General features: G+C 42.7%; 1 protein-coding gene across 3 annotated transcripts; it reads left to right on the top strand.

The window, feature by feature from the left end:
• Positions 1-43,210: 43,210 nt before the first annotated feature.
• WDCP (WD repeat and coiled coil containing) lies at positions 43,211-143,938 on the top strand. Of its 3 annotated transcripts, none has more exons than XM_069236024.1 (4): positions 43,211-43,302; positions 84,400-86,326; positions 92,891-93,008; positions 143,556-143,938. In XM_069236024.1, the coding sequence occupies exons 2-4, from the start codon at positions 84,419-84,421 to the stop codon at positions 143,720-143,722; spliced, it is 2,193 nt and encodes a 730-aa protein (XP_069092125.1). In that variant the 5' UTR covers positions 43,211-43,302; positions 84,400-84,418; the 3' UTR covers positions 143,723-143,938. The 3 variants fall into 3 exon arrangements, with proteins under 3 accessions (XP_069092125.1, XP_069092123.1, XP_069092124.1); XM_069236022.1 differs by having other exon boundaries at positions 92,888-93,008; XM_069236023.1 differs by having other exon boundaries at positions 43,218-43,302; positions 84,416-86,326; positions 92,888-93,008.
• Positions 143,939-144,179: the final 241 nt, after the last annotated feature.

Raw genomic sequence — 144,179 nt, 5'->3', positions numbered from 1 at the left:
AAGGTACACTCCGAACTCCAGTTCTAGTACAGGGGGAAGTAGAATACGAAGTTAAACAGGTGTTGGACTCCAAACTTAGAGGTCGTATCCTGTGGTACCGGATCTCTTGGAAAGGTTACGGTCCTGAAAGTAACTCATGGGTCTCCGCATCTGACATTCATGCTCCACGACTAGTGAGACGTTTTCATCGTCTTAACCCAGACAAACCAGGCCCTAGAGCGCGTTTGGGAGAGGGGAGTACTGTCAACATCAGGACAGTGCGCGCACTATGGGCGATGAAAATGCAAAAACCCAGCCTTTATGCAAGAGCATAATTCATGCATTGTGTTTATATGCAGTATGTTAACCTTTTGCATTACAGACTTTAACCTTGAAAAACACTATTAATGATGTTTGCAATAACTGTTCATTTGCAAGGTATTGCTGCAGGCTTACTGAGTGTGTTTGGGTGTGGTCCCCTTCTAGGACCTTTTAGAAGCTTTCCCTGCAGCATGACTGGGTGTGGTTTGTGGACTGGGCAAGACTCTATATAAGGGAGCCAGCCCAGCTCCACGGGCTCACTATTCAGAGGTCCCGGTGCAGAGCAGCAGCAACTTCCTGAGCTCCTGTTCCGGAGGCCTACCTTGATGTTCCAGGCCTGCCCCGCATTGTATTGGTGATCCTTGAGCAGGACGGTAAGGCGGAGGTCGGGCTGGACCCCCGACCCCGTTCTCAAAGGCTCTCGAGTTTTGGGCCTACTTGTAAAACTTTCAGAGTGAGCGAGGCATTGCTCTCATGTAAACCCTGATGTTCAGATCGGCAACAGCTTGCGCGATCATTTCATGGCATTTGCATATTCTTGTTCGAATCTGCAGTGTGCGCGATTCCTTTCCAGCATGTAAAACGTGATGTTCAGATCAGCTACAGTGTGCGCGATCATTTCATGGCAATTAAAACTTTGGTGTTTTGTATTTGTAGAGGTGCAAACATTTATCCTGAGCTTTTGGATTTCCCGTGAAGATGCTTAATTCAAAGTGCGACCTTCTTTGTGCATATTAAGTTCCTAGTACAGTTCCTGTTGTTTCCAGGGAATGTTTCAGATAGCCTTTGTCCTCATGTAAAAATGCAATGTTTGTTCTGAAACATTATTCTAGAAGGTTCTTGTATTCTAGACAGTATGTGATATTTCATGAAAAGCTCATGTGAAAACATTGTATTAACCATTCTTGATTTTTTTCCAGGTACCTAGTTTTCTTGAGGTCTAGTTATAGTCATTTCTTAGGTTATCCATGGTTACAGTATGAGAACGCTTAGAACCATAGTCTAGTGAAAGTCAATGTGATTATATCTTGATATTGTGTTGTTTAACCTTTTGCTTCCTACAGGTCTCCTTCCCAGCTGTTCCCTTCCTAATCCCCTTTTCCCCCACTTGGACTCTCTCAGGCTCTGTGATATTTTCTATCAGAGTTTTGGAGCTGTCTAGTGGTGGACATGTTGGGAACGTGCGCAGGCCCCGAGGATCTGGTCTCCCTGACAGCTCCTAAACATGCTGCTTGCTTGGTTATTTTCAAGATTAAGGTGTGGCATTATGCAGGGGATAGTCTTTGTTTTCCAGGCAATCAATCACGGGTTACCTTATCAGAAGATACTCGGTTGGCTTGGCTATTTCCTGCAACTGAGGGGTCATTTCATTTAGTTACAGATGAATATCTATATATATATGATTGGCCTCATTTAAGTATTGAGTCTGGGCCTTTGCATACAAATGTCTCGTATTTTTCTCTTGGAAAGTTGGCAACTTTAACAATACGTTCTAGCTTCACTTTTCTATCTTTGATTATTTTCATTATTAGTCAGGGATCATTATCACAGCTTTATAAAATATTTAAATGTGCTTTCTTCTTTGCCAATTGAAGGTTGTACTGATAAGGGGGGTTGTAATACTGGCTCTAGGTTATTTTACACCTTTTTGTACCAGCTACCACATTAAAATACTGGGCACACTGATAGAACACCAGTCAGGTGGCAGCCTGCAACAAATGTAGAAATGCCCAATGTAACTGGAATGTGGCCTAGCGCGGGCTACCTTTGGAGCTGAGATCTAGATTTCAAGTCCCGGCCTTGGCCTCAACATCATGTGATTTTGGGGAACTCACTTAATCTTCCTGTGCACCAACAAACCGTGTGATATAATCAGGTGCTTATGTAAAGCAAAGTAATAAGTTTACTCTATATAAAAATACAAAAGTAATGAAGATGGCATTGAGTCACGTGTGCCTACTTCAGAGTGGCCCTCACATTACTGCAGCCTTCTATATTACATAGCAGTTGTTTTTTATGCACCAAATTCTTATCAGATCACCACTGAGAGCTGAACGATTGTTTATAGATCACACCCACACACATGGTTCCTTAGCAGATACATTTTCACAGTGCCAAAGTTGCATCTGTGTGTGTAATTGTGGGCTCCTGCACTCAGTTTTGGGGACCCACACTTATTTGTGTTATCAAATGGTGATCCAAGAGGTCCGAAAGGCAGAAGAAGGAGAAAGAGAAAGATATGAAAACAGTATCAAAGAGAGAAATGGATGAAAAAAATGTGCTAAAGTAAGCTTAAAGGACAGGAAGTGTAGGGTGGTGGTAGAAAGAGGAATGAGGTGGAATATATATATATATGTATACATATATATATGTTTATGTATTTATATATACCAAATAATGCACTGCATTAAGATTTACAAAGAAGTACCACGAAAAATCAACTAAAGTTGCTGTGTTTTTAATATCTTTGACTAAATTGGGGAACCTGATTAGAACATTTGGTTTCTCTGTGATCTCTTATGCCGATGACACGCAGATTGTAGTCTAGGTCTTGTGTGATGTCGAAAAGGTGGCCAAACAGTTTAAAAACTGCATGGAGCAAATTGTTATCTGAATGAGGGAAAATTGCCTCAAGCTAAACTCAGACATGTCTGAGGTACTTCTATTCTGCAAGGACTCTTCCTTCTGGTCTGCTTCCCGGTTACCTCACACTTCCTTCTGGTCGTCTTCCTGGTGGCCTGAAAACCTTGGCCCTCTAAATGTTTAGGGGTCCTCTTTTACAGAAAACTATGGTTCCCAGACCACATTAATCATTGTACCTCATCCTACTTCTTCCTTTTGAGAACCTTGAGGAAGATGTTTCCTTACATCCTGCTAGAGCTCCAAAAATCTGTTATCATTGCTTTAGTCATCTCTAGGATTGACTACTGCAATGCTTTATATATGGACATTCAACAATGTTTGTTGAGGAAACTCCAGATTCTCCAGAATGCAGCAGTTCGACTGATCAGATCGGTCTCTGAAGCCACAGTCAACCGCCATTAGCTCCCAATTCACAAATTTGTCTAGTCTACTTTCAAGGTACTTTGCATGGCACTCAAAGCCCTTCACAATGCTGGCCCGGAATACTTCAGAAATACCTTCCAATGGTACGCCTCCGAACAGCACACTTCGATCTTCAGCTGCCACATGTAAACTGTGGAATTCTATGCCTTTCAAGCCCAGAGCTCAATCAGATCTACTACAATTCAGGAAACAGCTAAACACTTGGCACTTTACATGCTCCTCTCACATTAGGTTCTTTTATTGGGCTTGTTCTGACACTAGCTCCAAGACACCTTTGGGCATTTGCACGCTTTAAAAGCCTTTTACTTACTTACTGTGTTGCATTGTGCTATGTGGAGAGAAGTGCAGAAACATATCGACTAAGATATGGCATTGCTGCCCTCTCCTCTAGCGCTGATACATCAACAGGCTGCCTAGTGCCATGGACCCACCTTAACACCACTGTGCACAGTTGTGTGTGTGTGATGACTAGCATAGGATCTTGTACTGTAATGGTATCTTTCCATTGCAAAATACTATGCTTTGACAAACTTTAAAACTTTTCCCACATTGGATGTGTGCTGTAAGGTGAAGCAGATATGCAAAGTATGAAAAGATAGGAGAAATAAAAACGTCTCCTGCCTGAAGTTAGTATTTTTTTTTATACAAAGCCCTGTATACCATTTTTAGTAAATGGGGCTTCACTTTAAAGCCTCTCAGCAGTAGTGTGAGAATGCTCCTACTCAAGAGATGCCCTTTTGATGTGATTTTGACATAATTTAAAGCACTGTTTGAGTATATTTTAGGACTGTTTCCCAGCACAAAAAATGTGTTATCCAGGCAGGTAAATATTTTATGAACCCTTTGTACCAGTTTGCATCATTTGTTGTGACCATGCACTGGTGCAAAGGATTGATAAATCTGTCCTAGGAGTTCCTCTAGTGAGAGAGGCACATGAAAATATAAATAAAGAAGAAAATTCCTTTATCTCCAAATGAAAGAATTTGATATTTCAGGCTTTACGGCATAGTAAGCTCAGACTGATTGCCACCAAAATGTTCAAGCACAAAGCAGTCCCTTCTGCAGAGGACTGTGCTTCAAAAAAGAAAGGAATTACTGCCTTGTGTTCATAGAAAAATGAAGGAAACTGGAGACTGAGACACAGAATTCCCGGAGCACGGTTTGTGTACAACTGGGGGAGCTATTACAATACAATGTGGGCTTGATTTGCAAAATATGTGGCGAAGAAAAGATAATTAGGGACCTTCTACTGGGAATCTGCTGATCATTAACTATTACTTCTAGTGTTTAATGTCTTTCTTGTTCAATTGGCAATGTGATTTCAAAATTCAGTTCAAATGCAATCTCAAGTTCCAAATGTTGAACTGGATTCTCACAGTCAAAACAAAAGGACATAAAGCCACGGTGCCACTCATCTGCTGCAAGGTACGCCCATTCAGTACCTGGGTATCTTCGACTTACAACTCTTTTTATTTTTGATCTCCAATTTAAACTTATTTCTCCTTCACTCAAATCTGCAACTGCTCCTGCTGTTGTTTCTAGGTCATCATTTATAGCTCATAGCACATCAGGAATCTTTTCATTTGTTTGCAGAGTGGGCCACTTGTCTCCTTTCACAGATTTTCTACACAGTGTTGTTTGCAAAACTGGACTTACAACTCATCTTGGTTCAACAGGAATTTGACTTGATATACCTGCACCATTATCCTCTTCAGGAGGAGTCACATCTGCATGACTTTGATCTAACTCAGCTCCACTCTCTTCAGGAAACGTGATTTGTTTCAACTGATTTTCCCAATCATCTGCTTCTGGAAGAGTTCTTTGATTCAGGCTTGACTCTCCTGCTACATCCACTCCTGATTTTGCTGATGCTGATAGAGGAATGTCAGGAGTATCCTCTATTTCGTCGTTCAGAGGAGTACCTGGATCTTCACCAGTTTGCACTGTCTCTGCTTCTGTGCCGGTTTCTGCAGTCTCCTTTTCTGCTCCTTGAGACTGTACAACTTTTGCTGGTGCTCTCAACAATGGTGGATTTTCTTTATCATCCAAAGGATAAGGCATTTTTCAAGTGTGGCTGGCGTGAATCCAGTTCAGGATTCCAGCACACTTCACAGCAGTTGTTGTCACCAACACAATGTGGACCGGACCCTTCCACCTAGGTTCCAGACAAGTCTTCCGCTTTGTGCTTTTTGATCACCACCCATCTACCAGCACGGAGACTGTGAAACTGGTCTTGAGATGGTGGCCCGGCTGTAGCTTCCACCTAGTGAGAAAAACAGCTAACTATATCAGCTGGACCTTTGTAGTAATCCAGCACCAAGTCATCTGTTATGTTTACAAGAGCATTTGCAGAAACAGCTGGCAATCTCATTGCTCTGTCCATCAAGATTTCATCAGGAGAGAGCCCAGCCTTTCTGTCAGATGTATTTTGCATGCTCATTAGCACCAAAAGCAAAGCATCAGGCCATTTCAGACTAGTAGAGGCACACAGTGGCTTCATTTGTTCAACTTATCCAGAAGCTTCAGGGCGGTAGTTACATTGCAGCGTCTGCTCAGTGTTTAAGGCTGAACATATTAATTTTATCATCTTGTTATTGAAATTACTTCCTCTGTCTGATTCTTAAGAGGCCAGGAATCCAAACCTAGGTATCAACTCCCTAAGTAAAAGCTACGCTACTGTGAGGCTATCATTGCTATGTGTAGGGTAGGCTTCAATTCAGAGACTATAAAATGCAGACAATCACCAACATGTATTTCAAACCACCACACACAGGCATTTCAATGAAATCCATCTGCATAACGTGACAAACTGCTTCAGCAATCTGTCTAAATTTTGGATTGAACCAGGATTGCTTAAATGTGTGAATCATTCCATCCCTGCCAATGTGTGCTGGACCATCATAGTATCTTGCCATTTGCCTTGGTAGACAGTCTGGCAAAACCACCTGCCCTTCATTTGAAACCCAAATTTCAATAATTTCTATTTGAGTACAACGCAATTGTATCAAGCTTTTCTTTTCACCTTCTGGAACTTCATGCTGGAGTCTCTTTAACTCCTCCCAAGTGTCAATCACTGCTAACATATAACTTTGAGTTGTCTCATCAGCACTTATTGCTCAAGCATTTTTCCACTCAACACAATTTAATGTGCAAAAACGAGCAACCTGATATGCATAGGAATTCCCATAAAGATTAAATGGCTCAACGTAGGGCTTGTAATAAACCATGAATTATATCACCACTTCTGATTTGGTGAGCCAGAAGAGGTCATAAAACCTCTGTAAAAAGTGTGACTTTAAGCTGCGCAGAAATAGAGCATGTTCTAGTAAGAGCCACCAGTTCAGCCATTTCTGCAGAAAATACTCTTTGAAGCTTTGAGTACACCAGAAATTGTGAACACAGCATACCCAGATTTCAATGTTCCCGCATTATCTCTTAGACACGAACCATCAAAGAAAATTATTTGATTATTCTTCTCTAAGAAGGTATCCTGAATATCAGGTCTGGGTTTTGTGCACAGTTCAGTAACTTCCAGGCAGGCATGTTCAACTTCTTTTAATTTCTAATTTTCAACATTATCTAATGGGAGTGTGTTTGCTGGAGTAAGCACAGTGCATCTCTTTAAAGTGACTTTAGGTGAACCTAAAATTAACAATTCATATTTTGTCAATCTAGCATTTGTCAAGTACTGGTTTTGGTTCTGGTAAGCAATACCTCCACTGAACGAGGGACCAGTACGATTAAAGGATGTCCAATCACAATACTCTCACACTGAAACTGGCACCAACTGCTGCAATATTTTTTAAATAGTCGGGCAAAGCTGCAGCAACAGGATCCAAAGTAGCTGAAAAATGTGCTGCAGGATGGTTGACGCCACCATGTAACTGTGTTAGGACAGAAAGTGCATAGCAATCACGTTCATGACAAAACAACAAAAATGGCTTTGTGTAATCAGGCATTCCCAGAGCTGGTACACTGCACAGACTCTCTTGGCTCAGTAAAAGCTTTCATGCAATCTTCATCAAAGGGAAGAGGATCAGTAAAGTCTTTGTGGGTCAATCTCTGTAGTGGCTTTAGAATAACAGAAACATTGGGAATTCATTGGTGACAGTAGCTCACCATTCCCAAAAACATCCTGACATCTCTTTGAGTAACAGGATGTATTTGCAAAATAGCTGTAGCCTTTTCTCTGGAAACTTTCCTTGCAACTTTCTTTATCTGATGTCCCAAATATTTAATTTCTTTTTGACAGCACTGTAATTTCCGTGGGGACACTTTATGCCCATTTTCACTCGGATGATTCTATAAGGCAATAATATCTTGCTTGCATCCTTCCTGTGTCTTTGAAGCAACCAAAAGATGGTCAATGTATTGAACTAATGTTGATTGGAAAGGCATTTCCAATTATTCCAAATTCTTTTCAACACATGATTAAATATTGACGGAGATTCTGAAAAGCCTTGTGAAATCCAGCACCAGGACTAGACAGGATTACAGAATTTAAAACAGAAAAGAAAGTGGCTATCCTCATGTAGAAGAACTGTGAAAAATGCTTGTGTCCACCACCGTGAACCATTCTGCAGCACATGGACTTTGGATCAAAATCACTGCTGGATTGGGTGCCAGTGGACAACATTTAACCACAATATCATTAATTTTTCTCAAAACTGGATAATCGAAGACTTCCTACTTGGTTTTTGCACACCCTTAATAGGTAAATTACATGGGCTGCTCAGCACTTCTTATGAAACGCATCTGGTGCCATATGATACTTTGCAGTTTGTGAGAAAACTGCATTAGGTTTGACTGTGACTTTAACTGGTTCAACTCCTTCATTTAGACCAATTTCTTTCCCAGAAAGATCCCAAACCTTTAAAATGTACCTTGTAGGTTAGTTGGCAGATCGTGTACTGTGAATGCAGGATAAAAAGTAATCAATGGAAATTTTTAATTAACTGAATTTTATTCAATTGGTAAGGATGATTCATCATCATCATCACTATTTGCTTGGATGGCAATTCCGTTATTCGTACAGGTAATCAAACATCTTGTTTTACACAACAGGTCTCTTCCCAATAAGGAAACTGGACTTGTGTCGCAGAATACAAATTTGTACAAGCCTTCAAAATTGCCAATTTTGACAGGAATCGGTTTAATAATCGGGTTTGTCAGGAATTGATTTGCAACTCCTACAATCTGCACTGTTTTTCAACAAAAGTGGCACATTAGGAACTTCTGCAGTTCTGACTTTAGAGCATGTAGCTCACGTATCAACTAAAAATGAGACTTGATGACCCATTACTGTTCCATTTACATAAGGATCCCTTTGATCTACTTCTAATGAAGCTGCTAACACACATTCTTCCTCATCTGAAATCTCACTCATCCTCACTGTAAAGTGTGAATTGTTGAATCATCTCATTATTTTAATTTAATCTTTGACCTGTGTTCTGTTGAGGAATCATCACCTGCTGCTGTGCCATTAGAGCTTGCGGTATCTGCATTTATTGTGTAGTGAATCCTATCTTGTTTTGATGGGAAGCAGGAGTTAGCTTAGCCCTTTGGCTTTTAGACTTGTGCCCCGTCACCCAGTAACTTTTAGCCTACTTAGTTTGCTCTGTTTTAGCGTAATTATTTAATTATATTTTTACAAGATGGCTGTATTGTTTCTAGTTAGGCCAATGTTTTAGTTTCACGTTATCTGTGCCACCGCGCTAAGGCATCACTATCAAGCGACAAAGATAAACAAACTGTAGGTATTCACATTAGGTACTTTCCCTCTTCAAGCCTTCAAGGGAATTGTTTACATAAATTACCGTCCCAGGCATGTCTTGTTATCTATTGTTTAGGAACAAACCTACGTCACAGGTACGATCAGATCTGTATAAATACATCTCACACAGATAGTCAGAGGGATTCCGACCAGATGCCAACGCTGCTATTGATGCTGCATGTCACCTTGACGCTGACCCAGTCTTTGTGTCCACATGGAGCCTGAGCTAGAGACCTCATTGCAAGATAACGAGGTTTGGAAGGCTCTTCTCTTGGATACCACATTGGCAGATTAGGTTTATTACAACTAGCTCTCTTTAGGTTAGAGATTAGGTTCATCATGCTAGGGTGTTAGGACATATTTTATATTTCATGTCATTTTATGTTATTGCAAGATGGTGGGGGGCTTCATATTAATGACACTCGTTTTCATAATTCTGTTTCTTGCACTGTTCATTATCCTAATCATTGCAGCCCATGCCACTTATCGTAGATTGCAGTTTTGTTAATAAAACCTATTGAAAGCTTTACTGCATCTCCTTCATTGCCTGTGTTTGATTGAGACATGTTGTACATGTAAGAAAGTTGGTCATCTCTGTTTAACCACGACCTCCCTGAGATGTTACACTTTTGAGTCCGTGCGTAAAGGCTGCCACAAATCACCTTTTACTGTCTGGGTTTTTGGTGAGGTGCTGCATGTAAGCCCAGAGAGTTGGCACGACAGTTGCGACTTGTTGTAGGACTGGCACAGTCTCCTACAAACATACGTACTGTCATCCTTAAACCTGCAGTCTTGCCTAGAGCAAGAGTCAAATTACGACAGTTGCTGTGGCATTATTTGCAATTGTGGCTACATTTGCTGTGACTGTGGTATCTGAAAACATGGCCCTTGCATCTGTTGCGGAATTTGCATTTGATGAGGAATCGGCATCTGATTATACATATTCTGGACATTTAAATTAGGGTTCGGAATTCGCTGTCCTCTAAAATTTTGAAAATTATTGTTTTCATTCATCTGCACAATATCTTCCTGCATCATCATTGGACACTCCCATTTTCAATGCCAGAGGCCCCCGGGAGTGGACAAGGTAACATTTTTCATTGTCTGCATATCACCTGAATTAACATTAGTATTCAAATCGACGCCAACAACACCACAATTTCCATTTCCACCCCCACGTCCTCTGCCTCTCGCCTGACCTGGACTCTGAATCACCTGCAAGTTTCTCTGTTGTGGAAAAATTCCCTGCATTCCTGATTGTTCTGCTTTAATCTGAATCACCATTGCCTTTTCTTTAAATTTCTTCTGCTTCATTTTAATCTCTTCACTGCAATATTTAGCAAACTGCAATATGTCATTGATCGGTTTTGTTTGCCAGCAAATCAAATGACTCTTAATCATGTGGCCAATGTCAGGTCTCAATCCTTCAACAAATCTGAACACAAAATGAATCATGTTTTTATGTTCAATTGTTTCTGTGCTACTAGAATGTTTAAATGCCTGCAACAACAACAACAACTCCAACCTAATATGGTGCCTGCCTAGAACGCCGTGACAATGATTTTGGGACCAAATCGAGGAACTCCTCGTCATAAATAAGACCATCTGTATTTAGAAATTGATTTTCTCAGACGTACAATGCCAATGCCTTGAAAAAGCCCCAGGTGAACACACCACAAGGGGGACAAAACATGTGTCTGCTATTTCTTCTTGCACTTCCTGAATTAATTACCATACATGGGATCAATAAATGCACTTAAAACTGAACACACAGATTTGATGGATTATTGCTGGAAAGCGATCTGAAATGTCTGTGATTTTTTGAATGTGGGTTTTTGATTCTTTTGGAAACTCTCATAATCTGCATGTATCAACTCTTTTGCTTCTCATGCTGTCCTGTCAATTCTCTACCAATCAAAACTTTTAGGGGAAATCCTTGTTTTAAAAAAATCAAACACTTTGTAATAGCATTTAATTGCATCAGGAGATGTTGCACCTGTAACTGAATCTTGTGAAGCTCTCTTGTTGGCCAGTCAACACTTCTTTTGCATTCAACCTATAAATCAACTGGAACCACTATTTCTAACAAGGTACTTAAATCTTCCCACAGGCATTTTGTGTGTTTCACAAACCTATCTGTCTTCTGATACCATTCTATTGGTTTCTATCTAAGGCTCGGTAATCATTTGTGAATGACAAATATCACTCCTGTTCCATGGAACATGATCATAAATCTCTCTAGGAAGTTCTCTCATTGGTAATATCTCTGTAACTTCCTTTCAGTGGTTTTGATTTCTCAATGTCTACTTCATATTTCTCTGCAAGTTCTGATAATTTCTGATGTGCCAATTCTGCTCTGTTTGTACCATCTTTACACATGAAGCGTAATTCATCTTCATTATATGAGTCAATTCTAGTTAACTCAAGTGTTCCGTCAATGATTTAATTTAATTCTAAATTTAATCTTGCCAGATTAAGCATTTTTCCTCCTTCCGCATTTTGTTTTTGCTCCATTCACCGTTTCCAACCAGTCTGTTGACTGCTGAGCTGTTAAGCTTTGCAATGAAACATTTACATTAGGTACACTTTGTGGAGTAATACATGGAGCCTCAGGTCTCATCACAATTGAATTTAAATTTGAATTTGATTTCTCCAAATTTTGTAAAGTCCTGGGACAGGTTAAGTCTATTAGTGGGCCTGTCTTGTCAAAAGTCTGATTAATTGGGGACATAACTACTATAGATGCATTGAGTTTCTCCATTTCTGTATTTGTGTTAAAAAGATACATCATTTCTTTATTGCAGGATTACTTAAAATCGTTGCAAAAATGCACAAGAGTACAACAAAATAAATACAAAAAGATATATATATATGCAGCATAAAACCCAGAAGACCTTCCATCATAATGAGTTGTAATCTGTTTAGTTGAATAACAATATGACATACGCACTTTCAGTACAGATCATCCACTAGCAGTGAATAGGGTATTATCAAAAGCTAGCATTGCGAATATGAACAAAACTGCATTTCAACATAAGAGGGCAAATTCTGCCTATGTAAAGGATTTAGAGTGCATCCCATCATTACAAATCATCAGCTTTCAGAACTTTCGGTGAGATGTTTTGTTAGGGAAAGTGGAGTGCCTAAAATACATACAGTCGCCATTATCAAAATCTAGACCAATAAAACAATTAAAGTTAAAACCCTTGAATATATATTCAAGCTTTTGGGGTCAGAAAACACAAGATAAAATACTAAAAATTGATATCACAGTATTACACAATCACTTGTAAAACGCAGTTTATTGCTAAAAAAAAGTCTAAATGAGCATAGAGCGTTCATTCAGATTTGCTTGCCAACTGCGTAATAAACTTCCCGAATTTGGCCAATTCAGCTGGCTCCTTTAGGCGAACACCAGTGATCTGGCCTCAATAAAGTGCATTGTGCATTCATCAGTGCCAGGCAGCAGCATAATAGGTGGATGAATGTCTCTGTTTTGTATCCATAAGGCCTGCAACGTTTTGTATTGGTGAAAGAGTTCCATTTTGGGTTCAGCATCTTAATCTTCAGGCCAATCAGTCTTGCCAAAGTAATCTGTGTCATTGAGGCTTTCCTAATTGTGCAGGCCAAATATGGCTGAGGTGCCAAGTGCTGTGAGACATTCATGTAAGATGCCGCCAACGCTTCTTGCACAGGAGTGTTGCTCAGTTTTTCCAGGTCACTTGCTCAGGAAAGTGTTTTTGTTTGTCTTTTCAGCACAGAGTTGATTGAAATATGTTACTGCACCAATTTGATCAGTTCTGTTGGTCAATTTGAAAGCTGGTTAGTGCTGCAGTTAGGTATTGTGACCAGGGATTCATTTTTGTTTCAAAGATGTGGTGAAGAGCTGATTTCAAAGTGTTGGTTGGGGCCATGATTATCCTGTGGTAGTATTTCAGGTAGACCCCCATTTGGGCCCAATTCTGGCCTTCCAGGCCAAATTCTAGCCTTATCAGATGACTCATTAATTGTGGCAACTTGAAAACTCTTTTATAAGTTTTAACTTGGAGCTTTTCTATCAGTGTGGTGAGTTGACCTGGATAGGCTTCATGTCCATAATTGAAAGCTGGAAGGAAAGAGGCTTTGAGAACTTGGAGAATTAGTCTTGCAGAAGGGCTTTCTATGAGGTTATTTAACTGACATATTCCTTTTATTATGAAATCAGCCTTTGCCTTAAGGTGGTGAAGATGAACTTTGGGCTTTCCCTTCGCCGATAACCAAACGCACAGATAGTTGTACACGTCTGTTCTGCTAATGATAAGTGGTCCCATTTTCCAACGAGAATGCTGGTGTTTCAATGACCCTCCAAAAATGACTACTTTAGTTTTGGAAGCATTTACCTTCATTTTATTTGCCATGTTGTAACTGTGCAAGGCAGTTAATGCTTTTTGTTGCCCGATTTGTGAATGGTCTAGCAATACAATATTGTCTGCATACTGCAAAAGGGTGACTTTGAGGTTCCTGATTTTTGGTGGGATCAGGTTTGCATGTCTTAGCACCTGAGACATATCAGCTGTGTAAAGGTTGAATAATAACGATGCTAACACACATCCTTGTTTTAGCCTGTTGGTGGTGGGGATCTCCTTGCTGACAGCAGAGCTCGACAGCTTAACCCTTAGCCAGGTGGATGTGTACAATAGAATTATTGCCCTTAGTAACTCGCTTGGGATACCCCAATTTTTGAGTTGTCTCCATAACAGGTTCCTGTCCACTGCATCAAAGGCTGTGAAATAATCCACGAAATATGCAAAGAGTGGCATTTTCTTTTTAACGACAGCCTCATGAATCAAAAAAGAAAGGGCCACAATGTTGTCTGTGGTCGTGAAGTTCACCCTAAAGCCAGTTTGACAAAGGGGCACTATCCCCGTGGCCTCACCCACCTTTGTAATTTTTCTAAAAGAACTGAGGTGAAGCCTTTTGCTTCAATGTCCAATAGGGCAATACGACGATAATTAGCTGAGTCGTGCCTATCCCCCTTTTTGTGAATTGGATGTAATATGGAGCCTCTCCAATTCAATGGTACTTCCTGTGACTTTGGACAGGAGCAGTAAAGTGCAGAAAGAATTGATGACCAGAGCTCTGTGTCTTCCTTGAAGATTTGTGCTAGAATACCAGACGACCTCATGCTACGCAGGATGATGGAAATATCACCAAGTTTAGATTAACGTTTAGATATATCGAAAGTTCACAAACATTTCATGAAATCCAGGTATTACCAAAGGGGATGTTAGCCAGGTTTCTTGCAGGCATAATATGTTGGCGTTTTTTAGGAGCTGTTGAGCTATGTCATGTTTTAGGAGTTTCGTCAGGCCACCACGTTCCAGGAGATAACTGCCAAATGGCGTTCAGACCTTCCTACTTAGCTATTGTTGTTAGGCATAATGCTGAGTAATACTATAAGAAGTAATGGTGCTCCAATTTGTGCTGATTTCATTTCCATGGTCAAAAGACACCTTTCTAATGCAGCTCATTGGAGTTGGATAAGTACAGGATATAGAAAGATTGGTATTCCGCCACTCGGCCTTATGGTGACCCCCCTTTTAAAATGTTACAAGTGCTAGGTTTTTGATGCAGAGTTTCACTTTTTTTTTTTTAGGGGAATGGGGTATTTAGGCTGACCAATCAACTCTACTATTATGCCTCGTTCCTCAAGAGTCCGCTTGTTTGTCAATACCCGTTCTGCCAAAGCCAGGGAACCTGAAGTCATTATGGTTGATTTACGGTGATTACTGTATTCAGGTAGCACCTTAAATGCTACAAGATGTTGTCAGATTTTATGTTGATCGCCTCTGGTAGTGCCTTGAATAGCCATATCAGGTTTGAAAGGTTCAAGATGTATTGGTTGCCTTCTGAGCGGTATTGGAGTATATGGGCTAATTCGGCAGAGGATGCGCTGTTCCTTGTGGCATTAGTTCCCTGATTCTTTCCTCCAGTGACTTTTGGTTCTCCCTGTTTGCTTCCAACTGAGGTGTAAGACATAGCTCGATGATTGGTCAGTTTACCTTTGCATTTCGGGGTTGTGGAGCGAGACACTGGCACTCGCCACAGCAGGAGTAGCCGGTTTGGAATCTAATGTATTCTCACTGAAGATAAATGGCCACAAGGTTCACTTGGTTTTATAGTTGTGCTGCCATTGTTATGTGCACAAACTTGGGCCAGTAACTGCGTAGACTGATTGTCTGGGAGTTGCAGAGCATTCTGACTTTCCTTGGTTTTTTTTATCAGTCTTCCTACACTTAGAAATGGGATATGTACTTGATTCTTCCGGAGATGCAGCTGTTTGTTCAATTCTTTGCTGTGCCTGTAGTGTATCCTTTTTTGCTTTACTCTTTGCCTTTTTTAGCCTCTTTTTGGCTCTCTTTATTAGCGTATTTGACCAGTGTGAAACTCTGCTGTTTTCTGAGCCATTAGAGGTACCTATAATTCTCTCCATCCCCATCCCTCGTTGGGGCGGAGTGGGGGATTGGTGTGAGGTGTTCTTGGCCTCGGTTTGCACACTCTCCCTAGCATTTGAGGAGTTAAGCGAGCTGTTGAGCCGAGGCGGTGAAGCCAGGAGTGCGATAGGGGTTAAGAGTGAATGCACCTCTTGGATTAATGTTCAGTTTAATTCCATCACTGGGATTTGATTTGCTTAACTTGCGCTGTATCGGGTACTGGTGGCCTAGCAAGACCTATGCTTTGGAGAGCTGTTTTCCATTTTGTGATCATGGTAGTCAAGACCTCTAGTAGGGACGATAGTTTGTCCACAATCGACGTGCAAGCACACGCAGATGTACTGTTGCTAGGTGCTTTAGTGCCGATGCATAGCCCTCTTTATTCCACGGCTGTGAACTTCGCTTCTAATTTATTGATGGATTTAGCTAATGCATGTATAAGGTCCAATTGCATTTCTAGCTTGTCCGATTGCCCTGTGAGAGCATTTATTGTGGCTGTCAGAGTTGTGTTGATTGATGCCAGTAGATCACTCTGATCTGTGTCAATTTGAAGTACCGGAGAAGCTGCCTTTTTCTGAGCACTTGGTAGATCCATCTGGCTTATATTATGGGGCGAGTAGTGCTGAGTGTCAAAAGAGTTGCTGTACTTTGTTTCACTGCTAGCCACCTGTCTGCCTTTGAGAGCAATATGTGAGTCAAGCATGGGAGCTGGCAGCCCTGGTAGTCCCGCGCTAAGACGAGGCATGCTCTTTCCAATAGCGGGCTACTTTTCTGTGGAGTCAGTACAATGTAAGATGCAGCAGTACGGGTCCTGTGCTCCAGTTTGTTTGGGGCTGACCTGAAAGCTGTGTCGCTTGGGGGACTAGTCAAGATGACGTTTCCGCTACCATGTTCAATCCAGTCCTCATAGTTTGTGTGGTTTACCGTTGCCATTATTGTGTTGCATGTGACACTGTTTGATGATATTTCTATGACTGTGTCATCCTTCGGCTGAAGCGATCCATTATGTGCAAGGTCCCGGCAGTTTGTTGAGCGTTGTTTAAAAGCTTTCTTGGCGCCTAAGTTAGCCCCAAAAGAGGGCTGGCCTAAAACAGATGCCGGTGTTTTTGGTGCTCTCATGAAAAAGTCCAAAACTGATCTTTGAGGGATTCTTTTGGCTAGCTTGCCCTGTTTTGCTGTTGCTTTAGCACTATTCTTGTTTAGGCATGATAGATCGTGACTTTGTACTGGGTTGGAGAATATCTCTTCGGTGAAGTTTTTATGTCTTTCATTCTGGTGTGGTCTCGGGGTATTAGACTGCCACAAGGGCTGAAGCATCCAATGCTGTGAGCAAATTGTGCGTGAGAGTGAGCCCCTCAGGCTTGCTTTACATATTTTTCCCTGAAGGGCTTCTGATAATATTCTCGATAGCCCTGGGTTGTAGGTCTGTCTAGCCCCGAGACGCCTTGCCACTAATTTAATTCACCAGCGAAAGGACAGTAAGTTTGAAATTTTCCAAGTATGGTCTTTTTGATTAAGATGAGCACTGACTTGAACTCTTCTTAGTGACCTTGACCTTGCACGGGTTAGACATTGCATTGCTTGTATTGCTTGTGTCAGGCCTGGGATTTGGAGACCTTGGCCCACCGGTGAAATTGTGGTTAAGGATGCGTTTAAGTGCAATAGGGGCAATAGAAGCGGTATTGACTGCGTTACAGGTTGTGTTACAAGCCTTTGTGTCCATGTCTGAGTCGCTAGATCGTTGCAGCGCTGAGCCGCTGTAGTAGACATGGGTGAAGCAAATTGAATGAAGTAAGCAGAATGGAGTGGGCGGCAGTGATTTGTTGTTGCAATTAAGTTTGAATCTTAGACAAATGGCATGCCGGTGGCAAAGACAGACAGAGTCTACATCTGCCTGAGCTGGATCTGGGTCATGAATCACCACACCAGTTTAGGAGAGTTTAAAAATTTAGATTAACAATGCTAAGATCACGTCAATCATGTGCAAGACAAAATGATAAATATACAAGAACAACACAGACTGACCAAAGCATCTGAAGAATCTTAATCTAACCAAAGCATTAATCATTAGACACTCCAGAATAACAATGCATAATAATAACAAGAACAAGTGGAAAATAGACACATATACATTTAATTATCGCAGATGAATTTTTCACAATCAATTTACACAGTCCAATTTAAATACTGGATCATTCATCCCTAATTACTACTTTAATTTGATAAGCATGTTTGGACTTCATGCAAAAAGAAAAAATAAGAAAAAAATGAATTTGGAAAACATATAGCTATGACGCTAAACAAAATAAGCAGATGGATTCTCTAAAAGAGAAAGCAGAAAAACCTGCAAAAAAAAACAAATGCACATTTGTTATACCTCACCAAAATAGATCAGCAGGCAGCAATGTCTTCATCAACAGAGCATCTGGTCTTCATTGGGCAGCATCAGTATTAGAACCATGAATGGGGACAGTTCAGTAAAGTTGGGCCTTAATGTATCTGAACTGATAAAATTAATAAGCAAAGTCAGCATCATCACTCTAGCATTGAAGATTAAGAACTGAACCTAAAACATTGCTATATTAAAGCCCCAAAAAGTAACTAACTAAGCTTCTATTCGACAAGGCTAAAGGATGAGGGTGTTATTAACCAATCAGGCTTTGCTTGCGTCTTTCATGTATCTTTTTCTTCGGACAGTACATTTGGATTGGTTCATCTTCTCTCGACTCTGGCTTCCGTAACTGTAATTTTATTTTATTCAGAAAGCAACATGAAACATGAAATTGTGCACTGAAGCGCATTGTTAAATTACATAAATATTATCTCAGGAGACGAGAAGAATGAAACAAATAGGGAACATAATTTTTCCACTGTGTGCAAGTCACACAGGATGTTAAATAACTAAACTTGTAGAGCATTGTGTAAGGTCAGCAACAAGTGAACAATGCACATCAAGCTTCTAGAAAACAATGCTAAAACATAGGCTTTTAGGAAATGCTGAACATAGGCCTTTCACTAATGCTAACACATGAAGAAAATAAAACAATTTAGTAATCAATTCAAACCATTTATTTTAACAATGCATTAATAAATAATCTTCCGTAGTAGATATAATTACGAATAATCAAAATGTTTCTACATTAGACATTATTAATTTTCATAATGCACATTCTTTATGGTGTCCACCATGTCAGTCATTTTAAAAATACACGTTTATTTTTCTAAACACACGTTACGTTAAATATTTTGCATTTTAGTAATTCAGTTTTTATCAATAAAACTTGCTCTCTAACAGTAGCAAAAAGTATCTTTAGGTGTTGTGGGACTGTTACTATAGGAACAGTCACTGAATTTGTGAAGCATTCGTTTGTGAGGGTTTATCCGAGGGCATTGCCCACACTGATGTCACTTATAATGGGGTACAACTTACTTAGAAAGAAAAGTCAATGTTTAAGCAGTATTACTGTGAAACGTCTAAGAACAGTGCTGCATTCTTCCAAAGTCAATGGATTAGTGGGAAGAATTAATTGAATATTTAAGGCTTGTATAAAAAAGATTAAATGCAAGGAAGGAAAGTGAATTTGCTCAACATGAAATGCTCTGGGCTCATCACACTGCTCCAAATTCTGGTAAAGAAACATTTCCTTTTAAGTGCTTGAGAGAATGGCTGCCAAGTTCAACATTTTCTTCACTATGGTTTGACGGCTCTAAAGTTGATCAGGAGTTCAGTGGAAAGTTTGTGAGGTATCATCAAAAATATAAAATAAGGTACAATGATAGGAAGCATGTCACTCATGAAAATGAGTGGTATTTGTGGAAACAGGGTGTGCATGAAGAAACCTCCGTTGAGTAGAAAACGACAACTGCAATTCTTGCACCAAGGAAAAATGGTGTGGTATTAAAAAGTGGGGAATTTGAGGCATGTCCAGAGCATTGAGAGGTTCGGATATAACTGGTCAAAGAAAGTGAGGGTGAGGCACAGCTTGATAAAGGAGCTGACAGGTACACTGGTAGAATGTTATGCATTATTTCTCGAAGCATTAATCTGGATATGGCATTGCAGATCAGAGTGTGTTGTTCATTTTAAGTCAACTGGAAAGTCTTCTCCCTATCAAATGTCTCCTCCAATTGTTCTGTTATGCTTCTCTAGAATGTACTGATGGTACTGCAATTCCAGGCCATATGAAAAAAGTCTGCATTAGTGAGTCACATCTTGGACAGTTTTAGTAGTCAGCACAGAGTACCCAATTTATCTGTTTTGGGGGCATATATGAAGTGTAAAGGTAGCTAAATTGAATATATTTTAGTTTTGAATTCCGTGATGCTCAAGTGTTTCCCAAGACCTTCCCCTATTTTAAATCAGTTAGGTCCCTGCCAACATGTTCCTCCCTGACTTTTTGAAAACTATGCTTGTACATGTTCCACAGTGATTTACAGACATATTACACTAGTAGCCACCCTTTCACTATAGCAAATAATAATTGTAGTACTCTGTGACTGTGGTTTTGTCGAGCATGACCATCATTTGTAGACTAGTTTTAACTATGGCTCAATATATTAGAAATCAAAAAACTATCATACATTTTTACCCTTATAACAATTCCCTGTCTTTGTTATCCAGGCCTCAGTCTTAGACTATTGTCTCTCTTGCCTGCTGTGCACTGCCTTGCAGTCTGCCCAAAGAGAAAGGCACCACTGAGATCTTGAAGTGGCAGGATCACAGCACTGCTGCAGTGTGCCCAAGTGGACTGTGCCAGTGAGACCCTGAATATGGCCAGTACCATGCTACCATCCTGAAGTGTGCCTGAAGCAGAATGAGCTAGTAGGATCCCACAGCGGCAGGACCGTAGCACTACTAAAGTGTGCCAGAGCAGGCTGCCCTGGTGTGATCATAAACATGGTGCTCCAAAGCAGACCAGGGTGATGTATCACCAGACAGTGGAGGTGGAGCCATGTTGCTGCCTGAGAAGTTCTGACGGCCACCCTGTGACTTCTGACCCTGCCCACTGACTCCGTGCCCAGAAGAGTGTCTGCTGTTATAGAGGACCGGCATAGACACCAGAGCCTGATGACAGCCAAAGTAGCGGCTCTACAGCTGATTTATGTTTTCTATAAAGCAAGAGTAGGCTTTCTCAGGAGAGGAATGGCAAGAGTTTTTTTTAAATCTACAAATCAGGTACTATACCAGAACTCAAGTTGTACACTGCAAGGTAATGAAAGGAGAATGGGCAACTGCTTTATCCACCTTGGCACTGCTTGGATGCAATGGGGAGCCTGATGTGACAAAATGAACCTCAGAAAGAATGTTATCTAGAACTACATGTTTAAAAGACGAATGGATGGAGGCTAATATACGTGAAAATGAGGTGGAGAAGAAAACTTTTGCTAGAAGAATGTGTATCTGATCATGGGAAAATGACATAAGTAGTTTAGTAATTTAATCCTGGAAAAAATCAGAGTGTTCACAGCAGAACTGTTGAACTGAGCAGTGAAAGTATTAACTAGAAGGATTTTTTTTCAGATGAACTGTGATTGCGGTAGCACTTAGCTTTAGTATTCTGAAGCAATTTTTAGGTCTCATCTCCATGAGCATATTCTCTCGCCTCCGATACCTTTGTGTTGAGTAATGGGGTTGGAGCCTACTGACTGCTTACAATTAGTGGGCTTTACTGTCATTTTCATTTGCTGCCTTCCAATTGGAGAGTGCGAGCTGGCTTTTCTCTTCTATTCTCTGCATTGTCCCCCCTCTCTGTCGTTCTCTCTTCTGCTGATGGTCTCTATCTCTCTCCATGCCCCAGTCCCCGCCTCTCCCTTTATCTTTCAATAAGTGATGAGGTCTCTCCTCTTACTGTTATGTGGTTAAGAACTGTGAAGACTTTAAAATGAATTAAAAAAATTATAGTGACACCACCATTAGGGTGAGTGCAGCAGTTCAATTGCTTCATGTGACACCGCCAGGTAACTGGCTTGCCTAAGGTGCAGTAAGCCCGCTCTGTGTCCCCAGTGCATTTTGTAGTTAAAACAAACCCAGGCAGTCTCTAAATCCTAGGAAGGAGTGCACTAGAGCGTGCGCCAACTAAGATGCTGGCTCAGCATAGCGCAACAAAGAACGTAAGAAAATGGCGGCAAGTCCTACCACACAAAAGGCCTTTCAACAAAAGACAGCAGGCCAAAGAGTAAGAAACAACATTTTTATTTCTGTGAAACGAAACTCAGGGCCTCATTATGAGTCTGGCGGTCCATGGACCACCAGACTCACGGTGGTGGGCGGACCGCCGTGGTAGTGGCGGTCTGCCCGCTATATTATGACCATGGAAGAGACGCCACGGTGGAAACGCCGCCACCAGTCAGCCTGGCAGTGACCGCGTTTCAAATCCATCAGGGCAGCTCTGCAAGCAGCACTGCCCTGCGGATTATGAGTCCCATTCCGTCAGCCTTTTCTGGCTGGTTTACACTGGCACGGAAAGGCCAGGGGAATGGGTGAATTGGGCCCCCCCTGGGGGCCCCTGCACTGCCCATGCATTTGGCATGGCAGTGAAGGGGCCCCCATGCACAGCCCAGTCATGCATTTCACTGCCCGAATTACAGGCAGTAAAATGTGCGACGGGTGCTACTGCACGCACTGCACTGCCACATTGGAGCCGGCATCAACGTAAAGGCCCTGTTTCCCGCTGGAAACACTGTTTCCACCCGCCAGCCCAGCTGGAAAATCATAATAGGGCCAGCGGGGGTTCCGCTGCCTGCCAAACTCATGACCCCCTCAGTCTTGAGATATGTAAAGAAGAATTTATACAATGTGTGTTTCAAATTACACTACCATTATTTAATACTTACTAAATTATATATTACCCTACATGGGACCAAGGATGGGTCCAAGTTTCATGTTGTACTTCAATACAGATATTTTATTCTATTCCTATTTTTACATTTAACGCTAACCTAGTTTAATCTTCATACTTCTATTCTCTTCTATCCTTATCACAGGAACATTATGTGTACAAATGTGCTTGGGGATACGATCATGCAGCAGGAATGCCCACTAGACACCAGGGGTTTCTTTGATTTTGCATGTTGTTGAGTTGGGGAGCAGCCCCATTGGACTCCTGACACCAGGGAATTTTAGGGCATACAATTATTTTTGTTTGAAAAATTACCCCTTGGGCCTTGGGAAAGGGTTGGTCCCCTTTTGGAGATTAATATTTTGTTTGTTTCTGCACCCCTGGGGGCCGATCAGCCATTTGTTGTGGGCCAGCGGTTCTCAACATTTTGACTTCTGTGGACCCCCACAGAATCATAACTGAAACCCCAGGACCACCACTGAATCATTATTGGAATCCGGGGACCTCTCCACTGAGTCATTACTGGAAGGCAGGGAACCCAGCCTAAACACTGTTGATGATTAGAACCGCAAAACAATACAAATTAAATACAGAAACAAGCATTCAGAAAACACATACTCACAAATGATAACACAGTTTATTTAATTTGCAAACAAATATGAAGAAAAAAGAAAAATATGAATTTAATAGGAAGTTGAAGCTTTTCTAAATTCAATTGAAGCGCATGGTCAATACTATAGTCTGCTTGATGCACCTGCACTGCTCCCAAGAATCATTCTGAGGATACTAACTTAACTTTTAGCCTGCAATTTCAAATTTCTTGACATTTACAGCACGTTTTTAAAATTTCCATTGAAAATGTAGCCACTTTATTTGTATACACTTTATTGATTTGTTAATATTATTAAATTTTCTAAGCAGCCGCGAACATCCTGAGAACGCTCCGGGGACCCCCAGGTGTCCCAGGACCACAGGAAGGGAGCCACTGTTGCAGACCCATCTGCCCCAAAGCGGCAGAAACCACCAGGGATTTTTAGTGCATGCAATTAAAGTTGGGCAAGGGTTGCTCCCCTATTTAGGGTGAATATTTTGGCTGCTTCTGCCCCTCTTGGGGGGGGGAAGATTGGCCATACGTTTTAGGCCTATTTGCCCCCAAGGGGGCCAGAAGCCACTTGACACCAGGGATATTTACTGAATCAGATTGTTGTTGTTTGGGGAGTGGCCCCTTGGGCAAGGGTCACTTCCCTTATGGGGGTGTATGTTTTAGCTGTTTCTGTCCCCCATGGGGGCATAGTGGCCAACTTTTTAGGCCCATTTGCCCCTCAGGGAAAGTTCCTGTGTGTGTGAACTCAAGTTCTGCTGATGGTCTGCGTGAACTGGCATTTGCCTGGCAGTGTGTTTGGACTGGTGCTTGACTGGAGGTTTATGTGAATTGGCTGACGGTGTGCATTGATTGGCTTCTGGCTAGCGATGTGTGGCTGGCATCTGGATGGCCACAGTGTTTTATCATATTAACTGTCTTTATTTCTTGTCATAATTTGCATTTGTGATGGTAAGCTTTTATTTCTACTTTTTATTCCAGTGTAAAGCTTTTGATTTCCTTGGTTGTGACTCCTGCTTGCAGTTTCGCACTGGTAGATCCACAGTTTGTGTAGATACATGTGTTTGGTAAGAAAAGCTTTTTTGTACTTTTCATTCCAAATGAGTATCATTGCCATGCATGAATGAGTTTTTTGTAAATGGTGTAATAATAGAAGCATATAGCTTCTGTTTTATTATGTGCAAAATTCTCTTTGGATTTGTGTTGTCCTGTGTGTAATTTTCTTTTGTTTTTCCTTTTTAGTGGGATGTCATCAGCGCTTGCTGTGTCTGTGCAGAACAGGTGCAGGTGATCCTGAGTCTAGCAGTCTCTGGAAAGTGAGTGATATTGTATTTGAGTATTTAGGTGTTTGTGTGCTTTGTATTGTTTTACATTTCCTTTCAACTTATTATTTGCCAGTAGTTTTACTTTATATTTGATAAAACCACACTTTGCATATTACTAATTTTACAAAGTGTTGGTTATTGTCAAGTTACCTTTTATTAGAAAGGATTATCTAGCTATGGGATTACCACTCAGCAGGTTGTTGGCATGATTTTCGAATCCTCCTCTGACCATGACTGAGATTGACTGCATCTAAGGCAGACGAGGAAGAGCAAAATTCTGGCAGTGAATTCTCTGCCAGAAAGGAATCATCTGATGGTGAAGCCACTCAGTGCAGAGGAAGTACCTCTTTTAGAGGAGAACACTGATGTGCCGATAGTGCAGCAAAAGGCATCTGGATTGCAGCCTGGGGCTGAAAGACTTCCCACTGGAAGCGCTGAACTTTGGTGCAGCCAGGGTTGCCTGCCTTATGTGGTGTCGCAGGGTATAGAGTGAATACTGAAAGTTTTCTGTCTATTAATTTGTTTCAGTTGTTTATGGATGATGTATTTGTGGATGAGATTGTTGAACAGACTAATTTGTATGCTGAATAGTATTTGATGGACACTAGTGCCAGGCTTAAGCTCCGCTCTAGAGCTACCTGGTGGACTTCCACAAATCTTGATGAGTTGAAGAAGTTCTTGGGTTTAACTTTGCTGATAGGCTTAAAAAGGAAGATGTTGCTGTCTTCATATTGGTCTACAAGTCCCTTGATGGCACTGGCTATATTTCTTGCAACCATGAGTCGTGATCATTATTTGCTTCTGCTTCAGATGCTGCATTTTGTTGATAACCCTTTAGCTTTGCAACGAGATCACCCTGAATGTGACCATCTTTTTAAGATTTGGCCTGTCCTTGATCACTTTGTAGATTGATTTTCAGAGCTCTGCGTTTCAGGGAAAGAAATAGCTGTGTATGAGTCTTTGGACCTGTTCAAGGGTTGCTTGGTTTTTAGGCAGTACATTCCTAGCAACAGGGCATACTATTGAATTAAGATGTATATGCTGTCTGAGAGTAGAACTGGATAGGTCTATCATTTCAGGGTGTATACTGTTAGAGATTCCACTATTGACCCCTGTGGTTGTCCGTCCACTTTCGGAGCTAGTGAGAAAATTGTGTGGGAACTTGGTGGAGGACTTTTTAACAAAGGTCACCATGTATATGTAGATAACATCTACACTGGTGTACAATCATTCAGGGAGTTGTTCAAAGTGGACACTGGTTTATGTGGCACAGTACGCTCTAACCATAAAGCTTACCCAAAAGCGCTTGTTTGTAAAAAATGTGAGAAGGAATAGTATAGTGCCTTGTATAGTGATGAACTTCTAGCTGTGAAATTTGCAGACGGGGAGATGTCTCAAGGCCGACTACCATCTATGATGAAAGTACTTCACCTGTGACTGCTTGGGGTCAGATTTTTGAAGTGTGTAAAACTTGTGTGCATTTTAGAGTACAATAAACACATGGGTGGTGTAGACAGAGTAGATCACAGGTTGTAACCTTACGAACCTTAAACTACTGTTTGTAAGGCTTACATTTGGTACAAGAAGTTGACTATCCATTTGTTTAAGCTAGCAACCTTCAATGTTTTTGTTGCATTCAATGATTGTTCTCCAGAGTCAAAGATGACATTGGTTAGTTTCAGCAGTCTGGCATAGGCAGCCCTGTTGTAGTGGAACAGGCAAGTGTTCCTAGAGTTGGAGCGGTGAGGATGTGGCTAGAATGAAAGATCACCACTTTCCTGTTTAAGGGCCATATGTACGAACGTTTTTTCCCATAGACACAGAATGGGTAAAACCCTTTGCTACATCTGGCCCTAAATTCCTCCCACGCCCAAAAAACAATCTCTGTAGGAGATGTAGAATCTGTATCCGAAAAGGTGTGAGAAAGAAGAGTCTGTATCTGAAGAGGCATGCGGAAGGAGAGTTGTATGTACTGACCCGAGTGTTCTTCAAAACCTGGGCTGCGTGTGCCCATGTTATAAACTGTACCACACACAACTGAGTAATTTGGAGCAACCGTGAGAGTAAAAGTGAACTGACTGGTTGGTATCATTTTATATTTTTTGTTCAGATTTCATGATTAGTATTAGTGCGATGTATTTAGTTAGAGCTGCTGTTTGTAGTTATAGTTTTGTATTTACTTCCAATCTGTTTATGTTTTTCTTTTCCTTAAAAAAATGTGATGTGTGCATGGACAGTTGCTTGGCTGGCAGTGTGTGTGAGTTGGGGCTTGGCTGGTGTGTGTGAGCAGGCATTTGGCTGGCGGTGTCTGAATAGTGACTTGCTGCTGGTCACTACACACACACTGCTAGCCAAATGTCTGTCCACACACTCCATCAGCCGGTGTAATTGCTGTGTCAGGCATGTGGGCTCCGGTTGTCGCTGTCTGTTGATGTGAGTGTTGTAATGTGCTGGTCCCACGGCTGGCAGTGTGAATGGTCTTGTCTGTGTCATGTACGAAAGGTGTGTGAATGGCCTATGAAGCGGATGGTGCCTTGACGCATGTGTACAGCTCATAGTTCTGAGTTATTGGTTCAGTTTTTAACCTGTCAATTATTAACAGTGTATTTCGTTTTTGTAGATTTTTTTGTTAATAAACCTTTGCATTTTCAACCTTCACTCCCCCTCGTGCCAAATCCAACAAGTAAGTGTGTACTTGAGGAATAGATGATTGTGGAATATTTGTCTTTTCTGTCTTTCTCTGCCAGGGTATATATCGTTTCTAGGGAAACTCTAGCAACTCTAGATATTTTCAGAAACTAGACACCAAGGGGAGTACACGATAGTGTGCCCCTCGTGGAGCCCAACACGTTTTCTTACCCACAGTGCCCCGCAAACCTCAAAATGTAACTAAAATCACACATTTTCCTTTCATTTATGTACCATATTCTTCCAGAATCCAAAGGATACTACAAAATTTTTACCACCCAACATTTTCCCAATTGTCCTAATAAAAATGCTACCTCACTTCTGTGGCTGGGTCTAGTGCCCTGTGGCGCGGCTCGTGGATCGAATGTTATTGATCAGCATTCGATCCACCTTGAACTAAGAGTGTAAGGAAAGGGAATGTTCAGGGTTGACGGTTGAAGGAAGGACAGCAGCGTGCAGGGCGGACATCGCTCCTGTAAGGACCCGAGTTTCTAACGTTTGTTTTGTAACAATTAAATAAAGAAGAATATACTCACCACCTGATCTCCGTCTTAATAATGGCGATGAGGCGGGCAGGAGCGATGTCGCGTTGGTGACATGCTTATTTCCAGCTGCTTGAAGTGCGTCGGCCCGGTCGGATCCTTTATGGGAAGTTCGTCATTTTCTTGGTCCTGCTGCAGTCGAGTACGATGGGTGAGAACTCGACTATATTGAAATACTGTTGGTGGGGTATGGAATTCTAGGTGATAATAAGCCCGAATTCCTTTAGAATAGACTGAAATTCATGGCGGCCACATTGAAGGATTGGGAACTTCAACAAGCATGGAATTATGGGTAACAATGTTCCCAAATTCCTCTTAAAAGAACGTGCGTGGTTTACAGCGGCCATTTTAGAGGATCCTTTGTCTGGGAAGCACTGCATTTGCTATATTTGGAATTGAACCACAGAGATAGGCCCACCTTCCTGATTATCAGTCAGAGAATTGCAGTAACACGTTTTTCTGCTACAATCATAATTGGACTACGGTGATAGGCACACCTTTGTGCTTATCATTTAGAGAATTTCTAGAATCACCAGTGATAAGCACACCTTCCTTCTGGTCTGGTTTTTTCTGGTTTAGTTGCATTTATATTTATATTGAGCATATATTTTTTGGGGGGGACACTTCAAATTTGTGGAAGTTGTGGTTTATAGTGTTAAAATTGTAGTAGTATTTTTTGACTTGTTAAAACATACACCTCTGGTAAGTGTGTGAAATGTCTAGTATCCAACCTCCACCATTTTGTTTAAATGAACCTGGAGACCCTCCCATTCAGTGGGAATTGTGGTTAAACGTATTTAACGTGTATGTTGATGTATTAGAAGAAGGTTAATGCTCGCCTGAAAGACATTTGTCACTGCTCAAACATCGTTTGCGAGCTGTTGGTTTGAGGGAATTAAAAAATGTGCCACCGGTGGAAAATGTGAATGCAGATGATGTATACAAGTGGGCGCTGAAACAGTTACAGGAGAGGTACGGTAGAAAGATCAATGTGGTTGATACAAGTTTTATTCCAGGGAACAGAAAGTAGATGAATCTATTGACCAGTATATGGCAGTATTAAGAGGTCTTGCAGTTACTTGTGCGTTTGATCATATGACTTATGACCAAGTTTTAAGAGATCAATTGTTGATGAAAACTAAATCTAACAAAATAGAAGAGAAACTATGGTCTTCAGGAGAATTATCTTTGAAAACAGCTATTGAAGTGGCAAGGGGTATCGAGATAACAGAGAGTTGCATACAAATTATGAGGAATGAAGTAAAAGATAATGGTACTGTGTGTAGTGTGACTGGTGATAAGGATGATAGGGATAAGAAAAAGAAAGATATTACATGGGTTATTGGTGGATCTAACAAAAATAGTACGAATAACAATATCAAGTTGTGTTTCAGATGTGGTGCTAGTACACATTTTGCGAATTTTAGTGGATGTCCTGCTATTGGAAAAGTTTGCAGTATTTGCAAAAAAAAGGGACATTTTGCACGTGTCTGTTAGAGTTCAGGGAGAACTGTGAGTTGTGTTGTGGAGAGTGTGGATGATGGGATTGAAGAAGGCATGCAGAACATGGAGTTAAGTATTCAGAGTCGTAATGTTAAAGAGAAAAGTCTTCGATTTCCAAGGTGTTGCTTGAGTATTGATGGTGTTCAAGTGGAAGTTATGGTAGACTTGTGTGCGTGGTACACCATTATGGGGAAATCATTATTTAATCAGTTATGGCCCGGGAGGGAATTACAAAATACTAGATTGAACCCATGTAGTTATTCTGGACATAAAATTGTGATTGTGGGGAAAATGTAAGCAGTGATTGAATTTGCAAACAAGAGGTGTTCAGGAGAGATTCTCATAGCTGAGAGTGGTGCGACAATTTTAGGTTGGCCAAATATATGTGAATTAGGATTAAAAGTAGATCCTAATACTAATCCACCAGTGTACACAGTGGGCGAGGAAGGGTTGTTGCAGAATGATTTGTACAAAGACTTAAAAAATATGTTTCCAACAGTCTTTAGCTGTCAATTGGGAAGCATGAAAGATTTCCAACACACTATTGTATTAAAGGAGAATGCTGTTCCAGTGAGGCAAAGGTTAAGAAATGTTCCCTTTAATTATAGAGAGAAATTAAAAGAAATGTTACAGGATTTGTGTAATAAGGATATTATTGAACCCATAGAGTGTTCGGATTGGGTCTCTCCTATTGTAGTTTCAGTGAAGTCTAATGGGGACCTTAGGCTGTGTGTGGACTTTCGAGCACTGAATGATGCAGTTTGGGTAGATGCTTTTCCATTACCTAATTTGCAGGAATTGATGTCCTCAATTGGAGATGCTACAGTTTTTTCAACAATTGATTTGGCTAGTGATTACCATCAAATACATTTTAATCCTGAATCAAAGCATTGTACAGCATTTATTACACCTGAAGGAATGTTTCAGTATAAAAGGATGCCATTTGGGTTAGCCAGCGCATCTGTAGTTTTCCAAAGGGAGTTACCCAAAATACTTTCGGATGTAAAGGATGCGAAGGTGTTCCAAGACGACATATTAGTATATGTGAAGGATAAAACTGAGCATGACAATAACTTAAAGGTGGTTCTGCAGGCACTAAAGGATTTTGGATTAACTGTTAAGGAAAAAAAAATTAAATTTGGTGAGAGTCACGTAGAATATTTAGGTCACATTATTTCTAAGGATGGAATTCGGCCTAGGATTAGCCACGTGAAGGCTATTCGTGAAGCTCCAGAACCTACAAGTAAGGAGCAACTCCTCTCATTTTTGGGATTAGCTGAGTTTTATTTTCGCTTTGTGGAGAATTTTGCATCCAAGGTGGAGAATCTTCGTGCCCCGCTCAGGAAAAATACGACGTTTTGCTGGAAACAAATACATGCTGAGGAGTTTGCAGCTATAAAAGAAGACATTGTGAATGCATCTTGTTTAAAATCATTTGATGAGACTACTGAGAGTACCATATCAGTGGATGCTTGTGGATATGGCATCGGTGCAGTATTGTCTCAACAAAGGAAAGGGAACTCATGGGTGGTTGCATATGCATCCCATACATTGTCACCTGCTGTCACGATGCTCTTTCCTTGGGATCTGCATGCCGTAGACCAAATGGCCCACCTCCCGGCGTCACCAACTCAGAAAGGTATTATAACACTGAGTATTGATGAAGCCAAGCGGGGGGAAGGGAAATTAGGATAGGGAACTGCAGGGAGAGAGATCTGAAAAGGAAAAGTTTAAGCATGTATATATATACTTGCAATTATACACTTAGACTAAGGCGTCCCCATGGATGCAAGGGTTGAGACCCTTATGAAACAGACAAAGGCGTCTCCGTGAATGTAAGTGTTGAGACCCTTATGGAACAGACAAAGGCGTCTCCAGGAATGCAAATGTTGAGACCCTTATGGAACAGACAAAGGCGTCTCCAGGAATGCAAATGTTGAGACCCTTATGGAACAGACAAAGGCGTCTCCAGGAATGCAAATGTTGAGACCCTTATGGAACAGGGCATGGCCCTTCTGTAAATCATGAAACAAGAACAATGAAAAATGAGCTTCAGGCAAAAAAACTGGGCGTGGCCCTTCTCTGAATCATAGAACAAGAACAATGGGTAAAATCATAATACTTCAGAATGCCATTAGCCTTAGACAAAACGGGCGTGGCCCTTCTCTGAATCATGGAACAAGAACAATTAGTAAAATCATGATACCTCAGGATGGCATGAGCCTTAGGAAAAAACTGGGCGTGGTCCTTCTCTGAATCATAGAACAAGAACAATGGGTAAAATTATAATACTTCAGCATGCCATTAACTTTAGACAAAACTGGGCGTGGCCCTTCTCTGAATCCTGGAACAAGAACAATTAGTAAAATCATGATACCTCAGGATGGCATAAGCCTAAGGCAAAAAACTGGGCATGACCCTTCTCTGAATCATTGAACAAGAACAATGGGTAAAATCATAATACTTCAAAATGCCATTAGCCTTAGACAAAACTGGGCATACTCTGAACATCAATCATGCAACTACTATGCATTCATAAACATAAAACGTTTGGTCTCAGCCTAGAAATTCGCGAAGACTTAAACATGTATCTCACATATCATCAAAAGCTTAATGTATCTCACATAAATGCTTCCAAAAACAATGAAACTAAGATTTGCTTATCTTTGAATCGTTTTCTCATTTGCCACCTAGACCTGAAAGGTTTACTCATGTAAACTGAAGCGCCTTAATTACTGTGCCAAGGGCGTTTTACTCCTTTGAACTGAATCGCTTTAAATGTCGTGCCAAGGGCGCTTTACTCCTGTGAGCTGAAGCGCTTTGAATATTGTGCCAAGGGCGCTTTATTTCCGTGAACTGAGGCGCTTTGAATATTGTGCCAAGGGCGCTTTACTTCCTGTGAATTGAAGCGCTTTGAATATTGTGCCAAGGGCGCTTTACTTCTGTGAACAGAAGCGTTTTGAATATTGTGCCAAGGGCGCTTTACTTCCTGTGAACTGAAGCGCTTTAAACAACGAGTCAAGTGCGCTTTACTCTTGAGAACTGAAGCGCTCTAAACATCGTGTCAAGAGCGCTTTACTTCCTGTGAACTGAAGCGCTTTCGAACATTGAGGCCAATGCCCTTTTTCTCCTCTGAAACTGAAGAGCTATGCCAATGCACGTTATTACTGTGAACTGCAGCGCTATATCAAAAACGCGTTGCTGCCGTAAACTGAAGCGATTTTCCAAAGCGTGTTGCTGCCGTGAGCTGAAGCGCTTTTCCAAAGCGCGTTTGCTGCCGTTGACTGAAGCGCCTTACTGAATGTGTTTGCCGGCGTGAACTGAAGCGCTTTACTGAGCGCGTTTGCCGGCGTGAACTGAAGAGTCTTACTAGACGCGTTTGCTGCCGTGAACTGAAATGGCTTACTGGACGCGTTTTGCTGCCGTGAACTGAAATGGCCTAAAACGCCATGCTCGTTAGTCTAGGGAAATGCTGAAAGTTAGGGAGAAACAACCCCCTTCTCACCTGGGCTCTTTACGACCTTACCGCCCACGAGTACGACCTACTAGTGTCTAAATTCCCAAAGGGAATAACTGGAACCTTTGAGTTTCTGCCAAGTTGCCTTTGAAGAAATTCTGCTTTGCTTCAGAAGAAGGTCCCTTGAGGTCTGACTGCATCGAAGTCTTCAAAATAGTGAGCCACGAGGTTGGGTGTGGCTGGGCTTTATAGGCCAGCCACACCACAAGATGGCTGCTGCCTCTAAAAACATGGGAAATGTAGTCCCCTCATAGGATAGCACTGAAAGGTGCATCTTGTCCATCAATGTCCTGAACCTGCAGCTATGTGAGCCTTATCATAGGGCACATAACGCTGATGGCCATTCCTGGAACAAGCGGGGGTGACCAAGGGTGCGCATAAAGCACCGCAGAATTGCGCAGCAGAATTTCGGGCGGGACCTGGACCCCGCCTGGCCATATTCCTGACACCTGCAGAAAGGAACTATTCAGTGATTGAGAAAGAGTTATTGGCATCTACATGGGCGGTGCAACGATTTAGAATGTATATATGGGGGTGCAAATTTAAAATATGTACAGAACACAAACCCCTGGTCAATATATTGAGTTCAGGGGGTAGAAGGAACCTTACTCCTAGGTTGGCGAGATTGGCCTCAAAATTACAAATGTATCATTTTGAAACTGTACATTTACCAGGAAAAAGCAATTGTGTGGCAGATGGGTTATCTAGATTACCTCTTTCACCAGGAGCTGTTGAGGAGAGTGATGATAACGAATGTGAAGTTGCATATACTTATGAGGATATGAAGTCTCTAAAAAAAGGAGTGTTGGACAGTGAGATATCTGAGTGTGTGTGGATGAAGGAAATGCAAAAAGATGAGGTCTTGTTGAAGGTGAAAGCTTTTATTTTGAAAGGGTGGCCAACAGAACGTAGTTTGCAAGGTGAGTGCAGTACATTTTGGAAGGTTAAAGAAGAGTTGTCGGTGTCGAATGACATTGTATTGAGAGGTGATAAAATTGTACCGCCCTATGGTATGCTCAATGTCATAGTCAAGTTGGGGCATGAGGGCCATGGAAGAATGGCGAGTACTAGGAGGAAGATTAAGGAAATCTTTTGGTGGCCGGGGCTGGATGGCATGGTGGACCGTTGGGTGAGAGATTGTGATGAATGTATGATGAGTGATAAATCGGTGAAGCCATTAGTGGTACCATTACAAATGGTAAAACTGCCTGAGGGTCCATGGTGTAAAATTGCAATAGATTTTATGGGTCTGTTTGTTACTTTACCTTCTAAAGAAGCATATGCAATTGTTTTAATTTACTATTTTTCTAAGTGGCCAGAAGTCCGTATGGTGAGCAATATAACTACTCACACAGTCATTGAATTCTTAAAAGATGTATTTGCAAGAGAAGGTATTCCTGAAACCTTGGTTTCAGACAATGGGGTACAACTCACTTCTGAGAAAATGCAATCATTCTTTAAGAGCAGTGGTGTAACACATGTAGGTGGTGTAACACATGTCTGCATTGTATCATCCTGAAGGGAATGCTCAGGTGGAAAGATTTAACAAGGTGATTAAGGAAGCAATACAATTGGCTTTAGCAGCCAAGTTATCCTGGAAGGAGGCCATCCAAAATATGTTGCTGTCTTATAGGTTCACACCACTTTCAGTTACTGGGAAAACACCTTTTGAATTATTAAGAGGTCAGAAACCATCTTCCAAATTGATTCCTTGGTAGCTAAAGAATAGGAAACAAAGGGATCTGGATGGTAGTGATTTTGGTGTTGTGAGGGAAAAGGTGCAAGAATACCAAGGTAAAGTTTTGCGGAGATTTAACAGTGGGAAAACTATGCCAAAGTTGGTGGTTGGACAATATGTTTGTGTAAGAAATTATGGATTGATACATAAAGGGGATGCCCGGTGGTCACGGCCCGTGAAAGTTGTGAAGGTTTTGGATGGAGCTGTTCAACTTGAAGATAGGAGGGTACGTAATTTGCGGCATCTGAGTCTGTTCAAATCAAACTGTATTCCAGCTGGGAGTAAGTGCGAGAACCTGGATGAAACAAACAGATACTTGTGGGGAGATGATTCCATGTTACAATCGGATGGTTTGTGTTCAAGTGGTATGGATGAAAATGTGTCTGGATGTTGTGAAAATGATACACTACCTATTCGTAAAAGTCAAAGAGAACAGAAGTTACCTAGACATTTCGGTGAGTTTGTGATGGGTAAATAAGTGTTGTTATGGTAATTCTTTTGCTAGGGAGATATAGTGTATGTTTGTTATTTATTAGAATATAACAGTACTAGGAAGTTTTATTTTGGGAAAAGATGTGTGGCGCGGCTTGTGGATCGAATATTATTGATCAACATTCGATCCACTTTGAACTAAGAATGTAAGGGAAGGGAATGTTCGGGGGTTGACGGTTGAAGGAAGGATAGCAGCGTGCAGGGCAGACATTGCTGGACATCGCTCCTGTAAGGACCCGAGTTTATAACGTTTCTTTTGTAACAATTAAATAAAGAAGAATATACTTACCATCCAATCTCCGTCTTAATATGCCCACAGCAGGAACTGATCAAACTAACATCAATGGGGGTCCTCACAAAGGGACCATCCTTGACCTTGGTTTGATTTGTTGTGGTGCAGGCAGCAGGTCTACTCACAGAAGTGAGGTACCATTTTTATTGAGAGACTTGAGGGGAGAATGCCGGGTGGAAGGAGGTTTGTGGCTCCCTGCAGATTCTAGAACTTTCCATCACAGAAATGTGAGGAAAACATGTTTTTAGTCAAAGTTTAAGCTATGCAGGGGAGTCTGGATAACAAAACATGGTGCGAACCACGCAAGTCAGCCCACCCTGGATAACCCTATAGGTCTAGTTTTAAAAAATGTAGAGGCTTACTAGGTTTTCCTAGGTGCTGGCTGAGCTGAGGTCCAAAATCCACAGCTAGGCACATTGCAAAAAAAGGGTCAGTTTTCAGTGGAAAAATATGATGTGCCACATTGTGTTTTGGGGCATTTCCTGTCATATGCACTAGGTCTACCAACCCAAGTGAGGTACAACCCAAGTGAAATACCATTTTTATTGGGAGACTTGAGGGAATGCCGGGTGGAAGGATGTTTGAGGCTCCCCTCAGATTCTAGAACTTTCCATCACAGAAATGTGAGGAAATGTGTTTTTTAGTCAACCTGTGAGGTTTGCAATGGATTCTGGGTAACAAAACATGGTGACAGCCACAAAAGTCAACCCACCCTGGACACCTCTAGTTGTCTAGTTTTTAAAAATGTACAGGTTGGCTAGGTTTCCCTAGGGGCCAGCTGAGCTAGGGTCCACAATCTACAGCTACTCACAATGGAAAAAGAAGGTCAGTTTTGGGTGGAAAAATGAGTGCCCATGTAGTGTTTTGGGCGGTTCCCTGTTCAGGCACTACGTCTACCCACATAAGTGAGGTATCACTTTTATTGAGAGTCTTGAGGGAAGCCGGGTGTAAAGAAGTTTGTGGCTCCCCCCAGATTGTAGTACTTTCCATCACAGAAATGTGAGAAAAATTTGTTTTTTTAGTCAAAGTTTGAGGTTTGCAAGTCAGTCCATCCTGGATAACCCTAGGTGTCTAGTTTTTTAAAATGTACAGGTTGGCTATGTTTCCTTAGGTGCTAACTGAGCAAGCGTAAAAAATCTATAGCCACCCACAGTAACAAAAAAAAAAGAGGATCAGTTTTGCATGGAAAAATGTGCTCCGTCCATGTTGTTTTTTGGGTCATTTCCTGTCACGGGCACTACATCTCCCCCTCCGCATGGGACAACACCTGGGGGCCTGCCACACTGGGAACCGCACCGACCATGCACGCAACCTGGGATTCATCCTGGACTCATCACTAACAAGGACCCAGCAAGTCAATGCTATCTCTTCCTCCTGCTTCAACACCCTCTGCATGCTTTGAAAGATCTACAAATGGATCCCCACTGAAACCAGAAGGACGGTGACCCAAGGCTTTGTAAGCAGCAAACTGGACTACGGCAATGCCCTCTATGCAGAAACCACAGGCAAGCTCCAGAAAAGACTGCAACGCATACAGAATGCCTCCGCACACCTCATCCTGGACATCCACCGCTACTGCCACATCACAGCCCACCTGAGAGACCTACACTGGCTCCCCGTCAACAAGAGAGTTACGTTCAAACTCCACAGCCATGCTTACAAGGCACTGCACAATACCTCAACAGACGGCTCTCCTTCTACACCCCAACCCGACAGCTTTGCTCCGCCGACCTTGCCCTTGACACTGTCACACACATCCACAGAACGACCACCGGTGGCAGATCGTTCTCCCACCTCACCGCCAGGATGTGGAACACTCTTCCCACCCACCTGCGACAGGCACAGGAATTACTTACCTTCAGGAGGCACCTCAAGACATGGCTGTTAGAGCAGCCCCCAACCATCAGTGCCTTGAGACCCTCACGGGTGAGCAGTGCGCTTTACAAATGCTCTGATAGATTGATTACATCTACCCACACAAGTAAGATATCACTTTTATCAGGAGACTTGTGGTAATGCCGGGTGGAAGGAAGCCTGTGGCTCCCTCCAGATTCTAGTACTTTCCATCACAGAAATGTAAGGAAAATGTGTCTTTTAAGTCAAAGTTTGAGGTTTGCCAGTCAGTCCACCCTGGATACCCCTAGGTGCCTAGTTTTAAAAAATGTGCAGGTTGGATAGGTTTCCCTAGGTGCTAGCTGAGCTAGGGTAAAAAATCTAGAGCCACCCACAGTGAAAAAAGGGTCAGTTTTGGGTGGAAAAATGTGCTGCATCCATGTTGCTTTTTGGGTCATTTCCTGTCGTGGGCACTAGGTCTACCCACACAAGTGAGGTACTATTTTTATTGGGAGACTTGTGGGAGCATAGAATAGCAGAACATTTGTTCTTAACAATTGGACTTTGCTGCATTTGTGCCTTTCAAAAGTAAACCAGTATATAAGAAACATGACATTTTGAAAAATACTCTCCAAATCATTCACTAGTATGGGTACCCACAAAATCAGAAATGTAGAGATAACTACTGCTCCTGAACTCTGTATCTTGAGCCCATTTCAGAAATACTTACGTTTTCATGATACTCATTATTCACTCTGTCTTTTTCGCTATAAGAATTGGGGTATACTCGGTACTCAATGAAACCCCATTTACAGTGCAGCTCAGTTGTTTGTTCCGGGTACCTTTGGGTATTGAAGAACCTACAAACCTCTATATCCCCCTGGGCATAAAGAGGGGTCTACGGAATGTAATGGTATACTGCTTTTGTCAACCTCCCATCATGACAAAAAGTTAGAGATGAAAATGTTGTCACAAATGCCCATTTTTCTTACACATTTTCAATATTTATTTCAACAGTATATGACCCCTTGATGAATCTGGAATTATGCCAAGTTTTCAGAAATTATAGCTTTTTCGAATCACCCATGGGTTTCACACAGGTTTCCATCACAATCTGGAAGTAGTTTGAGAGCACAAAAAAATAGGGAAAATAGGCTACCTTTTAGAACTGTGGTACAAAATTAGATTTTTTCATTCAGCTTTGCATGTTCCTGAAACCTGGGAAGATGATGACTTTAGTACAATAAACAATTTCTGGATGCCAATTTAGGGAATAAAACACATTAATTTGGAGCACTTTTTTCCCTATTATTTTTCTCCAAAATATAATTTTATATTTTGCCTACTTTCTTGGTCCCCCTGAGGGGAATCTCCAAACACTGGGTTTCCTCAGAATCCCCAGGAAGCTGGGGAAAAAAACCGCAAATTTGGGGTGGGTACTTTATCTAGAAAAAAGGTTATGGAGCCCTAAGCGCTAACTGCCTCAAATAGCCTAGTAAGGGCTCAGCACTGGGGGAAGAGGGGGTTTAACAAAAGGGGTTAAACATTTTCTAACATTGTTTATAGAATACTGGTTGTTCTTTAACTTGGTAACATGCTCTCCTTTCAACAAATGATGCTCTTCATGTGTGTCCTCCAACTACAGTAATTAAAATGTGTTTACTTACCTTTAACAAGCAACTATTTCATATGTGCCAACAGACCGTATTCAGGCAAGAAACTCCTGATTTTTTTAAACCAAAAATGGCTTTACTTTGACATCTCCTGCCTGAAATTGCCTCTCCTTTAATATAAGTCGATGGGGGAAATACATTCTCCTAATTATATTTCTTAAATCTCTCACTTTCCTCTTCAAAAATGTTGACATTGATGCTACTTTAGAAAGTTCAATCATAGAGACTCCAAACTACGTCAGCCTAGAGCGCCCCCGCTTTCCCCGCAGGGACTCAGCATGTAACATGGAGAGTGTTATAAGATTCCTAACGGTTGAATGTTCTAATGCTTAGCTGTAACTCCTCTTCCTGACACAGATGAGGCTGATAATCATGCAACTCCTATGATTCTAGCAAGTAATATAATTATTCTCCCCGTTCTCATTTCTTAATGTATACAGAGCACAACCTTGCTTCTGTCTCACACCAAAGAAATTAACATACACACTATATGTTATCCCTGCAGATCATCTATTGGAATATATTGCCAAAAGCCAGACAAACTGCTTATTGAACACAGTTATCGACTATAAGAATGTTTATGGGTAAAAAAGTACATAGTTCAGGCTATTTATTCAAAGTTTAATAATGATTCATAATTTGGATTACAGACAATTGTTAAAATGATTTCAAAATTAAACCGGAAAAATTGGGAACCACCACATTAAACACCTAAAAACGTGACCTGATAAAGCTGGACATTTCACATAGGAAATTATTGGATGACGGTTATTTTATCAGCATATGGAAACTCACAAGAAGTAGTCCTTATAAACTCTGTCTCTCTTTCACAAACTGCATTTAACCTGAAACAGTGTTTTTGGATAGCTTACAACAATCACTTGCACTGGTGACGGCATGCAGCCAGATCTCGAAATGTAAAAGGACAGCTTCGCTTTTCCTTCATTTATACATTTTTTTATTGTTTCCTTTTGGACAGGATCTCACTAAATCCTTGGTTGTCCTGTCATAGGCATTTTCTCCTCACTCATTATCAGTGGTCCACTTTCAGGACTCTTAAAATAATTTACCTACACATTTTGAGTTAATTCTTTGCAACCAAAGGGTGTTTTTCATTTCATTGCTTCTTTTAATTTATTTAATTCAGTATATTTAATCCAATCTACTATAACCATATTTAATTTGCGTTCAGATCAATGTAAATTGATTTAAACTTTTTAACGATGTGTTCATTTATATGTATGTTTTTTTCCATATTTCTTCCATTTGTTTTTTTCCTTTCTGTTTCCTAAATTGACCCGCTTTCACCAACTTGTTTTGGGTTCATTCTCACTTTTTAGTATGAGCACGCAAACGCTTTGACTTGACTTGCGGCCCTGGCGCTTTGAACTGGCTCACTTATGTCAACTGTTTTACTTTTCATTTTCAATTTAAGTGGCAAAAAAAGGTCAGTTAGGAATTTACAGTGCTAATATGAGACCCTTTGCATTGCAAATGCTTGTTTGAAAATGTTGTATTGTTATTACTATGATTGATGTGAGCCCAAATTAAGCAACAATATACTTGTAAAAACGCAAAACAAATGTTGGCTTCAGTAGAATTATAGAAATCAAATCAATGTAAATGAGAAAAACTCTTTAATGAGTACTGACGAGATTTTGTCTTTTCACACAGGCCATCATATTTTTTATATAGAATTCCTTGTTCTTCTTTACGATGCGGCACATCTCAACATTCTTGTTAATTAAAACTCATGGTTCACTATCAGTCAAAATTAAGAATAAAGACTATTTTTCAAACTGTCATAATATTATCCAAACACTATCACCATTTACCTAATTTTCTATTCTAAAATTATTAAATGTATTGGCAAGCAAAACAATTAAGTTGAAACAAGCCTCTATAATTATTGTCTTTTAAACAGAGAAAAATGCCTTTTTACTACAGAAATTGCAAAGACAAGAAGGTCAGTAATGTGCTTTTAACCACTTCAGATGTCCTGCATCAGCACCTTAAGCATAGGGTGTCATACAGACCGGGACCAGAATATGAATGTCATGCAGAATGTGATGTGTACATTAGTGCTATTCAGACTATCATGTGCATGGGTGCCATGAGAAACAGGGCATGTCCATTGAGTCATGCCAAAAACTTTTGAGCTATATTTATATTTTATATTCACTGAAGCCAAAGGTTACAGGGACGGTATTGTTAGGTTCACGTTTTACACACACAAAACCATATAGTCAGAAGTTATATTTATACTTACAGCATACTTATGTTACGAAACTATAACTTGTGGCCAAACATTACTTTACAGCCAAAGGTATAGTTTCTTCAGATAAGAACAACTATAATTGATGAATTTCTATGGTTTTGGGTGTGTAAAATGTGAACCTAACTACAATGTCCCTGTAACCTTTTTTTTTTTCAGTGAATTTCTATTTTCTTTACGTAAAGTTATATATATAATTTCCATATGTTCATCCAACCACCGCCGCACATGCGGGTTTGGCTGCAGGGCCTGGTTGCCAAACCCCCGCATGCACTTAATCCCAAGCCACACACAGGGTTTGGTGTGTGAGTGGGTGGCTTTTTTTCTTTGTGCTTCTGATCTGCAGATCCATTGCAAAATTACACTGGGAGCCGACTGAGTGCCGTGGTACATCTACGGATCCCTGCATAGGCCAAGAAAAAAGCCTTTTGGACCAATGTCTTGCCCATGGACCCCTCCATCTGTCCTATGGGCTCAGGATACTACTATCCTGACCACTTGTGTGTTTTCAGACCTTAATTTTTCCCTCCCCCAGGACAAGCAACGAATAAAATGGCGTCCACAACTTTTCTCTCAAGTTGCGGCCAGCCAATTAGGACCTTGTTTATGGCTCCTGATCCCCCTAACGCTAGATATAAATAAATCTTTTTTCTTCTATAACTCAAAAACTACTGAACGAGTTTGCACCAAATTTAAAAAATATATATTTCTGGACCAAGATCTTTCTACCAAATTTGGTGTAATTCTCTTCAGCGGTTCAGGCTGTAGTCCTGTCTAAAATCCCTGTTGAAAAATTGCATGGGGAAAGCGTGTTTTGGGCCCGCCAGCCCCGACAAATCACCACAAAATGTTGAAAAAGCAGCTGAAGTGAGTAGCAAACTACTTTTGAAAATTTCATGAAGATTTGTCAAGCTCAGGGGCTTACCTTGGTCAGCAAGATTGGGGATGGGAGGGGGTGTGAGCTTCATATTTTCCGACAGTCAGGCTGGCATATAATGTTTAAATACATTATATGACAAACAGGGCCTAAGGGGCAGGGATAGGGAGAGGAATGTGGTTTGGTAGGAGTAGTAAGAAAGAAAACACAATATTCTGTAAATTAACTAATGTTTTTGAGGACTTTCAAACAGTGTGCGTGCATTTTTTGTCTGAGCGTGTGCGAAAATTCCTGCTGAAATCCTACTAACATCTCAAAAAAATCAGACTAAAAACATATGTGCCCAACTATTTATAAGAAAATACATTTTTTTAAAACGCCCAAAACATCCCTCCTGAGGCTACGCCCTTGGTCAAATGTATTAGCAAAACTAAAAATGCTTCATCTGTGGAAATTAGGTCCTAACTATAACTACCTACTATCTACATAGGTAATGTATATGGATTTATATATAACTTAACAGAGCAGTCATAGTATAGTGAGTAAAATATGCAACCATGCCAACAGACCAGATTCAGGCAGGCCTTTAATGGCAAAAATAAAGAGTCCCTCCCCCCCAGCCCCGATTTTGTTTTAAAATCTCCCACTTTAGCATTTTTTATATGTTGACACGTACGGATCAGTAACACATTTACAAACGAAACATATAGCAAAAGTAAAAGCTAGAAATAAAACATGTACATATTAACAGACCCGATTCAGGTGGGAGACTCCCCATTTTTAAGCCAAAAAAAGGCTCTATTCTGACTGCCTCCCACCTGATATCACCTCTGCTTCCATAGAAGTTAATGGGGGAAATTCGTTTTTTCGATGAATTTTTTAAAATCCACTTCTTTGCACTTCTAAAATGTTGGCATATATGGAACTACTACCACTCTGCCAGGTACCGGCAGAACCACGTTTGGCCATCAAATCGAGTCTGGGTACTATAAAGTGAAAAGCTGTCTAAAGGGTTTGCTAAAAAAAAAAACATCACACACTCCAACATCGGACGTCCTACTGAGGACAGCCGAGACTCCCCTCACTTATCTTTTAATTCCCCTCTACACACATCAAGACCCGCCTGACCTAACGGAGAATGCTACCAACGGATCTATGACTAACTAACCGACCGTAACAGACCATGCAAACAGAGCTCGCTCCAAACATGGCAGAGCCTATTGACTTCCGGGATAGGCTCAAAACAAAGGCACGTGCGGACCCCACATCCAATCAGCACTACAGAATTCTTTGTGGCGCACTGAGATTAGCTCATGTCAAGCTATTCTCCAATCCTTGGTGATTTTACACATTATTGGTACCGCCTACTTTCAGGCGATTCATAAAATATTATCAGCGGTAGGATTGGGTGTCACCCGGAAGCGCTAAAATTACTGACAAATGATATCATTTAAAAGCTCAGCAACGAATTTTAGACTGAATTTGTGATCATTCGGTGAGTATCGGACATCTGGTCACTTTAGGGAGTAGCATGGGCCGGGTGTATACTGGTAGTTATTTGAGCTGCACGCTCGTTCCTGCTATTTTTTTAATAGTAGGTAGCAAGCGAAAATCACTCGTACTTCGGTTGAATACATCTAGCTTTGTAATATTAGTCCGTTAAAATATTATCGAGCAGTAGGCTAGCGAGCGGAGTTTATGGTGTGCGTGATATAAGTAGTCAGTATTGAAATGCCACATATATGCCATCTTTTTTTGGATGGTCTACATTTGATACTTTGGTGACCTGGCGGTACGTTTCGAAATATATGTTTATTCCAAGCAGTTTCTGGCTCCTTGAGTGCAGCGCAACTTCCCTGGGTATAAAATAAGCAGGCGATTTTGATAAGTCGTTACTCGCAGGGTGAGGACGGAAATGGGAACAGCTTGGAAAGTATTACTGCATACCTAATCAGGACTGCAGAGGAATCTTGAAAGTTTAACATCTTGCGATGCAGCACGAGAGAGAGAGGTAAATCACACACACCTGCGGTATATCTTTACACTAAAAGCACCACTTTCTAGAAATACCAACCGTTTTTAGACTCTGCACAACTTTCATTTACCTAACATGAACCCAGATATACACGCTTATTGTTCAGCTCCAAACACTTTGAATCGGAGTTTGCACCTTCAAGTGTTTTTTTTTAAAACTATGCACGCATCCCATTATAGAAGTCAGTAATGTTTTGTCCACCCCGGAAACTGGATTGTGACTGAGTATTAATTCGGTATTTGTAAGAGGCATTGTTGGCGTCCTTTCCAGATACCAATTCGATATCACATGTATCATTGCATCCTTAATAGGGGTCGCAAACCATTGAAAAGTTACTTACTCCAGAGTTGGAGTTGTCACACATTTGCAGAGTGGAAGGGATGCCCTTCAGATCCCTTCAACTTTGCGAATGTTTGTAAAAGTTTCAAGAGAAGTAGGCAGCTCTCCTGAAACTCTGTTAAAAAGAAAAACGTGTTTCCTTTATGTAAAATGGGCTGCATAATTGCAGCACACATCAAGAATGAGATATCCATTTATACTTTTTGGAACTGGCCTATTGTTGGTTTGGAAAATTGTACTCTGGTTGCAAAGAGAAACCAACTTTTTTGACAAGTGTATTGCTAGATGTGGCAATGGACATGTTGCAGAAATTGGGTGTGTAAGGTGTTGGCTTTTTGCGACCTGTCCAGTATTAAATGATGCAACTCATGACCTGATTAGCAAAAATGTGGATTTTCAGGAGGTTGCAAAATTTCCTGCTTGTGGAGTGCTAAGTAAAAATATATTATCATGGGTGTCATTCTGCTTAAGGCAAAGGTCCTGGAGCTGCCTCATAGCCCAAAAGCAAATTCTGAATTTTAACTTCGTTGAGGTACAGCATGTCATGACTTATCTGTTCCTGAATGTGCGACAAACAAGGTCCAGTTTTCTGAGGTTGGGCAATGGCTTATGGGCCACTACTTTTACTGTGCTTTTTTTTTTAACACTTTTTATTCTTTTTATGTTTTTTTTTTTTTTTTAAATTGTGTGTTTCACATTAATTGGAGGCCAAATGCATCTTTTATTTGTGCCAGTAAGAATGTTGTTCTCTGCAATAGGCAAAGCCAATATGTCTTGCCTAGGTGACATATGTTGATTTTGTCAATCCTTTTTAGCCATGTTATTCAAGGTTTGTACAAAAGAGAATATATATATATATATTCACTAAAAAACAAAGGTTACAGGGGCGTTAGGTTCAGATTTTACACGCGTAAACCACAGAAATTTAGCTTAGTTATTTAAAATACATATAACTAGTGCCACAATGTAACTATACATCGCACTTTTGCTATGCACATTTTTCTCATCATTAATTTTGCGGCAACTTTTACATTGATTTAGGAGTGCATGGCTAGGCTGCGAGTTAGTTACCTTAGGGCATAAGTTATAGTCACTTGATATAACGCGGGGATGTGGAATTCCTATAGCCCGACACCCAGGACATTTTCTTTGGAGTCGAGGACAACAAGTTTTCATGTTTATTTTGTACTTGGGGCAAGTAGGCCCAACCCCCTGTAGCACAAGCCATTTACCTGCCAGTTTACAAGGAGAGGAACTGTCTGCAGTTGAGGTAATGTGTGGACATAGGTAAATGAAGTCAAACTTGTATTTATGCTTCTTTAATGCAAAGCCTTTATTATTGGGGGTGCGCTCTAAATAAATGTTTTAAGGTCACACTGCACTACTGACATTGTAAAAAAAAAAAAAAAAATAGTGTACACACAAGCGTGATGATCGTTAGCTTTCAAAATAAAATGTTCAGAAAACGCATGTAATGGAGGAAAAATGTTTCGCTACTGTGAAACTTTAGGTACTATTTATTTGAAACATCATTTAGTAAAACATGTTGATGCATGCTAGTATTTTCAAAAAATATTCATAATGGAAAATCAATTTAACCATTTTCAACAAGATTATAGGAAACATGAAAATAAACAAGCAGTGGCAAAGCCAACCTATCTGGCATTGGTTGTAAGTCCTTTTGTTTTGTTAGGGCTTTTGTAACACTTTTTTTTGTAGGAGCTGCCAGGCCCTCACCATTGTAACAAACATTGGCAAAAAGCAAACGTGGTCTCAAAAAGCACACTCTACCACCAGTGGTGTAACAAAGGCCCCTGCGGTCCGAGGAGGGGGAGAGTAGGAGGTGAGCTACAGGGGACCCTCTCACCACAGTACCTGGCCTGAGTGATTCCAGAGGGAAGCCCCCTTATTCATTGCGGTGGGGGAGAGCTCCAGTTTCGTTACACCACTGATTGCCACAGTAGTTCCTGGCACTGAACAAAACTACTTAGTGTGCCAATATGATCCATATGGAAGAGCAGTATGCTATCACTCACAGTAAAGCCGGCCAAGTGATAGATAGAGAAATAGAATTGTAATAAAAACAAAATGACAGACCTAATTAGGGTCCCAGTTCTTAAAGGCAGAAAAGTGCACCCATGCTATATGTCTTTGAATTAGTGTCTTTTGTGGATTCACAAGAATTTACAGAAGTAGACCAGGAAATCGTACTCCTAGAAAGTAGTTGTGAACTGTATTTTAGCACGAGCAAATATGCATGTATACATTTGCTCATATGAAAATCTGTTGAGAGTTTACAAGTTCACTTTCTTTCCAACCACTTTTTTTCCCAACCCCAGAAGAACTTCTGCTTCTGCCCTTGTCAGGAGTACATTTCCAGTCTTTCTCAGTATAGTAAAGGATTAGAGAAGAGCTGGTGAAAATCCTTAAACATGCAAGTTAGTAGATTTGCACAGACTCAAATGCATTCCAGCCCTGGAACTATTGCTTACTGTTTCTTCCAGCCCCATTATGTAGATCTGTGGAAAGGTGGCAAAATAAGGCAATTGCGATAGCAGGGCTAGAAATTCCTGTTATTCAAGCCCTGCTATAGTATTAGCCCTAGCATAATCAGAGAGGCTATTATCAGAGCTTTTACATAATGAGAGTACACTTCTTACAGGAAAACTAGATTTAAGTATCTGTCCAATGGACAAGTAGATATTTTATGAAATTCCACACCCTTGCGTTATATACAAAACTTGTCATAATATATATGTGTGTGTGTGTGTGTGTATATATATATATATATGTGTGTGTGTGTATTCTCTCTCTCTCTCTCTTTCTCTCTCTCTCATTGCAGGTAGGACCATGCTTCCAAAGAAAAAGCTTTTTTTGACTTGCCTGTATCTTTGGCACCGTATGACAAATCTTCACAAAAATTTCCAGGAACAGTGTTGCGATGATTCTTGTGGTGCACAAACAGTTTCAGGGTGATCATTCAAGCAGGGGCTGAGAAAAAAGGGGGAGGGTGGTTGAGAATGAAGTGTTACAAAAGCCATATAAAAACTGCAAAAACCAAAGGACTGGCAACCAATGTCGGATCGGGTGGCTTTGCCAGTGCTTGTTTATTTTCATGTTTTCCATAATCTTGTTGAAAATGGTTACATTGATTTTACATTATGAATAGGTTTTGGAAATAATAGCATGCATCAACACACTTTATTAAATGATGCTTCAAAAAATAGTACCTAAAACTTCACAGTAACAAAACATTTTGTCCTACTTGTGAGAAAGTAGCCTCTTTCTAGCATGGTTACCCCCACTTTTGGCCTGTTTGAGTGTATGTCAGTGTGTTTTTACTGTCTCAGTGGGATCCTGCTAGCCAGGACCCCAGTGCTCATAGTTGTGGCCAAATGTGTGTGTTGTCAGCAGTGCTTAACTGTGTCACTGAAGTTCTGCTAACCAGAACTTCAGTGCTTATGCTCTCTCTGCTTCCAAATTAGTCACAATAGTTTAGTGACTTCATATTCCAAGCCCAATTGGCACACTGGACCCCCCTTATAAGTCCCTAGTATATGGTGCCTTGGTACCCAGGGCATTGGGGTTCCTGGAGATCCTTATGGACTGCAGCATTTCTTTTGCCACACATAAGGAGCTCAGACAAACCCTTTCACAGGACTGGCACTGCAGCCTGTGTGAAATAGTGCACACACTATTTCACAGCCATTTTCACTGCACTTAAGTAACTTAAATGTCTAACCTTCATTTACTGAAGGCTAGGTGCGAAGTTACTAAGTGTGAGGGCACCCTTGCACTAACAAAGGTGCCACCACGCTGTTCAGGGCCAATTCCCTGAACTTTGTGAGTGTGGGCATACCATTACACGCGTGCACTACATATAGGTCAATACCTATATGTAGGTTCACAATGGTAACTCCGAATATGGTCATGTAAGGTGTCTAAGATCATGGAATTGTCCCCCCATTCCAAATCTGGTATTGGGGGCCTATCCCTTGCATCCTGGGGGCTCTCCATGGACCCCCAGTACTGCCAAACCAGTTCTCTGAGGCTTGCACTGCAGCTACAGCTGCTGCCACCTCAGACAGGGTTCTGCCCTCCTGGGGTCTGAGGAGCTCAGTCCCAGGAAGGCAGAACAAAGCATTTCCTTTGGGAGGAGGGTTCCACACCCTCTCCCTTTGGAAATAGGTGTTACAGGCTTGGCAGGGGTAGCCTCCCAGAGCCTCTGGAAATGCTTTGAAGGGCACAGCTGGTGCCCTCCTTGCATAAGCCGGTTTACACCGGTTCAGGGACCCCCAGTCCCTGCTCTGGCGCAAAACTGGACAAAGGAAAGGGGAGTGACCACTCCCCTATCCATCACTACCCCAGGGGTGGTGCCCAGAGCTCCTCCAGTGTGTCCCTGGCGTTAGCCATCTTGTTTTCCAAGGTGTGGAGACACTCTGGAGATCTCTGAGTAGCCAGTGCCAGCAGGTGACGTCCGAGACCCCTCCTAATAGGTGCATACCTGGTTAGGTAGCCAATCCCCCTCTCAGGGCTATGTGGGTTCCTCTTCAGATTCAGCTTGCAAGTTTCCACCAGGAACCCTCTGCAACTTCTGCTTCAGCTTCTGACCGTCTGATCAACCGCAGACTCCTCCAGGAAGCGCTGTAACTGCAACAAAGTATCCAGAAAGGCTACTGTGAGCCTGCAGCTTCAGCTCCAGCCAGCAACTGCAACAGTTTCAAAGGTGTGCATGCTCTGAGGACTCCCTGTCCTCACCCTGCACCAGAAGAACCAACAGAATCTCCTGTGGAGAGACGGTGTCACTTCCCTGCTCCCAACAGGCACCTTCCAAGACCATGAACGGTTCTCTGGGACTCCTCTCCTGACGATGAGTGTGCTCCCTGAAACACAGGTGGTGGGCCCCTTCGACCCAGACTGTCCTAAGGTTCAGCTATCCAAATTTGGCGGAAGTAAGAGCATGCCTTCCTGGTTTGCAACAGTACCCCTGTGCACCACGTCATCTCTAGCCCCTGAGGCTGCCGTGCACTATTTGCAAGAATCCTTCGTGCACAGCGTGGCCCAGGTCCCTAGCACTCCATCCTGCAATGAACAACTTGCTGAGTTGTTCTCCGGCAGCGTGGGGACATTCTTTAGTAGTGCTGTAGCAATCGCAATTTGCACCTTCTTTGTCCCTGTGTCCTGGGACTCCCGTGGGTGCTGCCTGGTCATCTGGGGGTTCCCTCCACTGTTGGGAGCAGCCTCTGCCTCCTTAGTCCGAGTTGAGGCCCCCAGGTCGCTCTTGGGTCCAGGCAGTGCCATTTTGACGCAAACTGCAACATTGCTTGAACCAAGGCTTGTTGGACGAATCCACCGCTGCAACTTGCCTGCATCCAACATCTCGATGTGGGACATCTCTTGCATCACACAGGAACCCACAGCCATCTTTTTTGGTGCTCTTCTGCAGACTTCTTCTAACTGGAGAATCCTCTTTTGCACCATCTTCTAGGGTGGCAGGGGCTCCTGTCCTTCCTGAAATCTTCTGCGACTTCTGGACTTGGTCTCCTCTCTTCACAGGTCTTCAGGTCCAGGAATCCACCTTTTGTTGCTTGCAGTCTTGCTTGGTTCTTGCAATAACTCTTATTACGACTTGTAGTGTGTCCTGAGGAAACTTGCAGTACTTTACTTCTACTGTCCTGGGCTCTGGAGTGGGGTATTTTACTCACCGTTGTGGTTTTCTTACACTCCCAGCGCCCCTCTACTCACTACAGTTGCCTAGGGGGTAATTTGTGATTCGCATTCCACTTTCTTAGTATATGGTTTGTGTTGCACCTAGGCCTTATGCACTCTATTGTATTTTTTACTGTTAGCACTATTCTGTGACTATTTACTTACCTGATTTTGGTCTCTAGTGTATATATTGTGTATAATACTTACCTCCAGAAGGAGTATTGCCTCTAAGATTTTTTTTTCCTTGTTTCACTAAAATATTTTTGGTAACACTGAGTATTGTCTTTTATTGTGTATAAGTACTGTGTAACTATAGTGGTATTGCTGGAGCTTTGCATGTCTCCTAGTTCAGCCTAAGCTGCTCTGCTACAGCTACCTCTAACAGCCTCCGCTGCTAGAACACTGCCTACATTTCACTAGTAAGAAATAACTGGACCTGGTACAAGGTGTAAGTACCTAGGCTACCTACTACAAACCAGGCCAACCTCCTAAACTACTTGCATGTTTTTTATGAACATTTTATTTTGAAAGCTTATAATCGTCACTATTGCTTGCAAGCTTCTGCAAACATTTGTGCCTAATCAGACAACATTCTGGGAGCATTATGTATAGCCTCATATTATTAAACTTTTCAAACGTGTACACTTTTTTTTATTACTGGAAGCACTGTCAGTAGTGTAGTGTGACCTTAAAACATTTAGAGCACCCCCTCCCCCCAAATAAAGGCTTTGCATTAATGAATTATAAATACAAGTTTGAACAGCATTAACGTATGGACACATACTACTTCAACTGCAGACGCTTCCCTTCCCAGTAAACTGACTGCCAAAAGGTTTGTGCTGCAGAGGGTTGGGCCTACTTGTCCTGGACATTGGGCCGTAGGAATTCCACACCCCTTAGGATGGTGTGGCCAATTTCAAAACACCGTTTTTTATTTTTGTTTTGTCTAAAGCATTTTGATTATGCCCAAGACACCCTGTAAATCATGGAACACTCACATAAAAATGAGTTTTTTGCAAACTTATTGGCAATATTGTAAAGCCATTAATGTATTCTGAAATAATTGTTGAAAGGAATGCTAACAATTTGTGTCCTGCTGGTGTTGTTTTGCTACGCCAATGAGTACAAAATAGGAGGATGAACAGTAAAAGGGAACAAACATGGGGAAATGAACAGTGAAAGCGACTGCATAGATCAAAACCAGGAGCAAGACAAATTAAAAAAAGATATACTGTTAAGAAGTGCTGCAAGTAAAAGAAAACAAAAGGCAGAGACAGAAAGTGGAAGGACCCTCCCCCCCCTCCCAAAAAAAAGGAATCAGTACTTGGTCCATGCTCCGAGAATGGGCGGTGTAGTGGGTGACTGCATAACACAAACAGAAAGTGAAGTCAGTATGCACAGACCAAAGAGGTGCCAGCAAGTATGACTGATAATGAAGCGAATGAATGGTGAGCAATGGGCGGGCCCCCTGTATATAGACAAAATGTCTTGCAATTGACTGCGCAGGTGCTCCTCAGGCGAGACTTAAAGAGATGTTTTGATACCTTTCTATATGTGCACCTGCCAGCTAAGAATCACCCATGCTCTGTACATAAAATGATATGCAATGGTTAACAAAAGTTGGCTTGTTTTATTTTATATTTCTTTTTATTTCTGTGGCATGCGCTTCCAATTAAAAAAATAACTATGGCACCCCCTTGTCAAGGTCAGACATATTGGCTTTGTCAATGCTTGTTTGTAAGTAGTACAGGCACTGAGCCAGGTATTCTGCTACCAATCTATTGAAAGAGATACTTCCACATGTTTGTTGTTAATAAACCTGACGTATGAATACAGGAAAGTTTAATTGGTTTTGAAGAGGTTGGCAGGACATGAACAATGTCGATCTGTTAAGAATATCCTGTATGCCTTGCTGCCTTTTCTTGTTTAGTAGATTCACTTTTCAGTATGTTAAGATGGGAAAGATTGTCCCAAAGCCAGACCAGCATATTACTCCCCTTCCACCCTCCCGCCAGCTAGGTGACCTGATCTGCAGATGGTCTAAGAGGCTTAGATAGTCTTAAAGGCTGTTAATAGGGTGTAGGCATAAGTGTGTGTTCTTAACACCTAGCCTGCTTCTGCTTTACCAAGGAACTGCGACACAAGCTTCCACTCGTTACATCTAAATGCTGGTCAGAAATGGTAATGATTTTCCAGTAAACCCTCTATTAATTTTAAACTCTGTTCTGGCTTTGACCTTCTGTCTCCTCTTCATGATTAGTTCCACTTTGTCCTCTATCTGCTGTCTCTGTTCTCCCCATGCCCTTCCCCTCACTTTCTCTCCCGCCTACGTACACTCTGTACCAAGATCTTCATCACCTCACATTCCCTGTTTTCAGCCTCTCTCAAACTATCCATCCTCGACCTCTACTCCCACATTTCACTCATCTTCCCTCTATTTTTCCTGAGCTGTCATTCTTTCCATCCTCCCGCCCCTATATCCATATGTTTCCTTCCTTCTTCTCCTACTGCTCAATCGTTACTGTTCCCTCTTCCACATGTTCTTCACCCTCCCCTCTCTGCCCCGTTCAGCCCCTCACTTTCATGACCTTCTTCACCCTCCTCCCCACAATCACCATATTAATCTGAGTCCTCCCTGCTCCTTCTCGTGCTGTTGTACCTAGTTCGTACACGGTGAATTACACTTTTATTTTTAGGTATAGTATCTGTTTGGCATTCATCCTTTAAGTGTAAGGCTTTTGGGTCATTTCTGTTCTTTGTAAAGCGTTCTCAGTCTCTCGCTGCTGCATTAAACAGTAAAATAATTAAAAAATAAAATAAGCAAGCATTGTCAAAGCCAGCGGGTCTTGCATTTCAATGGCATTAACCAACCTTTTGTATTTGACAGTGCTTTTTGTTGCTGCGTTTGAGTCAGCAAAAAAGATGCTTTGTTGCCAACATGAGACAGCATTAGCTTAAAAAAAAAAAAAAGTCGACAGCGTGATGACACTTAAGTGTGGATGCATCGCCATTCGTGTGTATGTATGCATTGTGATTCAGAAACTTCTTTTTATTTTGTAAACTTTTAACTTAGAACCAAGATGGGTTGCACTATTCTTGGGCTGGTTAAAATGCCCTTGGGCAAGGGCTGTTGTACGCTACTTACAGTTTAGTCTGTGCACTTGATATTCCTGCTCCCTTATTTGATGTTGCCTTTAAAATTATCCTTTACGGTTGTGTGATTTCTTTTTCAGTGAGTTTTGTGTAAAACAAACTTTTCATATTTCTTAGACATTTGCAAGGAGTTCATTTTTTCACTGCGACTAGCCTAAGCTAAGCCATAGTAATGTAACAAACAGTGTGCCATTCCAGCCCAGAATCCAGACAGTGATATCCATATAGCAGGCTAGTGAGGCTTGTAGGAAAGCTATTGCTCCCCATTTAGCTATAAACTGGTTTAGGCATCATACATTGTTACAGTTCTAACAGCAAAACTCATAGTTTTACAGACTGTACAATAAAAGAAATTGCAAAATATGGCATTAAAATAACCATCAAGAAGACAGAGTGAAAGGGGGCACATTAAAGAGGTGTGTCGGGGCTTCTACTTTATAATTGAGATTTTGTTTGGGTGTTCTGAAAGGATACTTAAATTACCAATTTGTTTGACTGTTGTCTTGATTAACCACTAACATTTGTGAAGGTCTTGCTGTAAATAAAAGTGGCCCATTCTTCTACATTGTGCAAGATCAATTAGTGATTTCGAATAGCAGTACTATTTTGTTTTTAAAAAGGAGTAAACAAAACGTTTAAAAGCTCTCCGCATTTTGTTCACCCTGTGTTGGCAATTAGAACATATCTCCCTACAGTATCACCTGAGTGTGACACAGGCCTTGGAGTCATTAATGCTTCATGGGGATGAGGGCATGCCCCTTTCTCCCTGGGTGTGTGACGTTGCCTTCTAACATAAATGCAGATGAGAATGCAGCATGTTTGCATGAAAGTGGCAAAAATGGTAAAAAATAAAACAGCAAACGTATGTACACAGATGGCTGGCTGGCTGGATGGCTGGCTAATTTTTTCAAATAACTTTTATAACATTTTCTTAAATTGGATCCGAGGTAAAAGTTATTTCCTTTTTTGCTGATAGCAGCAGTTCATCTTGGCATCTCATAATGTGCCATTTTTAACAATTTTTCTCTCAAGCACCATTCCTGCCCTATTTTATCATCATCTCCTTGTTGATAAGGTTCATAGTGGGACCATAGCCATCCAAACCTTTCTCCTTATGTTGCATCAACAAAAGTCTTACATCTGCCCTTTATTACTGTGCCAAATATCGCAGCTTAAAATCTATAGACGTTATTGAGAAGGCTATTGTTCTTCTAAATACTCTGGTTTCAGGCACAACTGCAAACTCTCAGAATAAGGAAATAGTTTTTAAACACACATTTTTATCGAGGTGCTAGACCATGATCCACTATTATTAATGTTCATTTTTCCTTCTCTTGGTTCCAACCTGAATTTCAAAACCTGTAGCAACAAGGTGGCTTCCAGAACTTTGCTGACTCCTATATGTTATTAAAACATATCCGCTTTCCTAATATACTTTTCTTTCTGCATTGTATTTCTCTTTGTCTCATCTCATGTTAACGAAACTTGTATGCAGCTGGAATGTGCTGTGCTTATTTTCTATGTTATTTTATCATTGTATTTCACATTGATTTTTGATTCAAGGAGCAGTTAAGAAAGCTCAGAGGTTTGGGTTATCCACAAGGGAGAGCACACAAGGAAGAAAGCAAGAAAATACATACACTTACAGGGATTTCTGAAAGAAAAAGAAAATAGCAGTTCTCTGAATGTGAGCAGTTAAACATAAATGTCATCTAGTCAAAAGGATGGAAGATAAGCTATGCTCCATGAGAGGGACATATAAGATGTGGAAAGAAAGCCTTTGAGTAAGAAACACACAAATGACAATGATAAGAAAGTCAATGAGTGGTAAACAAAGGGCTGACCCAAAGTTCTTTTGTAAGTATTGGTATTATCTACCATAGATCTTTACCAGCAAAAAGCTCTCTAGGTGAAACCAATACATATAGAATGAGCCTAGTAGTACCAGACATGTACGCTTGTATCTAGTTGTGCATCTGCTTTTCTTTCAATCTCTTATCAAATGTATAGTTTTAATATATGCAGTACAGTAGGGGCAGAGAAGCCAGTGGGGGATTAAGTGACAGGAACAGAGAGAAGATGAGAGAGAATGGGGGTGGATTAGGAGAAAGAAACTGAAAGTGAGAGTCTAGATAGAGAGATGGGGGGTAAGAGAAATTGAGATTGAGGGAGGGTTTCAAGTATGGACTTGGGGAGAGAGACAGAATTGAGTATTGGAGAAATAGGTAGAGTTAGAGAGAGAAGCGAGCAAAAGAGGGACAGACTGAAAAAGACCTACTGATAAAGAGGCATAACGAATGTAAGCAAGGAAAAAAGGGAGAAAACCCTGGCGAGAATCAAAGTCTGAGGAAAAATGTGAGAAGGACTTTGTGGAACAGCTAGTGGTTGATATTAGGTGGTTGCACGGTGATGGCTGGAGTCTAGTATTACCTGTTGTTGGGTAGGGTGATTGTTTGCCTGTAGAGGCTGCACATGTAGGTCAATGTGGAAACTGGCATTACCTCTTACTGGCAACATGAAGGTTTACATTGCGGGCTGCTGGTACATGAAGACTGGCACTACGCGTTGATGGCTATTTACAGCCTAATGGTATCGATGGTTGAGCACAGGCTTGGGAATGAGCTGTAAGGCGTCTTTAAAGGGCCCAGACATTGCATGTCATGTGCAGGCAGGTCATGGGTATTGCAGAACATGTAAAGGCTCGTCCTACATCTTGCTGGGTATTTTGAGACTGGCATTACCTGTTGATTGCCGTGTACAAACTTGCACACGTTTCTGAAGGCGCAGAGGCTGGCATTACTTGTTCCTGGTGTTATGTGAAGCTCGGGATGTGTAATTACCTTCATTCTCTTGGAAATGGGAAAATGTCCCTGTCAGTCCAGTGAATTGATCCATCTTTACAGCGTATCCTGTCTTGCCCAGGGTTACAGGCTGAATTGTTTGTCCGTAAGTGAGAATCGGCATACCTAGACCTGGGTAAGAGGGCTATTTAACCATCAGATTTTACCATTGTTGCTGGCCCTGTTCACCTGACTATGAACCATTTAGCTCTTTTATTCTTGAAAATCTCTTGGGTGAGACCTTTCAATCCATCCTAATTGGTGGTTGTAACACTTGTTTGTTTGTTCCACTGTTACTTGCCCATTGACTAATTTACCAAAGAAGGCTCAATAAGTTGGCTCTAAAAGAAGCAATATATATTTGAAGGCAGTCAAAGTCTGGAACTGCAATAGCTGGACATCAAGGATTCCACCACTAAGGAGACAGACGTTGTGACCCAGCATTCATATAAGATTATGGAGGTATCTACAACAAAATAGTTTTGGTGATGCATCCCAACTAAACTTGGGGTGCCCGTTCAAATGTTCTGTTGGATTCCACAGCAAGTATAATCGTGTGCCTGGAAGTTACGTGACTGTACCGTTTCAGCAAAATACTAGTGACTTCCCAGAGGGCTTAAAATCTCCTGACACTCAAGGAATGATTATCCCAGAAGTAATATTAGATAAAGCAGTACATTTAAACAATCTTAGTATGCAAATTACTTAATCCAAGTTTCCATCCCCATCTGTTAGTAGGAATTCACCCAGATAAGTAGCTCTTTTCCATGTCAGTACAGATGTTGTCTTAAAATATGATGTGTCTTCAATTTTATTAAATTGTTTTCAGCTTGCGTGCACTTTCCTACAATTACTCTGATAAATGATGAACTTATTACAGTTACCTCACTTATTACAATTACCTCAAAAGGGAAACCGTGCTACTTGATATGTAGCAAGAACTCCTAGTTCTGTATAAGGGATGGTATGTTTTGTACTTCCCACAAAGTAAGGCATGTTGATAAACTGAGCACGGCTAAGTGGATTGATAGATTATTGTGTGAAGGAATCTTGGGGAGGTGAACAAGAACAAGGATTGGGATGAATAGAGGCAGAAGATAGTTCACCGTAGAGCTCTGTGAGGAATAGATGCCCCTGAGAGAGATAGAGTGCACATGGCCCAGAAATACCCTAAAACTGAACCTTTGAACTCTTCACAATAGATGCAAAGAAAAAAAAAAAACTACTTCATGGAAGGGAAGAAGATCCTCAGAGTGGAAATCAAAGCATCTAAAAACTGCTTGAGGACAAATGTTTGACTTCATCATCAATTTTCCAATTCTTTCACAACAAATAAAAACAATGGAGCTTTGTCTTGCAACAATAGCTAACAGCGAACCAACTGAACAAGCAAACTGCTAACAACTAAGAAAACGGTCCTCCTTCAGGAAAATTACCCGTGTCTATCCACAGTCGACAGCAACAATCCCTCTAACCACTTTGCTGCTGCGCTACTAGCCATAATATTTGAAGTTATCAGTACTTCTTTCTTGCTACACCTGATACAGATGCCCAACATCTTAATTCCATAAGGGATAGTTCCTGACTGCTTCAAAACAGGGCAGGTTACTCCACTTCTTAAAAAGCCCAACATTGACCATGAATACCAGAACAATTTCTGGTGAGCCTCCAACGTCCCATTCTTGGCAAAACTATTAACTATGTGGACAGTCAACTGAAAGAATTCATAACAGAAAATAACCTACTTTTTACCCACCATCTAGGATTCAGCACTTGATGTAGTACTGATTTGGTAGCGATTCAGATAAAAGATGACAGGATTACCATTTTAGACAAAGGTAAATACTGCCTTCTAGTTCCCCTGGACCTATCATCAGCTTTTTGCACAGCCCTTCCCATTGGAAATCCTTAAATAATGAGTAGGTCTAAAGGTTGTAATTATACGTTACCAACTGTTGCCAATACATACAACTGACAAATAATTTCTCAACTCCCTCTCCCTCTGATCAAGGAGTAGCACAAGACTCCATTCCCCCCCATGCTCTTCTCACCCTACACATGCACCCTCAGACTTCACTTTTGAGCAAGTCAAACATCTTATTCTATCTCTATTCGGATGACACCCAACTATATCTTAAAGTATCATCCCCAACTGCCTCAGAAGACTATTCAATCCAGACTGAACTCTTAAACTGAATCCCTCTTGCTCTCTTTTCGACACAGTAGGTATATATACAGTCATTGCAAGAAGCAGCAAATATTCTTAAGTGTGAACTGGCCATTGTTGAAACATTGAATGTATTGGGTTCACCTTGAATAACTACCTTAAACTGCATGCACCTATTAATCACTTACCAAAGAGTGCGTATCACCAAATCAAACTCCTCTGAAAGATAATGCCCCTTATTCTGGCTGAGGAATTCAAGGCCGTATGACAGTCACTAGTCCTCCCCATGCTTGACTACAGCAATATCTTGACTAAAATACCCAGAATACATCTAGCCTCTCTAAGAGCAGTACTCCATTCTGCAGTCCAGTTGGTAACCTGTTCAGGAGATGTGAACACTTGTGTGCCTTACTGATCCCCCTCAATTGGCTCCCATGAAAGCCAGAAGTCAATTCAAACTAGCTCTTATTATCCACAAGCCCTTCTACAGAGAAGTGCCAAAGACATTTTCTGATGGATCATGTGATCTTTGAAATACAGACTCACTTAGACGTGAAACCATGGTCTTCAAAAAGTCATATACCTTGAATCAGTCCTTTTCGGGAAACTCCTGAAAATTTGTACCTATCCCACCAACTTTAAGAACCAACTCCTCATGCAACTTCTTCACCAAATAACTTAAACCCTTGATCATGCATCACTACGTCTGGTAATGAGCTGTCTCAGTTCTTTTGTTTATCAATAAGTTGATCAAGAAATCGGAGAAAGCGCAACAACGTGAACTGAAGCATCAGAAAAAAGGATAGACATTTTCTCCCTCTGACTGCTATCATTGACAACTTGTGCATTGTATTACCCCCAAAGAGTCCAAGTACACCCCTTATTGGTTCACGCTGTTCAAATGTACAAGTAAATATTTCTGCTTTACTCCAGTCTCACTGTTCAGGGGTTAGTTGGCTCAGCTGACATATATGCCCTCATAAAAATAAACGTGTTACATCACCCTGCACTTATACTCAGATCACCGGTTCCTCACCCGGAAGTTAGTCCAAATGGATAATGTGTCAAGGATCTGAAGCAAAATTAATGTGTCCAATTTTGTCCAATCAGTAAAAAATATGTTTATTCATGTAGTACATTTGAATACATCATATCCATATGAATATCACAACCACACCCAACACGTGTTTCACGACACAATCACTTCTTCAGGGCTGTCAATAAAAATAAAAAAAAAGAAAGAAAATTGAATAGAAAATACATTCAAATAAACATGGGACATAAAACAATATAAACAAAAAGCTTTTCTGTAACTTTACAAGACTAATCCTTTACATACTACAGTTAAAACTAAGTTGATCTTTCCTCATTGTAACGTGCTTTTGCTGGCAAGCCCACTAATTCATATACTCTTTAAAAACGTTAAACTTGGATGAATTACAGTTTTCCTGACTATAGTTTTCAAGGCATAACTATGTGACCCAATACATTTTTTTTTTTAATTGAGCAAGAATCTTGTATATCTAATGTTCATAAAAACCCTACTAGGATCGGGAGTCAGGAGCACATTAGATAACAGTTCTTACATGTTAATTGGACACTACATGAGTTTACTGAATTGGTTCCACTGCAAAAACTCACCTCCACGATACTTGCCTTAGCAACTATGGGCCAGATGTAGGTAAGTTTGGGTTTGCGACTCGCAAACTGCGAGTCTGAGCGACTCGCAAACCCATATGCAGGATGGTGTCCCTGACACCATCTGCAAATCGAAAGGGGGTCGCAAAGACCCACCTCATTAATATTAATGAGGTGGGTCGCAATTTGCGACCCCCTTGCGATTCGCTGCACTTTCAGGGATGGTGGCCTGCTGGAAACAGCAGACCACCCTGTCTGTGACTGCTTTTTAATAAAGCAGTTTTTTTTCTTTTTTTTGATTGCACCCCTTTTTCCTTAAAGGAAAACGAGTTGCAATACACCCGAGAAAATGAAGCTTTTTTGTTTCATTTTTTCAGAGCCATTTACACCCCTTCCCTTTTGCAAATGGGTTAGCACCCATTTGTAATGGGTGTTAACTGCGAATTACTTTGCGACTGCGTTTGCGGTCACAAAGCAATTTTGCATCGCGATGCGAGTCACAAATAGTAAGGGGAACACCCCTTCCTGTTTGTGAGTCGCATTCCCATATTGCAAGTCAGTAACCAGGTTACCGACTCGCAAAATGGGAATGAGCATCGCGATGCACTTTTTGCATGGCGCAAACAGCGAATTTCGCTGTTTGCACCATGCAAAACGCTTTGTACATCTGGCCCCAAGTTACTTAATTGACAAATGACACCACCATCTTAAAATGTGAGATCACTTTATATTCCATATTGGAAAAAATAATAATTAACATAAATCCTACATAAAATTCTCCAAACGAAATCATTCCTGTGTGGGGGTGTTCATTTATATGTCCCAAATTTCTTAACCAACCAGATCGAAACGAAAAATAAAACCATAAATTAAGCCCCCCTCCTCATCTTATCATGTTAAATACATAAAATAAACCAAAACCACCTGTACCTTACCAAAATGTATAATGTCAGCATGCTTCAGTCTTAAGCGAACCAATCAGTCCCTTCCATGTAGGAGAAAGCTAAAGGACACAAATTGCAAAGAGATTTGAAATTGCAATTAAAAAATGCAGATCGTCTGCAGCAATAATTTGACAGAATGGGTCTCATAATACATTAATGTGTTTCTGGCTCCATTTTTCAGTACATTGCTCTCATATTAGGGATACTAAGAATTGTTTAAGACAAAAAAGAGACATTACATGGGAGCCTGGTCATTTGCTGGTAACTATGTATGTAAGTAGTTTGTATACCAGTAATTGGCCCAGCAGCAATGAAATCTTTTCTGTTTTCTAAGAATGTTTTTTGCAGCATTCTTTAATGATTCTTGACTATCAGAATTTGTGGGATCTAGTATCAGAGTACATTATATCAACAGCAAAAAGGCACAGCTATGGGGTCCAGGTTTGCCCCCTCTTATGCTAACCTTTTTATGGGAATGTGGACCAGTCCTTTGGAAGAGTCTGAAAAAGTTGTATATTTAGACAATATATAGAAGAAATAAACATAATTTGAAAAGGCTCAGTGGAAGAAATGAATCTTTTATTAACATTTAAATAACAGTAGATTCAATTTACTTTGAACTCAGAGTACAGTAGAGCAAATTATCTTTTTCCCTGATTTGGAACTATTTGTTTATGATGGGTAAGGTACATCAAGACTTTTTAGGAAGCCAGCGTCTATAAATTCTACAGTGCATGCAAGATAAGGAAGTTTGAAAAACAGATTGACAATATTCTTTATGGCGAGTTTTTAAGGGCCCAAAGGAATTGTAGTTTGCAACTTGAGTATGAGCAGGAGTCAATGGCGATTCATAAGCAATTTCTTCAAATAGGATATGGAAATGAAATTTGAGTATTGACAGAGATAGAGCTAATAAAATAGATAGGAATGTTTTATTCAAATATACAGTTAAAGCACCCAGAATCAGGAGGGATGAAGTGGGGGTTAACACAACCTCTAGTGGAGGGAATAATGACCCCAAAGTCTATACTTTCTTACTGAGAGACCTTTGATCACCTCAGAAAGGCACCAACATTAATTTAATAAAATATCTACTTGTCCTTGGGACAGGTTGCTTCATAAATCTTCTTGTCTTGTAAAAAAATCGACTGGTCCCTTTGGTGCCATGTAGTGCATCAACAAATTATGGCAGCAGTCTCATTATATAAGACCTCTAATAATAGCCTCTGTAATTATGCCAGGACTAATACTATAGCAGGAAACAGTAAGCAACAGTTCCAGGGTTGAAATGCCTTTGAGTCTGTTGCAAACCTACTAACTTGTATGCTTTAAGGATGTTCACCAGCTCTTCTCTAATGTTTTCTCATACTGAGAAAGGTTGGGAATTTACCCCTGACAAGGGCAGAAGTAGAACTTCTTCCTGGGCTGGGAAAAAAGCGGTTGTAGAGAAAGTGAGCTTGTAAACGCACAATAGATTTTCACATGAGAAAATCTGGACATACATATTTGCTTTTGCTAAAGTACAGTTCACAAATATTTTCTAGGAGTACGATTTCTTGGTCTACTTCTGTAAATTCTTGTACATGAAAGCCATAATTCTGCACTAATGCAAAGACATTGGGTCACTTTTGTAACTTTCTTTTAGAATTGTACGCCTAATTAGGTCTGGTGTTAACCAACATCTTTTGTTTTTATAAAAATTCAGTTTTTCTCTCTCTGCCCATCTAACGTCTGGCTTTATTGTGAGTGATAGCATTATGCTCTTTCATAAGGAAGTTTTGTTTTAGTTTTGTTCAGTGCCAGGAACTACTGTGGCGATATGTGTTTTTTTTTTTTTTAGACCAATTTTTTTGCTTTTTTCCAATGTTTGTTACAATGGAGAGGGCCTGGCAGCTCTCACAACAATAACATTTTACAAAAGCCATGTCAAAATAATACATGCATTAACAAAACCAAAAGACTAAACTCCAATTTTGGATTGGTTGGCTTTGTCAATGCTTGTTAACTTTCATGTTTCCGATGATGTAGTTGAAACTGGCTACACTGATTTTCCATCATGAATATTGTTTCGAAATGCTAGCATACATCAACATATTTTACTAAATGATGCATCAAAGAAATAGTATCTAAAATTTAGAAAATTAGCAAAACCTTTTTTCTCTTGGTTGCATTTTTTCTTGAATGTTTTTTTTTTTTTAAAGCAAAAAATCATCAGTCCTGATTACAAGCTTCTGAAAGCATTGGAATCTAATCAGAGAGCATTCTGGTAGCATTATATGTAGCATCATATTGTTAAACTTTTCAAACGTGTGTGGGTGTGTGTGTACACATTTTTTTTTTTTTACTGGGACCACTGTCAGTGGTGCAGTCCAAGCTTACAAATTGTATTTAGAATACTCATCCTATTAATAAAGACTTTGCATTAATGAACCATAAATACAGGTTTGAACACCATTAACATAGGGGCACACATATTACCTTAATTGCTGACAGTTCCCTTGCCTGTAAACTGGCAAACATAAGGTTTGTGCTACAGGGGCGTTGGCCTACTTGTCCCAAGGACAAAATAAACATGAAAACTTTTTGTCCTTGACCCCAAACAATATGTCCTGGGCATTGGGCAATATCAATTCCACGCCCCTGTAAAGACCTAATTCTGTCTGAGTGACACTATAAAATACAGAGATCAAGTTAGCACTTCTGTGAGAATACTTAATAGTGACTACTAGAAAAGCAGAAAGGTTGTTATAAATGCGGCAGTTGTATCTGTTGTAAGTGTGTGACTGATAATCGTAAGAACTTTACAGATGTTACTAATAGGTTCACTTATGAGAACAAGACATTTATCAAATGCAACACATTTAATTGGGTCTATTTAATAGTTTGCCTTTGTAACAGACAGTATGTTGGTTCTACAGCAAGAAAATTAAAGGAGAGGTGGAATGAGCACAGGGCAATCAGAAGTGGTAATTCTACTTACTGTATGAACATTCTATGTCAGAATAGGAGGAAATGTATTTTTGTGGTATTGAACACATGATGGGTGATAGAAGGGGTTGAGTTTTGGAACGAAAATGGTACAGTGAGAGAAGCCTTTTTGATAAATAGGTTAAGGTTGGTCTCAATTTGATCTCAAGTTAGACAGAATGGTATACAATGCTTTGAAGTACTTGTGTAACATGATAGTATGGAAATCAATAAAAGACTTCCCTTCAGAGAGATTTGGTATTAGAGAATGTTATTGTAGGGTTGGTTATAATGCATAAAATGTATTTAGAATTGACTGGGTAGTTGCATGTACAATTTGTTGGATTAGCATCATAAACGATATGCAGTATAAGTATTTTTCTGGAAATTGTTTTTTATGAGGATGTACATTATTGAATGTAGAATGAAATGGTGGACCTGGCCCTTTCTGCAGGGTCATCCTTAGACCTTTTGCATTCTTCCTCTGTTTCTGACCTCATGTTTGTTGGCTTTAGGATTCTGGGCACTTTACCACTGCTAACCAGTGCTAAAGTGCATGTGCTCTTGGTAAAATTGGCCTATCCACAATTGGCATATTTAATTTACTTATACGTCCCTAGTAAAGTACAGTATATGTGCCCAGGGCCTGTAAATTAAATGCTACTAGCGGGCTTGCAGCGATTGTGCCACCCACTCAGTAGCCCTTTAGACATGGCTCAGGCCTGCCATTGCAGAGCCTGGGTGTGTAGTGTTAAACTGCTTCTTCAACCTGACAAGTTAAACTAATTACCAGTCCCAAACCTCCCTTTTATTACATGTACATCACCCCTTATGTAGGCCCTAGGCAGCCCCAAAAGCAGGGTGCAGTGTATTTAAAAGTTCGGACATGTACTTTTGAGAATTACTTATCCTGGTAGTGAAAAAATGCTAAACTTTTTTTTCAGTACTGCAAGGCCTATCTCTCGCGTAGGTTAACATTGGGATTGCCTTAAAACATATTTTAAGTGTAATTCCCCTTTGGGAGCAGATAGAAAATTGGTGTCTCTGTGCTCAACATTTAAAAACGCATCTTTTAGTAATGTTTTTTTTGTTTTTTAAATTGCAGGTCTGAAAATGTCACTTTTAGAAAGTTGTCATTTTCTCACTTTAATCATTCTATGCCTATGCCTCTTCCTGTCTCTGAATACACGTCTGGAATGGATGACAGCCAGGCTTTGTGTATTCCTTCTAGACAGCCACACACATTGGGAGATTAGGTGTGGCTTGACGGGCCTTAATGGGCACAGAAAAGGCAGCATAATCACCTGTAGATTGTCTGGAGCCAGGGAATAGGCTGCATAATCCCCTGTAGAGTATCTGGAGCCAGGGAAGGAAGGCTAGGACCTTGTGATCTCCAAAGGTCTCTTTGAAGTCTCCCCCACTTCAAAGGCACATTTGGGTATAAATACTGGACCACAGACTCCACCAAATAGGAACTCTACTGGAGCCAAGTACACTCTGCCAGGAAGAAGATCTGCTGTGCTGCCAGGAGAGACTGCCTCTCTGCAACTGCATTTCTGCGTTGGCCTACTGCTTGCTGTGTTCCGTGCTGTAGGAGAGACTGGCACTTTTGCTATTTGCTTTGCTGTGTTGGCCTACTGCTTCTTGCCTGGAGTGAGGACTGAACCTGTTCTCTGCATCCTTGAACTCAAGATTTGCCGAGGACTTGTTGGCTTGCTCATTGTTCTCTGCAGTCTCAGGGACCTCAAAGACTGCCTGCAACTTTTCTGGTGGTGCTGGACTCTGCCATCTGTGTGTCCTACCCTTGACTGAGGTGACCCTCCAGCCCTGGGCCTCTGAAGTGGGTTCTGCAGATGAGTTCTGCAAAAACCAATGCATCATGCCTTCAACATCGATGCTTTGCTCCATCAAAAGTACGTTTCAGCAGACCCTGTGTGAGTTCTGTAGCTGACCTACCCTCCATCACGATTGGCCTGACCTTTGGATCTGCACTGGTCCCTCACGGCCTCAGTAACCTTTTGACCGCTAGTGACTTCCAAGCCCTGTTTACACATTTAATCTTTAAAAATTCATTTCTGATGGATACAACTACCTGTGGATTCCTCACCTAATGAATTCTCCCATGGCGCCAGCATTCGACGGAAATCTTCTTCCTAGTCTCTGCACGTCGACGAGGACGTCACTCTAGCCCACGCGACGCCGTCTGACGTCATACAGGCAATAAGAGGTCCTCGACGACGTGCCGACGTCAGTTCCCTTTTTTCCGTGCATTCGAAACGGTTATCTTCGAGGGAGCAACTGTTACTTTTGTGGTTACAGTATATTTTTGCTGCGTAGTCTTTCGCTGTGGTAATAATGTCGCAGAGAAAGTCTGAATTCAAGCCTTGTCGTGAGTGTGGAGGCAAGATGTCAGTGACTGATCCTCATTCCGACTGCCTTTGGTGTTTGAGCTCCGACCACGACGTCTCGACTTGTGATTCATGCCAGCACATGAATCCAAAGGCCCTCAAGGAACGTGAGGCAAAGCTGTTTATGGCGAAATCGAAAAAAGAGAAGCATCACAAGAAGTCTTCTTCGCCAAGACATCGGCGTCATCGAGACTCCCGGCGCCGTAGAGAATCTCGGCGTCATTCGAGCAAGGAGACTCGTTCCAGGTCTTCGGATTGGCGCCGAAGGACATGGGAGATCAGTCCCATGGTTACGCCTCATCCTTCGACGCCGTTGCCCTCTCCGGCGTCTCCGACTTCACCTGGACAGGCGTCGGTGATTGAGGTATTGGAGCCTCAGGTGTTATCTCCGGCGTCGCAGACGTCGAGGCCGGCGTCGGGGTCGCCTCCGAGACAGGCACCCCAGTATCCGGCTTTTCCCACCCCTGGAGCCGATAGTTCCGCATTCTTGAATGCGATGTATGCCATCTTCCAACAGATGGCTCCAGGGGGTGCTCCGGCTGGGCCTTTGGCCTTTTCATTGGGTGATCCTGCGCCTCTTCGGCCGGCACCCTTTATGCCCTTTCTCCCTTTTAGGAACGTGGGCTCGGCGCCGGTGGCCGCTCCGGTGGCTTCAGAGGGATTGGCCCCGGGGATTTCCATCCCGTCGACGTCGGGATTTCGGCCTGTGACTCCGGTGGGTCCATCTGCTTCGACTGCTCTTTCGTCGGTGCCGAAGTTACCTGTGGTGCCGGACGCGGCGTTGGTGGCTTCTGAAGATCGGCGCCGATCTTCGACTTCGGCGGAGGCATTGTCGACTCCGCGTATTGAGCAACGGCTTCATTCGAGGAGACGTGCTCTCCGTGTATTAGAAGAGCAGGAGTACCAACGAGCCCTGGAAGAAGGAGAGCTAGAGGACTCGGGTGATGGGCTGCGTGGTCTGGAGTCGGCCAGTGGGCTGGACACTTCCCCTGAGTGGGATCTTTCGTCCCCAGGAGAATATACTGAGGAGGCTGCTTCCTTTCACGCAGTAGTACGGAAGGCAGCTAGTTTTTTGGACCTGCCTTTGCCGGTGATGGAGGCAAAACAAAACCTTCTAACAGAGGTGCTACATCCGGCCTCAGCTGCGGCAGAGCCTCTTTTGCCATTTAATGACGCTCTGCTGGATCCGGTGTTAGAGGTGTGGAAGAGGCCGGCATCTTCCCCAGCAGTTCACAGGGCCGTGGCCAGGAGGTATCGGGCGGCTCCAACTGACCCTGGTTTTCTGTCTAGGCACCCTACGCCGGAGAGCTTGGTGGTGCAGGCCTCCTGTTCATCCAAGTCAGCGCCTGGTTCTTTCCCGACGGTGCCTGGGGACAGAGATTCAAAGAAACTGGAGGCGCAGTCCAAGAAGATTTTTTCGTCATGCAGTCTGGCGTTGAAGGCCACCAACGCAACCTGTATCCTGGGGAGGTATATTCATGCTCTGATGGATGACATTTCCTCATCATTTACAGAGCTTCCCCAGGGTCTTTTGGACGTTGTTTCAAATGCCCAGGCTGCTGCGACCCAGATTATCCAGACTGGACTGGATACGACCGACTCGGTGGCCAGAGCAATGGGCACAACTGTGGTGGCAAGGAGGCAGGCCTGGCTCCGTAACTCGGGCTTTTCTGCGGATGTACAGTCCACATTGTTGGATCTCCCGTTTGATGGGGACAAACTGTTTGGAGCCAAGGCTGATTCGGCCTTGGAACGTTTTAAGGAGAGCAGGGCCACGGCTAAGTCGTTAGGGCTCCAAGCTCCTTCTTCCACGGCCTCTTCCAGATTTTTCAGGAGGTTTCGTGGATTTGGGTGTGGCTCTTCCTCCTCTTCCTTTCGGGGAAGATATCAGCAACCTGCCTCTTCCCATCCCTATAGATCTTTTAGAGGGAGAGGTAGGGTCCGCACCAGAGGAGCCTCTCAGCAGCACTCTGCCTCTTCCTCATCCTCTGGCGGGGTGGAGCAGGGGAAGCAGCCTTAGGCTTCCACCATTCCCCACTCACTCCTCTCCTGTAGGGGGAAGATTACAGCATTTTCTCGCCAAATGGAAGACTGTTACGTCGGACACTTGGGTTCTCAGTATTGTGGGAAAAGGCTACACCCTTCCCTTTCGGGAGTTCCCGCCCCTCATCCCACCCTTCTTATTATTCAGAAGAACACCTCCTGTTGCTAGAACCGGAGGTACAAGCCCTCCTTTCAAAGGGCGCGGTGGAGTTGGTCCCAGAGCAGGAAAGGGGTCGAGGATGTTACTCAAGGTATTTCCTGATTCCCAAGAAGGATGGTCGTTTGAGACCAATCCTGGACCTGAGGATCTTGAATTGGTTCCTCAAGCAGGAAAAGTTCAAGATGCTGACCCTAGCACAGGTGCTTTTGGCGTTGAACAAGGAAGACTGGATGGTGTCTGTCGACTTGCAGGATGCTTACTTTCATATCCCGATACTCAAGTCACACAGGAAGTATCTCCGGTTTGTGGTGGGATCGCAGCACTATCAGTTTGCGGTCCTTCCGTTTGGTCTTACTTCAGCACCTCGAGCCTTCACGAAGGTGATGTCGGTGGTTGCGGCAGAACTCAGAAGGAAGGGGATAGCAGTATTCCCTTACTTGGACGACTGGTTGATCAAAGCCAAGTCCCCGGAGCTTGTGTCGCATCATCTGCAGTCAACAACCCAGTTGTTGTTCGACCTGGGTTTTTCGGTGAACGAGCCCAAATCTCACCTAGAGCCCTCTCAGCGCCTCCTGTTCATAGGGGCAGTACTGGATACAACATTGGGTCGGGCCTTTCCTCCGCCTCAGCGGATTCAAGATATTCAGGATTTGGTTCCAATGTTTCGAAATGGAGCGGTAGTTCCAGTCCTCAAGGTCCTTTGTCTGCTCGGTCTGTTTGCCTCCTGCATTCTGTTGGTCACGTATGCTCGCTGGCACATGAGGGCTCTTCAGTGGTGCCTCCGAAGGCAGTGGTCTCAACACAAAGGGGATCTAGAGAGTACTGTCAAGATCTCCAGAGATGCTGCTGTGGATTTGAAGTGGTGGATTGCAAGCAACAATCTTTCACAAGGAAAGCCGTTCAAGCAGTCGCCACCAGTGGCCACAGTCATAACGGATGCTTCCACTCAAGGGTGGGGAGCTCATCTGGGGGATCTGGAGATCAAAGGCCTTTGGTCTCCAGAGGAACAGATGTTTCACATCAATCTGTTAGAGTTACGGGCTGTACGTCTGGCTCTCAAGGCCTTCCTCCCTTCCCTTCGTGGTCAGTCGGTACAGGTTCTAACGGACAATACTACCACGATGTGGTACATAAACAAGCAGGGAGGAGTAGGGTCGTACCTTCTCTGCAGAGAAGCTCTTCGACTATGGTCCTGGACAAAGGACCATCAGATTTGCTTGATAGCAAACTATCTGGCCGGAGTCTTAAACGTGCGTGCGGACAGTCTCAGTCGCCAATTCTCGGCAGACCACGAGTGGGGTCTCCATCCAGATCAAGTCCGTTTAATCTTCCAGAGGTGGGGGTTTCCTCGGGTATATCTGTTCGCCACTCGAGAGAACGCGCATTGTCCGTTGTTCTGCAGCCTTCAGTATCCGATGCAGGAAGCGTTGGGGGACGCGTTTCAAATGACCTGGTGCGGCCAGTTGCTTTACGCGTTTCCTCCCATACCCTTGATTCCTCGAGTATTGAGGAAGATTCGCCAGGACCGGGCTCTAGTCATCCTAATAGCTCCGGATTGGCCAAGGAGGGTATGGTACTCCGACCTTCTCCAACTCTCAATGTGCCCTCCGCTCCGTCTCCCTCTCAGGGCAGACCTCCTCTCGCAGTCGCAGGGGCAGGTTTTACACCCCAACCTCCAGAGTTTGCACCTACATGCCTGGAGATTGAACGGGGCAACCTGAGTTCCTTCTCTCTCCCGCCTGAGGTAGTGGATGTTATATTAGCGGCCAGGCGACACTCCACTAAATCTATCTACGCTAATAGATGGTCTAAATTTGTTGCGTGGTGTGGAGAGAGGCAGATTGATCCCTTACAGGCTCATCTATCGGACATTTTGGGGGTCATTTGTCCGCCAAGGTACCGCCGTCAGAACACCGCACCGCGGTCGAAAGACCGCGGCGGTGATTCTGACATTTGCCCTGGGCTGGCGGGCGGCCGCCAAAAGACCGCCCGCCAGCCCAGGGCAAATCAACCTTCCCACTAGGATGCCGGCTCAGAATTGAGCCGGCGGAGTGGGAAGGTGCGACGGGTGCAGTTGCACCCGTCGCGTATTTCAGTGTCTGCTGGGCAGACACTGAAATACTTTTTGGGGCCCTCTTACGGGGGCCCCTGCCGTGCCCATGCCATTGGCATGGGCACGGCAGGGGCCCCCAGGGGCCCCGCGGCACCCCCTACCGCCATCCTGTTCATGGCGGGAGAGCCGCCATGAACAGGATGGCGGTAGGGGGTGTCAGAATCCCCATGGCGGCGGAGCGCGCTCCGCCGCCATGGAGGATTCAGACGGGCAGCGGAAAGTCGGCGGTACACGCCGACTTTCCGTTTCTGGCCGCGGCTGAACCGCCGCGGTCAGATTGCACAGCGGTGCACCGCCAGCCTGTTGGCGGTGCTACCGCCGACCTCCGCCATGGCGGTAATTACCGCCATGGTCAGAATGACCCCCTTTGTCTTTTGCTCTGTCTCTAGCGCAGAAAGGTTGTGCAGTGGCTACCATTAAGGGTTATTTATCGGCCTTGTCAGCCTTCATATGTCTTCCAGACCAACCATCTTTATTTAAATCCCCTATTATCAGATTCTTGAAAGGTTTTCTAAATAAATATCCTCCAAAACCATTCGTTATGCCGCAATGGGATTTGTCCTTGGTCCTGACTTTCCTTATGGGGTCCCCTTTTGAACCTATGCATTCTTGGCCCTTAAGGTATTTGTTTTTAAAAACAGTCTTCCTGATAGCTATAACATCAGCAAGGAGAGTGAGTGAGTTGCAGGCCTTATCAGTAAAACCTCCTTATACAACTTTTTATGGGGATAAGGTGGTGTTGAGGACCAAGGCTGCTTTCCTCCCGAAGGTTGTTTCACCTTTCCATTTGGCTCAGGCAATTACTTTGTCCACGTTCTATCCTCTGCCTCATCCTTCCAAAGAGGAAGAAAGACTACACCGTCTGGACCCAAAGAGGGCGTTGAGCTTCTTTATTGATAGAACAAAGGATTTCAGGCTGGAGGATCAGCTGTTTATTGGATACGTGGGCAAGAGGAGAGGAAAGGCAGTCCACAAGAGAACACTATCCAGGTGGGTTGTTCTTTGCATTAAAATCTGTTACTCTTTCGCAAAGAAGGATCCTCCTGAGGGCATTAGAGCTCATTCCACCAGAGCTAAGTCGGCCACTTCGGCCTTGGCCAGAGGTGTTCCTGTGGTCGACATCTGCAAGGCCGCAACTTGGTCGTCCCTTCACACTTTTGCAAAACATTACTGTTTGGATTCTGAGGTTAGAAGGGACGGCCATTTTGCACGGTCAGTGCTGCAGGATTTCTTGGTTTGACCATTTGGGCACCCACTGCCAGGCGTGGTACTGCTTTGGGACTCTATTCATTAGGTGAGGAATCCACAGGTAGTTGTATCCATCAGAAGAACGAGTTACTTACCTTCGGTAACGACTTTTCCGGTGGATACATTAGCTACCTGTGGATTCCTCACGGTCCCATCCGCCTCCCCGTTGCCTTTCTGGTCTTACCAAGTAATCCTTGAGTGCGCTCCTCTTGGTCTTCGAGGGTGCAATAGATGTTGTATATAATATATTTATATATATGTATATATCTTTGTGTATATACTTGATGTGTATATATATTTAAAAAAAAAAAAAAAAAGAGAGAGTTATATATATATATAAAAGATTTACAGCTATTCAGGCAAATGTTGTGTATTTTACAATGTTATGGGATGTTGCCTTGCTCTTTCATTGCATTGCCTGGTTGTTCTCATGCACGTAAAAAATGATTGGTACTGACGTCGGCACGTCGTCGAGGACCTCTTATTGCCTGTATGACGTCAGACGGCGTCGCGTGGGCTAGAGTGACGTCCTCGTCGACGTGCAGAGACTAGGAAGAAGATTTCCGTTGAATGCTGGCGCCATGGGAGAATTCATTAGGTGAGGAATCCACAGGTAGCTAATGTATCCACCAGAAAAGTCATTACCGAAGGTAAGTAACTCGTTCATCTCGACTTCTACTTATTGAATTTTTGTTCTGTTGGTCTTGTTTTACGCTGATAAATGTTCTGTTATTCTAAACGGGTATGGAGTCTTTTTGTAGTTTCTTTCTATGTGTTACTGTAATTAAGTGTTGCACAAATACTTTACACATTGCGTCTTAAGTTGAGCTTGACTGCTCTGTGCCAAGTTACCAGAAGGTGAACACCGGTTAATTTAGGTTATGTATCTGACTTATCTTGACTAGGATTGTGGTCCCTACTTGGACAGGATGCATACCTCTGCCAACTAGAGTCCCAATTTCTAACACAGAACATTTTTGATGTTAAGATTTAAGATTAAAAAATGTAAAATTATGCAGCATGTGCACATTATGTCTTGGAATAGGTCTTTCAACATGACGTTATTATAATTTAGAGTTGCAGACGTGAAAGGTAACATACTAGGATTTTATAAAATTGAAATAGGTATAATAATCTGTAGGACACTCACAACTAACTCTGGTTAACTGTAGGATGTGCTCCGGAGGAGGTGTCATCGGTTTAATAATGCCAGTTAGCTGCGGATTGATTAAGGAACATATTTGATTTCAAGATTTGAACATTTAAAAGTATATAGTATTCTTACATTCTGTTTGGAGATAGGTCTTTCTTTATGACTCTTTTGCGATGTAATCTTACAGAGGTGAAAGGGAACGTATTAGGATCTTGTAGGTTAAAATAGATATATAATAGGTTATACGACTATTAATACCAATTCTGTTTAATTGTAGGATGTAGTCTGGAGGGGAAGATTTATATATTTAAGTGTGATCTAAAAAGTTTAATTAATGGGGATAATTCTAGCCCTGGAATTGAAGACATAGGCCCTCATTACGAGTCTGGTGGTCCACTGACCGCCAGACTGTGGTGGTCCTACTGCCAACAGGCCGGCGGTGAAGTCCGCCAGATTACGAGTGTGGCGGTTTGGCCTGTGACAGACCGCCACTTACCCGTTCCTACCGCCAGGGCGGTTGGACCTGCTGGGCCGGAGATTAGCACCTCCGACCCGGCGGTCCAATGAAGACCTCCGGCGGTATTAGGAGTTGGCTGTCCACCAGGGTTTCCGCAGTGGTAGCACCGCCATGAAAACCCTGGCAGAAAAGCACTGGCAGACAACCCTTCCCCCACACCCCTTCCATACCAGATCCCTCCAACCCCTACCAGAACAGCAACCCCCTCTCCGCATACACGCACACAGACACCCACATGCACCCTGCATACACTCATTCACCAACATTTACATGCACGCATTCACTTACACGCATCCATACACTCATTCACTTACAAGCATCCATACACGCCTTCATACACCAAACACACGCATTCATACACGCTTACAAACACGCATACAAACACCCATGCACACACGCATACACCCTTACAGTCATACACGCAGACAGCACCCACTCACAAGTGCACACACAACACCCCCCAGCATCCCTCCCATGTCGGACGATCGACTTACCTTGTCCGGGAGGACGTCGTCCGGCAGGGAACGGGTGCTTCTGCTGCCAGCAGCGCCCTACCATCAGGACACTGCCAGGCCGTAGTACTGCTCGTAATATGGCTGGTGGAGTCCTTTTGGCGGGCAGGGCCAGTGGTGGAGCCACCCCTGCGCCTCTGACCTCCAGCACGGCTGCTGGTGGATTTCCACCCAAATTGTGGTGGAAATCCCTCAGTACTCACTGGCGATCTTCTGGCGCCCGTGGCTTCGGGGGGCTTTATAAAAGACCGCTGAAGTCGTAATGACGGCCATAGTAATGTTATATTAAAAATTATTTTAATTGTTGATTTGTGATAGAGTTCAAAGACCCAGTGTAGCATTTCAAATCTATAAATATTAAAAGATTATTTTTTTAAATCATAATATAGTTTTTGGGGAGGAGTTTTACAATGGTGTTGACTATTTTGAAAACATTATTTTTTTTATTTTTATGTGATTTCACAAAATAGAGTTTTGGTGTAAGTAACATCAGGTTATTTCCAATCCTGGAGTTATTGTGATAGATTTTGAGTAATTGTGGTATGTAATTACTTTGAGATGATAGTTGTGGTGATCGGAAACATATTTTACTACTGGCATCGTTCTGATGTGAAATCAGTTTGGTCTGAACTTTTACATTTTATAAAGGGGGTTAGGAAATGACCTCAGCTTTTACAATGTAAGGGTGAATGGAGACATGCCATTGGACTCTGAGTAAGTGATAAGATAGTGTCTAATGATAAAGGGCATACTTGATAATATTCATTAGGGGCTCTGACAGGATTTAGGCAGTGATAGGTTTTTTATTTGTGTTCGGGTTCTTTGTAGCTTCCTTTTAATAGAGGACGATTTTATAGGAAGCTTTGTGGGAAAGTGGATGATTTGTAATGGCGATGGGATTGTAGAGCTAATTACGTTAACAAGTAAAATTGGAACGGTGTGGGGGGAGGTTTGGTTTTAAATTTTAAGCTCATGACTTTTAATTGTGTAGCGTCCTTAAAGGGGGCTTTCTAGGGGATTTTTTTGCTAAGGTTTAAGTTGTTTATTAGTTAATTATGGTTGCGGGCGATCTGCAAATTTGAATTGTATTTTGCAATTTCTTTGCGATTTATGTGCTTAACTTTTCTCTAAAATGGAAGGGATTGATCGGTTTGCTTGAGATTGAAGCTAGTTCACATTATACATTTTGAAAAGGTAAGTGTGGTTTTGGTTTCTTTCATGTGTTTAACATTATAATATAATTATATTTTTGCGAGACCTGGCTGCTTGAGAAATTTGGAACATGTCAATGAACATCAGTATACAGGAATCATTTCGTTTGGAGAACCTTAGGTAGGATATGTTTATTATTATGTTTTTCCAACATGGAATATAAATGATCTTACAATTTAAGCTTGTGGTGTCATTTGTCAGCTAAGTAACATAATTTCTATGGCTAGTATCAGGGTGGTGAGTTTTTGCAGTTGATCCAATTCAGTGAACTCATACAGTGTCCAAGTAACATGTAAGAACTGTTATCTAGTGCACTACTGACACTCAGTCCTAACAATGTTTTATGAGCATTATATATTCAAGACTCTTATATAAAACTAATATATTAGGTCACATATTTATGCCTTGAAAGCGATATTTAGGATAACAGTAATTCATCCAGGTTTGACAACGTTATATTTAAGCATGTATTTTTTGAAGTATTTAACTAATTGATTTCTTATTGAGAACCTATTCCTGGTATGCAAAGTGATACATTTGGGATCATATGACAATCGCAAAAATGTCAAGAATTTAATGAATGGGGGGGTGTTTTAGCTCTTGTATGTCTTGTTGTAACGTAATAGAAAAACTTGTTGTGTACTTTGTTTTGTGTCCTATGTTTATTGTCCTATGTTTATTTGAATGTATTTTCTGTTCAATTTTCAATTTTTTTAATTAACACCCCTGGACAAGCAGCTGTGTTGAGAAACACATATTGGCTGTGGTTGTGATGTTCATACGGATGTGGATATGATATATACATATGAACAATAAGAATAAACCTACTTTTATTGATCAGACAAAAGTAGACATATCTTGTTAATTTTTCTACAAATTGTTCCTTGTATCATTGACTTATTATTATTATTATTATTATATATATATATATATATATATATATATATATATATTTATATATATACAAAAAAGAATAGAGAACTCTGGTTAGTTCCCAAGTTTAGGTGGAGAGCAGCTCTAGTGAGGAGCACTCTGCAACACCAGCGACACTCTAGATTTGATCACCTCAAATGTCTGTTTATCTAGCAAAGCTTTTAAGCATTGGATCAGCACAGTGCTATCCATGCCGAGCTAGATAGTGACAAAGTCTTTTGCCATTTGTACAGCAAAGTCTTTAAGCATAGGTTTGACACAGTGTCAACCTTGCTGAGCTGTAAAATGACAAATGCCATTTACCACTCCAGGCACAGTACTACAGCTTTGGACTGGTAAAATACCGTCCAAGCCAACCTGGAATCAGTAAAAGCAACCCCTGACACGTGTTTCACTCTCATTTGAGCTCATGAGAGAGGTTTAGCTTTGTCCAGACACAAGAGAGCACCCAGTATAAGTCAAAACAAATCCCTTTCAGGGTTAGAGTGACGCATAAATTATGCAAAATAACTTTTAACCTGAGCATGACTGTTTTTGAATTGAAACAAAAACACCTTTCCCAGGACTCCGGTAACTAAAATCAGTTTCAAAGGTGCAATTTAGAGTTTCACCATATAACATTAGCATTTGTCTCTTCTCACAGGTATACAGACTGTGAAATTGAACGTGCAGATCATTATTGCAAAAGGGACACGTGCTACAAATGAGTAGGTTGCAGGCTACTACTTAAGGAGTTTGGGTGGAGGCTACCCCTGGTACTGGGAAAAGTAAGTTATAAAAGTCAAGGTGCCTCTAGCCATTTAGTCATTAAGCACAGAAACTTTAGAGCGGTCTTCCCATGGAACTGGGGGGATGAGTATGGTCTAACTTCTGTCCTTTGGAATTACATGGCCTAAGAAATAAGAAGGACCTTGGAAAGCAGTCCTTTTTACAGCATAACAAAGTGTCCAAATTAGAAGACCTAAAATAGGGACACAGGTAGGGAGAGCAACCTGAATGTCTTTGAGATAAAGACCTTCAATAATAAAGTAAAAGTTGGCAGTTAAAATATGCCAGTGCCCCCAAAAATGGATATTCTTAATTGCCGTTTAGATTTTCTCAAATGGACTTGTGGGGAGTAGAAGAGTCAAAACTACCTCTAAAATGTCTAAATGTCTAAATGAAAGGGTAATTGAGGAGGAAAACCATTTTGCCTGGAGCCTTCCATAAGCTCTTGATTGCCACATCTCACAAGTCACTGTGTAAAGGGCTTCAGGGCCTTGATTAATGCCCAGTTCACAGAATCCTGCACATGGTAACCCAGTGCTTCCACCAGACGCTCTTCCATTTCATATTCTTCTTGATTGTTATGCAGATCCAGCTGAGGATCCTCTTCATCGGCGTAGTACGCCATAATAATTTTGTTATGACGGGAGGAAGAGGTTCAGAGTGGGTAGCCCCAGGCAGGTAAAGTACTTTATGTGTGTTTGGAAGGCAAACACCACACAAAAATTACCAAATTGATATGATAACGTTAGAGGGAGCACCTGACTACACTCTAGGCCAAGCATCTGACGTTATTGCGCCCCGTCGGGCATTCTTGGGGTCTTAATAAGCCGGTATCACAAGCGCGCATGTAGCCGATCAGAAAGATGAAGGAATTGCTGATCCGGCTACAGTGCACATGCACGATTACCAACATAGAAAGAGGACTGAGGGGGTCATTCCTACATTGGCGGGCGGCGGTCGCCTCCCGCCAAGCGGGAACCGCCGAATGACCGCACCGCATGGCTTTCCTGCTGGGCCGGCGGGCGACCGCCAGAAGGCCGCCCGCCAGCCCAGCGGGAAACCCCCTTCTACGAGGATGCCGGCTCCGAATGGAGCCGGCGGAGTCGAAGGGGTGCGACGGGTGCAGTGGCACCCGTCGCGATTTTCAGTGACTGCAAAGCAGACACTGAAAATCTTTATGGGGCCCTGTTAGGGGGCCCCTGCACTGCCCATGCCGTTGGCATGGGCAGTGCAGGGGCCCCCAGGGGCCCCACGACACCCGTTGCCGCCATCACCGCCAGGAACAGGATGGCGGTAAGGGGGTCGGAATCCCCATGGCGGCGCAGCGCTGCCATGGAGGATTCCCTGGGGCAGGGGAAAACCGGCAGGAAACCGCCGGTTTCCCTTTTCTGACCGCGGCGGTAGAATTGCCCCGGAAGCACTGCCAGCCTGTTGGCGGTGCTTCCTCCATGACCCCCTGAGTCTTTCAGGGAGAAGAAGTTCTCCCGGTCCCATTCCACATATCAAGTTCAGTTTTGAACAAAAGAAAGCACGCCAATAAATTAATAACTGTACCTGAATAAGCCGCAGAATGCGTTGCGCCGCATGCAATGCATGTTAGTTTAACAGCAAAAAACAATTGACAATGTACTTATCTCGGCTGCAGCAGCAAAGAAAGAGGAAAGGCGTTGTCGGTACAGGAATATATATGGCAGAGACGCCTTGTGATTGGACAGTTAAAGGGGCTTAGGCTCTTTGGATATGTAGTTTAAAGTTTTTTATAATGTGATTGGCTGCTGTGGTTTACGTCAGTAAAGAAAGAGACACATTATCCTCGCCTCTGTGCCCTTAATAGAATCTAAAATTCTTGATGTAATAGCTAAAACATTTTTAAGTCAACTTCTTTGTCCTGGGTACAAGTGGGAGCAGATTAAGTCCTCAACGTCTCCTCACAGGCCTCAAACAGTCCTCAACGTCTCCTCACAGGCCTCAAACAGCAAGTGCAGTCTTTTTCTCTTCTTCCACAGATCCACACAGTGTTCTAATGAGGTGGGTGTACGTTTTATTAGCTTTGTAAATTTCACAAGCCAGTAGGTGGGGTTGACTCTTGGGCACTCCCTGCCCAATGGAGAGAAAGAGTCCACATAAGCTACCCACGCCAGATTTGCGTACTTTTTTTTCCAACATCATAGGGATTCTAGAGGTACCCAGAGTTGACCTGAAGGAGACCAAGAAATTAGCCAAAGTACAGCAACATTTTTTTTTTTTAAAGGGAAAAAGGGCTGCAGAAGAAGGCTTGTGTTGTTTTTTCCCTGAAAATGGCATCAACTAAAGGTTTGCGGTGCTAAAATCACCATCTTCCCAGCTTTCAGGAACAGGCAGACATGAATCAGAAACCCAATTTTTCAACACAATTTTGGCATTTTATTGGGACATATCCCATTTTTTTTTTTTTTTGTGTGCTTTCAGCCTCCTTCCAGTTAGTGACAGAAATGGGTGTGAAACCAATGCTGGATCCCGGAAAGCTAAACATTTCTGAAAAGTAGACACAATTCTGAATTCAGCAAGGGGTAATTTTTGTAGATCTTACAAGGGTTTCCTACAGAAAATAACAGCTGAAGTGAAAAAATATTGAAATTAAGGTAAAAGAAGAGCAATTGTTCCCCACGTTTTACTCTGTAACTTTTTTAAAAGGAATATACCATTACGTCTGCTGGACCTTTCTGGTTTGGGGGATATATAGGGCTTGTAGGTTTATCAAGAACCGTAGTTACCCAGAGCCAATAAATGAGCTGCACCTTGCAGTGGGTTTTAATTCTATACCGGGTATACAGCAATTCATTTGCTGAAATATAAAGAGTATAAAATATGTATCAAGAAAACCTTTGTATTTAAAAAATGGGCACAAGATAAGGTGTTGAGAAGCAGTGGTTATTTGCACATGTCTGAATTCCGGGGTGCTTATACTAGCATGTGAATTACAGGCCATTTCTCAAATAGACGTCTTTTTACATACTGTCTTACATTTGGAAGGAAAAAATGTAGAGAAAGACAAGGGGCAATAACACTTGTTTTGCTATTCTGTGTTCCCCCAAGTCTCCCGTTAAAAATGGTACCTCACTTGCATGGGTAGGCCTAATGCTCGTGACAGGAAACGCAACATGGACACATCACATTTTTACATTGACATCTGACGTGTTTTTTGCAAAGTGCCTAGCTGTAGATTTTGGGCTCTAGCTCAGCCGGCATCTAAGGAAACCTACCAAACCTAAACATTTTTGAAAACTAGACACTTAGGGGAATCCAAGATGGGGTGACTTGTGGGGCTCTCACCAGGTTCTGTTACCCAGAATCCTTTGCAACCCTCAAAATGTGGCAAAAAAACACTTTTTCCTCTCATTTCAATGACAGAAAGTTCTGGAATCTGGGAGGAGCCACGAATTTCCTTCCACGCAGCATTCCCCCAAGTCTCCCATAAAAATGGTACCTCACTTGTGTGGGTAGGAGTAGTGCTCGCGACCGGAAATGCCCCAAAACACTGTCTGGACACATTGAAATTATCAAATACAAAACTACCTGTATTTGCTGGGGAAGGGGCACCTGCGTTTTTGGTCCTGGGCTCAGCAGCCATCTAGGGAAACCTACCAAACCCAGACATTTCTGAAAACTAGACACCTGAGGGAGTCCAGGGAGGTGTAACTAGTGTGGATCCCCCAGTGTTTTCTTACCCAGAATCCTCAGCAAACCCCAAATCACATTTTCCCACATTTCTCTGTGGGCTCACTGCACCGGGACAAATTTCCTACCACCCAACGTTCCCCTCAGTCTCCTGGTAAAAGTGATACCTCACTTGTGTAGATGGGCCAAGTGCCTGTGACAGGAAAGAGCCAAAAACATGTCGAAATTGAGGGAGAACCAAAGCAGGTCCAAAAAGGTTGTTTGAAAAAAACACATTTTTTAGGCTGACAAGTGCAGCAGAATTTTTATCGCTATAGGTGAGACAGTGTTGAGTGGTAGGAATTTTGTGGATTCCTGCAGATTCCGGAAGGTCCCATCACAAAATTGTGGGAAAAATGTGTGATTTCCAGCAAAGTTGGAGGTTTTCAGGGCATTGGGGGTAAGAAAATGGTGCGGGTGCATGTGAAGCACACCACCCTGGAATCAACCAGATGTTTAGTTTTCAGATGTGTCTAGGTCTTGTGGATTTTTCTACATGTCAGCGTCCCAAAGTAAAAAAAGTGCAGCCCTCACCATTCCAAGTGGGACGATTTTGAGAGTTACCAAGCTCTCATGGCCCAAATGTAAAACCAAAACCCAAAATAATCAAATGTCCTCTTACTTGCTATGGGATAAGATGTTTTAGTGTGCGAGGGAGAGCTGAAAGACTGTTACCCCCTTCAGTTCGGGTGGGGGCATAACCAGGCCCATACTGGTTGGTAGCTACCACCCCACTATTTTCTTTTTATATTCCCTGGCATCTAGTAGACTTTCTGCCCCCGAGGTGTGGATTGGGGGTAATTGCCCAATCTGCCCACTGGTGGGCAGAACAACTTTGGCCCCATTTATTTGGGGTGGGGTTATGGCCATACCCCCAACCTCTTATTTTGAAAAAAAACAATCTTCCCAGGTCTCTTGTGGGCTTTCTGTCCCCCCTTGGGGGCAGATGGGCCTTCCAAAAATAGGCCAATCTGCCCCAAGGGTGGCAGATATGGCCAACAGTAGTGTGCCCCCATGGCGACCCTTGCCCAAGGGGCTACCCCCGCAAACAAAACATACACATACACACACACCAATCCCTGGTTTCTAGAGGTTGCCTAAATACAATTTGCCCCCCATGGGAGCAACCCTTACCTAATGGGTCACTCCCCATACATAAAAACATAAAGTAAATTAATAAAAAATATATATATCCCTGGTGTCTAGAGGTTTCTGCCCCCCTGGGGGCAGATCGACCTAATTTTATTAGGCCGATCTGCCTCCGGGGGTGCAGAAAAGGCCTAAAAATATTTTGCCCCCCCCTGGGGAGCGGCCCTTGCCAAAGGGGCCGCTCTCCTTATGCGTTAGTATAAAAAAAAAAATCTCTGGTGTCTTTTGGTTTCTGACTCCAGGAAGGGCAGAAATGGCCTAAAAATAATTTGGCCCCCTGGGGAACGGCCCTTGCCCAAGGGGCCGCTCCTCTTATGGGCAAGTATGATTAAAAAAAATTATCTCTGGTGTCTAGTGGTTTCTGTCCCCGGGCGGGGGTTGGGGGGCAGAAATGGCTTAAAAATGATTTGGCCCCTTGGGCAAGGGGTCACTCCCCACACATAAAAAAATAAAAATGAACAAAAAAAATAATTATCCCTTGTGTCTAGTGGTTTTCTTCCCCCAGGTGGGGCAGAAATGGCCTAAAAATCATTTGGCCCCCTGGGGAGCGCCCCTTGCCCAACGGGCCGCTCACCTTATGCGCAAGTATGATTAAAAAAAAAAATCCCTGGTGTCTAGTGGTTTCTGCCCTGGGGGGGGGGGGGGGGGGGGGTCAGAAATGGCCTAAAAATTATTTGGCCCCCCGGGAGCGACCCTTGCCTAAGGGGTCGCTCCCCACACATAAAAAAATAAAAATGAACACATTTTTTAAAATCCCTTTTGGCTAGTGGAAATGGCCTAAAAATAATTTGCCCCCTGGGGAGCGGCCCTTGTCCAAGGGGCCGCTCCCCTTATTGAAATTTACTAAAAAAACAAAAAATTCCCTGGTGTCTAGTGGGCATTTCTGCTGCCCGATCGCATCGCCATCGGGCAGCAGAAATACTGGGAGAGACAACAAAGGAAAGGTCTCTCCTTTCCTTTCTTGTCTCTCCCGCCCCACCTCCCGGTCCGAAGAGAAATGCAACAGCATTTCTCTTCCGGAATCCAGCACGATCTGAGGTGACCTCTAATGAGTGCAGTGCGCGATTTGCGCGCTGACGTCATCAGACATCACTGGAGGGGTTGAAGGGGCAGAAATTCCCCTTCCATCCCCGACTGGGGGGGGGTGGGAGGAAGGCCCACGGGGGTAGCACATACGCTCCCCCGTGGTCCAGGTGCAGGAAGAGCTGGTCTCGTCCCAGGCCTTTGGGAACTGTGTGCCTGGATGAGACCAGCTCCCCGGCAGCACCATAGGGGTTAAGATAAAGACTTGCATATTCACAGTGCTTTCTGTCACAGATTGTGATCTCATAGCACTAAAAATACACCAGTCACTATTTTCCCACTGCACCACCCAAGATTTAATTGTGTGACTTGCTGGCTAAACACAGACCACTGCTGTGCATTAACTAATAGAGGTTTCATAATGTACTGTTATGCATTTCCCAATGAGTAACAACTTTTTTTGATGTAATTTTCTTTTAGGCTGTGTGTTATTTTATATGTAGCTACCGGACGGTGAGAGACCTAAAAAAACACACAGACTATTTTGTTTTTGGTCACACCTTTGACCCCGCCCCCACACTCAGTGACTTCACACCTATTACACACAGCTCCTCAGTTCCAATACTTTTTTTTTTGTGCACTTCAACTGCTGGTTGGCCTGGCTGCCCATTCTTGAGCCGATGGTGGGAGGTTGACAAGAATTGGAGCACTGCACTCCACACAGCACTGACGCCTCAATGAGTATAGTTCACTCATCACAATATAGCTGGCACTGGTCGCACTGGCTGCATCAGTCTGACCACAGCGGAGACTCGTTCAGCCCAGGCAGCAAGCAGCAGTTATGTTTCTTTTTTGCGTTGCTGCCTGTGCCTCTAGTTTGGTGCATGCCTGGCAATGTGGAACCACTGACTTCATTCTGGACTAAATTGAACCCTGTATATGTTTTTTTTTTTTTATGTGAGGGGCACCTCACTTTTAAGTTGTGCAGACATGCACTGTCCTACACTATTGTGCTCTCCCACCCAGACAGTGCCTGCCTCAGCATATGGCCGCACCCGTGCACCTAGACAAGATCTCACTCCCACGCAGGAGCAGAAAAAGAAAGCAGTGTGTCTCAGCTGCACACATTAATGAAGCCGTATGGTGCATGGGGGCACAGCACAGGATGTTATACCACTGTATCAGGAAGCGCTGTTACATGGTTCTCCGTGCTCAGACTCTCTAGGCACTGTCGCCTCCCCCAGATATGACTGAAGCCAACCACAGCAGCAAAATAACAAAAGTAGGAGTCACCCACAAAACTTTGGTTTGCTAAACACTTGCTTATATTACTTCTCTATCGTAAAAAAGATTTGCTGTGGAAATTGGGGGCATTTATAGTTGTGGACTATGAGGAGTACCAGGTTCTAGAAATTTTGTCAGGAAGGGTCCTTACACCTAAAAAAACCTTGATTGGGGAGGGGTCTCTGCATCAACAAGTTTGAAGACCTCTGGGTTAGAGCATAGACTATTATGACTGATCACAGCCTAAATCATGGGGTTAGGTTTATTTAATTCACATGAAATCTTGTACCTGTGGGAATCCGTAAACTGGGCTTTGAGCTTCTCCTAGCAGTCGTGTGAGGAAACTGAAGAAGACAATCCGAATTGTATTTTATAGTATGTTTCAATGCTTTTAAATAAAATAACAAATCCATGAACTCAGTACATAAGTGCAGAGGTGCTGCATACTTGTAAAATAAGTGTGTGTGTTTGTGTGTCTGTGTGTGTGTGTGTGTGTAGATGTTTCAATTTACACTTGTTAATTAGTCCGATGTTCCACGACCCTTTCTTCTAAACTCAAGCATTGTCTTTAATTTTCACAGGTATCTCTCTTAATAGAAAATGGAGCTCGGAAGAGGAAAACTTCTGAGAACTGGACTGAATGCTCTGCACCAAGCAATACATCCTGTGCATGGGTTAGCCTGGACTGATGGGAGGCTAGTGGTGCTGACTGCTCTCTATCTCCACACTGAAGAACCAAAGTTTGGTGATTCAACAGTTATTGGGCAGTTTGAACATGTTCATGGACTTTATTGGGGGCCCATCTTTGCTGAAGATACCCCAGCTCTGCTTGCTATTCAGCATAAGAAACATATTACTGTTTGGCAGCTTTTTTATAACTCCGTAGATAAGAGCAAACTTGTGGTTTCTCAAACCTGTGAAATCAGTGAAATGTTTCCTGTTCTTCCCCAGGGCTGTTTGTGGCATCCGAAGATGGATATCTTGGCAGTTATGACGAGAAGAGATGCTTGCGTTTTGCACAATGTACGTACAGACAATGCCAACATTCGAGCAGAAGTCAAAAGTAGTGGTGTTATCCACTGTGCTTGCTGGACTAAAGAAGGCAATCGCTTAGTAGTTGCCATTGGCAGCTCACTTTATTCCTACGTATGGGACCATGCTAACAAAAGTCTAAATGCTTGTTTGTTTTGTCCAATATTTGATATAGGTAGTTGTATCTGTGCAATTGAATCAACAGTGGATGTCCAAGTTGCTGTAGCAACGGAGCTTCCTCTAGACAGGATTTGTGGCCTAAATTCAGGCATTACATTTGATGTCCCAGCTGGTGCCAAAATAGGATCCTTATCTATACAGCATAATGTACCATTTACAGATGAAGAATTTTCCATGGATGGTGGAAGGAAATATTCAGAACTAGAAAAATGTAAAACGCTTGATTCTTTGGCTGCAGCCTCACCTGGTCCAATAAACCTAACTCATATCCTTGCTAATCACAGGAAATCTGAATCAAGCCCTCTAATTTATCTTAAACGAAAGGACTTTGTAACTGGATCTGGCCAAGACTCTTCCCACTTAATCCTAGTCACATTTGAGAAGAAAGTTACATCTACACGAAAGGTAAGCATTCCAGGTATTATAGTTCCTGACATATTAGCCTTTGATCATCGAGCTCACATTATGGCAGTGGCTTCCAATACATGCAGTACCGTATTGGTCTACTCATTAACTTCGTCCAGCTTGCCAAACATTCAACAAATCCAGCTTGAAACAAATGAAAGACCAAAGGGATTGTGCTTCTTGTCAGAGAGAATGCTGCTTGTATTAGTGGGAAAACAGAAGTTCAGCAACCCTGCATTTCTTCCATCTTCAAACTCTGACAAATACACCATTAGCTTAATGGTCAAAGAAGTTGTATTTGAAGATGATTCGTCTGCATCATCTGCTGGAAGTCAAAGTGCTCTCTCCGCTGTTGATTCTTGTGCGAGTTTACCTGGTAAAAAGAAATATTTGGATCACTTATCCAGAGATATTCGCAATGTTAGCAGAGAGCTCTTGATACCAGGTAGCACTGCGATATATCCTTTCGTGGGTCGAAAGAGGCTGATAGAGGAAGTTAAAAGTCCTAATGGTGAGCAAAGTCCAACATCAAGTGCCAGTGATTGTGAAGAAAAAACATCTTTAATAACTATGAATGCTTTAGAGACTGAACCAAGAAATCGACCATTTGCTCTGCATAATTTAGAAATGCCAAGTAGGCTTTCTAATAGACCATTATCTCCAAAGGTGCAACCAAGTGTGGACCATGAGATTTCAAATGTAACTAAAAATAATCAACCACTTGAGAAAGGAGCAAGCCTTGTATATAGAAACCTGGAAAGATTAAATAGTTGCTTTACAGAATTGCATCAGGCGCTTTGTGAAGTTTCTGACCCTACAAGAAACGGAAGGAAACTGCCTCCGATTTATCCTCCTTCCCAGGAGCCGTCATATGTTTACATCAGTTGTCAGGTAAATCCTAAGTGTGTTTAAATACATCTAAATTGATTTGTAAAAACTATGGGCCTCATTACGAGATTGGCGTTCGTAAGACTGCCAGCCTTGCGGTGGCGGTCAGGATCGCCACCTCTGTGGCAATCAGTCTGCCACATTAAGACCTGGCGATCAGGTGCACTTGGCATGGGCAGTGCAGGGGCCCTGCTGCTCAGTACCCTCTCGGTGTTCACTGTCTGCCTGGCAGACAGTGAACACCGAGAGGGTGCTGGTGCACCCTGCAGGCAACAGCATTGCCGTCGGCTCTGTTTCGAGCTGGAGACAATGCTGCACCTGTACTTAAATTTTGTCATACCAACATCCAATTGCAGTTATGTGAGTTAACTCTTCATATGGACATAACACATTCATGTAATGATGGGAAGTTTTTCCCCACAGGGTTTGTGCCCTTTCCCCCTTGATTGATACCTTTAATTCTGACTACAAATGCTATCTTAATGGTTGGTTATCTTTGGCTATAATTTCCACCATTAGTATTTTTACAGTGATTTTAGTTACCACTGCTAATAAGTCAACATCACTATTGTTAATTCAGATTATCTCTAACACAAGCACTGCTACCATGAGGGGAGGTAATTTACCACCAGTTTGTCGTGCAATACGGTAAAGAATTAAAACAAGGGTAATTGATTTATTAATAGGTTAACCCATCCCAAATCATTTAATGAAGTTCATGGTCACTTTTCTTTTTCTGTTTTCAGTTTGATTTGATTTGATTACTTATATAGCGCAAATGCCCAAGGGCATCTTAGCGCTGAACATAGTTTAAAACTCTATCTTTAAACACGCTGCCAGACCATCAGAAAATGGCAATTCAGTTATGAGAAAACCATTGAGAATAGCCAAATCTTTAACATCTTGTGAAAACAGTGGAAATTTTCCTGCAATCAAAGAGCGTGTGGGATCTTATTTCAGAGAGCACTGGTAAAGTGCAGAAAGCTACGACTGCCCCATTTCACTTTTTTAAATCTAGGAACTGTCACTGAACATAAATATGCTGAGCGAAGAGTTCTATTAGGTAGATACCACCTAAATATCTTTCTACAGAACTCAGGCCCATGTCTATGTAAGGCTTTGTGTGCTACACATAATGCTTTAAACGCAATTCTTTTTTTTTTACCGGTAACCAAGGGAGCTCTGTCAGGGCCTTTTTTACTAATTGATGTTAGGGAATGTTATTAAGTAGGCGACAAGCTGAGTTTTGCAACATTTGGAGCTTAGTTAGTGGTTTTTGTGTCATGCCTGCATATACCGCATTGCAGTAGTCCAGTCCAGATATCACAAATGCAAAAACCACAGACTTTTGTAGTTCTGGGGTAATGAAAGGTATAATCTTCCTCGGCATTTTTAAAATAAAAAAAAGACGATACTAGCTTGATAGTCTGCTCCACAAAAGATACTTCATCATCAGATAAAATCCCTACATTTCTCACTTTTGTCACTGATGTAGGGAGGGATCCAAGTAAAATAGGCCTCCATGAGTTATTCCAGAATGTGCAATCTTTGCCAAAAAAGTAAAACTTCAGTTTTTTGCGTATTCAGCTTTAAACAATTATTCATCCAATTGACAACTGCTTTCATACCCTTGTTGAAACGATCAGCAACTTCATCAACATTACTAGACACTGACACCACAATTTGGGTGTCATCAGCGTAGGCAATTGTAGCAAAATCATAAGAACTGATAAGTTTTGCTAATGGAGCCACATAAATATTAAATAGAGTAGGACTCAGTGATGATCCCTGTGGGACACCACAAGGAAGTAAAAAAGCCTCGGAAACAAACTCTTGCAGGGCTATTATTTGTACTCGCCTTTCACATAAGACGATAATAGTTCTATTGCTGAGCCAGAAATGTCTTTTTCTGTTAGCTGTTTCAGTAGCATCTCATGACTAACCATATGGAATACCGTGTAAAGGTCTAAAAGAACCAACACGGCCCTTCCATCCTTTTCCATGTTGTGATTGGTTGCTTCTGAAGCTGCAACTAGAGCTGTCAGTACTGTGTCCTGATCTAAAACCAAACTGAGCATCAGCCAAGAAATTATTATCATCCAAATAGTTTGACATAATGTTATTAAGATATTTTTCACTGACTTAGGCCAGGAAAGGGAGTCTTGATATTGGACGATAAATAGTTTCTATACTAGAGTCAAGTTATGTTTTTTTTCAGAGGTAAAACTGTGATCTTTTTCCAGTCCTCAGGAAAGCAGCCCTCCTCTATAATTTCATTCAACAGGGGTGTCATTACTTAAGTAATTACATTAACTATCTCATGTAGAGCCTCTGATGGAATCGGGTCTGAAGGAGCGCCAGACTTAGTGTGCAAGATGAGCTTGGTCACCCGCTCTTCTGTAAGAAATGGAATGTGACAGAGGTTCATATCCTTATCTGCTAGAATCATGGATACAACTATTTGTTCTGCGACACATCTCTTAATATCAAATTCCTTATATACTGATTCCACTTTATCTTTAAGTTTTCACAGAAGGACTGTGTAGGGCTTGGGGCCTGACGAAAAGTCAGGCTTCCCCAAACTCTGGACTGTTTCAAAGAGCTCTCGATGAGTTAGCAGCTGAGTTTATTATTTCTGAATAGTATCTTGCTTTTTCATCAATGATTGCTCTCTTATATTCTTGGATCATATTCTTACACATACATTTTTCCTCCTCATTATAGTTTAACCTACATAGCCTCTCCTATCTGCAGCATTTTTACTTGAGCTGTCTTAGTGAACGAGAATACCAGGGGGCAGTCAGAGTTTTTTCTGAAGGAATTTACACATTTCTCTGGTACCACTTTAAACATTGCATCAGATAACTACTTACACAATCTTACTGAAGAATTAACCTCCTCCGTACCGCCTGGCATAGCAGCAGTCAAGCAATCTTTCAACTCTGAGTAGTTCACTTTTTTCCAGGCCCAAACATTTTTGGTCGTTTTTTTTTTGTCAGGTGCTATGGAATTAGCACACCTAAGTGTAATTTGAAGTGTACCACACTATGATCTGACCATATAATAGGGGGAAAAGATTCTACATGTAACTTGGAATAATTGGAGAAGATACCATCTTGCATATAGCCAACTTTATGTGTGGCCATCAAGACTTTCTGATTCAAATTGAAACAGCTTAGGGTTTCCGATAATAGTAATGACTCTCTATTCTCAAAGTTTTCTAAATGATAATTAAAGTCCCCCAACATAGTGTAATTAGGGTACTGAACACTTGTTTCCAAAAGATGGCATAGTGATTGAAAAATAAACTTGCCTTTGGACTTGGAGGTCAATAAAAAATAATAGCTCCATAGTACATCTCCTGATGTGTTAGTTCACAGTTAAAAGACACTGCTTCACAGTCCTCAAGAATCAAAGTTCTAAGGTTCATAAGATACTTCAATCGATTTGGAGTATACTATGCCAGTACCATCTCCCTTCTTACCCGTCCGGTCTAGTCTATAAGAGGCATATCCAGATGGGAGCTCAGTAATGTAATCTGGATCAGAAGTTTCCTCGGCCCAGGTTTCAGTAAGAAACATAAGACTGAGTGTGCATTAATCAAAAAGCAGTTTCATAAATAAGCATCAATTTTAAGAGATGGTTTATCATAAGGCAGTGATTCCTCAGATCTACAGCTAAAATCACAGCTGTTACAGTGGAAATTATCCTTGCTAGTCATACGTATGCAACCATCTGTCATATTACCTACCCAACCTAAATTCCAAGAGAACTTCTCTCTAATAGTTTTTTGGTAGAGAGCCGCCAGAATTTTTGGTGATCGGCGCAGAGGGGCTTGCCTTTTGCACACCATCGTCGCGCCCACTGCGTGCTCGCGCTATTATGCGCCTTATGTACTTTCTCCTTTCACCAACTAGAGCGTCAACCTTCTGAAAAAGCTTTTGCGCACTCTCCCAGGCGTGTCTATAAAATGCTCATAAAAGTGACATTTTGCAATCAGATGAAATTAAAACAGTAAAAAATTTGCTTTAATAGATCTCAAACAGATTAATAAAGAGCAAACAGTCTGGCAGTGAGTTAAGAAGTTCAGAAACAACTTTCTCGCACTCGCGCTATCATGCACCTTAGGTCATTCCTCCTTTCACCAATTTAGAGCGTCAACCTCCTGAAAAGCCCCTCGCTTGCTCTCACAGGCGAGTCTATACAATGCGCATAAAAGTGCCCTAATGCAATCAGATGAAATCAAAACAGTAAAATCTTAGTTTTAAAATACCTCATCAGATTATTAAAGAGCTAACAGTCTGGCAGTGAGTTAAGACGTTCAGAGACTATTACAAAGTTCTGTGTGAGTTATGTAGTGCAATGTCACTCTAGAAGCAGATGTCTTCAAGTTACAACCAGAAGCTGGAGTAGCTCCCCTTTCATGGTGTAAACGGGAGCAAATCGCCCCTAGATTTGCTAGAAGTATAGTGGTAGGGCTTTCTCCATGGGGTAAAATGTATTCATGAATAAACCATGTAATACTTTTCCTGCACTAGATAGTAAGGCCTTTCAGAGAAGGTTTTCAAAAAAAGAGAGGGTGTCAAAAAGTAAGGAGTGTACCCATGGTCAGAAATGGCTCTGACTTGTGGGAGTGATCTTCCTTTGTAGTCACACCTTTCCTAGATTAGCCGTGTGTCATGTCATACAGTGCAGTCTTATTTTAGTCTATGTTCCTAGGGCAAAGGTAAGCTGTTGAACCCCCCAACTGCTCCCATGTAAATTTGTTTCTTGCAATGTGTTTTGTAGAAATCACGTTTTGTATCACTATCCTGAGCATGTGTGTGGAATTCATATTACCAAAATACAGGACTTGTTGTTTATGTTCAAGGACAACATGCTTTTATGTTTATTTGTCCACTGGACAAGTAGGTCCAATCCCCTGCAGCGCAAATATTAGGACTGCCATTTTACAGTACAACAATATGTGAAAGAGTATTATATGCTAATGTAGCAAGGTTTATGTCTGTGTGTATTAGTTGTTCAGACTTGTATATATGATGCATTATTATAAAGACAAGCACTCTAATGAAACGCGGGGAGATGTGAGCTCAGCTTGCATTACTAACAGTGGTTCCACTACAAAAAAACCCTGAGAACATGGTAGCAAAATGTATCAATTTGAGGCCAATTATAATGATCCCTGATTATATGCAAATACATGCATGTGCAGGAAAGCAAGATTGGTAACTTAACGTTCAAAATAAAATGCACTAAAAATAATTTGATTAATGAAACAAAACATTTTGCTAAACTAACTTGCAAGTTTTTTACCATTTCTCTGGGCACCATTCAGTAAAACATGTTTTTGAATGCCACTTTTTTTTAAACAGCGACTAATAACTCAGTATCAGTGCAAAACCATTATGAGCAACGTTATGGGTAATATGAAAATAAACTATGAGCCAAATTCGTAAGCAGTATTGCAGCAGTGCACTCTGAGGTAGTTCCTTGTGTAGATTTATGATTTTAAGCAACTCACAACTGTTTACAGAAGTAGACCTGGAAACTGTTCTCCTAGCAAACTTGTATGAATTCCATTTTTTGCATGAACAAATACACACATTTTCTCTTGCGAACATCTGTTGTGCGATTGCAAATTGCATTTTTCCTGTACCCTCTTTTTCCCCACCCAGTAAAAATCTGTACTCCTGTCCTTATCGGAAGTAAATTCCTAACCTTTTCCACTGTGGGAAGTGATTGGAAAGAAGTTGTAGAACCTGTAAGTTGTTGTGTGTGCACAGATTCTAACATTGGATTCTGCTTCACACCTACTTCCTGCACCTTTTAGTACATTTTCAGAAAGTGGCCAAATAAGAGCCTCCTGGAATTCAAACCCTGATCTCATATGATCTCCAATATAATCAGAGAGGTTATAGTCAGAGCTCTAGTTTAATGGTAAGGCTCCCATAATTTTTCACCTCACTGCATGATGCCAAAAGGAATAAGTAGATTTTTTTTTACAAGAAAATTAGACTTCTGAAGCATCCGTCTCTTGGACAAATAGATGTTTTATAAAAAGCCCTACTTCTGCCTAGGGATTTTTCTAAATGTGTACTTATCACACACCTGCAAAGTGATTTTGTGAGAAGAACCTCGCTGTTGCTTTTCACTCTTATGAAGGATGCCATATTCACCCAATGTATACTGTTCGTGTTTGACTTTTAATTTATTTTATTCCGCTTCTTGTTGATTACTCTTTTCTGGGTAAAGATGGCAGTTTTACCGTAAAGTCTGCAAAATAATTGTACAGGGTTTCCTATGTTTATACCACCACACTGTTGCCCTTGGATGTAGAGTTCCTGGGTAGCTTAAGCTGTACTGCTGTGCATCCCTAATACGCAATTTATTTTAAAAAGTGGGACCTCATGAATAAGATGAGTCGGATAGACGGTTTTCCCTAATAATTGTACAACAAATCGATTCCTTGGCAGTTAAACTTGAACTTCTAGAAGAGTTGAAAGATCTGTAAAGGGAATGTTTTTTCTAATGTCTCTGAAAATGTTACTTTTCTTTTCATTTAAGAAGCCGCTATCAGCAGGGGATGGAGTTAATGAAAAGAAGTTATTTCTACTATGTGAGGGGAAGCTGCAACTGAGTGTAGTGCAAGGTGTTTTCAACCTGTCACTTGTTGAAATGCAACATGGTAAGTATTGTTTATATTGATGTACTTTGTATTTGTTTATTTATTGGGAGTAATTACATAGAGTGGATCTATCCTATAGGGCAACATGAGAAGGTGCCACGTGTACCAAGGCAAGAGGGGTACAGATGCTAGCACAGTACTTAAAAGAGTGGGAAGGAACAGCAAAGCATGGCTTTAATTGGAATGTGTTTAATGTCTGGGCAGCCCTTCCACAGAGTATGCAACTTATCGATGTGGGAGAGACAAAGACTTTCACTGTCAAAATAAGGTGCAAAATAATCTGTGTTGCTCCTGTGCCTTTTGAAGGGCAGCATTTGTTTAAATAGGAGCACAGGCACTTGTCACTGGTTAGTGGTCCGTGATGGTAAACCTAGGGAGCTGCGTGGCTTTCAGCAATTCATTGATACAGAATCAACACTTTGACCCGCGAATAAGCAGAAGCTAGACTGCCGATATCCAGTGTTGAATGGTGTCCAGACAGTCCGTTAGACAAAGCAGCACATCGGCAAAGTGCTGTTCGATCAGTTGGACATTTAAGCATCCATGGAAAAATTGAATATTGCAAGAAATATTGAGGCCTACAAGTAGAATGGGAAAGAGGAAGAGGATGGGTAAGTCCATCTTAATACATTGCTTTCTGTTGGCTAGGACGAAGATAATCAAATTCAGCACTGTTTACGGATGACCATATGGGTGTCGAGTGTATTGAGACTTAGAAGTTAGCAATCCAGGGAATTATTAGTAAGACCCCAGCCAAGCTTTTTAGTTAACGCAAGTATCAAATCGCTAATGAGCCATCAAAATAATTATTAAGAAAATCACACAATAGATGTCCTGTAAAAATATGACAAGTTGATTCCTATAAAATGTGTACTTTTGTAATGGACTACATTAGATCATTTGAATGTGCGGCATCATAGTGAAGTTAACCGTTTCTAAACATAACTTTAGAAAGGTGCAAGAATGATCCCTCCCTAATGCAATGCAGAAAAATATTTTTGTCCTGTGCATCCTTCATGTGATCTGTATTGTTGTTCTATTTGAAACAACATTATGGTCTGTTAAACTATATAAGAGTTAGATTTTTGTATAATACACACTGGGCTGAATTGCTTCAAATACATTTGAGAGCCAGGAAAAATGAGGTGGGGTGGGGTGAAGTTATTTTCACAGGATCTAGCTACGTAGTTAAGTGGAGTAGCCAGGATTTTCATCCAAGCTTCCCCAGGCAAACAATTCATTTATAAGCCAACCTTCCACCAGTTTTGCACCAAAGAGCAGCAACACACTGAGCTAAATTATTAATTTAAGCTGATTTTAAAATATACACACATCTAATAAGAACTCCGTTTGACACAATAAAAATCTTTCCTGACAAAGGCTACCATGTAGTTTCAAAAGGGACAAAGGCGCTAAAGGGAATGAAGAGTTAATGTTGCATAAACTCTGTTCCCCGTATTTAAAATTTGAGAATGATTTTCTTTATATCACTTGCCTAACACAGTGTTTATAAAACTATTTATTGAGAGTTCCGGAACCAGATGAGGGTAGTTAAATATATTGGTAAAACAGAGGTCAAAGGCAATTTAGTTGTGTTTATACACTGCACATACCAGGTGTCATTTATTTAGCAAAGATCTTCCTTTTATGGCTTTGAAAAGCCTTATTGCCAGGATGCTAAATGGCTTTATGATGGGTCGCCTTCCCATAGACGAGTGGGAGAATTAAATCACTCAAAACGTGACAGGAGCAGTGATTGCAATGAATCTAGCCACTGGCAATAGCTTTCAATAGCATTCCAACCCATCTTTCTTTTGACCACCATGCCACCTCAGATTAGAAACAGTCTGTCCTGCTCCATTGTAAACAGTCCAGCCGACACTGCCAAGCCAGGTCCTCTCTGAACCAGAACACAAGCAACCCAAGACTGGTTTAGGCCAGTGTTGCCGGATTTAGAGATCTGTCCCAAGCCAGAAGCTGCCCAAGTATAAGCCCATATTTAACCCAGTGCAGACCAGTATCAGCCGAAAAAACAGATCAAAGATGCAACTCTCTAATTAGGCTAAAATAGCCTTTAGAAATCATTTAAGGATAATTCTTAATTCTGTTCAATATACATATAGTGAGAGAAGGTTAATTGGGCACCTGCGCATTTCAGCAATCATCCCTGAATTATTAATAACTGCGCATTTTACGGACCAGTTCTCACTATGACCTTCCGGCTTGTACTTCTGTAAACATGCATACAATCCTGAACCGGGCATTCAAGAGTTAACTCTCTAAGAGCAGACCATGATCCACCTTAGGTCTAAGAATGAGAGCGTCTATGCTATTTCAGCAATGTGGCTCAAAAACAACAAAAAACAGACTGGATCATGCAGAATTAAATCCGCACAGTGATTCCATATTGAGAAACAACCCTTTTATTAAAGTAATTACTTCACAACTTGTTTGGCACAGCTTGCATTCTATCTACTTGCCTGAAGATATTCAAACAAATCGCTGCTGACCTCCGCAATCTCATAAGACTGTGCAGCTACTTTACACCTATCACCCACCCAGGCTTTTAAGTATTCATGTTCATAATGCTAACATTATTTCTCAATGATGATAGTAAAAGCCCTAAGGAAATCCATTACAGCAGAGCCTTCCCATTTACATTTTACATATTCTACTTCATCCTACATTCCCTAAGAGTATTTCCTTTTTCCAGATAATGTGTTCCTGTATTTTTATTTTATCTAAACATACTACTCAAATACAGTACAAATTGTGAACTGAGTTGCCTTCAGGTCTGGGTACGTAGAGATTGTGGGTGGGCACTTATGATGTGCACATTTGCGAACCCGGAGGCCGAGGGCAGTATTAATGTTTTTTTTTTTTTTCAGTGCCTGCCGGTGGCTCATTAAGGTATTCCGACTAAATGCACATCCCATCCTTAGCTTCTCAGGAGAGCTCACAGGGCAGTGTTTTTATAAATACCTGTTGTAAATGAAAGCACTACTAAAATGTGTGCACAATGAGGTCTACAAGGTGTAGGAGTCACATATTATCAAAACTCGTAGGCATTATATCTTTTGAGCACTTGATATGAAGAAACACAAAGTAAGGATTTAAAATGCTTAAAGTAGTTGAGTGTGCTAATAAGACTTTATCATTGGCCAAAGTTACCTTTTTTAACAACCTTTGAATAACTAAAGATTGAAGATCAACCCTAAGGTTGTAGAGCTATGCTTTCAGTTTGCGCACAGCTCCTTGATGCAGGTTTATACTTCATAGAGGATTGTGAACTAGTAAGTGCAAATAACAAAAACATTGCTGTGATAAAAGCAACAAATCAGTGAGCGATCTCCGAAGAATACAATAGAGACTAGCCCAAATCTGGTTCAAAGTGCCATTCCTCGAGCCAAGACACGAAAATATTTGGAATGGTCATCATTTTAAAATATGATAAGGTGTCTTGAAAAGTGCATTTTTTTAATATGCGGAATTATATCACTTTAGCACATACAACTATACCACCCCATTGAGAAAGTATTTATTAAAAGTGATTGTTTTTATACATCAACTGGGAGACCATCCTGTGCCAACCCTTATGACAAGTCGGGGATCACGTGTACCCTATGTTTATCGTAGATTCTTACTGTAGATGGCACAACATTATAGGCTATTAAATCAAACACAAAAAACGTTTTTTTGTACGGCGCAAATCTTGCATTCACGTGTTTGAAGGCAATCGTTTATGACAAGAAACTAAAAAGGAGGCTTGGTGGAAAAAAGTATTTGTCCAAGATCACACAGTTCGATCAAGCAGGGCATGGGAAGCTGGGAGTGATTTAATATGTTCCAGTTTCACACTGTGGAGTGCGGCCACTAGATGGGTGTCTCTCTCCAATATCAAACATCAAATGTTAACCCTTTGCTTTAACTCTAGGAAGATGAGACTAGAGCAATTGTGACCAGTTAGTAGATTGCACATTTAATTTTTGTCATTTTTACATACCGCAAACCTTACTATTCCTAAAATTGCTGGGCACATGGAGACTTTCATGCTCGCCACAGAAGTAGCCTGCTGGGTGGACCAGCTAGCCCTCGACTTTGCTCGACTCCTTCCTTAAAGTCTGCACCATGAGACAATGAACCAACATTTTAAAAAAAGACAGTCTTGTCCCTGTTACCAACATTGGTCCATTCACTCTGGGGGTAGGCCGTTGTCGTAGCGTTTTTGCACTGTGAATATTTGACTGTCCTGTTTTGAGACAGAGGGCTGCACACACCCTCAAAGCCAGAGCATCTAGAAGGGCTGCTGTATTCTCCATATATTATACACAAAGAGGCAAATAATTCTGTAAATGATCCAGCCCAACGTGTGTCTTTCCAGCATAAATGGGGAAAAATATCGCCCAATTGTGTGAGGAAATAGCACAGTGAGGCAACACTGATTGGGCCTCTTCAGTCCGGTGTAGCTTGGTTCCAGTGTCACTGTGAGCAAAAGACCCACTTCTGATGGATACAACTACCTGTGGATTCCTCACCTCATGAATACTCCCATGGCGCCAGCATTCGACGGAAATCTTCTTACTAGTCTCTGCACGTCGACGAGGACGTCACTGTCTCGCACGCGACGCCGTCTGACGTCATACAGGCAATAAGAGGTCCTCGACGACGTGCAGACGTCAGTTCCCTTTTTTCTGTGCATTCGAAACGGTTATCTTCGAGGGAGCAACTGTTACTCTTGCGGTTACAGTGTATATCTTGCTGCGTACTCTTTCTCTGTGGAAATAATGTCGCAGAGAAAGTCTGGATTTAAGCCTTGTCGTGAGTGTGGAGGCAAGATGTCGGTGACGGATCCTCATTCCGATTGCCTTTGGTGTTTGAGCTCCGACCACGACGTCTCGACTTGTGATTCATGTCAGCACATGAATCCGAAGGCCCTTAAAGAACGCGAGGCGAAGCTGTTTATGGCCAAGTCAAAGGAGAAGCATCACAAGAAAAAGTCTTCTCCAAGACATCGGCGTCATCGAGACTCCCGGCGCCGTAGAGAATCTCGGCGTCATTCAAGGGAGGCTCGTTCCAGGTCTCCGGATCGGCGCCGAAGGACATGGGAGGTCAGCCCCACGGTGACGCCGCATCCTTCGACGCCGTTGCCCTCTCCGGCGTCTCCAACTTCGCCTGGACAGGCGTCGGTGATTGAGGTATTGGAGCCTCAAGTGTTTTCTCCGGCGCAGACGCCGAGGCCGGCGTCGGGGTCGCCTCCGAGTCAGGCACCCCAGTATCCGGCTTTTCCCACCCCTGGAGCCGATAGTTCCGCATTCTTGAATGCGATGTATGCCATCTTCCAACAGATGGCTCCAGGGGGTGCTCCGGCTGGGCCTTTGGCCTTTTCTTTGGGTGATCCTGCGCCTCTTCGGCCAGCACCCTTTATGCCCTTTCTCCCGTTTGGGAACGTGGGCTCGGCGCCAGTGTCGGCGCCGGTGGCCGCTCCGGTGGCTTCGGAAGGATTGGCCCCAGGGATTTCCATCCCGTCGACGTCGAGATTTCGGCCTGTGACTCCGGTGGGTCCATCCGTTTCAACTGCTCTTCAGTCGGCGCCGAAGTTACCTGTGGCGCCGGATGCGGCGTCGGTGGCTTCGGAAGATCGGCGCCGATCTCCGACTTCGGCGGAGGTATTGTCGACTCCGCGGATTGAGCAACGACTGCATTCAAGGAGGCGTGCTCTCCGGGTACTAGAAGAGCAGGAGTACCAACGAGCCCTAGAGGAAGGAGAGCTAGAGGACTCGGGTGATGGGCTGCGTGGACTGGAGTCGGCCAGTGGGCTGGACACTTCCCCTGAGTGGGACCTTTCGTCCCCGGGGGAATATACCGAGGAAGCTGCTTCCTTTCATACAGTGGTACGGAAGGCAGCTAGTTTTTTGGACCTGCCTTTGCCGGTGGTGGAGGCGAAACAAAACCTTTTGACAGAGGTGTTGCATCCGGCCTCAGCCGCGGCGGAGCCTCTATTACCTTTTAATGACGCTCTGCTGGATCCGGTTTTAGAGGTGTGGAAGAAGCCGGCATCTTCCCCAGCAGTTCACAGAGCCGTGGCCAGGAGGTATCGGACGGCTCCAACTGATCCTGGTTTCCTATCTAGGCACCCTACGCCGGAGAGCTTGGTTGTGCAGGCCTCCTGTTCGTCCAAGTCAGCGCCTGGTTCTTTTCCGACGGTGCCTGGGGACAGAGATTCAAAAAAGCTGGAGGCGCAGTCGAAGAAGATTTTTTCGTCCTGCAGTCTGGCATTAAAAGCCACCAATGCAACCTGTATCCTGGGGAGGTATATTCATGCTCTGATGGATGACATCTCCTCTTCGTTTACAGAGCTTCCCCAGGGTCTTTTGGATCTTGTCTCTGATGCCCAGGCTGCTGCGACCCAAATTATCCAGACGGGACTGGATACCACCGACTCGGTAGCCAGAGCAATGGGCACAACTGTGGTGGAAAGGAGACAGGCCTGGCTCCGTAACTCGGGCTTTTCGGCAGATGTACAGTCCACATTGTTGGATCTCCCGTTTGATGGGGACAAACTGTTTGGGGCTAAGGCTGATTCGGCCTTGGAACGGTTTAAGGAGAGCAGGGCCACGGCTAAGTCGTTGGGACTCCAAGCTCCTTCTTCCACGGCCTCTTCCAGATTCTTCAGGAGGTTTCGTGGATTTGGGCGTGGCTCTTCCTCCTCTTCCTTTCGGGGAAGATATCAGCAACCTGCCTCTTCCCATCCCTATAGATCTTTTAGGGGGAGGGGTAGGGTCCGCACCAGGGGAGCTTCTCAGCAGCACTCTGCCTCTTCCTCATCCTCTGGCGGGGTGCAGCAGGGGAAGCAGCCTTAGGCTTCCACCATTTCCCACTCACTCCTCTCCTGTAGGGGGAAGATTACAGCATTTTCTCACCAAATGGGAGACTGTTACGTCGGACACTTGGGTTCTCAGTGTTGTGGGAAAAGGCTACACCCTTCCCTTTCGGGAGTTTCCGCCCCTCATCCCGCCCCGCCCTTCGTATTGTTCACAAGAACATCTCCTGTTGCTAGAACAGGAGGTAGAAGTCCTCCTTTTAAAGGGCGCGGTGGAGTTGGTCCCGGAGCAGGAAAGGGGTCAAGGAGTTTACTCAAGGTATTTCCTGATTCCCAAGAAGGATGGTCGTTTGAGACCAATTCTGGACCTGAGGATCTTGAATTGGTTCCTCAAGCAGGAAAAGTTCAAGATGCTGACCCTAGCACAGGTGCTTTTGGCGTTGAACATGGAAGACTGGATGGTGTCTGTCGACTTGCAGGATGCTTACTTTCATATCCCGATACTCAAGTCACACAGGAAGTATCTCCGGTTTGTGGTGGGATCGCAACACTACCAGTTTGCGGTCCTTCCGTTTGGTCTTACTTCAGCACCTCGAGTCTTCACGAAGGTGATGTCGGTGGTTGCGGCAGAGCTCAGAAGGAAGGGGATAGCAGTATTCCCTTACTTGGACGATTGGTTGATCAAAGCCAAGTCCCCGGAGCTTGTGTTGCGTCATCTGCAGTCAACAACCCAGTTGTTGTTCGACCTGGGCTTTTCGGTGAACGAGCCCAAATCTCACCTAGAGCCCTCTCAGCGCCTCCTGTTCGTAGGGGCAGTACTGGATACAACATTGGGTCGGGCCTTTCCTCCGCCTCAGCGGATTCAAGATATTCAGGATTTGGTTCCAATGTTTCGAAATGGAGCGGTAGTTCCAGTCCTCAAGGTCCTTCGTCTGCTCGGTCTTTTTGCCTCCTGCATTCTGTTGGTCACGCATGCTCGCTGGCACATGAGGGCTCTTCAGTGGTGCCTCCGAAGGCAGTGGTCTCAACACAGAGGGGATCTAGAGGGTACTGTCAAGATCTCCAGAGATGCTGCTGTGGATTTGAAGTGGTGGATTGCAAGCAACAATCTTTCACAAGGAAAGCCGTTCCAGCAGTCGCCACCAGTGGCCACAGTCATAACGGATGCTTCCACTCTAGGGTGGGGAGCTCATCTGGGGGATCTGGAGATCAAAGGTCTTTGGTCTCCAGAGGAACAGATTTTTCACATCAATCTGTTAGAGTTACGGGCTGTACGTCTGGCTCTCAAGGCCTTCCTCCCTTCCCTTCGTGGTCAGTCGGTACAGGTCCTAACGGACAATACTACCACGATGTGGTACATAAACAAGCAGGGAGGAGTGGGGTCGTACCTTCTCTGCAGAGAAGCTCTTCGACTATGGTCCTGGGCAAAGGACCATCGGATTTGCTTGATAGCAAACCATCTGGCTGGAGTTTTGAACGTGCGTGCGGACAGTCTCAGTCGCCACTTCTCGGCAGACCACGAGTGGCGTCTCCATCCAGATCAAGTCCGTTTAATCTTCCAGAAGTGGGGGTTTCCTCGGGTAGATCTGTTCGCCACTCGAGAGAACGCGCATTGTCCGTTGTTCTGCAGCCTTCAGTATCCGATGCAGGAAGCGTTGGGGGACGCGTTTCAAATGACCTGGTGCGGCCAGTTGCTTTATGCGTTTCCTCCCATACCCTTGATTCCTCGAGTATTGAGGAAGATTCGCCAAGACCGGGCTCTAGTAATCTTAATAGCTCCGGATTGGCCAAGGAGGGTGTGGTACTCCGACCTTCTCCAACTCTCAACGTGCCCGCCGCTCCGTCTCCCTTTCAGGGCAGACCTCCTCTCACAGTCGCAGGGGCAGGTTCTACACCCCAACCTCCAGAGTCTGCACCTACATGCCTGGAGATTGAACGGGGCAACCTGAGTTCCTTCTCTCTCCCGCCTGAGGTAGTGGATGTTATATTAGCGGCCAGGCGACACTCCACTAAATCTATCTATGCTAATAGGTGGTCTAAATTTGTTGCGTGGTGTGGAGAGAGGCAGATTGATCCTTTACATGCTCATCTATCGGACGTTTTGTCTTTTGCTCTATCTCTGGCGCAGAAAGGTTGTGCAGTGGCTACCATTAAAGGTTATTTATCGGCCTTGTCAGCCTTCATATGTCTTCCAGACCAACCATCTTTATTTAAATCCCCTATTGTTATCAGATTCTTGAAAGGTCTTCTAAATCAATATCCTCCAAAGCCATTCGTTATGCCGCAATGGGATTTGTCCTTAGTCCTGACTTTCCTTATGGGGTCCCCTTTTGAACCTATGCATTCTTGCCCCTTGAGGTATTTGGTTTTAAAAACAGTCTTCCTGATAGCTATAACATCAGCAAGGAGAGTGAGTGAGTTGCAGGCCTTATCAGTAAAACCCCCTTATACAACTTTTTATGGGGATAAGGTGGTGTTGAGGACCAAGGCTGCTTTCCTCCCGAAGGTTGTTTCACCCTTCCATTTGGCTCAGGCAATTACTTTGTCCACGTTCTATCCTCCGCCTCATCCTTCCAAAGAGGAAGAAAGACTGCACCGTCTGGACCCAAAGAGAGCGTTGAGCTTCTTTATCGATAGAACAAGGGATTTCAGGCTGGAGGATCAGCTGTTTATTGGATACGTGGGCAAGAGGAGAGGAAAGGCAGTCCACAAGAGAACACTATCCAGGTGGGTTGTTCTTTGCATTAAAATATGTTACTCTTTGGCAAAGAAGGATCCTCCTGAGGGCATTAGAGCTCATTCCACCAGAGCTAAGTCGGCCACTTCGGCCTTAGCCAGAGGTGTTCCTGTGGTCGACATCTGCAAGGCCGCAACTTGGTCGTCCCTTCACACTTTTGCAAAACATTACTGTTTAGATTCTGAGGTTAGAAGGGACGGTCATTTTGCACGGTCAGTGCTGCAGGATTTCTTGGTTTGACCATTTAGGCACCCACCGCCGGGCGTGGTACTGCTTTGGGACTCTATTCATGAGGTGAGGAATCCACAGGTAGTTGTATCCATCAGAAGAACGAGTTACTTACCTTCGGTAACGACTTTTCTGGTGGATACATTAGCTACCTGTGGATTCCTCACGGTCCCACCCGCCTCCCCGTTGCCTTTATGGTCTTGCCAAGTAATCCTTGAGTGCGCTCCTCTTGGTCTTTGAGGGTGCAATAGATGTATATATAATATATTTATATATATATATATATATGTATATGTGTATATATATTTTTATGTATATACTTGGTGTGTGTATATATTTTGAAAAGAGAGAGTTTTATATATATATATATATATATATATATATATGTACATAAAAAGATTTACAGTTATTCGTACAATGTGGTGTATTTTTACAATATAATGGATGTTGCCTTGCTCTTTCATTGCATTGCCTGGTTGTTCTCATGCACGTAAAAAATGATTGGTACTGACGTCTGCACGTCGTCGAGGACCTCTTATTGCCTGTATGACGTCAGACGGCGTCGCGTGCGAGACAGTGACGTCCTCGTCGACGTGCACAGACTAGTAAGAAGATTTCCGTCGAATGCTGGCGCCATGGGAGTATTCATGAGGTGAGGAATCCACAGGTAGCTAATATATCCACCAGAAAAGTCGTTACCGAAGGTAAGTAACTCGTTCATCTGGGCATACAGTTGGCCACTTAGGGCATTACATCAAACACTGGAAAGGTACTGGTAGGAATGTTTCCAGTAAGTCTAACCACTGGAAATCACTCGGGGCAGCATTCACCCCTATCATTGTTTTGCCCACCATAGTTTAGACCCAGCCATATGCAAATAAGTCTGGATCCTGCTCCAATAGAGATAGTCCAGCCTGAGTTGCCAAGCCTGGTTCTCGGTGAACCAGAGCACAAGCAACCCAATATTGTTTCCTGCCTGTTTGGGCTTCGTCGGTCATGTGTAGCTTACTTCCAGGGGCATGGTGTTCAAGGTAACCACATCTGGGTATACCCTTGGCACTTAGGGTGTTACATCAAACACACAATTAAGTGACAGGAGAAATGCTTGAAATCAGTGCACCCACTACAGTCGCTTGGAGTAGCATTCAAACTTGTTCTCTTGCTCAACATGCGACCTCAGTTAGACCCAGCTGTGTGCAAATATTCTTGCTCCTGCTCCAATTGGAACAGCTCAGTCTCCGCTGCCAAGCCAGGGCCTGTCTGAACCAGAACAGAAGCAACCCAAGACTGGTTGCAACCTGATCGGACCTCTTCAGTAATGTGTTGCTTGGTTTAATTGGCACAGTGAGTAAGGGACCCACATCTGGGCACTTAGGGTGTTACATCAAAAACACAAAAAGGTGACGAGGAATGCTTTCAATCAGTCTACCACTGACATCCACTCATGATAGCTTTCCAATCCATCATTCTTTTGCTCACCATGCTACTTCAGATTAAACCTATTCATTTGCAAATTAGGCTTGGTCCTGCTTGATTTTTCAAATTTTCGTATGATGCATTTGCTTAAGTCGAATGCTCTCCACTGGTCTTTGCATGCTTAGCCAACTGAAATTAATGTAAAGCCCTTAGGTGCCTCTCACCGATGACACCATTTTCTAGGTATTCCTACATCTTTATTCTAGATAATTTCACTGCTAGTTTTCTGGCATTGGTCTGTTCTATGATGAGGTTGTTGCATAGCTTACTAAGCATAGTCAAGACAGCTTGCTTGATAACAGCATGCTGTCATCCTAGGAATGACTATTGACACCCACTTCAGACAGCATTATTAAAACATTCATATTACATTGAATAGCATTGTTACCCTTTTGTCTTATTGTCTGCTCTGCACTGCAGCCTACGAGGTGGATGGCTCAACACTACACTTCCTCTAGATGCCACCATACCCTATTATTTCTTCCACACCTCAAGGAAGGAAATACATTTTGAGCTCCTGCATTATTAGTCATCAATGACTTAACTTTTTTTAATACTGAAAACTATTACAGTCTTTCATCTGCTCTAAAGAGTTAATAGACTGTTTCTGTACTTTTTCATTTCTCCTTGACTTTGCCAATTTAATTCAAACCCAGGTTGCTTTCCTAGTGCTTGTTCCTCTGCACCTGGGAAAGTATATTTGTTTTATGTTCATCATAACTGAAACCTACATAATTAAAAATAATGTTTATTAACCATGCAATGCGTGGTCTGACAAAGAGTAATGGAAATGACCAACATTTGGTGGACATTTACTGATTATGCCATTATTATGTCCCACAGGATTTTGAAATATGAACTCCCTTTTACCGAGGACTCTTAAAAGCATAGATGGTAAAATGTCTTTGCAATCAGAGAGACACTCTCATCTGGAGAAAAATCTATCAGAAGTGATCTTCCCACTACTTCTATAAACAAGCTCTTTCTCCTCAAAACAAAAACATGTAGTATATCATGTGGAAGTGAGGAGTGAAATTTGTTCATTGTATAGATTGTGTCTATCCCATATAAAGCTTTATTCATATTCTTTGAAGAAAAAAAAAACACCAAAATACCCTTTACCGCTTTATCTTCTCTTACGTAATTCTTCCTCATCAGCAATACAGTCCTTGTCAACAAGAAAGTCTCTCCTGTCTACGCATTGTTTGGTAACACTCTTGAAAACATTGTCCTAACAGTTCATAGCTTCGACCCTGTTTAATAGTTCATAGCTATGCCACTGTCCACTATGAGCCCATTGGTGTTGTTTTGCACTCCTAATGTTTCCCACTTTCTTGACTCCGCTCCATCTCTTACAGATGCTTTCCCAATTCCTGCCATCTGTCACACAGTCTCCCATCTCTTGTACCCCGTTCCTTTTCACCACCTCTCTTTTCTCCCACTGCTTATTTTCATCTAAAACACCACAGACAACCTCATTCCACACTCCATTTTCCTTTTCCTCTGTCCAGTGTACTCGTAGTAATTGTGTTGCCTTCATGCTCCTTACTCCATCTCTTCATTTACCCACTAAGATCACACATGGGTAGAATCTATGCCCTCATACTCCTGTTGTAGTACTAATCTGTCTCCATTCTCTCAGACATTACTTAATTGGCACTGCTCAGCCCCTTGACCACCACATCAGTCTACCCTCTTGGCTGTAGTTTAAGTCATTTTTTCTACATCTCACGCCTGTTCTGCCTCGACACAGCTTTGGACTTAATCAGTTGAATTGCCTGTCACCCACTGTGCCCAGCTTGAGACCCCCCCCCCCCACTCGTCTGTCTTTACCCCACTTCTACTTGTGATACTGCACTTCCCCTTGTTAAACCCTTTCTGCAGGGTCACTCCCAAACTTTTTGCCACCTTTCTCCTGTTTTTCTGACTCATTTTTGCTGACTTTTAGGATTCTGGGCACTTTACCTTGGCTGACCAGTGATAAAGTGCAGGTTCTCTACTCCAAACATGGTAACATGGGCTTCTCCACAACTGGCATATTTAATTTAAAATGCCCTTGTAGCATTAATTTACAGGCTCAGGGCCTGTAAATTCAATGCTATTAGTGGGACTGAAGCACTGATTGTTCTGCCCACTACAGTAGCCCTTCAAATTTGTCTCTGGCTTGCCACTGCAGAACCTGTTTGGGCAGTTTTAAACTGCTATTTCGACCTAGCAGGTGTACCTACTTCCAATAGAACTAGAAAATCATGTGGTTTATCAGAACCAAAGTTCACTACAGAAAAAGCCTGTAGACCAATTTAATTCTAAGTATTACAAAGTTCTGTGGATTAAACCAAAATCAAAATGCTATCACATATAATTTATTCATGACATGATAAGCAATTATTCTTAATAGTTATTGATTGTGGTATCATACAAATGTTGCTCCGCATTCGATGCGCTGTCAATATACAGCTGAACATAGACCATTGTTGCGGTTTTGTTTTTGAAACCAACTGCATTTTTGGTGATGGCACCCTTCATCTGGAATAATAACTGCCAGTGGTATGATCCAATGTCATAATCCTTGGTCCAAAATGACAATCAATCCGAAGGCAGTAAATAAAACCACTGAAGCCGTGTCCCAATGGAATTCCAGGTCATAACTCGCTTGTTATTGTGACATGATCCCGGAAGGGTCACGAGGTCAAACTCATGCAGTTACTTTCCAGGTTATTCACACCGCCACACTCCCTTAGTTTACATGCCAGTCCTTGTAAGGCCAATTTGCCAGGCCCACACCTTCCTTTTTATTACATGTAAGCGACCTCTAAGGTAGGCCGTAGTTAGCCCCAAGCAGGGGACTGTGTATTTAAAAAATTTCTTTTAGGTTCAAAATGTCCATATATGAAATACTCTTAAATTCGTTTTTCACTATTGCAAGCCCTGTCTTTCCCATAAGATAACATTGGGATTACCTTAGAACATCCTTTAAGTGTAATTTCCTAATGGGAAAAGATATGGAATTTGGTGTTCCTGGACTCACAATTTAAAATCGCAACATGTGGTGAAATCAGATTTTAAATTGTAAGTCTGAAAATGGCACTTTTAGAAAATTGGAATTTTCTTACTTTAACCATTTCTGTGCCTCTGCCTGTCTCTGAATAATTGTCTGGGGTAGATGACAACTGGGCTTTGTGCATTCCCTTTAGACAGTCACACAGTGGGAGCTTAGGTGTGACTTAATGTGCTTTAATGACCCATTTAACTCACTTGATGGGGGAGGGGTGCTTTGCCGTGCCTCACAACTGAATATGACTGCCTCTCCCCACACAAAGTTTGTGATTTCAAGGGGATTCTGGACAAAGGAAAACTGGTGAGAGTTACGCAAGTCCTGCACCCTTGGAATCCCCTGGTGCTAGTATATTAAAGTACACCCACCACTCACACTGGATGGTCTTAGCACCTCCAGAAATTATGGTTTCAAAGCGTGAATACTTATCAAGTATCTGAATATTGAAACTAAGCCTTCTGAAGGTGAGCCATAAAGCCACTTCAAGGCACCAGCCGCTTAATATCCATTCACGCGGCATTCACACACAACACTTTCATACCGCCAGCCATGGGCCCAATCCAACCAATCACTGCACTCACATCAACTTACCACTGCCATACAAGGGCCCATCACATTCATACGGCACAGGACGGAATACGTTTGACTAAATTTTACCACCTGTCAAGTAACCGCCTCCTTCTTCTTGAATATTGCCAAAGGCATGCATAAGGAATCTTACCTCATGGCTCCAGTGACAGACACGTGAGGCTCAGGAAGACATATTTTTCATGCACCTTTAGCACACTCGCTGTGCTAAATCCAATTAACTTCCAGTTTGTGGATATGGACTATGAAGAAGTGTAGTGTTTTTCCATGAGAACGTAGGATATGTCCCAGCCACCGTTATGTGCAGTGCTGTGACTGTAATGCACTTATCATACAGCAAGTTGAACATATTCTAAGTCTTGACGGAGGATGAACATGGCAAGCAGGTCAGACACTGACCCATACGTGTCATCGTCCTTCAGTGCCAGGGATGCACCAGTGGGTTTGCATACATAGTTATAAATGATGTGCATCTGTACTACCTTTACTATATGCCTTCTACCTGTGCAATATCCCTGGAATAAGATTTTCTTACCCGTTCATGTCTCTGTCCTTATCAGAGTCCTGACTAATCCTGTATAGTTGCCAAGTGAATGTATTCTAATGCCTTCCGCCATTAGCTACTTGAAGCTCAAGAAAACATGTCTTTCATGTGCCATCAGCACACTTACTGTGCTAAATCAAACTCCTTCCAGTTTGTGGATGCAAGTTGGGGGTGTCAGAGTATGCCTTGTAAGGCCTATTCCTCGAATTGAGCAAGCATATCTGTCGTTGAAACTAAGGCAGACATGATGGTGAATACATCCTAAGGTCTCTGAAGTAAAAAGTCAAACATATATCCTGTGGGACTCATTAACCAACACTTCTACTTTTGCTTTGAAAGTGAAGCTACAAATTGAGTTTGCACACTTTCAGACAAGTAGAAATGTTGGACAATATGTCCAACAGGACATTTGTTCTACTTATTACACTTTCTCTGGTTCTCGTTGGCAATCATGGTGGTCCTTGTGTAGCATACATAAGTTCCCTAACAAACACTTCAAAATTCAGTCACACCTTTAACATTTTGCCACACAGGGTACTCCGTAACAATGTTGGATAAGTTATGTCCACTAGTATGTGCTGTGTGGGGACTATAATGCACGTTAATCAAACTGAACACCTACCACGTTCTGATGGTGGATAAAGGGTGTTGAGCAGGCCATAAGGAAGTCCATGATTTCCTGAAGTAGATGAACTCAAATTCTGTGGCTGCTTGCCTAACGAAGCAGTGGCTCAATGGACCTTCGGTATCCATGCACAGCCACTGAAAGGTTTACCCAACGGCAACTCCACCTCAGTCAATTTCCCAGAACTTTGCCTTAGTATGATACAACAGCTGAGATGGGCACTGGGGACACTAATAAGGACTCTCCTGCCGCTTTCCATGCTTCGAGCACACTTTACAGCGATGACATGAACAATCCTTTTTGGGTGTTTTAGGAATGCGATCTGCAAAGTGTCGCTCCTGCAGCCTTGCCACATCCTCCAGAACATATGAAGTGGAAGCTGCTGCTTCTGTAGCAGCAGTGAGGCTTTCAATTACAGTCAGCTGGAAGTCAAGGAAAGACATGAGACTTCCTGTGGTTGTCTGACAATAGACAAGATGCGCATTCTATGTTGCAATCTAGATCAGGTGGGTACACAATTTATTTTGCCAAGTGCGAGTTTTACGACATGCATTGTATGGTTGAAGAACCTGGTCGTTCTTGTCCACTTCGCCCATGTACTTATTGTAATCAAGTATACAGGTGGGCTCGTGGACTTCGGCCATCTGACCCCAAACCGTGGTTGGGGAAGTGCTCTCATCATGAATTGTAGTGAGCACGTATACATCACGCCTATCCGAGAACTAACAGTTCATTGGAAGGCAACATAGTACTCTGGGATTTCTGGAGCTTCTTGCAAACAAGCTCCTGCTTGTACTGCAGGCCACAGTGCCAGCTTTGTCGAGCTCACTGAACAGCCTCGCTGATGTCACAGAGGGGCGGGGGAGACGCAGAATCGCTTCTGCATCTCCAAAGGGTATTTAAAAAAAAAAAATCCTGCAGTGCAAAGCACCGTAAAAAAATGTTAAAGCCCTCCCTGGTGTCAGCCAATGGTCATGGCCTGCACCAGGAATTTTGTGCGTGTGTCATGTGACTGAGCAGGCAACCTCATTGTGAGAATGGGGTTGTTGGTTGGCTGGGGAGTGAGGCCTGGTCAAGCAGCAACCACAGTTCCTTGCAGAGTTAACCACAAAAAGTCACAAAATTAACCTGTGCATTCAGGCTAAAGTTAGAGACAATGTGTTAAGTATTTATGCAGTAAACAAACAGCAACACAGTGAAAACCACAACACAATAAAAATTTCAAACCAATTTAGAAAAATAGAGAATATTTGAATAAATTACTGACACCAAAACTATTAAAATCCAATAAGTAAAACCGGAAGTAAGATTTTTTTAAAGTTTAAGGTTCAAAATAGCAAGTACTCAGTTTTCGAAAATGGCCACCTGGGTAGCTGTAGCACCACAACCAAGGGTCCTGGAGTGGATGGAGATCTATTTGCAGTGCAATACTCACTGAGGCTGGGTCCAGGTGCAGTTTTAAGATGGTGGGAGCCTGTTATGTCCCTGTGGCTCAAAATAGGAGACCAGCTGAACTAAAATAGGCTCAAAATAGGAGACCAGCTGAACTAGCCATTGGAGTCACTTCTGGAGTCCTGGGTGTAGGAGGTGATGTAGGGTTCTGCAGCAGGGCTAGTCTCTAAAGGTCGCAAGCAGGCTTCAGGTAGTAGAGTCAGTCCTTCCAGGTACAGCAGCAGCCTGGCAGAGTGCACAGCAGGTCACAGCAGCAGACAGTCCTCTGAGAGTCCTTCCACAGGTCTGGTAGTGAACTGAGGAGCAGGCATGAGAGTCCCAGTTTTATACCCTGGTGCCCTTGCCCCTAGAAGTTGGGAGACGTTTCCAGAAGAGTTCTGTTAATTCTAGGAATTCAATGCCTCCCCTGCCCTGGCTGGCTGCACTGACAATGCACGGTTGTTAAGCCTATTGTGTGGTGGCAGAGCCCAGCCTATTCAGTTGCAGGTGGGGCTGTGCTTAGCTCCGCCCAACCATCAAGTCAATTAATGGCCCTTTCAGGCTCTGCTTATCCCCCTATTGTGTGACTGTCTGGGGTGAAGTCCCAACTGTCAGTTACACCCAGTCATGTGACCTAAGGAAGCTTATAGGCAAGAGGGCAGAAAAATGCCAACGTTTTAAAAGTGGCATTTTCAAACTTGTAATGATAAATCCTACTTTAGCATTAAAGAGGGGTTTTCATTAAAAATGCATAAGTACCAAACATGATATATCTACCACCTCTGGTTTAGAAATTACAGCTTATTATTTTTAATAGGGAATCTCCAGTGTTATTTTGTGGGATGGGTAGGCCTCTCAGTAGCGAGAAAACTACTTTGAGAGTTTTGTTACTACTAGGACATTGAAAAATAAAAAGCACATGTCCTACCTTTTAATTACACAGCACCCTGCCCTATGGGCTACCTAAGGCCTACCTTAGCGGTGACATATGTAATAAAAGGGGAGTTCAAGGCTTGGCAAGGGGTTTTGCCAAGTCGACATGGCAGTAAGACACTGCTTTCAGGCAGGCCTGGGAGAAGTTTTAAGGTGGTACTTAAGTGGGTGGCAAAATAAGTGCGGCAGGCCTGCTAGTAGCATTTAATTTACAGGTCCTGGGTATATGCTATACTACTCCACGAGGGACTTATATGTAAATTAAGTATGCCAATCAGGTATATGCCAATCAGACCATGTTGAGGGGAGTGAGCACATGCACTTTAATTCTGTTTCAGTTTTGAAACTGTAACAATAATGAAGAAGAAAAGAGGGGGAGGAGACAGTGGTGGCAGGGTGAAACATGGAGCGAAAGAATGAGGGGGCAAGAGTGTAGAGGGGAAGGAGGTGGAATGGAGGAAAGAAAGGTAGAGAGGGAAGGGAGGTGGGGAGACAGGCAGTAGCAAAATTAGGTTCAAGAAGGGCAGTCTCCCCATTATGTGTCCATCGACCTGAGATTGAAAAAGTCTTAATAGGTGTGTCATCTAGTCCTTGGCATTGAGCTGTCAGTTCAGCTTCAAGGCTCCCCAAGCAGACAGAAGAATCAACTAGGGTGCATCAGGTCCTCTAAGGGGAACAGTGCTCCTGAATGTTTCTGTCACAGAAGGCCAATATTGGACCAGTGAGGGGTATTCCCATGGCTAGTGTATGTTATCTCCATCCAGAGATCCGCAGCGCCAACAGGTCATTGTGGGGAACAGTAAGGAGCCTCGGAGTCTGATGGATGTCCAGTGCTATCTGTGAAGTATTTTAAAATAGCTGAACTTTAGTCGTGCTTCCCTAAATAAGCCATTATGAGAGGTAACTGAGTCTGCCCAGTCCTCTTCCACGTATTGCAGAACTAGCATGACCGTCTACCAGGTTTTCAGAGAACTGTCCACTAGTGTGGAATGTCAGTGGTCTGCCAGAACGCGATACAGCCCCGACACCACTCAGTTGTGCATGCCCCATTTCCACAAGTATTCCGTGATACCAGTTCTGTGCAGAACGGGTTGTAATGTTTATAAAAGGCAGCATTGAAGATGTTGGTAGTTCCAAAAATAGTGTAAGTACAGGGTATATAGGGCCCGTGCCTCTGCAAAAGTTTTGCAGGACTGCTGTGTGAGTAGATCCGATAGGGACCATAATCCTTCGGAGTTGAAGGCGTTACACAGAGGTTCTTTGCCATCTATGAGTAGTGAGGCATTGCACCATAGGGGTGCTTGAGAGTGAAGTGTGGGTAGACTTTCAGAAGCATATGGGCCGCTTTCAATGCGTAGATCGTAGTGGCCAGGACTGGGTGAGAGGAGAGGAGGCTCTCTGGATCACTAGTTTACAACATCCTGAGGCGCACGAGGCAGCCAGTTAGCGCCATTTCCATGGGAACCCACTTCGGAGTGTCTAGGATAGTATGGAGGACATACCTTAGTGGCATAATTTGCAAGGCCTACCATTGCTCTGTGATGCTAGAGTCCCATCCTACCAATGGAGGCTGTGGTGTGCAGTTTAGCAAGTTTCAGTCTGAACTTCTGAGGTAAACAGTGTCCCTAATTGTCATGTGCACCTATGGATATTGAAGGGTGGAGATACATGACCATTAACACATCACGCTTGCTGTTGGCTGAGTATAGAGGTTCCTCACCTGTGCCAGGAAATTGGGTCCTATGCCTGCACGTTGTAGTACCTTGAACATATAGTTCCACTCTATCCTGTCAAACATCTGCTTGGTGTCAAGGGAGACCAGCAGTTTTTCATCTGTGTCATTATGCACTTGCCAGGGGACATGGGAGAAGGCCCTAAAGTGTGACATGAAAATGCGATGAGGGACAAATCCGCGCTGGTTCTGGTTAGGGGGTTGGCCGGTAATTTGGCCAGAATCTTAGTATCAACATAGACAAGTGAAATAGACTAATAGTTTGCACAGTGCAATGGATCTTTTCCCATTTTAGGAAGGAGTGTAATGATTGCACTATTGGCTTCCCCAAGCAGGGTGGGTGAAGGCTGTGGTTCGGAGAAGACATGGCCAAGTAAAGGGGCCCAGAGGTCCTTATGCAACCAGCCAATCTGACAACGTTTCTAACTTTCCTCTGTGTAATATACATCTTTTACAAAAGGACCAGATCAGAACATAGGGATCTCATGTAATCAAGCACCTTTTTGCTTTTGACATAGGCCAGCAAGCCAGTGACAGTCAGGGAGACATCTGAAAGGGGGTAACTTTCTTTGTGGCATCCAGTTTGGGTCTGGACTGGGTTGGGGCACAATGTGTGCAGAGAGACGTAGTGGGATAAGACCTGTAAAAGTGACCTGAGACAGGTCAGTGGGGTACCCTGTGGTCTGACAGAAGAGTGAACCCACGGGCTCGGCGCACCCGTGCAGGTCACCCAGTTAAGTTGCTAATGGCAGTGGTGAGGGCCAGCCACACATTTAGGCATCAGTAGAAAAGGAATAACTGAGAGGTGGGGCAAAATTGAGGGACAATGCCATGTACCAAGTAGGGTAGCGCCCTGTAGATAGGATCTGGGAGACGCAGTGGACTTCAGAGATCTAGGCTTGTCTCAAACATAAGGGTCCTTGCAAGTCGATTTCTGTTTTGGCACACTGGACCAGTCGTTAGTGACCTCCTCCAGCTGGCGGCGCTTGTCTCTAGGTTTCTAAGTTGGGACACCCCGAGCCTGTCTGTGGAGTGATGGATTGGGTGTCAATTTGATTACCTCCAACCCCAAAGGGGTCAAAGAGTCAAATAATCCTTTCAGGTGTCTAGGGTAGTTAAGTACTGTATTCTTGTTACCTTGCGGAAGCATTGTGGCTGGGTCGAGAAGACTGTACCTGTTATTCATGTGTTTTGGAGCGGGCGGAGCAGTGGTGGGCGGGAGTAGCAGGCAGTTGTAGAAACGTTTTCTGAAGGATCATAGTGTCCTGGGAAAATCTTGTGAGATGTATAATTTGTGTTTGTCATTTAAGAGCGAGTCTTGGCCTGCTGATGCCTTAAGAAACATACAATGATTTGATACAATCTGGTCTGCTCCTGCAGGCAAATGGAGCAGGTGCAGTGTGCTCTCTGGAATGCCAGGGAAAAAATTGAAAGTCAACTTCATTGCAGCTGGTATGAAGTCGTGGAGGAACCCTAACTTGTCTTCACCTTCTATTTTCTCTGGAACCCCTGAAAAACAGAGGTTATCGCACAGATTCTGGTACTTTAGCTCCACAATCTTTTTATGAAGATGCCAATGATACTGTTTCCAGTCTATTGCGGAAGATAGTTAATGGTCAATTTGATCCAAAAGTGATTCCACTCCAGTGAGGTGGGTGTTGAAGGAGGCCAGGTTGTGGCAGATGGATTGAACATCCATCAAGGTCTTGAAAGTGTTGTTGGCCACCTCGTCCATAGTGATCTTAAGAGGAGAGAGTTCCTGTAGGATGACCTGTTGGGCTGCGTCCAGTCTGGAGTTCGTGTCTTTGCCATTGTTTTGTTTACCTGCTCTTGCTTTGGTGAAAATAAGTTGTCTGGAGGGCTTGGACATCAGAGACCAGTGGGGGTGGGGTGGATGGTGGGGCAGGGCAGGAGAACGTGAGGGCCGACAGTATACAGCCCACGTTTTCACAACTAGCAGGGGGCAAGTAATGGTGTGCAGATACATCTGCAAGTGGATGAGGAATTCCCTTCCCAGGCCACATCCACAGCACTGAGGTAATCAACGTCCTCTCCTGCAGGGGTGAATGTCAGAGAGTGACCTGTTGCCAAGCAGGTGCAGGGGAAGCAAGCAAAAGGTCCTTGCATGGCCTTAAGGGTCAAAGGTGATAAGAGAAAGTCCCAGGAGGGGACCCTAGCGGTTGTTCAGCAAAGTACATATCTAGATGCGGGTTGCTGATTATTCACCATGTTATATAATACCTAGTACCCGAATCGCCACTCTGGCAGTAAGCCTGGGGGCATTACAGGCGTCCAGAAAAGAAGGCCTTTAGCCAATCGTAGGTCAGTCCCTAAGTTGGCATCCTCAAGAATGACCATCATCTGAGATGGCGGAGATAGGCCAGCAGTTGCTGCTGTGGTGCTGAGTGGGACAATGTCCACTGCTCTCCTCAGTAACTTTTATCTACTACTATGGGTTAAGAGCGAGGTCTCTTTGCTGGACCGCAAGCCCTGCTGGTGCTGTCTTCTCCTGTACACAAAAGACTGGAGGTGCTTCCTCACTCCCACCTTTGAGAGGCGATGGAGCAGGAAGGGTAAGAGTCACCACTAAGTCCATGTGCCTCTCTGTTTGCGCTTGGTGTTCAATCCCAGTCACTAGAGCAAAGTGGTAGGGAGGGGTAGTCTCATCCTGTAGGCCCCTTGGTAACGTGTTGGGCACCTGGAGGGCGGCTCCATCAATCCAGGTTCCAGAATAGGCTAGGCGGCAGTGCAGATTGTCACCTCCACAGGGCCCAGGGCTGGCCGCCAGAACCTTGGTTGACCTTAGCGGGGGTCAGCAAGCTGAGAAAGAGCAGCCCAGCAATCAGACAGCCCAGCTCTTCTCCGACACCTGGACTGTTCACAGACTGCGCTGCTTCGGAGATTTTGGCCTAAGAAGCTGAGGCCGACAGAAAGTAGCGGAATAGCCAAGCCCCAGAGATCTGAAGCAGTCATGCTGGCTTCCCGGCATGGCCAATGGAAGGGCTCCACCTGAAATTGCAACATCTGCCCCTCGCAATGGAAGGGGAACATGAATGGGCACTGCCGACTTAGGAGCTTTCTTAGGAAGCTGTCATCTTCCCCAAGCGTCGGACTCCTCCCCGCAGCATGTTCTGTACGACATATGCTTGCACACTTCTGCCATCTAGTGTTTGTGCAGACATTTTACGTTTTTCTTTGAAGTAAAGGTTTTTGTTTCAAGGTGACTCATGATCCCTCCCTCGAAACCCACAGTGATGCAGGGCATAGACTCCACCTTAAATTGTTTTCCCACCATGTGATTCAAATGCTCCAGGAGCATTGCTCAATGGAAGAGAAATCTTTTTTACAATTATTATTATTAAAGCTGACAACACAATATAACAATAGCATTAACTTACAGCATGTTCCAAGTACAGTATTCGTAACAAGACAAACCTTGTCCGCAAACTGCCCCCATTACATTCCTGAGCCGTAAGAATGTGAGCATCTTGACCTGACCATTCTGGGTACAAGGAACCCCAGAGAGAAAAAGGGGTGGCGGGGAGCAGGAAGAAAAGGCTTATATGTACTATTCTGTACTTAGCACAGGATCCGAGCTGTGATATTCAGATAAGAATAACCATAATGTAACAATAATGATATGGCTGGCTTGGGGGCCAGTGTTTAGGAGGTCCGATGGGTGAAGGGGCGGCGGCACGCCGGGCGGGGGGAATGACTGGGAGTCAGTATGTTTGCATTGGGTTAAGTCTAGGAGGTAGGGGTCGGACAGATTTACAGTGGACATTCATCTTGTTTGGCTTTCACATCTAGGATTGTGTGCCAGTCTGGCGGTGTATCTGTAAGGTGGTGGTTTGGAGCTCTCTCCTTCAATACTTGTTGGTCTGCTTGCACACCTACTCGTAGGTTCACTAGCCATTGCCTGAATGGAGGAAACATGGTGGATTTCCAGGACATGGCTATCCTGCGCTTTGCTAGAACCAACTCTAGGTCCGTGTATTTATTGAGGGGTTTGCACGCTTCAGACTGCTTAGTAATGCCTAACAAGCAGTTTAAGCTGTCTTTCTGGAAAGGGGTGCCTAAGGAATCTGTAAGGAAGTCTATAATAATCCCATCCTAGTACAAGGTGAGTATCAGACAGTCCCATACCATGTGTAAACAAAATCTGCTTCGGGGGCGAAGCAGCGGAGTCAGGCATCTGATGCACCTGGGTACCTGGGCGTTATCTGTTTGGGGGTCAAATATGTATAATGTTGATAGTTAAATTGTGTGTATTTGAACCTTGCGTTTGTAATGATCTGCAGGACTGCCAGGCTTTGGGCCCATTATGTGTCTGATAGTGGGGTTGTAAGGGACGTTTCCCAGTACATTCTGAGGTGGCGTAGGGGGTGCTCCCGCTCAGAGAGCAGTGCTGTGTAAAATAGGGTAATGCCTTTTCGCCGGTCCCATGTGTCAAAAGAACCTGTAATGTTGAGGTTTCCAATTCATCGTGTGTCCTCTTCCAGACTGTATGTAGTATTCGGGTAAGCGTGGCATACAATAGGAGGGAGCCTTGGGGGATACCATAGTCATCCATCATGCTTTCTAAGGTGTTAAGTTTCTTATCGGGGTATAGGTCTCCCCAGCATGTGACCCCCCGCCTGGGTCCAGGCTATGGCATATAGGCATGCCTGGAGACCTCCACATTCCAGGAGAGCCCACAGAGGGAGCTCCGGGTGTATGGGGTGCAATTGTTTTCCCCACAACATATTTGGTCCAGCAGGCCTGTCGTAGTTGGACTATTGCTCTAGGCAAGACTGCTGGTTTATGGATGACAGCACTTTTGTTTGTAGGCGACTAGGCCAGTCCTACAACAAGTTGCAACTGTAGGCCCAACCCTCCTGACTCACAAAAAGTACCTGGCCAGAAACCAAAACACCAAAGGTGATTTGTGACAGCCTTTATGCATGGATCCACTCAGGGGAGTCGTGGCTAAACGGAGATTACCCTTTTCTCACATGAGCAACAAGTCTCAGTGACACACAAGGCAAAGAAAGAGATGCAATAAAGTTTTCAATAGGTTTTATTAACAAGACTGCAATCTACTGTAAAATGCACAGGCTGCAGTGATTAGGATAATCAGCAATGCAATAAACAGAATTGTAAAAACAATTTGTGAACATAAAGACTCCCACCATCTTGCAATAACATAAGATGTAAGATATCCCTAGAGCTGTAGCTTGATCAACCTAATCTCTAAGCTAAAGAGAGCCAGGTGTGTTAAACCTAATTTGCCAGTACCATGTCCATGAGAAGAGCCCCCCAACCCTTGTTACCTTGGAATGAGGTCTAGATCAGACTCCATGGGGACACGAAAGCTGGGTCTGAATCAATGCAACGTGTAGCATAGATAGCTTTTTTGACATCTGGTAGGAATCCCTCTGATAACCTTGTATGCGTGAGATGTATTTATACAGATCTTGCAGGACCCCTGACGCAGGTATGTTCCTAAACAATAGATAAGAATGCATGCTTGGGGCGGCAATTATATAAACAATTCCCTCAAAAGTACATTATGTTCCTGTCACACGTAAGTGGGAAAGAGACATGATGTGAATACCTACGTATATCACTTGTCTTTGACGCTAATAGTGACGCCTTCACAGAGTGGCACTGATAACATGAAATCAAAACATCATAAATGTAAACATAGCAGCCGTCTTGGTAGAAATAATTCAATAAATAGGCTAAGGCAGAGCGAGCTAAATAGGTTAAAAGTCACTAAGTGACGGGGACACAGACCTGCAAGCCAGAAGGCTAAGCTAAACCCCAGATTCCCAATAAAAACTAAATAGGATCCACAACAAGCATTGGCCACCTTTGTCAGGGCGTTGCTCCCAACCCCTGGGGGTCCAAATCAGGACCCAGCAACCACTGGAGGATCTTAGCAGTGGTCTGGTAACTCACCCCACATCCCGTTTCTATAATGTTGTGGTTTGCAAGCCAAAACATGGGCCATTGACTATACATAATAGTATTCGTAATTCGGGACACTGAGACCGCCTCTGTCAGTTGTAGCATATAATTTGGTGAGTGACACATTACGTCCACCTGTGCCCCAAATCAGCTCTGTGATGAGGACACGCAGGTATGTGTAAATTTTTGTCGGCAGGGCTGAGAAAAAGTATAAAAACCTAGGTAGGATAAGCATCTCGAATATGGCTACTCTCCCCATCGGAGAGAGCCGGAGTGACGTCCAAAAGGGGAGGGAGGCTCTTGCGCGCCTGATAGCTCTGCCTATGTTACTGTCGATAAGGCGTGCAGTGAAGTGGTATATGCAAACTCCCAGGTATTTAATGGAATTAACCTCCTATCTTCCCTGGTATATATGTCATATTGGGTGTCGTTTTGCTTGGCCTGCCATTCCCCACACATTCCAAGTTAGTAGTTGATATCTGATGTTGAAACCCACCCCTGTCGTAGCCATGGAGATGTTAGTTCTAGTGTGTTAAATGCCCTGTTCCCCGTGTCGACCTTGTAGCTTGGCATATACAACAAACCATAACATGGAACAATATAAAAGAAAGAAGTCAACTACCATATGTGTAAAGTCCCTACTTCCCTAACTGGAACACCAACGGGTGACCAACTATTCACACTCAATTGCTGTGTAATAAAAGGAAAAGATAGTTGATATTGATAGAAAAAGCAAGTTATGACAACTAATTGTCAATTTGAGGGAACGCGATTGTGCTGCTTCGGTGCATAGCCAGTCTGATGTCCAAGATGCCCAGCTGTTGCAGGAGATGGTGGCTCTCTGCTTTAGGGATGTCGAGCCCTCAAGGGGAGGTCGGGTCGATTTGTGTATGTGGCATCTGTGTTGTATTACCATCACATTGTTTCTTTAGTAGCCCTTGGGGTGACCACTGGGCTGCCTTGTAGCATGGATTCCAGCAGTGATTGGGGTGTACTCGTGTAGTCTTCTTCGTAACTGCTGGCCCGTGATGACGGAGGAGATACCCCGTGCTCTGATCGTTCTAGGGCCGCAGCCACCTTTTCCTTGGCTTGATGGGGCCCAAAGAAGCATGCGCTCTTCAAGGCTTTTGGCCCCCCAAGGCATCCACTGACTCTGGGGGTGCCACTGTTATGCCCTTTGATTCTAGCCAATGCCTGGCCTCTTTGGGTGTGCTACAGAGTGTGGTGTTGCTATCGTGTATAATCCGTAGCTTGCTGGAAACTGCAGTGCATACTTTATGCTCTGCTCACCCAGTCGTCGTTTGACCTCAAAGAAGGAGGACCTGCGGCACTGCACCTCAAGCATGTAATCAGGAAATATGTGGACCTTACAATTTTCCGCTGTCCACCGGCCCTTGTTTCAGGTGACTTGTAGGATGTGGTCCCTGTAGTTGAAGAGTTATGCTACCACTGGGTGAGGAGAGGCACCGGGAGGAGGTGAGCGGGCCGGAACCCTGGGCATGTTCTGTTGAGAAGAAGGATGATTGCTTACCTTGCAGGATGACATACGTGAACCATTGTTCCAGATGTAACTCAATGCTAGGCCTCTCTGTCTTCTCAGGGAAACCTACTATCCGCACATTGTTCTGTCTGGATCTGTCTTCCTGGTCGTCCGCACGCTTCCGAAGGTACTCCACTTTTTCTTGCAGGACATTAATTTTGGTTGTGGTTTCCTTAACTGACGGGCTAAGGGATGCTGCATTGGATCCTGTTCTGTTAACCTCCCATCTTGGCCACTCCCCCTCTGGAAGGGAAATCCTTAATATCAACACACCTGAATACCTAAACTCAACACATGAAGGCATTGTTTGATCATTGACTTCTTTGGAACCAATTCAGACAAAAAAAATTGAGGGCAGCTCACGAGGGGTCGAATTATGGAGAATGCACCCTTTAATTCTTTCATAAAGGCAAAAGCAAGTTCCTGTAGTCGGATCCACATAGTGTCTGTGGCCTCTTTCTTCAAAGGGGGCACGAGATATGGACCTGTTCGACCTGCCATCCCTTCCGGTGTAAGAAAACCTCCTGCTTTCAAAGGGAACAGCAGTGGAAGCACTAACAGACGCAGTGCCGAGGCTTTCACAAAAAATCCCTTGTACCCAGTGTCAAAGCTGTCAAAGGCGCACTTGCTCAGCTGAAGAAAGTGGTGGACTGTCTATTACTGCATGGTCCCAGTATGTGTTGTCTAATGACTTTGACTTCGGACAAAATCCATGTTCAGGACCCCAGTGAAACCCACACCCAGAACAAAAAATACACCTTGGATTTTGCAGCCAACACCTTTCAAGCAGGCAGTCTTTGGGATTTAGTCTTGAACTGAGTCTCGGTTTCATGGCAAGGAATGGCTTTGAGAGGGCATGCCTATAGCCCCAAGCTACCTCTGTAAAGACCACAGCAGTCGACACCAAGCTCTGCTCCTGAGCCTTCTCTGTATTGAAAGGCAGTCTCTGCACCAGTGAACCATCAGAAGCAAGGCCTTGTAACTCTACATTGAGATATTCCATCTTACTAGGTCAACCTTGAAACCTACACCCTCCTCAATGCCAAATGAACCAAAGCCAACAGAAGACCAAAGCGAGTCGTCTGAGGTGAGGCAAAAGTTTCTCTATATTGACCCAATGATAGTGCACGTTTTGGGTTATGCGCCACAGCCTACATCAGCCTGCTCTCCCGAATCCAATGAAATTGTAATTTACATTCAAGGACGCAATCTCAGAAGGGCTTAGGCCATTTCTAGTCCCTAAAAAGATTAGGCAAAGAGAGCAAAAGATTATCACCAGAATCACCTACACAGTTCATGTCCCTTACTCTTTCTGCTTGCAGTGGCTCAAACCCTGACCCTATTGCTGACCTTATTGATCCCTGTGGCGAACCCATTTGAAGAGACAACAGAAATGGCTTCTGCCATGATTTTCATATTGATCCCAAAGTTCACCCATAGATGGACCTAGAGGAGCCATGTCCACCTGACTACACCACTTTGTAACACATCTATCCAGCATGCGGCAGCCTGCTATAATGTGAAGCTACATGTGTAAGTAAGATAAGGACTCCCTAATTGAAATGTTATCCAAAAGCGAGTGCTCGGTACAGTATCTGCCATTTCAAAAAAGTACACTGAAATGCTCAGCTGAATACTTTAAAGATGCCATCAAGACCAGGGTTGTCAGAGCAAGGGCTGAGAAAAAGTATAAATCAGTGTCAGATGACCTGATATACATAAGGGCCATATGCCACCAGATTAATTTGTGGTCAATATGGCTTGAAAAAGGGTGTTTGTGCAAGGTGTAGGGTACGACCCTAAAAAGGCAAGCAAGTGGACTGATGCTCCTAGCAAGAGGGTAGCTGTGAGTCATACCACTCAAGGGTGCATAGCCAATTCAGCCGGGAAACTGGTACCATATTATAGATACCACTGGGAAAATACAGAGCAGCTAGTGAAACACCTTCTGGATGCCTACGGGAAGCATGGAAAGGAGCTTGTTCTGGAGGCAGAAATCATTCCCAAAGCGATCGGGTGCTTCCTGGATGCAGATGACACTGCCTGTGGGAAACCAACAGCAACATTCCCCTCAGGGAAGAGAGAACCTTGGACGAGAGGGGACATTATATCATCCTTCAGTGATATTGCCATGGATTATCATACTACACCACCATGCTGCCACAGCATAATGCAAGACCACTAAAGAGTGTTGCATGAAAATTGCTGGTATTGCTGTGAAAGTGAGTGATCAAACTAGTTCCAGTTTCCAAGGAAGACCAGGCATCTATTCCCTGCACTTTTTCATTCCAAGGAAAGACAGGACACGGCAGCCAATGCTTGACCACCAACCATTCAACTGGTACATCATATCAGACCACCTAAAAATGACAGCTTTAAAGGAGGTCATTCCACTGCTCTGTGTTGGAGTCTGAGGTGGTCATTACGACTTTGGCGGTCTTTTTCGAAGACCGCTATGTTTTGAGTTAGGAAGGATTTCCACCCGTTTACGGGTGGAAATCCGACCCAGTCAGCCTGACCGATGAAGGAAAGAGAGGCAGTTCCATCAGCAGCACTGCCACGTCAACAAGATTGCGCCCGCTGTATTACGATACGGCGTGGTGGAGTCCTGTGTGCGATGCTGCCGGTGAAAAACGCCAGGACCCATCCCCTCCCTCGGGTGACCACCTCGCCAGAAAAGGTAAGTTGATCGTCCAAAGGGGGAGATAAGGGATATTGGGTGCATGTGTGCGGTCTTGATGCGTGTATGTGTGCAAATAGGGCTATCTGGGTGCGTGTATGTGTGCAAATAGGGCTGTCTGGGTGCGTGAATGTGTGCGAATGGGGGTGTCTGTGTGCGTGAATGGATGCGGTATGTGGGTGTATGTATAAGTGTGGAGGGGGGAGTGCGTGTGCATGAATGCAGAGAGGGGGAGTGTGTGAATGGATGCGGTGGGGGTGTGCATGATTGCGGAAGGGGGGTGCGTATGTGTGAGTGCGAGTGGGGTTATGTGTATGGTTGTGTGCGGTTGGGTGGGGAGGGTGCGTGCATGTGCCTGAAAGTGGGGGGAGGGTGACTGCATGTGCATGGAAGTGGTTTTCATGTGCGTGGAAGAGGGGGAGAGGGTGTTTGCATGTGCGTGGAAGTGGGGGGAAGGTGCTTGGGTGTGTGTGGACGTGGGTGGGAGGGTGCTGGCGACAGGATTGGAGATTCCTGTTGCTGTGTGCGTTACCACCAGGGTTTCCGTATCTCATAATACAGTGGTCTTCTCCGCCAGGTCTGCTGCGGGGAGACTGCCACCATGAGGGTGGTGTTCTAAAGACCGCCAGCCTCATAATGGCCACCTAAATGCCGAGCATCAATTTCACAGATGTTAGAGAGTTGTACAATATAAATTATAAACCTCTCCTAGCTAAAGTTAAAGGACTGTTGGTCAAATGGTGGTCTCTGCCGCTGACACCACTGACTGGGGTAGCTCTAATAAAAATGGCAGTGCTCCCCCTGTTTAATTTTCTGTTTTTCAGGAGCTCCATGTATTTTATTCTCTCAATTCTTTTAAGGCCGTTGACTCAATTATTTAATCTTTTATTCGGTCTAGTTCTTGCCCAAGATTAGCACTGAACACTTTAGAAACTTTAAATCGTACTGTTTTGCACATTGTACACAATATGCTTTTAGATTTCGGGAAACATCCTCCTCGTGTCACCACCTGCAGAACGATTTGATGATAAAAGAAAATCAAATCTGTGGCCCTTTAATGTGAGCAAAGTGTTGTAAGGTAGTTTGTTTATTAGCTATGTTCATTAATTGCTAATAGTGTATTATTACCATTTATAGTGTAAGTATGAGTATAAGTAAATGAGTATAAGTATTTATTAATTATAATTCATTAATATGTATTAGCACATTATAAGACTGAGAATGGTATATCCCTCCTCCCCGTGGAAAGTTGGTATATGGAACATTCGGGTTGGGATGGGAGGCTGCAATAGAATGTTGGTCAGAGGAGAGAAGCTGAGGAGCCGGAGGTGGGGTGATCAAGATAACTGTATGAAGGCTGAACAGTGGAGATGAAATAAAGTCTGGAACTAAAGATAAGTACTGCGTGTGGTGGACTTTATAATACTGGCGACGAGGGAGTGCGAAAGGGGGCACCATCATCTCCACCCCTTGTGATGTACCTATTCATGCCTTGAGTACTAGTTAGTGAACTTTAAGCCTACAGTCCTACCAATGATCATTTGTTTGCCTATTGGTGAAGATAACTCATAATTTTGTCGAAAGGATAATCTCTTCAACATTGCCTTTATTCAACTACCTGCTTGACTCGCATTTCATCTTATCAAGCACCCATGTGTATTCCCTTCTTTCCAGGGGCATTTGGCACTGTGACATTTATATCCACTTTTGCCTGTTCTGCCCTGCAGTGTTCCTCTGAATTTTGACTTCAGTGCTCCATTTGGCGAAACGGATTCTGTGTTACCTGTCTTCTACTTGCGCGGGGCATTGGACGAGTGGTGAGTGAGGCGGTTTTGGTTTGGCGGCCTGTCACACGCTGACAGGCACAGCACGGCGCACGTTGGATTTCGCTGCGACCTGTCAATTTCGTATGCGCTGACAGGCGAAACGCTGCGGACGCCTGTCAACACGCCGACAGACACGGCGTGTCAATTTCGGCGGCCTGCCAACTTCATATGCGCTGACAGGCACAGCTTTATGGACGTTGTTTTCCGACAGACACGGGGTGTCAATTTCAGCGGCCTGTCAACTTCATACGCGCTGACAGGCACAGCTTTACGGACGTTGTTTTCTTCTTCCAACGTGCCGTCAAAACACAGCGTTCTGTCAGTGTTCTGTCAGCGGCCGGTTAAGCTCCCAACGCGCCGCGTTCTGTCAGCGGCCTGTCAAGTTGCGACGCGCTGACAGGCACAGCACAGCGGATGTTGGAGTTAATATTAAACACGCTGACACACACGCGTTCTGTGTCGGGTCTTCAATCCGGTAAGCCTGTCCGGGCTGTGTGACACAGCAGAACAAACGATCCTGTAGGCATCTAGTATTCTCTACACACCGTTTCATTGTGGAAGCCTGTCAGACTAATACACGCTGACAGGCACAGCACAATACATTTTTCTGTGGACATCTAAGAATATTTTAAGGAAGATTGTAAGCATATCATCAGTAATCTGCCCTACTTGTTCTTAATTCTTAATTCACTTATGCTGCAGTATATAGGCATGTTGGGATTGATTTATTACTAAGATCGTTTCTCTGATTAAAAAAAAAAAAAAAAAAAGGGAGGAAAACTGAATCAATAATTACCAATTTTTCGATTTTCAAGGTATATTGGATTTGTTTTAGTGTTCTCTCTTGTGATTATATTGATAATTTGTGTGTTTCACTTACTTTATTTTCTAAGTGTAATGATGGCTGCAGCGGGGATGTCCCAACCAATTCCCTTCTTGAATGATATGGGGGAACCCAACATTCCGTGGAAGGATTGGTTTAAAATTTTTGAATCCTATCTCATAGCCATTGGAGGAGACAAATTTAATCCGATTAGGAAGCAACATATTTTGCTTCATAATTTAGGAACTCATGGAAGGTAAATTTATGATTCTCTTCCAGATCCCAATAATGCTGATGGGTTGGTACAGGATGAATATGTAACTACATGTTTGAAACTAGAGAAACAGTTTGGAGACCGTGTTAATGTTGTCCTGGAGCGACACAAATTCTTCTCTAGATGTCAAGGCAAGCAAGAGAGTGTCACCAACTATATTGCTGCTCTTAGAGGTCTATGTACGCTATGTGATTTCGGAGAACTCAATGACTCTCTCATTAGAGACCAGTTGGTCCGGTGTACCAATAATGCTAAAATTCAGGAGAAGCTTCTGCAGAGACAACCGGACCTACAGGAAGCCATTGAGATTGCGAAATCTATAGAACACACGGAAATCTGCCTGCAGGAAATTAGACACACACCTGTTGAGGAACATATAAATGAAATCTCTAGTGACCCCAGAGAAGATAAGATACTGAAGATCAGAAGTAAAGACAAATCACCCCAGCTGCATGGTAATAATAAGCCTAACTTTACTTGTTTCCGTTGTGGTAGCAGTAACCACTTGGTCAATTCCACTCAATGTCAAGCCAGATCTGCAGTGTGCAGACGATGTAATAAAAGGGGCCACTTTGCAAGAGTATGCAAGGACACATCTAGGCTGGTGGATAAGAAGAAGCTAGAAGAGTCTTCCCAGTTAATCAAGAAGATTATATTACAAGTAAATTCTGATAATAGTAACTCCAATCGTTATCCAGAATGTACCATAACCATTAATAACAGGGCGATTAGGGTATATGCTGATTCATGCTCCCCATTTACCATTATCAATTCTCAGGACCTTAAGGAAATTGAAAAGGAAAATGGTATTGATTTATCCATAGCTGATATTTGTCCCAAAGGGTATAACAGGGATCCCATTTATCTAAAGGGAATGTTCTCAGGCATTATTTCCTTCAAAGGACGCTCCACCGTAGGTAAAATATATGTGGTGGAAGATGGTTCCAGTTTGCTGGGGTGGCAACACCAAAAAGAACTGGGTATAAAGCTTGACCCTAATAATCCGGATCAAGTGATTTGTGTGGAGAGTCTTAATGGTGGTGAAGCTTTTATACGTGAATTCCCAGAAATCTTCTCTGGTAAACTAGGGCTGTTGAAGAATTTTCAACATAAAATTAAGATTAAACCTAAAGCTAAAGCGGTTGCCCACAAGACGAGACCAATTCCTCACCTGCTAAAGAATGCAGTCAAAGAAGAATTAAACAGGTTGGAAAATTTAGGGATTATACAACCGGTGGATTGTTCAGAATGGTTGGCCCCCATTGTGGTTGCAAAGAAAAGTAACGGTAAAGATATCAGGCTATGTGTTGACTTGAGGGATTTGAACAGGAACATTTGGGTGGAAAGATACCCCCTACCTAGAATCCATGAAGTTCTTAGTACGATGGGCAAAGCAGCATATTTTTCAGTTCTGGACCTTTCAAATGCATACCATCAAATTGAATTACATCCTGACTCTAAGTGGCTTACAGCGTTTACCACCCCGTTTGGCTCTTTCATGTTCAACAGGATGCCCTTTGGACTCGCTTCAGCAGCCGCTGTCTTTCAGAAAGTTATGCAGAATATCCTGGGCGACTTACCTAACACCTTATGTTTCCAGGATGATGTTCTAGTCTATGGGGTCACGGAAGAAGAGCACAATGAGATGTTAAGAGCTGTGCTCCGGAAGTTGAAGATGGCGGGACTCACACTTAGAAGTGAAAAATTTCAGTTGGGAGTGGGTTCGGTAGAGTATTTAGGTCATATAATCTCCAAAGACAGATTCAAACCGAAGTTCTCCCTGGTGGATGCGGTAAAAAAAGCTGATCCCCCAAAAAACAAGGATGAGTTACGTTCATTCCTGGGGTTGGCGGAATTCATGTCCAAATATGTTAAAAAAAATTCATCCATTTCGCATAAACTCAGAGAGTTATTAAAAAATCATACACCATTTATCTGGACGGAGGACCATAACAGTGCTTTCGAGCAAATCAAATTAGCCATAATAGAAGCTCCTCATTTGAGTCATTTTGATCATAACAGGAAGACAATTCTCACGACGGACGCCAGCAAACTAGGATTGGGCGCCACCCTATCTCAAATAGTAGATGGGGAAGAAAGAATAATTGCTTTTGCATCCAAGGCCCTAAATAATGCTGAATCAAACTACTCAGTTATCGAAAGAGAGGCCTTGGCAGTCTTCTGGGCCGTAAAACATTTTAAGTTTTTTCTGTGGGGTATCCAATTTGTCTTGAGAACAGATCATAAACCCCTGGTATATGTGTTCTCCACCAAGGGATTCAGCAACAGCACCCCAAGAATAGCCAGGTGGATATTAGGGCTCGAAAACTTTTGCTTCAATGTAGAGTACATTCCCGGTAATAAAAACACTACGGCCGATTTCCTTTCCAGATCCCCAATGGACACAAAAGAGGAGGTGGAAATTAACGAATCTCCAATACTTTTAGTGGATCTGCCTTCCATTAGTAATTGCGAATGGGAGCTAGCGTATAAACAAGACGACACCTTATCTGTGTTAAAAGAAAGAGCTAAAGAAGGGTGGCCATTATTAAGAAAAGACCTGGAAGAATCCATAAAGGACTTTTGGGAAGTGAGATTGGAAATAAATGAAAAGAATAATTTTATTCTCCGAAATGATAAAATCATACCTCCACAGAGTCTTAGATTAAAAATAATCAAACTTGCCCACGAGGGCCATTTAGGTCGCAGTCTCACTAAAGCCAGAATCAGAGAGTGCTTTTGGTTCCCCAATATGGATTCCTTAATTGAAAATGAAATTAAAAAATGTTCGGTCTGTTCTGCAAGTGACAAATCTAAACTGGTCCGCAAAACGCCTATCTCTCCGGTTCAAGTCCCCAATAAACCATGGATAAAATTAGCTTTTGACATCATTGTGCCCCTTAATTATTCAGGTCTTCAAAAAAGATTTGCTTTAGTCCTTATTGATTACCATTCCCATTGGATATCCACAAAATTCGTAAACCAAATCACTACAAATTCTGTCATTTTCTTCCTTAAAGATATCTTTGCTGTGGAAGGTATTCCTGAAACGCTGGTTACAGACAATGGGGTACAACTTACTTCCTTAATGATGAAGCAATTCCTGGACTTAGTAGGCATTAAACATCTCACCACTGCCTTATATTGCCCTAGGGCAAATGGCCTGGCTGAACGTACCAATCGAATGATTAAAGAGTGCATCCAATTGGCCTCCATTAACCACGTTAATGTAGAGGATGCTGTCAGGGAGATGTTGTGGGCTTACCACACTACTCCAAATTCTATTACCAAGATTTCCCCTTTTATTGCGTTACGTGGCAGAACACCCTGCACCAAATTCTTTCCATCATGGCTGGGTGGTGGTAACAAAAACGAAAAGGTATTGTCTTACAGTAGTACAAAAGTAAGGATGCATCAGGACAAGTATAAACAAAGATATGACATGAAGTACGGGACTAGGATGCAAAATTGGAAGGTGAGAGATCAAGTATTAGTATGTAGACCGTTAGGTCAGGCAAGGTCGTATATGAAAGACTCTAAATTTGCAGGTCCCTTCTACATAACCAAAATAAAGAGAAATGTTGTTGTTTTAGATAATGGTCAATGCTGGAGTATGGATAGAATTGTTAAATTCTCCAATCATAACTAGTGACCACTCTATTTAGAATCCCACAGTGGTTAGATGGCATTTCGCACCTTTCAACTGTGCCTCTAGGGGACAATGAGATTTTCTTTTATTTTTTTTTCCTCTTCCGTTCCTTCCACTCTCTTTTTTCTTTCTCTCCGTTCATTTATCTTTTCCAAGGTACCTTTCTCTCTTAGTTTTTATTATTATTGTGGGGAAGATGTGTTGTAAGGTAGTTTGTTTATTAGCTATGTTCATTAATTGCTAATAGTGTATTATTACCATTTATAGTGTAAGTATGAGTATAAGTAAATGAGTATAAGTATTTATTAATTATAACTCATTAATATGTATTAGCACATTATAAGACTGAGAATGGTATATCCCTCCTCCCCGTGGAAAGTTGGTATATGGAACATTCGGGTTGGGATGGGAGGCTGCAATAGAATGTTGGTCAGAGGAGAGAAGCTGAGGAGCCGGAGGTGGGGTGATCAAGATAACTGTATGAAGGCTGAACAGTGGAGATGAAATAAAGTCTGGAACTAAAGATAAGTACTGCGTGTGGTGGACTTTATAATACAAAGTCCCCCAAAAAATTGAGATACAAGACTTTATAATGGTTTTTTAAAAGAAAAGTCTCCTACCTGAATACAGAAAATGTTTTAGAGCAGGTTGAGTGGGAGAGTAGGGCCAGAGTGGACCCTGTGATCATCTGTCAATGAGAAGTGAATGGCCTTGTGAAGCTTTGATATTCTGGAGAATAATAAATGGAAAACATAGAAAGATATAGAACCACTTATTATTAGTAGAAATAAAATGTGGTTGCAGTGGTCGTTTAAGGGGTTATATGGTATTTTACAACTGATTGACTCTAAGAATTTATTAGACAAAAAGAAGATGGTTAAAAACGTAGGCCCTCATTACGGCTTTAGCAGTCTTTTTTGTAGACCGCTGAAGCCACTGCAGCCAGCATATCGCCAGTGCTGGCGGTATGCTGTCCGCCCTATTATGAGTTTTCTGATGGCCCAGCGGAAAACTCACCACAACATTGACGCCGGCTCGTAATTGACCTTGCGGCAATGTTGTGGTGCGTTGGGTGCGACAGCATCTGTCACTCATTTCACTGGCCATAATTCAGGCAGTGAAATGCGCAGCGGGGCTGTCGATCGGGGCCCCTGCACTGCCCATGTCAAGTGCATGGGCAGTACAGGGGCCCCCGATGCCCCCTTTCCGCCAGCCTTTGCATGGCGGTTAGACCGCCATGCAAAGGCTGGCGGAAAGGGCAGATTGCGACCCCAAGACCATCAGGCTGTCGACAGGCGGCAACCTGGCAGTGCCGACGGTCGGACCATGGCCAATGTGCCACAGTCATAATAGGTCAGTCAGACCACCCTGTCTGTGGCAGTCAAACTGCCATCGTAATGAGGGCCTTAGTGCGTGCTACGTATAGTAGGATTTCTTCACTATGGTTGAGTGAAGTAGGTATAGTTCTGACCAAGGACATCTGGCGAAGAAAAAGCAAGCTATCCTTTACAACGTTAGGGTACAAATTATCAGAAGATGCAATTTTTCTCAAAATTGTTATTCTACCAGGACCCCTCAGTTGTTACACACAATGCGGGATGCCCCAACCAGTGCTTTAGGTGTATTGGGGGGGGGGGTAGCATAGATTGCATGTTATCTGGCTCTGCGGTAAATCGGTAAATTGGATGAGTTTTGGGACTGTATTTTCATGTTTTTAGAAAATGGCCTGCAGATTCAAATCCCCCAAAGTCCCAAGACTGCACTTATGGCTACTGCCCTAAGTCGGGCATGATGGTGAGGCATCAGAAGCAGAATTTTATTTCAGTGTTAGTTGCAGAATTGGAGGTCTAAACCTGCTATGTGCTTTCTGGATTGGTTCGATAAAATGCAGAGAGTTGGGGAAATAAAGAGTCTATTTTACTCACGATAGGGCAATTCAAAGACATTTTGCAAACACAGGCCCTTTTATTACTAGATTAAGATGTTGGGAAAATCAGTGATTAAATGTCTTGTTTTGTTGGGGAAGGTTTTTGTTTTTAAATTCGATTAAATATATCCATAATGGAAGTTTCAACCATTGTGCTTGCAAATATGCGTTTTATGCATTCGGCCTCATTGGTCTCTTTTAAGTGTCCTGGATGAACGATGTGATGATGTTTCTGATGATGTACCTCCAAATACAAAATAATAAAAAACAATTCTGGTTCACTTCTAAGACTAATCAGAAGGATTTTCCATAATCAGGTGGAGCAGAGAAAGCACAACCCCCATTAGTTGTGCATTTTGAACAGAGAATATCGAGTTTAAAAGCTCCTTGAGTTCTTAATATTGGCCTTGGTTTGTAGAAGTAAAATCTGCCCTTAAAGAACTCATGCTTTTTCCATAAACACTTTACAAACCAGGCACAATGCTTAAGTGGTAGTCTTTTGTCAACGATACGCCACCTTAATTGCATTAGAAAGGAAAATATTAATTCTGGCTTGATATTTAAGATCATTCTGAACAAGCTGCGTTTTTGTATTGCACATGCCAGCAGGCCCAAGTAGACTGCATTACAGCAATCACTCCTCGCTATAAAAAAAAAAAAAAAAAAAAAGGCCGTCAGCAACTGTACTTTTTGGGAAGGATTCAATAAGTGCAGAATTCTTTCAAGACTTGCATGGGTAAGGTTTCTGCCCTGTTACCAGAGACCCGAAATTATGACTTTAAAGCCGTTTCTGTCTAAAAGAGAAGGGACCCAATCTCAGTTTTATCCCCATAAAGTTTCAGTCTATTGGCTGCCATCCATTGCTGTACCTTGGCCAAACAGGTTTTAGCACGTCTGCATCTAATCCAGCATTGTCATTAATCCTGAAAATAATTTGTCATTTGCACATGTAATGAATCATCTCATCGAGAGTTGTCGTAGTTAAAGAGCAGATGGGACAGGTATCAATCCCTTTGGCACTCCACAGGTGAGTCTTATTTTTGATAACTGCCCTCTCTACTCAGCCTAAATGGTTTGTAAGGGTAAAAAATAATTCAGTTCCTCTGAAACTGCAGTAAAATCTGGTTGTCAAACGGTGCGGATAAATCAAATAAAATTAACGCGACTGGGATTTTTTTGATCGCCATCAGCTATGCGTTGTAGCACATTCTGCACTAAGCTCTGAACCAAGCTTACGAAGGATGTAGAAGTGACTGTGATTCCACAGAGGCTGGTAATTGGTTAAAAACAACACGAACAAGATGTTTAGCCAAGTATGGCATTTGAAATTCTGGCCTCCAGTTATCCAGATAATCGGGACCTATCTTAGATTTCTTTGGCAAGGGGCTGACTCTTGCAGCCTTCAAGCCTTTGGGTACCAAACCAGTTTTCAAGAGGGTATTAATAACATTACATACATCACTGCATGAGTCTAATAAAATTGATATATGCCATTTAGTTGGCAGGCCTGCGGCCCTCTTTGCAGTAGGTTCCTCACACCCTTTATCATTTGTTAATACCGGAAAATGAAGCAAGCACCCATGAGGCTTGTCCTTGCTGCACACACCTGGGCAAGATGCCTGTAGTTCTCACTACTTGTGGAATTGTCTATATATCCCCCTGAAAAGGAGCCTCTGTGCTCAGACCTCCTCACACAATGGGGTCAGTTACAACATCCAATCCTCAGGGTTCTGAATCATGAATTTCAGCACATGAAGTCCTAAAGTTTGGATATCTTCAACTTCCAGAGGAGTGCGTGCAAATTCTTAAGGAGGCTGAGAAGACCATGTAAGTGCCTGTTATGTGCCAAATAGAATAAATGTATTCACTACTCTCCAATCTTCACAAGCAGCCCTCACTGACCTTGCTGCAGTCATCATCTGCTGCTTAATGCACCTAAAAAAAAAGCAAGGTTAGCATATTCTTCAATAAGGATATATTTAGCTGTTGTAGCAGCTTTCTTGCAAAATAAGGAGCCACCAGTCAGTATTCCAAATATCTGTGGTTAGGCCTTTATTGAAAACCTTAACAAGAGTCATCCCTCCGAGAATGCAACATGTCCCTTCATGGTACCTTAGCATTGTTTTTACCCACTGCACTCGCCCATATCAGGTCCTTTTATGAGAGGCTGTCGTGTTCATTACAATCATTTCCTTTCAAAAGTAAGTTAATTTCAAGCTTCAATAGTTGGGAGCCATTTTTTCAAGTACACAAAGATTGTGTTGCCCTTTGAACAAGCCCTCATTTTCTGCCACTGTTCTTTCCTCATTCCATATCAATCATACCATTAAGCTATCATTTTTTTCTCTACTTTAGTCAGTTGTGAAAAATGTGTAAAAGGGCTTTTTTTCACTTTAAAAGATAAGAGCCCTTGTGTACTTTATTGGTCATACTAAATCGTTCAGATAGCCTAGCAGATCTTTGTGGCCTTTCATAAGCCACCCTTAAGGAAACCTATTTCCAAAACAAATATGTCTGGATTGTGTTAAAAATTCTAAACCCTCTGGCAAATTGCAAGCTGAGCCAGCATGCCAGCTGGAGCCAGGGAACCTGGTGAACTGTAGCCCATGGACTACCTACACATTGCATTCCTGTGAGACCACAAGGTTATAGTTGCACCATTGAGTTACGACACTCATTTTGCTATAGTTGGACACACACAATAATTCTACACTATATATTTTAAAGACTTCAAATAATTGAACAAGAACCCCACACTATATATTGTAAATAATTTATCAAAACTTATGTCTTATTGTAGTAGAGATAATGGGGGTTATTACAACTTTGGAGGAGGTGTTAATCCGTCCCAAAAGTGACGGTAAAGTGACGGATATACCACCAGCCGTATTACGAGTCCATTATATCCTATGGAACTCGTAATACGGCTGGTGGTATATCCGTCACATTTGGGACGGATTAACACCTCCTCCAAAGTTGTAATAACCCCCAATGTGTATAGATAAAGCTATACAAATAAACACAACAGTGGCAATAAAATTGATTAATACACAAAATATTAGACAGAATGTTAACATTGTGATGGTCTTTCAATAATTCCTTGCAGTCTGAAATGATGGAATCAGTCTTTGTAACCAGTCCCTGGGTTTTAGTCCCTAGCTAAGTTTTCTTAGCACCAAAGGTCCATTCTCTGTTTTTTTAGGTGGCCTCTGGCCTGCATACCTTAGCTGTTATTTACCTTCTGCACTTGAGGAATATCATGCTCTTCCTCTGTTATGGCGATCCTGAGCTATTAAGGACCATCTAGCTCTGAGAGTGAGCCCATGGCCTTTCTTCTGAGTATTTGCAGCTCAGCTTGTATGACTCTCCTATAGAGCGGAAGATTCTCTCTGCCTAATACATCTATACTAGGCTTAACTACACTTTCTGATTATTTTGAAAAGCGCAGACCTCATTGTGAATGATGTAAAATGCTAGATTTAGCATATGAATTCTGTTCATCTTCACTAAATTCTATCATACATTATAAATTACACATTTTACATATTTATATATGAATAAATGATGTGCTGTCAAACCGTAATAAAACAAATGTGCAATCAGTATTGAATGCAGCATGCATTTATAAGTACAAATGTGTGAATATATGAAATACAGTGGCGGAAGTACAGAGACAGGAAATGCAAACATCTAATCTCATGATAAAGCAACAATCCGTGTGTGTGTGTGTGTGTGTGTGTGTACATATTCTCTGGGAAAAACTGATGTAAAAGTAACGTTATAGTTAGGTGAGATGATATAATAACTAACATTTAAAAACTGAAAAGTAATTGAAATTTATTAGTTATAATTTAGTGACTAAAGGTAAGTTGCACTGCTTATGACCTCACATAGTACATCATTCATAGCATGTTAAATTGCATTAATGACATCACTGATGATATTGTCGTATACAGCATAGAATTACTGTGTGTACACATGTGGGTGCGTATAAAAGAAATGGTATAAGCTCTGGAGGCAAGAATGGTTGGCATTTTAAATGATTAGAATTTACATTGGTGCTCCATTTACAAACCTGTAGAGTTTGCAGTGCAAGTAGTTCTCAATCTTAAACAAGATAAAGGTTAAGTCCATGTGATATGGGTTGCAGAGGCATGTTTTAAAGTAGGTTGTGGCTTAAAGCTGAAGCCTGTTAAAAAAAAAATGTTAAGCTGCATTTCTGTTGATAGTATATTAATGTTAATATAGTGCACATGCCCTTGTAATATAGTGATTTAAACAGATTATGTGTAACAAGGCTGCTTACAAGGTGTCAGTGTTTTATTTCCAGAACCTCACTGAAGATTTTGTGGCATTGCAGATTGACTAATGTAGAATGTAGGGTGATCCACTTAGAGGTGTTTAATTCCCACTGTAGTGTAAGCATGGCTGTAAGTTTGTATTACATTGTGCTCATCTCTAGAATGTGTGTTATGTATTTTAACAAACTATTAAGGGTTCCAGGGGGCCTGCCAGAAGTTGTCTCATGAGTGCAAATACATACCTGTCAACCTTTTTACTTCAACTTGCAGTTCTTGTGACGTTTTTAAGAGGGCACTCCTGTTAAGGGTGAATTGAGTACAAACTATTTTTTCGAGGGTGTTCAAGTTTTAAAAAGGGGGTGTCCACATAAAAGTCTGTGGGTGGGGCACTGGTGTGGGTTGTTGAATTATTTACAGTCCATTGGATATTGTCATCAATAGTTCATCAATGATGTCATTTAACGTGCCACAAAGGATATAATATGCATTGTCATAATCAGTTCGTGGTGGGGGTGAAGGTTATAGTTAGTTCACTGAACTATAACAGGTGAATTTCAGTGGATTTTTGTTTTTAAAACATTAGTTCTTCTCATTTCAAAACCTAACTATGTCACTTTAACCTTTTCAGTGATTTTTCTTTTATCACATTCAAAGTTGAGCATTTGCCCAACGACCTCTGCCAACCTGCAGCCAGTGTACCCACTCCTTAGGCCTTCTGCTGAACACAGTGAGGGTTGGCCGCAGGGAGTGATCCCCAGTCAGGCCCTTTGTCCAACAACTCCACAGTCACTTAACTGCATGTCCACCCACCAAAGGCCAAGCCCAGTAGGGTGTTTGGCTGAAGGGCACTGCACCCTACCGCTCCCTGCAAGCACACAGCCTCTCTCCCGCTACAAACAACCTTTTGTATGTGCAGCAATGGGTTGGCCTTGCACCCAACTCACTGGAGATGCCCAACCTCCACTGCACGCGGCCTGCAACCTGCACAGTGGTGGTTGGCTGTAGCGCCTAGTCTATGACCAGACCTAAAAAAAAAAAAACATTTTTAAATGATTTTTTTTTTTATTTGTTTACAGCAGGGGTGGCCTCGCTGACTAATGGTGGCCCGTCATCATTATTTTCTTTTCAATTTAACTTAAGTGACGGTCCCTTTGGGACTTCCCCCACATGGCCCTAAAGTTCTGGGTGCGCCCTCCTTGCATACCCTGTTGTGTGGCCTTTGGAATATTTTTCCAGGACTCTGGTGGACACAACTTTTTCTTTAGTGTTGCAGCCAGTCAATCAGATCATTCAGTACTGCAGTACCAAATGACTGATAGCAGAAAAAAATCCCACAGCTCATTGGAATGGCTAATTAAAAAATTCATGTGAAAGCCTTGTGCCTAATGTGACTGCAGCATGGTACAGAAAAAAGATTATGAACACACATTCTGGTTTGCACTTAGTTTTTCTAAGTAGCTCTTTTCCGAGAAAGAATGCAATAGCTTTATGGCATTGATATTCAGTTGGATAGAGTGAATTGCTGTTCATGTTGATCTTTTTCGTTTCGGCAAGACAAAAATGAAAATCACATAGCACACGTGGCTGTTTATATTCCACCCAACAGGCTTGAAAATAAAGAACCAAAAAAGGGGACAGTTCCAAAACTAGACAAGCTGCCATGCAGTGAGTGTGTAAGATATAGAACAGTGTCTTAATAGATCAACAAAATGAGTTGTAAATTGTGTTTGCAGGAGTCGTTGAAGCTCAAAGGCAGAATACGCTATATGAAGAGCAGATGTTTCAGCCACGGAGCTCAGTGGTACTTCTTTCTGAGAGAGAAGTGCTTTGAGCTTATTTAATTTATCAAAGCACATATTTATAATGCTGATTTTGTCCATGAAACTCTTTCAGAGGCTTTCACAGGAGGTGGATGTAATGTGCTTCAGCAATATTCCACTGTTTTTTAAACAGCAAATACACGAATCGTGTTCAAATTACATAGGCACAGTTAGTAAAGAGAGTGCAATAAGAGCGATTGAAAGAAGAATGTGTCTTGAGGAGTTTACAATCAACATGTGTAGTTATTGCCTGGCAAAGAAGTGAATGTCCTGAAGGATTGGTACATTAACTTGTGTTGATGAAGGCAGCGTTGCCATTAGCGCAGCAATGGAATTGAAAAGGATAACCCTAAGCATGTTGTACAAATGTATTATGGACATATTCTTACCATCCAAGGGGTTTACTTTTCTGGCAGCCATAGAAGAGAAATGACGCCATGCTGCAGCCATATCAGATGTGGATTTACAGTGACAGACAAATTGTTCTCTATCCGTTCGATCAAGAGAAGTCTATAGGAGATCTCTCATTTCTAGAGATCACTGTTTGCCTGGTAGTGAGATTATAAGGAAGAAAGATAGTGTTTTAGTTTGTCAACGGCTACGGCGCCCTAAGTGCCTTAAGTGCAAGTAATCAGATGATACCTTCTTCATACTATTTTGAATGTTAAATTGGTAAAATCCTTCCTCAACTGTTACCATCCTCCACCCCCATCACCACCTGTAGTCCTCATTGTGGTTTATGCTTAGTTGTGTTCTTTTTTTAGAATTGTTAATAGTAATTCCTGTCAGAAGAAAAAGAACACTTGTTTAAGTTAACTATCTTACCTCAGATATGTACAGTGGTGTTAATGCCTTCAATTACAGAAAGAATAATTTTCTTCAGAGTCCTTGAAAGTTTTATTTTTCGGCCTGGGCGAAATTTAAATTATGCTGATGTACTTTGTGTACATTTGGAAATTTTGAGCTATGCTTGTTATACAAAATTGTGCTTTACATAATTTCTTGACATTCGTGGTTGAAATTCACCATGAGAACACAACAGAACGCGTTTGACTGTTGTTTGCGGGACTCATGTTTAAATGCATCCTTCCACCAGAATCAACACATCTTCAAATAGAGCGCACATTTGCATTTTGCTCAGTTGTTTGGAATTTTGCTTTAATTTCATGTAAATATGTGAAAGCAAATTATGCAAATTTCACACATCCCTTATTATTTTATCATTACAAAATGTTGACAAATGTTTTTTCACAGAATTCTAACTAGATGGTGACAGCCACCTTTAACACAGTTTCCCTACTCTAGAGGAACGGACTGTCATAGGTAAATATGTGTTATACTTGGGGGTCTAGCCTATTTGCTAGTGGACTTGTAGCTCTACATAGCAAACTGTACATACACATAATAGTATCTGTTAATAGAGCTCTCTCATCCAAACTAACCAATCTTCTATCTCTGTATGTCATTGAGGTGTTGTAGAGCTACTGGCCCATAATATTATGTTTTAGATACCTGCTCAGCAGGTGGAGATCTAATGTTTGTCACTACAGCACTGATTTGTTTTTATTCAACTGATAGAATTGTGGCTAAAAAAGCATGCAGGGCTTCAAAAATCAAGAAATTGCCACAAAACCTACAGGCCAAGGTCAAGTCCTATTTGGTCATGAAATCTGGAGTCTTCAATGCCAGTTGCGAGACACTCTGCCAGGGTCTTGTCTGCAGGCAACTATATCTTCTTTGGGAAGAGTAATTGTTGACCATGCCAAAAAAAGTTGAGTGGGCTTAAAGACAACCCATTGCTTACAATAAGTTGGCTTTATTGTCACTCTCATGTGCTTGATTCTTATTCAATCGCTTTCCATCCTCTTCATGTGTTTGTCCCTCCCCTGAAGTATACCTTTATTATCACCCATTTGTTTAAATAACTAGTAACCCTCCAAAGTCCATGTTTAAGAAACAGCTTTTTTCATTTTCTTGAAGCACTCCATGAGAGTGCATGGGTTTTCCTGCTGTCCCTTGTGTGGCTCTCCACTAATACCTGCTCCTGCATGCTCTGTGTTGCTCCATCTTCCCCAATTTCTATTCAGTACCCACCCCTATCGTAGCCATTCCTTCCTCCACCCATTTATTTTTTACTTCCAGGATAAACCTCAGATGTTGCTCCACCCACACACTCCCCATTTCTCCACTCTAACTGCTTCACCCACCTACACTTCTGTTTCTCTCCCACCCCACATGGTGTGCTGCTGTGACTCTTCATTTAAAAAAATTCAATTTTGCACAAGCAAACATTAATTTGTTTATTCAAAGCTCTGTGTAGTGTAAGCAATATTGGAATGGCATATAAAAAATTAATAAAATGGCACCTCCATTATTATGTAGGTGTGCATACTTTGCATATATCACCATCATGCGCACACACATCTGTAGAATGACACATCCATCGGCAGCATCATGACACGACACTCTCATGCATGCATTTCTGTTGTCTTATATACACACACACACACACACACACTGTAATATATATTACTATATTACCTATTAGCAGTCGCCACCAGGTAGCTATAGTTAAGAGCTAGTTTCTATAGAAAAAGCATTTTTTTTACTTGCCTGTATCTTTGGCGCCAGTTGCCGAATGTTCACAAACTTTTCCCCCAAAAACTTAGACACTCACGTGAGTTGCTGTCTGGAAAGTTTTGAGGTGATCAGTCAAGCAGGGTCTGAGAAAAATTGGGAGGAGGGCTTGAGGGGGGGAATCAAAAAACACTTTTTTCCCATTCATTTTTCCATAAGGATTTCGAACAGCCATAGTGCCCAAACCACTGAACGGAATTACACAAAATTTGCCAGAGTGGTAGCTTTTGGTCCAGATAACGACCTTTTTGTTATTTATTGTAAATCGGTTCAGTAGTTTTTTAGTAATTAAAGAAAAAAACAATTTGTATATCTATTGGGACGAAAAGGCTTCACGAACCCTCCCGATCTGATTCGCTGCCAACACTTCAACAAGGAAGTGTTGGCAGCCATGATGAGACTCGGATTCAGCTGAGTCCTTGGAAAAAAAAAAAATGAAAAAAAAAAAGGGACCAGGGTAAAGACACCTTCTCGTTTGCAGAAAGCGGAGTTTTCATCTGTCTTCACAGCACTCAAATATCCATGTGGAGAAGACAGATAAAAAAAATTGCTCCTGCAAGCAGGGAGTTTCTATTAAAAGCAGTTCCCTGCTTCTGGAAGCAGTGCCGGCTCCCACAGGATGTGTGGAGCTGGCTAGGACTGCGGGGCCTTCAGGCCACCCCTGTGGTCCTGTCACTCTCTTTCTCTCTCTCTTCCTTCCATCCCATAATGGGGTGGAAGAGAGAGAGAGAGAGATTGCCATGGCAGTAGTGTCTCCATGCAATGATTTCAAAGAGTTAAACTAGCAGAATGTTTGGTACAAATGTTATAGTTACATTTAAATGCACAGTGGAACAGAGTCACTTCTGACCTAATGGTCACAGTTTTGTGCTGTCACTCAATTCTGAAGATTCAAACCCTAGTATCGCTTGGCAGTGTGTTTGTTTATTTACTGGTGTTTTGACTGTTAAAACTTCCTAGTGATGAAACATTCACGTTTATTTCCAATCACATACATGAGTTGTCATAGATATGTCTGGAAGCATCACAGCAAGGAATCCACCTATCGCCTAAAGGTTAAGGTCACAGACCCTCACACTGAAAGTTGAGGTATCTACTCCAGGTGTGCCCATGGTTTTTTTCCTTCCTTAATTTCTTTTAAACTTCAGTAGTTTAAGGTTCATACTGAAAGGTGATCTCACTCTTTTTAATTGACAAATACATTTTTCTTTTCAATTTGTCCAGAAAGATCTAATTTTAAGTATATCATCCATCAAAGCCTAAAAACTCTATCTGTCTCTCGCACTCTCTCTCGCTCTTTCAAACTCTTTCTCCCCCTCACACAGCCACTCATATGCTTACGCCCGCACTCACATACCCACATAGACACTCACGCACCCACTCACAGACCCACTAAGACTCTCAAACACCCACTGACACCCTTGTGCACCCACTCACAGACACTGACTCACCCACTCACAGACCCACTAAGACACAGACACCCATTCTCACACCCAGACACTCTCACAGCCACTTCCACACCCAGATACACCCTGTCACACCTATCCTTACACCCAGAGAGACAGGCCACGGCCAAATACCGCTGCGCACGGTCAAAGTGTGTGGGAAGCCCGGGGTTGGGTGGTTATAGGGGTTGGCACAGCTGTTTGCAGCGGTGGTTGGATTAACATACAGTAATTAAAATTACTTTACGTTAAAAAAAATAGGAATTCACTGGAAAAAACAAAGGTTTCAGGGACATTATAGTTAGGAAATAGAGTTTTTTTTAAACAGATAAATTCACTTAAAAAACAAAGGTTACAGGGACATTATAGTTAGGTCCACATTTCAAATGTACAAAACCATAGAAATTCACCTATTATAGTTAGTTATTTCAAATACCTATAACTTGTGCCCTTAGATAACAATACTTATAAACCACAGAGGGTAACCCAAAAACCCGATCGGGCTGAGTAGAAGATAATCATTACATACAAATATGCCCTAACGGGGAAAGATCGACAAATTATTTATATATCATAAAACAACATAGGTGAAAACAAAAAAACGATTTATTCATATAAATATATATATTCATTTATTTACTTATACATAAATATCAATGTAATATATTCATCCTATATGGACAACCCATCTAGTAAAACAACACACCAAAGGACAGATAGTGTGAGAAAAAGTGCTTGTGATAGATAGAAAGAAGTGATTTCTTGGTATAATGCTCTCTTCTCTTCTTTGAGTCCCATCTTAACTGGATACTGCTAGCAGATCCATTCACAGATGAGGAAATCTGCTGCAGAAGTGTCTGTCAGAGTAACTTACTTGTTTTTGGTTACACTGCGTTTGGTGGATCCTCCCACCTATTCTTAATTGCCCTTCCTCTAAGGCTGACATCCTCTATGTGAATGGTAAGAGGCCCCATCTTGTTACTATGATGAATTTCTTTTGGCCAGATGTTGTGACACATTGCTTTAGATTGTAAAAGTGTGGTAAAAGAGAAGCCACTGGTGTCAAGGTATAAGACGGCTCCGTGTATGAGTCCGTGTTAACATACTAACGGGGGAATAAATCTGTGGGTGGAGCCCCATAAAGACTACATTTCGCCATTGGGGAGGAACTGCTGGAGGAACAGTTTGAGACTGAGTAGGGGCCTGAAGAACATTTAAAGTTGAGGAATCTGGGGAATCTTAGAGGACCTGCCAGACACATCATTACCAAAACTAAATAACTGATTCTCCCCAAAATGCTCTGACACAAGAAAATGTATATCAGAATGAAAACGGTATGTATCGTATTTCAGTTTCATTTACATGTAATGATTTTGACAGTCTGGCTACTGCCTTTGTCTGTTGTCATGCCGTGGGTCACTTTTTATGGTCACTATCACGTGACCTTGATCCTATTGAATTTGATTGTTTTTTGTTTTCTAACCTGTGTTTTTGTGTCTTGTAGGTTCTTCATGGATTGTCCTCACAACTGACAGTGAGGGTTTTGTCCCTTTGACTTTCAGAACTGCCCAGGAGATTATAATACGAGATGCAAGTGTCCGTTCTAAAGTCACAGTTCACAGTTCTGAAAATAACTCCGATGCCAGCATCTATTCGGAACCTGTGACATAAGTTGCCAATGTTAAAAAGACCATGCTATCACTGTGCTAAAAGGACCATGCTAGCACTAGGAGAGTCTGTCCACTGTGAACTGCAGACTGTTTCATGTTGTGTTTGTGCTGCAGTACGGCAGTAGATAAGGAAAATATTCATTGTATTTAGAATGCCGTATGATGTACCTCTGTGCTCAGGCTACTCTGTGCAATAAAACTAAGTACTGGATCTCCAGTAGTATTCTCCAAAAGGGTTTTTACACTAGGCTTTCCTACAGGGTATGAGAAAGGCATTTTAGTGAGAAAAAAAAATTGGTTGTACACTAGACTTTGCTACAGGGTATCAGTAAAACATTTTGGTGACTGTCTAAATATTAGTGAATGAATATAAACTTAAAAGCGTATGGCTACTCCACGGAGTGTCCCGGCGCTAAGCCTTTAGTCACCCGCGCTGCGCAATGAGATGAACCTACTCT

The sequence above is a fragment of the Pleurodeles waltl genome, chromosome 5, assembly GCF_031143425.1.
Source record: "Pleurodeles waltl isolate 20211129_DDA chromosome 5, aPleWal1.hap1.20221129, whole genome shotgun sequence".
Lineage (NCBI taxonomy): Eukaryota > Metazoa > Chordata > Amphibia > Caudata > Salamandridae > Pleurodeles > Pleurodeles waltl.
This window is presented reverse-complemented; position numbering and strand designations above follow the sequence as displayed.

Coding starts and splice junctions, on each gene's coding strand:
- WDCP (XM_069236022.1), top strand. CDS start 84,419: ATGGAGCTCGGAAGAGGAAAACTTCTGAGAACTGGACTGAATGCTCTG. Junction 86,327..92,887: donor ATGTTTACATCAGTTGTCAG/GTAAATCCTAAG, acceptor TTTTCATTTAAG/AAGCCGCTATCAGCAGGGGA. Junction 93,009..143,555: donor ACTTGTTGAAATGCAACATG/GTAAGTATTGTT, acceptor TGTGTCTTGTAG/GTTCTTCATGGATTGTCCTC.